The sequence below is a fragment of the Thalassophryne amazonica genome, chromosome 2, assembly GCF_902500255.1.
Source record: "Thalassophryne amazonica chromosome 2, fThaAma1.1, whole genome shotgun sequence".
NCBI classification, from domain to species: Eukaryota; Metazoa; Chordata; class Actinopteri; order Batrachoidiformes; family Batrachoididae; genus Thalassophryne; species Thalassophryne amazonica.
The window spans coordinates 85,605,500-85,749,678 of NC_047104.1; the positions used below are offsets into that span (position 1 = coordinate 85,605,500).

General features: G+C 41.5%; 1 protein-coding gene and 1 pseudogene across 1 annotated transcript; both read left to right on the forward strand.

Annotated features, from left to right (window-relative positions):
* The first annotated feature begins 1,075 nt into the window (after nucleotides 1-1,075).
* On the forward strand, nucleotides 1,076-99,067 carry rps6ka2 (ribosomal protein S6 kinase, polypeptide 2). Its single transcript, XM_034188657.1, has 22 exons — nucleotides 1,076-1,626; nucleotides 45,346-45,462; nucleotides 48,115-48,196; nucleotides 50,210-50,290; nucleotides 51,281-51,360; nucleotides 53,327-53,433; nucleotides 53,541-53,578; nucleotides 53,787-53,929; nucleotides 57,224-57,294; nucleotides 65,881-65,969; nucleotides 74,883-74,947; nucleotides 82,334-82,436; nucleotides 82,621-82,766; nucleotides 83,030-83,152; nucleotides 84,877-84,966; nucleotides 85,205-85,363; nucleotides 85,815-85,976; nucleotides 89,077-89,153; nucleotides 89,716-89,833; nucleotides 92,939-92,995; nucleotides 96,555-96,635; nucleotides 98,811-99,067. The coding sequence occupies exons 1-22, from the start codon at nucleotides 1,522-1,524 to the stop codon at nucleotides 98,994-98,996; spliced, it is 2,280 nt and encodes a 759-aa protein (XP_034044548.1). The 5' UTR covers nucleotides 1,076-1,521; the 3' UTR covers nucleotides 98,997-99,067.
* An 8,817-nt stretch (nucleotides 99,068-107,884) lies between these two features.
* On the forward strand, nucleotides 107,885-108,002 carry LOC117504636 (annotated as a pseudogene).
* Nucleotides 108,003-144,179: the final 36,177 nt, after the last annotated feature.

Below are 144,179 nucleotides of genomic sequence, written 5' to 3' on the forward strand. Positions count from 1 at the left end.
AAACATTCCACGTGAGTCCACCACATGAAGATGCGCATGAAGGAAATTTATTGTGGTTCAGTGTGTTGAACAACAAGAGTTAATTGTACTTTCTTTCTTTTTTTAATAAATCATATTTGTCCATTACATGTACAGAAGTTAGTCAGTGTGATAATTCAGGTACATTTTATCACAAACATTTTATTAACTCGGAGGGTGAGTTTGTTACCAGCTGTCTCTATCTGCCTTTGTGATTATGTCTGTGCAGTGTGTATGAATAATAATGTCATGATCTCCTTACAGAGTTTTAATCCTACCAGGACAAAGACAGTAATCCATAATCTTGAATCTCCTCCCACAGTACATTGCAGTAGTACTGCCTAAATGTGTGTCTTCTTACAAATCCTGTTGAGCTAAAGTGTCGTGAAACTATGTGCTATCTACACTGTACTTGAATGCAGTCCAAATCCTGTTGTACAGGAAAATGGAGCCACGTGCACTGGTGTTTGTGATGTTCCAATTCAGGGGAATCACCACTCTGACATACAGCAAGTAGTAAGTCAGACAGTTTCAACAACAGTCCTGATTTCACCCTGAATCTGACTAAGAAACCCCCCCACCACCACCACCGCCACCTCTCCCAATCCCATTTCTGTTTCCATCACACCGCAACCTCTCTCTGAGGTTATGTAATACTGCAGTTCTGCAAAGCTGCTGATGAGACAGCCATAAGTGCCAGTGCACAGTACTCTGAATGCTGCCCTTGCTGCTGTCATTATTGATTTCAGCATTGATCGCTGTGCTGTTCCTCGGTATCTAATTAGATTAAACATGCAGTCACTGAATCTGATCCAGAGTATTCTCCCACGGCTGCCGCTGATGTCCTGCTTCGTCATACTGTTGTTAACAACTCTATGGTTGTCATGGTCAGAGCTGAACAGATGGGAATGGATAGAGGTAGCTGTGTAACAACACGTGACCTCACCAGCTGTTGCTAGTATGCTGATGGGAGAAATGGGAGGGGGGGCAGTAGAATAAAGGGGAGGGGTCACTGGCACACTTGTGACTGGTGAGACAGTCCCTTGTTCTGCAGAGAGAGAGATGAGGGAGGGCGTGGGGGGGATGAGTGCACATGCACGGTGACAGGACTGAAGACACACCTCTATCGCTCCTGATTCAGCGGAACAGATTTATTCATCACCTCTCCCTGCAAGCCTCACACAGCAAGCCTGCCGCAAACCAAACAAGCCCAAACCAGCACCACCTGACTGACCGACGGGCTGCCTGCACAGATCCTGCTGTCCCTCTGACCGGAGCACTGAGTAGTGGCCACTGCAGAAAGAAACCACCCCAATGGAGGAGCAAACAGTGAATGTGAATGATCAGAATCGAAAAAGCGACACCTGCGCTGAGGATGTCAATGGACAAGCTGCAGGACAAGTAGACAACTGACAACATCTGTTTCTTCATCCCAACCTGAGGACCCCTCCTGCAGGGAGATGTGCTTTGTTATGGGATAGATGCACAGGACTACATGTTGCCATGGATACCAGCACGCGTAAATTCGCTGTGCGCAGATGGTTTTCCATCTACTTGAAGAACAAGGCAGCAAGGAACAAGAACAGCACAGGCTTCTGTCAATTTGAGGTGCGCAAGTCTGCAAGAAACACCCAGGATAGATGTGCGTGGCATGCTGCCTGCGTGTGTGTGATTTGCTTTGTTATGTTGAGGATGCTTTGCTGCATGGTTACCAGCTGTTGCTCTGCACATCTGTCGAGAATCTAGCTATCAGTCAGGCAGAGGGATAATGTGTTTTGACAAAGTGAGGGAGAGGGTACACGGAAAGTGCACGCAGGCAGGTTGGCAGATAGATACAGATTGATTCAGTGTGAGGCCGCAGCAGTGCACATCTATTTATAGAACACACAGAAGTGGATGAGAGAGAGACAAACGGAGAGGGACAGCATCCTGTTTACAGCTCATCTACCTGTGTGTTAGGATATAAATAGTTGAAACTCTCCCTGGCTTCCTCCTTTCTCCCTCCCTGTGAGCGCTGATGTGACAGACAGACTTTGTTTTTTAGGCTTGTAATGTCTGTGCCTGTTTCGCTGGCTGTCATCCTCTACAGAAAGGTCAGACTCCAGGGTGAGCCACAGCTCACTCTCAGAGAATCTGCCAATTGGGACTTGAACCCATTCCTTCTTGCAGATGGACTGGACACTGCATCAATTAATGCCACACTGTGAGATTAAACTTAAAACAACAGCAACATCCAGATGTTTTGACATATTACAGTATTCACACATACATTGATTCCTATGTGAAAACTGCAGTTTGCATAATCTTGTCACTGCCCTGATAAGAAACTTTTCATTAAAACCCTATAGATTATCTTCTGAAGTATGCAAACATTTACGTTTTATTTACAAGTACATGTGTTTGGTGCTGTGCATCGCCACATTCACCACACAACACGACGCCCGGTTTCTGATTGGTAACTAACCAAGCAGACCAATGAACTGTGATCCCCTCCTCCTGAAAGTCGCTATCTGCTGCAGCCTGTTGATATGTGGGGTCATTTGCTGGGGTACTCAATACTGAGGAATGTCCCTGGTCCTTCTTTTGGTCATCTCAGGATGTCCTTCTTTTAGATAACACAAACTAATTGCAAGTGATTAGCTAGAAAAGGACACAACACTTTGGAATAATTCAGCCTTAAGCAAGAATAAAATGCACAGAGTTTTTTAAGTTTATTTAAGCCTTCGACACAGAGCTTATACAAACTGAGTCCTCTAGAGAGACTGAATATGTGACGACCGCGCTCATCTATTTATTGGAGACCCGCGGGCATCGCTCCTCCTTCGACTTTTTTATTTATTTTATTCCCAAGACATGGTTTCTATTGGAAGCGTCCTGTAGTGAACCCTAAGCAGGTGTTAGGCCATTATTTCAATGTGACAAACGCTCCCATTAAAACTTGAAGGATTTACAACTGATTTTTTTAAAAGACCTTCGGCCACAGGTGCAGCTGGCCTGAGGCCCCCCTGCACCTTGCCTGCGGGAAAGCACCTAAGAGGCCTTGGAAAGCCCCTGACAGACCGAATGACTAATAGAGCCCTTTTTTTGGGTTGAACACCTGCTAGTTCAGCCAGAGGACATACAGTTCAGATCAGGACACTTGATAGTTCATCATAGTTCAAATAAGGACCTAAAATTCTTCTACAGTCCCTCCTCTGGGACTCGAAAGAGTCCCATTACATCAACTATACTCTTGGGTTGTTTACTGACAAGACATCCTCATTTGTGCATTGCAATAATAAAAAAAAGAAAAACACATCACTCGACTTACTGATAACTCTGGTGCGGATATGATATAAGTGATACTTCACACGGTAAATATATTTAAGTTTAAGTGCAGGTGAGCCTACATACTAAGGCACAAGGTGATCAATTAGCTGGATTATATCAACGCAAAGGTGACATTCAAACATTGAGTTTGGTGTAATTCAAGGCACTTAAATGGCCACATAAAACAAGTTACAGCAACCTCTTAATCATGGCAAAGTAAAGGCATTACATTGACATCAGTGCAACCAATCATCTTCTGGCATCTATTGTCTCACTCAACAGAGGCTCCAACCCATTATACTTGGTTCTACATATTATTTTGTTAAAGCGTCACACATTTATTACTTAAATGCATCAAATAACCCCTATGTTACCACTATTTAGTCAACCAATCAAGAAACTATTCTAACGTTAGCGCAGCTATATCTAGTTAAATGATAAACACAATAAATGGTTTCCCTTCATGTCCGTCCTTAAGTCATTTGCCTTAGTCAATCATATAATGGTTTTCATTATAGGCCATTTCTCAACATTTTCCACTTTGTTTTTCTTCTTTTTCAGCTTGTTTTCTAATGCCCTTTTTGGCCAGACACCAAATTTAGGCAATGCATGTCTCTTGATGCATGCTATAATTTAAGAAAAAGGGGTCCCTATGGTGCATCTTTACTACTAAATCTCCAAACACGCCGTGTAAGGGTCCCCTTTTTATAACTTTGCAATGTGATATTTATGTGTATGCATTTAGCTTTATCTGTGTTACGCAGATGATGGTAAGGACAGACATTTACCCAACCTTCGTTACTAACATATATCCTTCTTTGTTTTTTTATTTACACTCAGATTTCTGAAACCAGTCCACAATTCAAACTCAAGAATCAAGATCATCGTCCGTTTTCAGTGCCATTACGTCAGTCCGCGCTCCTCAGCATTTACTCAGCGTCTGAAGTTTTGGGAGAAGTTGGGGAATATGGGGAGGTTGGCCTTTCAGGGGTAGTGGGGGAAGGATCAGGAATCCTGGCTTTCAGACAGTCGCGCAGTTCTCTGATGGATCTTTCCAGCTCCTTGTGCTGGTTGGCCAGGTTGTACAGGGCCCCCAGAGAATTCTTGCCCACATTCAGGGTGGTGGTGGCCAGCCCTAGATGTTCCCTCTCTATATGCTCCATCATGCTGGCTAGCATGTCCATACTAGACTGAAGACCACACAGTTGAGTATGGAGGCCCTCCTGAGCACAAGAGATGTTGGCATTGTTACGGTGTATCCTTAACAGGTATGCAGCTGTCTGTTGTGGCATGATTTCCTCAAATAGTCCATGGGAATGTGATTTGTGAGGGGCAGGAGCTGCTCCAAGGTTTTTGGAGCAGACTCTTGTGGAAGACGAAGCTCTCTAGCCAAGATTGCCATGTCCAGTGGGGTGACCATGACCAGATTAAGGTTGTGCAGTCCAGGGGACAGGAAGTACAAGGGGGAAGGCATTTCGTGTGTGGGGGGAGTATTGTTGATGTCGCACGGGCAAGTGGTTGGGACACTCTGGGCATTTAGCAGCCTGTACAAAGCTCCCCTCTGTCCTGGTAGGTGAGTTCGGCTAAGGTCCACCCCTGCTGATCCTCCTCCAGAGGCACTGGGCTGATCGGAATATCTCTCCTGCCTTGGGGGTGAAAAGCTGGGGACAGGTCCTAGCAGTGAATTGGGTCTAGGATGCACTCGGGCAGTTGCTGCATATGGCCAACCTTGGCTGCCTCCCCTGGAGGGTATCGTTGCCACTGGCACATGTGACTGTCTCCATGGCATCTGCGGAAGGGGTGTGTTCCTGAGTCCAAAGGGTCCTTCAGGTGATGGTGGAGTCCTCGGGCCGACTCTTGCTGCAGGCAGATTCTGTGAAGCCGTCATCGCCAGGTGCTGGAACGATGAAGATCCTTCTGTTGCCAACTGGTTTAGCTGCTGGATGGATGGTGGCTGTGGCGACCAATCATGGCTCGACCGTCCCTCCTGTATATCCTCTTCTCCAAACAGTTCTGAGAGTCCAATCAGACTTGATAGAGGCAGATCAGGCATATGTCCCTGATCAGGGGAGTCTGGTCTCTCAGCCATACTCCTGTGTCCTATTAATATACATATACGTTCATTATTACAGCTCCATGTCTTTCTTTCAGATACTGTCTATCCTATCCCTCATTGTTGTGGGTGCATGTGTGTGAATGTAAATGTGCGTGCATGTCTTCTTCCTCGTCTACAATATCACCAAGCATGGTCCATCCCAGTCCTCCCTATCTGGGGTATACGCCACAATATTAGGTAGCTGGGGGCTGTCGGGGAGGATAATTGGTATTTCATCCATTTCCATATATTCTGGTTCTCTGTCTATTTCGTTTGTGCTTTCTTCTAGGGCTCGGACGGCTAACAGTGGGAGCTGTCCTACTGTGGATGAAATCAATTTATTGACCAGAAATTTTATCAAGGGAATACCACAACATATTACCAGCAAGACTGCCACCCCTATTAGTGCCAAGACTACACCTATCTGATATAACCAGTCTTTCCATGATATCCACCCTCTCCTTAGAGCCCCAAAATAGTGTAAATAGTGGCCAATATTCACTCCATTCCCTACGATGTATCCAGAATCGTCAGTTTCATTTCTCCCTCCTATGGAGTTACTTAATAGTTCCTGTTGCATCTCTTCAAGTGTGATTAAGAGCTCTGTCAAATTTCCGTCTTCCCCTGTACGCATGGGAATAGCTGTGCAACATTCGGTGGCTGTGATCATAATACAAACTCCTTGTTCATCAGCCATCATCATCTCGATAGCTAATCTATTTTGCATTGTCATTAGCGAGGTGGCGTGCAGTTGTTCGGTTAAGGCTCCTACAGCTGCCAATGTCCAATTCAAATATCTTTGTTGATTATACCACAAGTAATTAATCCACTGCACCTCCTGGAACCTAGAATGGACTTTTGGAGTAACCCCGAACAGAGCCAGTGCCCATCCCCATTTATCCCCGTCTTCATCTGCTTTGACTCTGCTACTGTCTATGGCTTCTAGTTGTCGGGGTATCCCGTCTGGTATCCCGTTTCTTACTGTGATGTTGTAGTCTGTTTTAAATGTCATTATTCCTCTTTTCTTACGAAGTTTCTGTGGCATGGGTTGTATTGAATTTGGCATTTCAATTACTGTTATTGCTCCTGTGAGCATCACGGGAGCACAAAGCCCTTTCCAATTAGGGGACAGCGATGACAGGAGTTTCCTTTTTTGTCCGCATATCCAAAAGATGTCAGCCAAGGGTACCGTTCCCTTAGCTAAATTTGGAGTGGATACCCATGAAGCATGGGTGAGATTCAGTCCAATTACAGACCCCCCTGTGGCCGGTACTATTTGTTCACACTGTATGCCTGCTGCTGGCAGGGTGTGACAGACGGTAATGTTCCATGCTGTTTTGGCCGGTTTGTATTCTGCTGCTTTTGCATACACTGTATGTGGTGTTTTGACTGGGTCGTCCCTACCTGCCAATCGCTTATGTATTGTGCTACTAAGCCTTTAGCTATACAGAATGGGTGTATCATCCCTTTCTCTATTTTAATCATAGGTGGAACGGTTCATTCTGTACTTAGAGGCACTGGACAAAGTTTACTGTCGGCAGCATATTTTTCATCACCTACTGCCATTTTTCATAAACACATTGTGTATAGCATTCTGCTTGGTCTGAGTTATGTTGGGGGCTCCTATAACAGTTGTTGATATCAGGTAGGGGTTTAGACTGAGGTATCACACCCTTCCGGTGACAGGCTATGCAAGGCTTTTCACTGATCTGCCTAGCCGAAAATTTCAACCATTGGTAAAATAAATTGGTCTTCAACCCTTGTGTGCGGGGCTAGGTCTGTACTGGATCCCATCTCCCTAAGTGACTGCTTGTTTCTAGGCTTCTAATGTCCTCTTTTTCCTTGGTTTGATTTTACCCATTTTGTGGCTTCATGTACTGTAACAGTTTATGTCTTGCTTGGTTTCCCTGCATCCTCTTTTATCACAAATTACCTCTATGGTTGAGTGTTCCCTCCTCTTCACATTTGATGCTAATGGCTTCGCCTAATATGTAATCCCCCAGCTTTCCCTGTATTCCTATGTTCTTGTAGGCTTTTGATTTAATGTATACCAAATTATATGTTTTTCCTGTGTTAGAATGCCTTGTTTAGTTGCTATTGCGGCCATGGCCACTGCACAGTCCGTTGTATGTTTTGGACGTCTATTTTCTCCCATACTAACCACCAGTAGTATTGTCAATCCCTTGATAATTCCTTAATCATTGTTCTGGTGACTGTTGAGATGTGCTACTAGATGTGCTACTGAGTGAGCCGTCGCTAGATGAGCTGTCACTAGAGATGTGTGGTGTATCTGTCCTTGTCTGGGTTGTACTTCCTGCGGTTCTTCTGTCGGTAAATCTACTGAGTTGCTGTCCAAGTCTGATGTCTCCTGTGGCCTGTCTATCTGTCGGTCTGTATCTCTGTCTGTCTGTCGGCCTGCGTCTCCAGTTGTTTCTGAGTCTGCCTCTGAGTCTGTCGCTGCTCTATCTGGCAGGGATCCACTACTCTCTGAAGCTGTGCGTCGTCTTTGTTCAATCAGTCTCTGTGAGCGCCTTGGCCGGTGTTCGCCTGGCTGCAGGGAGGCGTGACCTTCCCTCGGTGCTGCTTCTGGCTGCAGGGAGGCGTGGCCGTCCCTCGGTGCTGCTGTAGGTTCCCTGGCTTCTCTTGCTTCCCCCCTTGGCCCGGCGGCTCTGCCAAGACGAGCTTGCCGAGGCCGCAGGGGCGCTGGGCCACCAACCCTACAGCAGTGGTTTAAATGAAACCAAGTGTCCTTACCGTCTACTTTGACTGCTGTACGTGAGGCAAGAATAACTTTAAAAGGACCTTCTCGGTGGGGCCTGTCCCACTTCTTTTTGAACACTTTGACGTAAACCAGATCACCAGGCTGGATGGTCTGATTTTCAAGTGGAATCTCTGCTTCTCTGTCTTCTGTAGCACCTTTGACCTGCAGAAAGATAGTTTTGTGTATTTGGGTTAACTGTCTCAGATAATTATGCCATTCGTCTTGTAGCTGCTCCAGCGATGGTCCTTTGTAGGGTCCTCTCAGGTATGGAATAGGCATCGGCCGACCTGTAAGAGCTTCAAATGGTGTCAAATGGGTTAGTCGGTTAGTTTGTGAGCGCATTGACAATAAAGCAAGCGGCAACGCATCCAGCCAGGTTAGTTTGCCATTGCTGTCTGCTATGATTTTTTCTAGTTTGTTCTTTAAAATGCCATTAGCTCGTTCCACCGCCCCATTTGATTGGGGGTGATGAACACACCCAAATTTCTGTTTGATACCCAATTGTTTGAATGTTTCTTGTGTAACCTTGGCTACAAAAGCCCTACCGTTGTCAGATGAGATAGTATCTGGAATGCCAAATCTTGGAAAGACGTCTCGGCACAGGAATTTGGCTACCGTTTTATGGTCTTGATTTGCAGAGGCTACTGCCTCAATCCATCGGCTGAATCTGCATATCACTACCAAAACATATCTCATTCGTTTAACTCGGTTTTCAGCTCCCATGTCTATGAAATCCATCATGAGATGTCTGAATGGCCCATCAGGGACCGGAATGTGGGCTAAAGGGGCTGTGAATGATTTCCGGACATTGTACTGTGCACATACCTCACACTCATTCAACAAACGGTCCACTGTTGCTGCCATATATGGTGACCACCAGACAGCTTTTAGTTTGTTCATAATTTGGACTCGCGAACAATGATCGGGTCCGTGGGCCCAAATGATTGCATGTCGTAATAAATTGGTGGGTAACACAAAATGTCCATGACTACTGCGCCACAGCTTGTCCGCTGGCCCCTGACTGCGTGTCTCAATAGCGCCTCGTTTAACCCACATTCGTTTTTCTTCTCCACTGGCCCTACTTTGAGCCACTATTAGTGCGTCAAGTGAAACCAGTGGGGCACAATCTTGGATGGTTAGCAGGGGAAACATATTTCCCCTTGTGCTCCTTGCGAGCTGCGTCATCTGCTAGGTTGTTACCTTGAGCTATGATGTTATTATTCTTTTGATGACCTGCACATTTAATGATGGCTACCTCAGACGGTAATTGGAGAGCTTGTAACAGTTGGGAAATCGCTTCTCCATGAGTGACAGGGGTGCCATCTGCTCTCAGGAATCCCCTTTGTTTCCAAATGTTGCATGTACATGACATACGCCATAAGCGTAGGCTGAGTCTGTGTAGATATTAACACGTTGATCTTTAGCTATCTGGCAAGCCATAGTTAAGGCTTTGATTTCTGCCAGTTGGGCTGAACAAGGCTGATCAATTCCTTGGGACTCCAGTAATTCAAGGTCTCGCCATCCGTGTTTAGTTTAACAATCCCCATACCCGCATGCAATCCCGCGGCATCCCGAAAGCATGAGCCGTCCACGAACAGGGTTAGATCTGCATCTATGGCGTGATTATACAAATGTTCTCTGGCTCTCAAAAATGTCTCTGTCTCTGCCACACAGTTATGTGGAGTACCATCTAACGGTGTGGTCAATTTGGTGGCGGGATTCACCGTGTGACAACGTTGTATTGTTATTTCTGGAGCGGACAACACGACTTCATATCCAGTGCGTCTAGCTTGTGTTAAGACAAAACGTTGACTGGTTGGCAGGGCATGTAACTGATGCGACGTGTACAATGTTACTGCATGTCCCATGATTATGGATGATGCCTTTTGAAATGCAAAGGCAGCTGCTGCTAGACCCTGATAGCATGGTGGCAATCCTGTTTCAATGTTGTCAAGCTTTGTACTATAATAGGCCAATGGTTGTTTTCCTTCATTTGTTTCCTGCATTAGTACAGCACAAGCATAACCATCTTTTTCAGTAACATACAAATGGAAAGGTTTCCCATAATCTGGGTTACCTAACGCGGGAGCAGATTGCATGTCTGTTTTTAGGGCCTCAAAAGCTCCCGTTGCCTCATCTGTCCAGACGAGGAGAGCTGCATTGCTTGTTTGCCCCACTGCTCTAATCATGGCACGCAAAGGTGCAGTTTTTATAGCATAATCACAAATCCACGGCCGACTGTACCCTGCCATCCCAAGGAATGAAAGCATCTGTCCCACTGTTTGGGGTTTGGGAGCCTTGATTATAGCCTCCACTTGGCTTGGGGCTATACATCGCGTGGTCCCACACAACTGTCTTCCCAAGTATTCTACTTGCTGTTTGCAGAACTGCAATTTGTCCTTACTTACTTTATGACCTCCATCTGCCAATGCATGCAATACAATTAATGAATCTTTTTCACACTGTTCTTGAGTCTCTGATGCAATAAGGAGATCATCCATATATTGCACCAATGTACTGGGTATGTCAAGGTGTTGTAATCTTCAGCCAGGACTTTGTTAAAGATGGCTGGGGACAGGTTCAGTCCCTGAGGTAGCCGTGTATACGTTAGCTGTTGTCCCAGAAATGTGAATGCAAACAAATGTTGTGAGTCTGGGTGCACAGGCACACTGAAATAGGCTGAACACAGATCGATTACTGTGTACCATTTTGCTCCAGCAGGGATGCTTGATAGTATAGTATGCGGATCAGGTACTATAGGTGCATCCATTTCTATTATTGCATTGATAGGACGCAGATCATGTACCAGCCGATACTCTTTGGTATTGTTTTTAGGGATAGGGTAGATAGGAGTATTGCATGGGCTAGCAGTTTTTATTAAAACTCCAGCTGCCATTAGTCCCTTAATTACTGGTTTTATGCCTTCAATAGCCTGAGGTTTTAATGGATACTGCCTTTGGTGAGGCAGTTTTGCTCCCGGTTTTACTTTTATTTTTACTGGTAAGGCTGTTTTACTAGTCCTACATCTGTTTTGCTTTTGGACCACACCACTGGTGGTATTTGCTCTAACAATTTCTCTTGTTGGGCCGATAACACCATCTGTCCCTCTGGTCTAGGATTGAGCTCCACTTTTTGAGCTATAGCCTCATCATTTACTTTTAAGTTAATTCGTATAAACTGCTGGTCTTTTGACAGATGTACTTGTGGACTTTCCATGTTTTGCCATTCTTCAACTTCTGAGGCTGTCTTTACCATTGGACCTAGGTCATGGGATTCATACTTTTCTGAGACTAAAAGGGTCACATGAGGCGTGGCATTCGGCACTTGATACCATTGTTGTTCAGCTGAAGTTAGCTTGACAGAAGCTGCGGCCCCTTGGGGGCCTAAATAAATTTCTGTGGTGGTTATGTGAACCAGCCGTTGATTCATCAATGCATCCCAGCAGCATGCATAGTCAGTCTGTTCTTGTTTGGCATCGAACATCAGGGTGACATGTAAAGGTAAACTAGGTGTATATACTGCTGCATAGTGTTGTTCTGCTCAGGGCTTCCATTTTTCCCATTCCAGTTGGAGATTTGAATTTTCTGGTTGTAACTTCAGCCAGTATACCATGGGTTGCACAGGTCGGACCTTGTTTTCCATGTCCATAAGCACCATAATGTTGGTGAGTGCTTCGTCAGGAAAGTGTATTTGCCGTCCTTGATGGGTACACACTATCTGGGTTTGTAGCTTACATAAAATGTCTCTTCCCAGCAAATTCACAGGTGTATTTTGTGAGTATAACAGGGGTGCTTCAATTGTTTTTCCTGCAATCGTTACAGGAAGTGGGCGTGTAAAAGGTATTATTTGAGTTTTCCCAGAGAAGCCGATGGTCTTAATTACAGACCCAGAGAGGGGGAGATGAGCGCCCATTTTCCCTATGCAAGAGTATGTTGCCCCTGTATCCACCATAAAAGGGAAATCTCTGTTTTGTATATTAACGGTGACAGTTGGCTCTTCCTTAGGTATCATAGAAATAGCCAATGCCACCGTTTCCCCCTCTGTCTTCTCTAGGCCCCCCTGTTGCCAATAGGCAGAGGGTCCAACCCAAGGTCGGGCTGGACAATTTCTCATTCGATGTCCAGGTTGTCCACAGCTCCAACACTCATTAGAGGGTTGATCCCCTATTGGGGGTGTTGGTCCCATAGGCGGTCCCGCTTGACTGTTCCTGGGAGCTGAGTTCTGGAATCTGCTTCCAAATGAAGGTTGGCGAGATCCTCTTCGCCACCCTCCTCTTTGACCTTGAAAGTTCCGTGACTCTCCTCTCCACCCATGACTGTAGGTGGGTCCATTTCCGGGTGTGCCAGTGCTATGGTAGTGATAGTGATGCTCCACTGGTGCTGAGACTTCTCCTGTAGGAGTGCTTCCTGCTGCTCCTTGGGGGCTCTGTGTGGCTGTTACCACAGGTGCCTGTATGGTGGCAGCAGTGTTTGCCGTAAGGCCCGTGCTTGCCGGCTCAGAAGGAACAGGGGTCATCATTGGTGCCTGGGTCTTTGTTTTTTCTTTCTTGCCTTTGGTTAGTTCTCCCAACTGCATCTGCACCAATTTTTTCGTCAGGGATTTTGCTGCATCTTCTTCTTTTTGTTTTTCTTTCTTGTAGATTTCAAGATGGTGACAAATATGCTCAGAGTATAAAGCCCAATTCATTTTCGATAGTCCCACGACTCCATCTAGGGCTTTCTGAACCTCATCTGGTAGAGCCTTTTTACAGTTATTTTAAACAGGATTTCAGTTGCTGGAGAATGGTTCCATGCATTTCCTGTTTCCTCCGCCCATCTCTTCTGGAATCGGTGCAGGAACTTCTTTGGGCACTCTTCAGGTGTCCACTCCTCATCATCCAATTTAGAGGGATCCAAGACCTCAGGGTACTTTCTTCTCAGTCCTTCCCACATGGAGTTTCTATAGCGATTAAAGGGGACTTCATCATGTTGATTAGTGCCCATCATCTGTGTTAGTCCAACCTTTCCTGCTAATTCTTCAGTGTCATGTTTTCCCATTACATGCATTAGCAAGGCTTTTATGTCACCTAAAGACAAGGTTACCCCTGCAGTGCCTTCTTCTAAGGCAGTTATCCATCTCCCAGCTCCTTGGGTGATGTCTGGCAGCCTGTTGGCCAGCCCCACCATGTCTGTCCAGCTCCATGGGGTATACACATGATGACCATTTCTGACCACCAATGAGCATATGAGGTCTTCGTCCTCCTCTTCTTCTGTGGGGGCTCCATACTGTCTTCCAGACCGAGTGCGACTGACTGGTTCCAGGCGGTCCATCCAGTTGGTTATATCCTGTTCTAAAGCCGTTATATTTTTGGCTACACATTGTTGTCTTTGCCTGAGTCGGGCTTCTCTTGCACTCTCAATGACGACCTCACCAGAAATCTTCCGGGTGGGTGGCTCTATAATGTGATTCCCTCGATTGGGCATCGATTGTTGTAATATTCTTCTTTCCTCGGCGTCCCTATGTCTTTGTATTCTTTCCTCCGCTAGCCGAAGTTGCTCAGCTAGTTCTTCATTACCTTTTCTGGCTAGATCCAGTGTGTCACAGAAGCTCTTGTGCCACTCTTTGGAGCCTCTATAGCCTGAGAAGGTCCAGTCGGCTGACTTATGGTGGGAGGGGACGGTTTTCAGTGGACCTCGGGGTGCAGGCGGAGCCTTCAGGTCTCTCTCTTTATCCTCGTCTGCCTCAGTGTCACTGTTATTTGTGGCCCCCCCTGCTGGTCGTGGTGAGCGACCACTTACTTTCGGACTTGGAGACCTTGTATGATCCATTTGACAGATCGAGGACCTGTCTCCTTGTGGCTCTCGAGCTTTTACTGTCAGTGTGAATTTGCCCTCCACATCCATGCCTTGGTCCTCTTCACGAGTTCCTAATACAAATTGTCCAGCTGTCTTTCCCATATCATGACGTTTATATGGGGGTGGCTCTGCTTCCCAGCTCGGTGCACTGGCTTTAGTCTCTTTGGATCTTTCCTCTGTCATTTTTTCTCTTTTCTGCTGTAGCCTCTGTGCTTCCTGCTTGATCAAGGCCAAAACTTCCTTTTCTTCAGTGCGTTTTTTGTTGTTATTCATGTTCTTCTGCTGATCTTTAATTTCTTTTTTCTGTATTTCTACCGCAACTGCTTCACACATCACCGGATCAAATGATCCCTCCAAAGGCCATTGCCTGCCCCCATGTGACCTTTTGTGCCACTTTCTCATACATTGGTTGGCCTTAGTGCGTTTTCCTGGATATTTTCTTAGTACTAAGTCTAGCGGGGTACTTTCCCGACCTTGAGAGTTACCCATGTAACCCTGACAAACGCTATGTGAGATGTTTCTATGGTGCTCTGGTAGTCCCTCAGGGGCTGTCCTGATCCAGACCAATAACTTGCCGGCTGTAACACCTGTTTTGTATTTTAAACCCTTAAAAGGATTAAATTTCCAACTGTTATGCCCGTCTTCTTTTTCTTTAACTAAATATGAAAATTTACCTGTTTCCCACCGAACCTTCCTTGGGACCACAGTCAGAGTCAACCTAGGAAACAGTTCTTCACCTGGATCAGTTGGCAGTGTTATTAAATGATTTAATGGTATGCTAATTTCTTTATTAGGATCAGCACAAAGCAGCTCCAGCCACGGGGTTAAACCCTGATGCCACAGACGTCTTATCAGCAGCTCCCAATTAATTAGAGGGAATTGTTCTTTCTTTTGCTTCAGATTGATTACCTTAGTAATCTGCCATAATTTCTGATTGATCTCTTGTTCGTCCTGCCAATGTTCTGCTCCTACACTGTCAAAATAGGTCCTTTCCAGCCAAAAATGTGTCCTGATTCCCTGGGTTTCGATGTCTCCGTCAGTCAAGTAATGTTCTGGGAGTATTATTATTATTTTAGTATTGTATCACTTCCTGTTCCGGAGCACAGCGGTGTTTTTCTGTATCTGTTAGCTGTTTAATCTGCGCAGTTAGATTGATCTAGTTATCTAGATTACGATTTGTTTCCCAGTGTAATCTTTACGTGCCTTAACTAAAGCACTCCTTCTGCTGAATCACCTCTAAATTATTCACTTTGCGTGTTTTTAGGAATCCGCTAGGTTAGCGTAGCTACTAGCTCTTAGCCGATTTAGCATGGCGGCTTCTCCTGTCTCTCCCACACTTTTCTGCTCTGGGTGTGAAATGTTTAGTTATTCCTCGGCCTCCTTTAGCAGTAATGGTACTTGTAATAAGTGTAGCTTATTCGTAGCTTTGGAGGCCAGGCTGGGCGAATTGGAGACTCGGCTCCGCACCGTGGACAATTCTACAGCTAGCCAGGCCCCTGTAGTCGGTGCGGACCAAGGTAGCTTAGCCGCCGTTAGTTCCCCCTGGCAGATCCCAAGCAGGCCGACTGGGTGACTGTGAGGAGGAAGCGTAGTTCTAAACAGAAGCCCCGTGTACACCGCCAACCCGTTCACATTTCTAACCGTTTTTCCCCACTCGACGACACACCCGCCGAGGATCAAACTCTGGTTATTGGCGACTCTATTTTGAGAAATGTGAAGTTAGCGACACCAGCAACCATAGTCAATTGTCTTCCGGGGGCCAGAGCAGGCGACATTGAAGGAAATTTGAAACTGCTGGCTAAGGCTAAGCGTAAATTTGGTAAGATTGTAATTCACGTCGGCAGTAATGACACCCGGTTACGCCAATCGGAGGTCACTAAAATTAACATTAAATCGGTGTGTAACTTTGCAAAAACAATGTCGGACTCTGTAGTTTTCTCTGGGCCCCTCCCCAATCGGACCGGGAGTGACATGTTTAGCCGCCTGTTCTCCTTGAATTGCTGGCTGTCTGAGTGGTGTCCAAAAAATGAGGTGGGCTTCATAGATAATTGGCAAAGCTTCTGGGGAAAACCTGGTCTTGTTAGGAGAGACGGCATCCATCCCACTTTGGATGGAGCAGCTCTCATTTCTAGAAATCTGGCCAATTTTCTTAAATCCTCCAAACCGTGACTATCCAGGGTTGGGACCAGGAAGCAGAGTTGTAGTCTTACACACCTCTCTGCAGCTTCTCTCCCCCTGCCATCCCCTCATTACCCCATCCCCGTAGAGACGGTGCCTGCTCCCAGACCACCAACAACCAGCAAAAATCTACTTAAGCATAAAAATTCAAAAAGAAAAAATAATATAGCACCTTCAACTGCACCACAGACTAAAACAGTTAAATGTGGTCTATTAAACATTAGGTCTCTCTCTTCTAAGTCCCTGTTGGTAAATGATATAATAATTGATCAACATATTGATTTATTCTGCCTAACAGAAACCTGGTTACAGCAGGATGAATATGTTAGTTTAAATGAGTCAACACCCCCGAGTCACACTAACTGTCAGAATGCTCGTAGCACGGGCCGAGGAGGAGGATTAGCAGCAATCTTCCATTCCAGCTTATTAATTAATCAAAAACCCAGACAGAGCTTTAATTCATTTGAAAGCTTGTCTCTTAGTCTTGTCCATCCAAATTGGAAGTCCCAAAAACCAGTTTTATTTGTTATTATCTATCGTCCACCTGGTCGTTACTGTGAGTTTCTCTGTGAATTTTCAGACCTTTTGTCTGACTTAGTGCTTAGCTCAGATAAGATAATTATAGTGGGCGATTTTAACATCCACACAGATGCTGAGAATGACAGCCTCAACACTGCATTTAATCTATTATTAGACTCTATTGGCTTTGCTCAAAAAGTAAATGAGTCCACCCACCACTTTAATCATATCTTAGATCTTGTTCTGACTTATGGTATGGAAATAGAAGACTTAACAGTATTCCCTGAAAACTCCCTTCTGTCTGATCATTTCTTAATAACATTTACATTTACTCTGATGGACTACCCAGCAGTGGGGAATAAGTTTCATTACACTAGAAGTCTTTCAGAAAGCGCTGTAACTAGGTTTAAGGATATGATTCCTTCTTTATGTTCTCTAATGCCATATACCAACACAGTGCAGAGTAGCTACCTAAACTCTGTAAGGGAGATAGAGCATCTCGTCAATAGTTTTACATCCTCATTGAAGACAACTTTGGATGCTGTAGCTCCTCTGAAAAAGAGAGCTTTAAATCAGAAGTGCCTGACTCCGTGGTATAACTCACAAACTCGCAGCTTAAAGCAGATAACCCGTAAGTTGGAGAGGAAATGGCGTCTCACTAATTTAGAAGATCTTCACTTAGCCTGGAAAAAGAGTCTGTTGCTCTATAAAAAAGCCCTCCGTAAAGCTAGGACATCTTTCTACTCATCACTAATTGAAGAAAATAAGAACAACCCCAGGTTTCTTTTCAGCACTGTAGCCAGGCTGACAAAGAGTCAGAGCTCTATTGAGCTGAGTATTCCATTAACTTTAACTAGTAATGACTTCATGACTTTCTTTGCTAACAAAATTTTAACTATTAGAGAAAAATTACTCATAACCATCCCAAAGACGTATCGTTATCTTTGGCTGCTTTCAGTGATGCCGGTATTTGGTTAGACTCTTTCTCTCCGATTGTTCTGTCTGAGTTATTTTCATTAGTTACTTCATCCAAACCATCAACATGTTTATTAGACCCCATTCCTACCAGGCTGCTCAAGGAAGCCCTACCATTATTTAATGCTTCGATCTTAAATATGATCAATCTATCTTTATTAGTTGGCTATGTACCACAGGCTTTTAAAGTGGCAGTAATTAAACCATTACTTAAAAAGCCATCACTTGACCCAGCTATCTTAGCTAATTATAGGCCAATCTCCAACCTTCCTTTTCTCTCAAAAATTCTTGAAAGGGTAGTTGTAAAACAGCTAACTGATCATCTGCAGAGGAATGGTCTATTTGAAGAGTTTCAGTCAGGTTTTAGAATTCATCATAGTACAGAAACAGCATTAGTGAAGGTTACAAATGATCTTCTTATGGCCTCAGACAGTGGACTCGTCTCTGTGCTTGTTCTGTTGGACCTCAGTGCTGCTTTTGATACTGTTGACCATAAAATTTTATTACAGAGATTAGAGCATGCCATCGGTATTAAAGGCACTGCGCTGCGATGGTTTGAATCATATTTGTCTAATAGATTACAATTTGTTCATGTAAATGGGGAATGTTCTTCACAGACTAAAGTTAATTATGGAGTTCCACAAGGTTCTGTGCTAGGACCAATTTTATTCACTTTATACATGCTTCCCTTAGGCAGTATTATTAGACGGTATTGCTTAAATTTTCATTGTTACGCAGATTATACCCAGCTTTATCTATCCATGAAGCCAGAGGACACACACCAATTAGCTAAACTGCAGGATTGTCTTACAGACATAAAGACATGGATGACCTCTAATTTCCTGCTTTTAAACTCAGATAAAACTGAAGTTATTGTACTTGGCCCCACAAATCTTAGAAACATGGTGTCTAACCAGATCCTTACTCTGGATGGCATTACCCTGACCTCTAGTAATACTGTGAGAAATCTTGGAGTCATTTTTGATCAGGATATGTCATTCAAAGCGCATATTAAACAAATATGTAGGACTGCTTTTTTGCATTTACGCAATATCTCTAAAATCAGAAAGGTCTTGTCTCAGAGTGATGCTGAAAAACTAATTCATGCATTTATTTCCTCTAGGCTGGACTATTGTAATTCATTATTATCAGGTTGTCCTAAAAGTTCCCTAAAAAGCCTTCAGTTAATTCAAAATGCTGCAGCTAGAGTACTGACGGGGACTAGAAGGAGAGAGCATATCTCACCCATATTGGCCTCTCTTCATTGGCTTCCTGTTAATTCTAGAATAGAATTTAAAATTCTTCTTCTTACTTATAAGGTTTTGAATAATCAGGTCCCATCTTATCTTAGGGACCTCGTAGTACCATATCACCCCAATAGAGCGCTTCGCTCTCAGACTGCAGGCTTACTTGTAGTTCCTAGGGTTTGTAAGAGTAGAATGGGAGGCAGAGCCTTCAACTTTCAGGCTCCTCTCCTGTGGAACCAGCTCCCAATTCAGATCAGGGAGACAGGCACCCTCTCTACTTTAAGATTAGGCTTAAAACTTTCCTTTTTGCTAAAGCTTATAGTTAGGGCTGGATCAGGTGACCCTGAACCATCCCTTAGTTATGCTGCTATAGACGTAGACTGCTGGGGGGTTCCCATGATGCACTGTTTCTTTCTCTTTTTGCTCTGTATGCACCACTCTGCATTTAATCATTAGTGATCGATCTCTGCTCCCCTCCACAGCATGTCTTTTTCCTGGTTCTCTCCCTCAGCCCCAACCAGTCCCAGCAGAAGACTGCCCCTCCCTGAGCCTGGTTCTGCTGGAGGTTTCTTCCTGTTAAAAGGGAGTTTTTCCTTCCCACTGTAGCCAAGTGCTTGCTCACAGGGGGTCGTTTTGACCGTTGGGGTTTTACATAATTATTGTATGGCCTTGCCTTACAATATAAAGCGCCTTGGGGCAACTGTTTGTTGTGATTTGGCGCTGTATAAAAAAAATTGATTGATTGATTGATTTCATCATCACTTAAGTCTCCCATCAATGACTGTCCCAAGCATTGATCAGTCTGTCAGCTTTTTCACTATAATCTAAGCTTTAACTCTTTTGATTTATAACCAACTTTATTTATTTAATCCTCTTACAACCCTAACACTTTCTAATGTCTTTGCTCCCGACTTTCTGTTTTCCTTCTAATTTCTCACTTTCTGCTTCTCTTGTCTTTTTCTGCTATGTTTGTTTATTAGTTTTCTTTCTTTGAAATAATATCTACCTTCTCTGTATTTACATAGCAGTCTCTTCTCCTGTCTTTTTTCCCCACTGTCTCTGTTTCTCACTTTTCCTCTTTGCCTGTCATGCACCTCCCAAGTCCTCCTGTTGGGTCTAAACGCCTCCTCCTTCTCGTACTCTTTCACATTAATCTTGTATATCAGCCAGCCTGCAAGCTCTCACAGCTTGCTTGCAACTCCCCGCTTACTCTCCACTCTCCCACACAACAATCTTCAAAAGCTTTATAAACAAAAATTATTAAAAACAAATTTCTATATATTTCTATCTAGACTTCTGTCACTTCACTCCGTGGCTTTAAACAACCTCTTTAATCACTTAACACCAATGTGTTCTGTTTAAGTATGTATCTCTTCTTCACGTTAGACAGCTTCTCCGGCGCTGCCAGCAACTCATATATTATTAACAAGCTCCTCTTTGAGCGTACAATATTTCATTTACTTCTACGCCTTACCGCGCCTCGCGTGCGTATCCTGTGCTTAATATATTATTTTTAACAAGCTCCTCTCTGAGCATACAATATTTCATTTATTTCTACACCTTACCGCGCCTCGCGTGTGTATCCTGTGCTTAATATATTATTTTTAACAAGCTCCTCTCTGAGCATACAATATTTCATTTATTTCTACGCCTTACCGCGCCTCGCGTGCGTATCCTTGGTGCCTTACTGCACTATTTTCTGCTTCATTAATTCTCATGTATTCTGCACTAACTCTCTATTTATTTATTTTTTTTATAGTTTTTCTCTTTTCTTAAAAAATGACGTCCTTTATTGAGCTATTTTTACTTACTGTCAGCTGTGCTACTTTGCACTTTTCTCTTTAAATCTCTTTATCACGTACGGTATTTCTACTGCGCCCCCTCAGGCGCTTATCTTGTGCTTCCTCTGCACATATTCTCTGTTAAACTCTTTTTCTCACTTATTTCACTTCAGTCTCCTTTTTCTTTAAATAACCTTGTATTACCTTGTACCTATTTGTCAGTATACTCCCCTAAATTAACCCCTACAGCGCATGTTATCAGCCGGCACGTTAGTAACGAATTTCAACACCAATTATTCCCCAAGCATCCAGGTTAGTTCTCCACGCACTCTTTTCCGCACCAGAGTTCATGAACATTCCTGACCTTTCACTCACACAGACATTCTTTTTCCCGGGAACACACACCCCTTCTGAGCATTTTATCTACAAGGCCTGATAATTTTCAATCTTATCTTTTTTAGTCTCTTGTCAATTTTCTTAGTCCAGGTTCTTCTGGGTAAGAGGCAATTAAAAATATCACCTGTCAACTTGGGCGGAAATCCCGACTCACTCCTCCAGATTGTGCAGAAGTTATAAAAGGTTTCTGCTTACCTTTTAGTTGTGATCACTGTTATTTACGGTCTGGAGGGATGAGCTGGACCGTCCCAGGCTGCCGGAATGCCCCTGGACCCTCCTGAAGCTGGCTCGCGAAGTTCTGTCCTGGTCCTTCTTTTGGTCGTCTCAGGATGTCTTCTTTTAGATAACACAAACTAATTGCAAGTGATTTGCTAGAAAAGGACACAACACTTTGGAATAATTCAGCCTTATCAAGATAAAATGCACAGAGTTTTTTAAGTTTATTTAAGCCTTCGACACAGAGCTTATACAAACTGTGTCCTCTAGAGAGATTGAATATGTGACGACCGCGCTCATCTATTTATTGGAGACCCGCGGGCATCGCTCCTCCTTCGACTTTTTTATTTATTTTATTCCCAAGACATGGTTTTCTATTGGAAGCGTCCTCTAGTGAACCCTAAGCAGGTGTTAGGCCATTATTTCAATGTGACAAATGCTCCCATTAAAACTTGAAGGATTTACAACTGATTTTTTTAAAAGACCTTCGGCCACAGGTGCAGCTGGCCTGAGGCCCCCTGCACCTGGCCTGCGGGAAAGCACCTAAGAGGCCTTGGAAAGCCCCTGACAGACCGAATGACTAATAGAGCCCTTTTTTGGGTTGAACACCTGCTAGTTCAGCCAGAGGACATACAGTTCAGATCAGGACACTTGATAGTTCATCATAGTTCAAATAAGGACCTAAAAATTCTTCTACAGGAACTTCCTGCAGGATCATGCACAGAACCACTTATGTAGCTGATGCACTTCATCTGAATGTTCCAAAGTTACTACTCATTTTTCTAATAGTACTAGAGGATTCTGTAGATAGACCTGGGCCCGGTTTCATGAAGCAGTCTAATCTTGTTTAGTCGAATAAACTCACTTAATTGATTAATTTTTTTTTACGTTAGTAGTTGCACAAAGCGCTTAGTCAGCTAACGTTTTGCGTTATTCAACTAAAGTTTTTAGCCTGATACAGAAGAGGCTAATCTTATTTTAGTTGACAAAACTTGTGTCTTACCTCAAAAAAATGGAGACTATCATGTTCCAACACTTGATGGAACACTCAAAAGCACCCCTACGTCGCTTGTATTCCTTCACTTTTGGCCATGGTTACAGCCAGTGCTTAATTTGTAAAGTGGGAGGTCCCAGAGCGCAGAGGATGGGTGGCTCCGGTGCAGAAAAAAAAAAAGAAGAGCGGGGGGGCTTGTGAACAACGCTGTGCGCCACACCGAAAATAAACTGGGCATGTAGTCACACCAAATCCGGATAGAGTACAAATTCCTCAGTGGTCCCTCGTTTATCACGAGCGCGACTGCAGCCACAGGTTGCCATGTAATCCCTATGTAAGGACGCGTTTTGGCGCCAAATCACGCAACGCGACGCAAGTGAAGCGATTTTGAGCGTTGCGTCGCGTCACGTCGTGTTGCCCTCCTCCCCAAGTTTAAAAATCTGAACTTTTTCGTCTCTGAATATGTAGTGATGTGGAGATGTCTGGAGTTTGACTGAAGATGTGAACATGTCCTGTCTCTGGTAGCAGCCTGTGAGCATTGTCCTTTATTTCACAATCATGACAGAGTTTTTGAAGCGAGCAGCAGCACCACAGCAGCGGGAGCGGAGTTTTTTTTTTTTTTTTTTTTTTTTACATGCGCGCGCGCGAGGGAATCATCCATGGAGATTATTTTACTTATTAACTACACAGATGTATAATAAAGCAAATGGTGACTGGTTTCTAAAGACAATCATGACAGTTTTTGTAGCGAGCAGCAGCACCACAGCAGCGGGAGCGGAGTTTTTTTTTTTTTTTTTTTCGTGCGCGCGTGAGGGAATCATCCATGGAGATTATTTTACTTATTAAGTACACAGATGTATAATAAAGCAAATGGTGACTGGTTTCTAAAGACAATTATGACAGAGTTTTTTTGGGAAAGAGCGAGGAGCAGCCTCACAGCAAGCCGCGGAGTTTCGTTCTTTCTTTTTTTTTTTTTTTTTTACGTGCGCGCGCAAGCGAATCGCCTGTGTGGAGAATATTTTATTAACTACACAGATGTATAATAACACAAATGCTGACTGGTTTCTAAACACAATTATGACAGAGTTTTTTGGGGGAAGAGCGAGCTCCTTTTTTTTTTTTTTTTTTTTATTGTTTACATGCGTGAACGGGACAGTTGGTCCTCAAACTGGGTCCCGCAGAGGCGGAAGGACCGCTGAAAGCGGCCATCATCCAGACGCAGCTCCTGCAGCAAATAATGATACTCTCTGTATTGGGAGCTTTTCACAGCAACTCGCTCCGTGTGATCAAGGTCCGTCATGTTAACTTGATGCTGAGCGGAATGGAAGCTCCTGCTATTTGAGGACGCACCGGGGCGAATTTTTGCAGCGAAAGTCCACCCAAGCAGAGCGACACACCAGGCGAAGGAGGCGCGTCCGTTGCCATGTGACCCCTGCGAATTTGTAGCGTCTGATCGCGCCCGGTGTGAACGCGGCGGAAATCCGCGAAGTAGCGCTATTTTTTACACTTATTATAGATGTTTTAAGGCTGTAAAACCCCTCACTATACACACTTTTCTCAAACAGGCATTAACATTTTCTCACTTTTCTCTCTTGTGTAAACACTCTCTTTTTTCTTCTGTGCGAGAAGATTATAAACAGACACACGCAGAACACAATGCGCGGCTCTCCCTTCACTCACTGCCTCCGGTTTACGGATGCGGGACCCGCAAAGAATCCAAGTCCTCTCTCGGTGGCCACAGAGCTCTGCGGCTACGGTCAACATCCGGATTAAAACAGTGAGCGTAGCCTCTGGACCTGTTGCCAGATTTGGCGCAATTCCGCACAGTAGACAGGAGGGTGGCGGTGTGATTGGCAGTGAGAGCAATCGCGGTGATTTTTTAAAAATATTTTGTTAGTCAAGAGAGGTGGCGGATCACGGATCCAGTAAAAATAGCTGGCGGAGCCAACGTCAGAGGTTCTGGAGCGTGCTCCGGCTTGCTCCCCCTCAAATTAAGCCCTGGTTACAGCAGACTGTCATGTTTGTGACAGTTCTCACATTCATCACCGGGTGTCACTGTTACACCGAGCAGCGTTGTGTGCACAAAAAGACTAGACGAAGTGTAGAAGAAGAAACTGAAGCGTGAAACTGCTAGGCTAAGTGCTAAGCACGTCATTCTGCAGTTTGTATGGATCTGTAAATTTTAAAGAAGCCAGTTTTAATGAAACAAAGGCCATATAGTTCCTGACAACAACCAACTCGGAAGTAAACAAAACTGTTGCGCATTGGAGCCGTCTCTTGGCAATGGCACGGTGAGGCCGTTATGCCTGTGAAAGTCGTCGGCTAACGTAAGATGGCTAATCTACAAGTTTAACCATCAATGAGAAAACGGTGATTAGACGGATAATGTTGGATGACTAACTGTAGTCGACTAAGTAAGTCTAGTAGACTGAAAGATTAGACTGCTTTATGAAACTGGGCCCTGGTCCCAAATGCATCCAGTTATCACCTTGAGTCACTTGTTGTAGTCGAAGTCTAACCAACATACAGTAGACAAGATGCACCAGGACACTGAATTCCTGGACATTTGTTCTCCTGCAAAGATATCAGCTATGTCAAAAATCTATTTCTAACAACCTCATGAATGTATAAGCTCTTCCTACGTGTCTATCAATCTCACAGGCCACACTCCCAGAAACATGAATATCACTGCAATAAGTCAAGTCAAGTGAAGTCTGGGAGCTTGTGCTGGTGCTGCTTTTTGACACATCCACAACACCACAAAACCACCTTAGGTCCTGGATAGCAACCACCCAGGCAGAGAACAGTTAACTGAATATCTCAAAAGGTTTGACCCATTCTGCACACGCAGACACCCTGCTGAAACCTGAGTCCAGGAAGCCATTGAAAGTCCAGTGTTGCAGACCGAACGGTCCGCCCCTAAAAATCGGTGTGTGTTTTGCATCTGTACATGCATCATTTTGGACCACAGCAGCACGTCTTGAAACAGAGTCTCTTCACCCAAACCAATCAAATGGATTAATGGGATTATTAACCATCAGATGATAAAGGTAAACCCTCTTAAATCATTCTAAAGTCAGTTTTAAAGCAGAAACAAGGCTGTTTTAAGCAGAAACTCGATGAAATTCCGTGACACTTTGAAATGGCCGACGCGCAGTAAATGCATCAGCTAGCAGCTTGTTTAGATGCGGTGCTCTGATCGCTTCTGCCGCCTTTTATGAAGAAATAATGCTGAATTTATGTGAAAATGATTGTTGTACAAAAGCTTCAGATATCTGTCACTGAGACAGATGATGACTAGGGTGCAGTTTGAAGCAGAAACGAGGTGTTAATCCGTGAACCGCGTCATTGGGGGGATCGGTTTTTAGGGGGGCCGTTCGGTCGATGACACTGGATCTTACTCTTGATCCAGGACAATCACAAATCCAGACACTGACTCCTCATTCAGTTTCTCAAATGCCACAATCAGGCCATCCATTAATAATAACCTTTATTTAACCAGGTATAAATTCCATTGACATCAAATCCTCTTTTACAAGGATGACCTGGCCAAGAAAGGCAGCAGCACACATCATATTGGACAGGTTAATGTCAGCATGAGAATGTTGGTGATAAATAAAATGCAATCAACTTGGTCATAATAACATTGCACATGATGTAAAGCCTCAAGCAGTTTTAGATTTAGAAACAAAGGCATTGCACAAATGAATCCCATTCACAATCTCATAAAATAGACCGGAAGATGTTCAAGGAAGTCAGTCTGGACAGTTTCAGTTCAGACTGGAGAACGTTCCAATCAGAGGAACCTGAGAAATTGAAAGCATTCTTTCCCTCTTCAGGGTGGACATGAGGTACACAAAAACATAACATTTGAGCACAGAGCATTACTTCAGATCCCTGGAGTAAACGGGATAAATAGGTCTGAACTAGACCAATAAGAGTGGAATCCTTTGATGATTCCACAAAGATCACAGCATCATCTGCAAAGTCAAGGTCAGTGAATCTTTGCAGTCAATCAAAGGCACTCATGACATGGGACTCTTCAACATTTCCAACACCAGTTCATGCAAGCACTGAACAGAGTAGAAGCCACAACATATCACTGATGAATGCCAGAAATTACAACGAAGACGTTAGAGCCTCCATTCGGGTACATGATTCACACCACCTGCGTATAGGCCAGCTTTGATGTCCAGCAACTTGTGGATTCCACAATATCTTAGGATATTCCACAAAGCAGGTGGATTAACCAAATCAGATGCTTAGTGCCAATACAGGGGCTCCAAACTGCCTGATTCAAACATGGATTTAATGATTACTTGCAAATCTTAATGCTCCGGTCACTGAGTGGCAGGTAAGTGGCACCTATTGAGAAATACCCATCCAAGTACCTTTCTCTGCACAAGTAGCAGTGTAATACTTCTATAGATGTCAAAATTCAGTCCAGGCCAGTTCTGTGGTGGTATTACCTGTATCACCCCACAGACTGTAATGATGTAAAGTTGCTTGCAACACCAGGAAAGCAGCAGCTCTACCCAACCAAAGAAGACACCACAAATCCCTGCAGCTTTACTTACAGTCAGCTATTTCACCACCTTTGTAATATCACCTGTTCACAGATTCCTGTAACAAATGTTTCCTTGTCTACCATTATTGCCATCACAGTCATCCTAATTTCTCACCAACAGTCTGATTTTGAAGTCAAGTCATATTAAATTGGGGACACTGAACAGACAGCAGTCTGTGAAACTTCAATGAAATCTGTAGGAGAAGTAAACAAATCTGTGGTCAGAGTTCATAAACAGGACACTTCTATATCCTATGTAGTTCTACCGGAGCCCCCAGCACCTTCACATAAGAACATCTAAGCTCTCCTTGGCTGCACCACCGCCACTGGAATGCCATGTCTAATGGTGCTGCTCTGGACCCGGGGTCCAGGAACTCATAGCATCCAAGTTGTTGCAAAGCCATTTTCACTGTGATTACCAGATCTCTGGGGGTGAATACAGCCCTGCCACTGCCTGTAATTGCTTTGAAATCACACATGACCAAAGGAATAACACCAACAATCACAGAAAGAAGAACTAAAAACTTACCCTGACTTATCAGTCAGTGCAGTTGAGGCACACACTGAGACAACATAGAAACTCAGAGTGCCCCAATCTCAGCCTCATAATATGCTCACTGATGGGGTGATGTTTGATACCACAGAAAGGGACTCATCCACCACCGCAACACTCTCTCCCTAAGTATGCTGACCACAGGAGTGTCCAGACCAAAGGCAGGTGTATCCAAGCCCGCAAATTTCAGAGAGCACAGAACCTTAGGAGTTCTCTATTAATCTGTATGCTGATTCCACAACCACTGCATGACACATGGCAGCAGCAGAGTTACTCCTACAGAGTGTAGAAAGAAAATATTTTTTTTCCATTGTCAAGCTGTGCAGAGGTTTAGGTGGCTGTAGTGCCAATCCTGACCAAAAAAAAAAAAGGATTTATCTGCAGACTTTATCTGCAGACCACATTACATTAATGAGACAAATTAACAAAACTGAGTAAAAAATCTGACAAGATTCATTAATTTTTTTATACCCACTTAAGGGTGGTGATGGTAGCTGCAGCCTATATGTTCATTTAATTTAACCAGGTTAGTCCCATTGAGATTGAGATCTCTTTTGCAAGGGAGATCTGGACAATTATAGAGTTTCCAATTCACCTAACCTGCATGTCTTTAAATGTGGGAGGAAGCCGGAGCATTCAGAGGAAACCCATGCAAACACGGGGAGAACATGCAAACTCCACACAAAAAGGCCATGTGGGAATCAATCCCCATGACCTTCTTGCTGTGAGGCAACAGTGCTAACCACTAATGCACCGTGCTGCCATATCCCAGCGGCCACTGGGTAAGAGGCAGGATACACCCTGGACAGGCCTCCAGTCTATCACAAGGTCGACACATACAGACAGATGAACACATTCACACTCTTTCTCATGCCTACGGTTGGTTTTGAATCACTACACCTAAGGTGTATGCCTTTGGAAGTGAGAGGAAGTCGGACCTGCTACCGGGAGGAGCTGGTTCCAGCAAGAACATGCAAACTCCACACAGAAAGGACCAGGTGGACAGGTGGGAAGCTGGAAGACCTTCTCTCTGTGAGGCAACAGTGCTAATCACTAAACCGCCATGCCACCCATTCTGTTCTGACAACAGTTGGTGGAAATTAAGGACAGCTGTGCTGGCAATTCTCATGTGACACCTTGTGTTGGTTTGATGCACAAGTACTGTGTAAAATGCAAATTTGTAAAATTTAACTTAAAATTAATAAAAAGCTTCAAATTATTTATGCATGCTGTATGGATAAACATGAAAGTAAAATCATTTTCACCTTTAAAAACACTAGCGTGTTGCCCGTGCGGATCCACAGGGTCTAGATTGGGTAGTGTTTATAAAATAGGTATCTGACATTTTTGTGGTAAGCAAAGATTGTACATTTGGAAAATCAATAAGTGAGTTGGCATGGCGTGTGAGTCCAGAATGTTTTTAGAACGTTAGACCTCAACATTTTTTAGAAGAACTCAGCCCTTTTATTTCCTGTTAATTATGTAATTTTTATGTTAATTTACTGTTTTGATGTATTTATAAATCATTTAGGTTCTCATCATCACATGCACCATTATTATTTTTTTTCTACTTCTGTTTTGTCATGTGATTTTTAAATGTACCACAATGGAAATAAGTGTTTTCACTTTCTTGTGTCATCCATGTATTTTAATGTATTTACAATTATATTATGTACTTACATTGAAGTTAAAATCACTGACCACACTCATGCTTTTAATATAAAGTTGATTTACTGCCCCCTGTTGGAATGGCATGAGTTCAAAAAGTAGTCAGCAGCATGCATGCATGCATGCGCAGCTGCTGTAAGCAGGTGATTTTAATTTGATTAAGACAGTGGCTGAAGACATTAAAACCACTAAAATTTTCACTCATGGTACCAACATGAAACTTAAGTCGCTCATGGTAAGAGCAACATGATACTTACAAAAACTGACTAAACTAATTGAACTACAAAAACATAATAAATCAATAACACTAACAACACTGTTAAATTTCAATTCAATTTCAATTTATTTTCATTTATATAGCGCCAAATCAAATCAATTTTATTTATATAGCGCCAAATCACAACAAACAGTTGCCCCAAGGCACTTTATATTGTAAGGCAAAAGCCATACAATAATTACAGAAAAACCCAAACGGTCAAAACGACCCCCTGTGAGCAAGCACTTGGCGACAGTGGGAAGGAAAAACTTCCTTTTAACAGGAAGAAACCTCCAGCAGAACCAGGCTCAGGGAGGGGCAGTCTTCTGCTGGGACTGGTTGGGGCTGAGGGGAGAGAATCAGGAAAAGACATGCTGTGGAAGACAGCAGAGATCAATCACTAATGATTAAATGCAGAGTGGTGCATACAGAGCAAAAAGAGAAAGAAACATTCAGTGCATCATGGGAAACCCCCAGCAGTCTAAGTCTATAGCAGCATAACTAAGGGATGGTTCAGGGTCACCCGATCCAGCCGTAACTATAAGCTTTAGCAAAAAGGAAAGTTTTAAGCCTAATCTTAAAAGTAGAGAGGGTGTCTGTCTCCCTGATCCGAATTGGGAGCTGGTTCCACAGGAGAGGAGCCTGAAAGCTGAAGGCTCTGCCTCCCATTCTACTCTTAAAAACCCTAGGAACTACAAGTAAGCCTGCAGTCTGAGAGCGAAGCGCTCTATTGGGGTGATATGGTACTATGAGGTCCCTAAGATAAGATGGGACCTGATTATTCAAAACCTTATAAGTAAGAAGAAGAATTTTAAATTCTATTCTAGAATTAACAGGAAGCCAATGAAGAGAGGCCAATATGGGTGAAATATGCTCTCCTAGTCCCCATCAGTACTCTAGCTGCAGCATTTTGAATTAACTGAAGGCTTTTCAGGGAACCTTTAGGACAACCTGATAATAATGAATTACAGTAGTCCAGCCTAGAAGAAATAAATGCATGAATTAGCTTTTCAGCATCACTCTGAAACAAGACCTTTCTAATTTTAGAGATATTGCGTAAATGCAAAAAAGCAGTCCTACATATTGAAGGACATATCCTGATCAAAAATGACTCCAAGATTTCTCACAGTATTACTGGAGGTCAGGGTAATGCCATCCAGAGTAAGGATCTGGTTAGACACCATGTTTCTAAGATTTGTGGGGCCAAGTACAATAACTTCAGTTTTATCTGAATTTAAAAGCAGGAAATTAGAGGTCATCCATGTCTTTATGTCTGTAAGACATTCCTGCAGTTTAACTAATTGGTGTGTGTCCTCTGCCTTCATGGATAGATAAAGCTGGGTATCATCTGCGTAACAATGAAAATTTAAGCAATGCTTTCTAATAATACTGCCTAAGGGAAGCATGTATAAAGTGAATAAAATTGGTCCTTGCACAGAACCTTGTGGAACTCCATAATTAACCTTAGTCTGTGAAGAAGACCATTTACATGAACAAATTGTAATCTATTAGATAAATATGATTCAAACCACCGCAGCGCAGTATCAAAAGCAGCACTGAGGTCTAACAGGACAAGCACAGAGATGAGTCCACTGTCTGAGGCCATAAGAAGATCATTTGTAACCTTCACTAATGCTGTATTCTAAAACCTGACTGAAACTCTTCAGATAGACCATTCCTCTGCAGATGATCAGTTAACTGTTTTACAACTACACTTTCAAGAATTTTTGAGAGAAAAGGAAAGTTGGAGATTGGCCTATTAGCTAAGATAGCTGGGTCAAGTGATGGCTTTTTAAGTAATGGTTTAATTACTGCCACCTTAAAAGCCTGTGGTACATAGCCAACTAATAAAGATAGATTGATCATATTTAAGATTGAAGCATTAATTAATGGTAGGGCTTCCTTGAGCAGCCTGGTAGGAATGGGGTCTAATAAACATGTTGATGGTTTGGAGGAAGTGACTAATGAAAATAACTCAGACAGAACAATCGGAGAGAAAGAGTCTAACCAAATACCAGCATTACTGAAAGCAGCCAAAGATAACGATATGTCTTTGGGATGGTTATGAGTAATTTTTTCTCTAATAGTTAAAATTTTATTAGCAAAGAAAGTCATGAAGTCATTACTAGTCATTACTAATCACAACAGAGTTGCCTCAAAGCATTTCACACAGGTAAGGTCTAACCTTACCAACCCCCAGAGCAACAGTGGTAAGGAAAAACTCCCACTGAGGAAGAAACCTCAAGCAGATCAGACTCAAAGGGGTGACCCTCTGCTTGGGCCATGCTACAAAACATAAATTACAGAACAATTCACAGAACAATTCACGGACGAATATACAAGAAATGCAATTGGCGCACAGGACAGGAGGATCGCCAACACGAACACAACTCCCATCTCTGGATGGAGCTGCACCTTAAACAGAGAGAAAAAACAGAATCAGGCATCAGAAAGACAAGAAATACTGTATAATTTGTCAACATTAAACAACAAGAAAAACAGACAAATACTAAGGTGATCGCCGGCCACTAGCCCTTAACTTCACTAAAATACCCAGAATTTAGGTAAAGTTGAGGCCGTGGCCCGCTCCAATTACTAATAAAATGAATTAAAAGAGTAAAAAGCGTAAAATAAAACTACCAGTATGCTAGCCATATGAAAGGGAAAATAAGTGCGTCTTATCTGGACTTGAAAGTCTCCACAGAATCTGACTGTTTTATTGATGCAGGGAGATCATTCCACAGAGCAGGGGCACGATAAGAGAAAGCTCTGTGACCCGCAGACTTCTTATTCACCTTAGGGACACAAAGTAGTCCTGCACCCTGAGAACGTAAAGCCCGGACCGGTACGTAAGGTTTAATTAGGTCAGCTAGGTAGGAGGCTGCCAGTCCATGAATAATTTTATAGGTTAGTAGCAGAACCTTAAAATCTGATCTCACTGGGACAGGAAGCCAGTGAAGGGATGCCAAAATGGGTGTAATGAGGTCGAACTTTCTGCTTCGTGTCAAAAGTCTGGCTGCAGCATTTTGAACCAATTGGAGACCCCTAATGCTAGACTGTGGTAAACCAGAAAATAGAACATTGCAGTAGTCCAATCTAGAAGAGATAAATGCATGGATCAGGGTCTCAGCATCAGCCATAGACAGGATGGGACGAATCTTCGCTATATTTCACAGGTGGAAGAAAGCAGTCCTAGTAATATTTCTAATGTGGAGGCCAAAGGATAACCAAGGATCAAAAATTACCCCAAGGTTCCTCACTTTGTCAGTGTGATGTATGACACATGAGCCGAGGCTGAGCATGAACTGGTCAAATTGATGCCGATGTCTCACTGGACCAAGAACCATCATTTCAGTCTTAACAGACTTTAAAAGTAGGAAGTTTCTAGACATCCAGCTTCTCACTGCTGCAAGGCAATCTTCTAAGGATTTTATGTGAACAGGATTACCAGCAGTTATTGGCATGTATAACTGAGTATCATCTGCATAGCAGTGAAAGGTAATCCCAAAATGCCGCAATATGTGCCCAAGGGGTGCTATATAAAGGGAGAAAAGCAGGGGCCTAAGACAGACCCCTGTGGAACCCCAAATTTCATGTCACTAAGGTTAGAGGTAGTGTTACTGTACAAAACACAGTGAGAACGACTGGTCAAGTATGACGTCAGCCATCCAAGGGCACTCCCAGTAATCCCAAAATGATTTTCCAACCTATCAAGTAGAATATGATGATCCACTATATCAAATGCAGCACTGAGATCTAACAGCAACAGAACCGTAGTGGTGTCCGAATCCATTGTAAGCAGAAGATCATTCACCACTTTAGTGAGAGCCGTCTCTGTGGAATGATATTTTCTAAAAGCAGACTGCAGTGGCTCAAAGAGATTATTCTCAGTAAGATAGTCTACAAGCTGCCGTGACACCACTTTTTCCAGAAATTTAGAGAAAAATTATAGATTTGATATCGGCCGATAGTTTGTCAATACACTAGGGTCAAGATTAGGTTTCTTAAGTAATGGTTTAATCACTGCAGATTTGAAACTTTTAGGAACAGATCCAGAAGTTAAAGAAAGATTAATAATTTCCAGCACAGTCGGTCCAAGAGTGGGCCACAGGTCCTTAAACAGTTTTGTTGGTATAGGATCAAATAAACAGGTTGTGCTTTTTGTTGACATTACGAGTTTTGTCAGCATGCCTAGTGAGATACTGTCAAATTCTGTAAATCTAGGTAATACATCAGTAGTGGCGCCCACATCAATAGCAGGGTGTAGTGGCTGGATTAAGGCATGCCGGGATATGTTTAAACTGATGTCTTCTATTTTCTTCCAAAAGTAATCCAGGAAATCTTGTGCTGTAAAAGGAGAGCGAACTACAGGTGGTTGTCCATGCAAAAGTGTTGCCACCGTGTCGAACAAGAACTTTGAGTTATGCTTGTTTTTGTTGATCAAATCAGAGTAGTAAGTCCGCTTTGTAGCCAATAATGCATGCTTATAGTCTAAGATAGCATCACGCCACGCAAGGTGAAATACTTCTAATTTTGAACGATGCCATTTCCATTCTAGACCTCTTGCTTTATGCTTGAGGTCACGCAGATAATCATTGAACCAAGGTGACTGTGATTTGGGGGAGCGCGGTTTTAACACAGGTGGTGCAGTCATGTCGAGTGTAGTTTTGAGCACTGAATCTAAACTATCCACAAGTCTGTCTACTGACTGGGTGTTTGTCAAATATGAAGCTAAGACATCAGGCAGTCTAGCTTCGAGTTCAGTCTTAGTTGAGGAGTTGATGCATCGCCGTAAAGATATATAAGGTTGTTGTTCCACTTAACACGGCAGCGAAACTGTAAACTTAATAAGTGAGTGATCAGACACCACTGATGTAAGAGGCATGATGTCAATATTCGTGACAGCAATACCACATGCAAGAACCAGATCCAGGGTATTTCCACTAATGTGCATCGAATCCCGAATGCATTGCCGAAATCCTAATGCATCCACAATTTCCATAAATGATTTGCAGAGGGGATCAGAAGGCTTATTTATATGAATGTTAAAGTCACCAATGATCTGAATGTTATCTACACTAGTTGACAAGTTAGAGATGAACACACCAAATTCATCTAAGAATTCAGAATATGGGCCAGGAGGCCTATATACAGTGACAAAGTAATACAACTGATTTTTATTCTTCTGACCTTGGCAATGTGTAATATCCTGAGCAGAGCGGAGAATCAGATGCTCAAATGAGTGATATTTGTAACCCCCAACAGCTAATAAGCTAAACCTAGATTTATAAATAAGAGCAACACCCCCGCCTTGCTTCGCATCATGAGGGACGTGACTAAATGTATATGCTGGTGGCCAGGCCTCATTTAAGGGGAGGACAGCTGTAGGTTTAAGCCAGGTTTCACATAGCCCAATCATATCTAAGTGATGATCAATAATTAGATCATTGATCAACAATGATTTTGAGGACAGTGATCTTATGTTAATGAGACCCAGTCTAAGGACCTCAGTGGGGTTGACAGTTGAACTGTTTGGGTTTAGGGGTGGTTCCAGAGTAGCATATATAAGATGCCTAGAAGTAGGTTTGGGTTTAAGACATTCCACGCGCGTTGTAGGTAGCAGACACGAAATCTTTGCTATTGCTGGAACAACCACTGGGCCATCCTCAATTTCAACATCATCCAATATAGTAATGGGTATTAAGTTTGGAAAGCATATCCCTCTATGATTTTTATGGACACGACTACGGAAGCAGGCCACAGTCTCAACTTGTTGAAATTCCCTCTCTGGCAAATAAACTGCACTATCACCATAGTGGATTTTCTGCACTAAATTTCCAGCTAAGCTAATGGATTCCACACCCATATTTTGTCATAAGCCTTGCAGTGTCTGTAATCACCTGCTCCGTGGCCTGCTGTAGATTCCTAATGTTACCCTCCCTGTAGAGCTCTATCTATGTTCGCAGACAAGATGGCGGCGCCTTCCCCAGTAGCGTGGAGGCCGTCCGGCATCAGCAAGCCACGGTGGCCCCAGAATGAAGGCCAGTTATCAATAAAGCTAAAGCCTTGCTGTCTACAAAACTGCCCCAGCCACCTATTTAATGATGTCAGCCTGCTAAATGCCTCATCAGTTCCCCAGGAGGGGAGGGGACCAGAGACTATTAATCGATGCCGACACATCTTTCCGGCAAGGTCACAAGTCCTCTCTATGTCCATTTTTGTGACCTCTGAGTGCTTCATCCTGATATCATTGGTGCCAACGTGAATAACTGTGTGACTATATCTCATGTCATGTTCCTTCGTCTGTCTTCCCTTCTGCAGCGTCAGCACCCTAAGATGAGATGCAGTGTCGGGAGCTCTGGCCCCAGGAATACATTTAACGTCAGCTGGCATCTGTAACCTGACTTTGCGGGTGACAGAATCCCCTATCACTAAAGTCCGGTGTTTTCGGCCTGGAGACAGGAATGGAAATCACTCGTGGGCTCAGAGAATTCATATTTGGCAAATTCAACGGGGAGAACCGATTCACAGTTCGCACTGGCTCGTGTGATCGGGGTGCCACTACCGGGCACCAAGCCCTACGGGGCTTCCTCCGCCTAGCCACAGTCCGAAAGCCGTCCTCCACAGCCGGTGTTTCTAAGCTGATGCTAATGGGCTCGCTAGCCGGCCCAACACTAACCTCATCTAGAGTGCCCGTAACATCTAACTCCACTGCGCTAAGAAGCTGCTCTAACTTACGGACACGGCTCTCTAAGAGAGCCACCCTATCTTCCAACATCACGCAGAATTTACGGAGGGTGTAAAGTGTAATAAGTAGTGTACTTTGTGCACTAAGAAATTGAAAAATGTAGCCAAGCAAACACGAGCTAACCAATAATGGATAGCTAACCACTCCTAAGGCTCACACAGACGCAGATAAATGAATTAAAATTCACAGTAGTTACACTGAAAAACTAACAGAAGAATTAAACAGGTAAAAAAAAAAAAGCAGCAGCTATAAAATACACTAAACAGTTAATTAACTAACAGGAGTGTAAAATAATGAAATGAAAAAATGATGAGATGGGTCAGAAATAGCTAACGCAAGCTAACCGCTAGCGAAAATGCTCGCCGCTCCTAAGATTTTACACAGGAGTAAAAATGACTTAAAATTCACAGCAGTTCAACTGAAAAACTAACAGAAGTATTAAACGGGTAGAAAAGAAACAGCTGTAAAAAGTAACAACGGAGAGGGGAGGTGTCGACCTAGGTGGTGAAAGCTAACCTCTAGCGAATGCTAACTGCTAGCGAATGCTAACCGCTAGGGATTCTTCTCCTTCTTCTTCTTCTTGTAATTTATTGTCGGTTGGCATCCGGAATGTTGCATTACCGCCACCAACTGTGCAATTGTGTAACTACAGACTTGGAGCATCGACCGAGTGATCAAAAAAATAAATAAATAAATAAATAAAAATAAAGAAATAAATAACTAGATAAATAAGGTTAACTAAATCCTGTCAAACACAAATCTCTAAGCTGATGGCACAGAGAAGAAAAGGAGTCCCTCAAGAGAGAGCCTGGTTTCCCCCAGTTCTCTGACCTCCTATAGCAGAATACTTCTATCTATGCTGTACGCTTGGCAGGCTAACAGAACATGATGAACAGTCTCCATGTCCCTGCAGTGAACACACTGACGCGTAGCATGCTTGCCAATAATGTGGAGATTATGGTTCAGCCTAGTGTGCCCTATCCTAAGCCTTGTTATTACCTGCTCTTCTTTACGACTCCAACTACACTGTCTTCTAGTGGGAACCTGTTTTTTTACAGTGCGAAGGAAGCTGTCCTTACTCTCCCTGTCCCACTGCCCCTGCCATAAGCCTAGCATTTTAGTAACTATTATGTGCTTAACTTCTGCTTTACTGAGTGGAATGTTCAACTGAACCTCAGAATTCAAAGCATCCTTAGCAAGCTGGTCCGCAACCTTATTCCCTTCAATACCTGAATGAGATGGAACCCATAAGAAATTAACCAAAATATCTTGCTGATGCAGTCTGAAAAGACTTTGAAGAACATCATATAGCAAGTCAGGTCTACACGCTGACTTGCCATGTAGGATACTAGTCAATGAGCAAATAACATTACATCTGGTCTTTACCACCTCTATCCATTCTAACGCAAGGCAGATTGCAAATAGCTCCACTGAATAAACTGCAAGGTGGTCAGACAGTCTTTTTTTTAATTTCTTTCTCATATTTTGGGATAAACACTGCAGCTGCAGTCTTCCCTCTGTCAGGGTCTTTAGAGCCATCTGTAAAAATCTGAACCCCTTCAGAATATTTGGTACGCATATGCTCAGTAGTCAAAATATTTTACATCCCTTGCCTCCTCATCAGCATTGCGCATTTTAACCAAATCAAGATCCACTGTAGGCATAACAAAAAACCAGGGTGGAATAACCGGCAGTGGTACCACACAACTATGAGCCAACTTGGTTAGGCCAGGTTTCTCAGCCTGACAATTCCCAACCCACCCAAAACTATTAAACTTTGCCTTACCATGTTCCCAACACTGATTTAAAATGTGCTTAGTAGGATGAGCCTCTTTATGACCTTGTAAGTTCGTCCAGTACACCATAGCCAGCTGCTGATGTCTCAAAGACAAGGGCAATTCTCCTGCTTCTACCTGAAGAGCTGGAAACGATGAGGTCTTAAATGCCTCACTGCACACACGTAAGGCCTGTGCTTGAATTACATCAAGTTTCAGCAAATGTGTCTTTGTCGCTGATCCATATGCAATACATGCATACTCTAATGCAGATCTGATGAGAGCAATATATACATGTTTTAGTGACATCATAGTGGCACCCCAATCACTCCCCACTAAACATCTAAGTAGATTTACTGCCTTACACTTAACAACAACTCTCTGGATATTATCTCTAAAAGTCAATTTACTATCCATCCAAACCCCTAAAAACCTCACTACCTCAACTTGTCTGAGTGGCTGCCTATACAAGGTAATACGTACAGGGGGAACATTTCTCCTCTTGGTAAAGCAAATAACCTGTGTCTTTTCCACTGAAAAACGAAAGCCCCATTTAATGCCCCAATTCTCCACAAGACTAAATGTTGCCTGGAGTTTCTGACTAATGAAAGCTGAATTTCACCCCCAATCCACAGTGCTCCATCATCTGCATACAAAGATCTTCCAATACTAACATCTATGTCTGAAAAAATGTCATTAATCATGATACTAAACAGCAATGGACTGCACACACTACCCTGAGGAACACCATTATCCACTGGATAAACATTAGAATGTGACTGACCAATGCGCACCTCAAGAGGTCTATTTAACAGAAAAGCCATCACCCAGTTGTACAGTCTGCCACTTATTCCCATTGCCTCTAACTTAATAAGGAGTCCCTGACGCCACAGCATATCATATGCCTTTTCTATGTCAAAGAAAACTGCAGTTACTTGCTCATTATTTGCTTGAGCCCTCCTTATAGTATCTTCCAGACACAGCACAGGATCCATAGTCATCCTCCCCTATGAAAACCACTCTGACATGAACTGAGTAAGCCTCTCTTTTCCACAATATAAATCAACCTATCTGTCACCATTCACTCCATTAACTTACATAGGGTAGAGGTCAACGCAATAGGCCTATAGCTAGTCGCCTCACTCTTTTCCTTACCTGGTTTCAAAAATGGTACCATAACAGAGTGTTTGCAAGCTGATGGAATATTCCCCGTCTCCCATATGAAATTAAAAAGTTGCAAAAGTACCATCTGCGCTTGAGGACACAATTTATCCACCATTATATAGCAAATTTCATCCTTACCTGGAGATGTAGATCTAACTCCACTCAGAGCCCGCTTTAACTCAAACATAGAAAATGGCACATCAAAAGCCTCATCTGCAGCAACCTTCTTCTCTAAAACATTAGGATGCATCCTTACCACGTCTTCTCTAGCCACTCTGGCCTCAGGAGATAAGTTATTCACACTATGAATTCTAACATATACTTTAGCTAGAGCATCTGCTTTTTCTTTATCTGTTCTCATAATTTCATTATTAAACTGGATAGCTGGTAAGGAATATTCCCTCCTAATTCCTCCCATTCTTCTTAACATCCCCCAGACATCACTAATTGAAGTATCTCTTCCAATAGCATCACAAAATGCTCGCCACCGCTCTCTCTTTGCCTTCCTTATCACCCTCCTGACCATAGCTTGAGCTCTTTTATACTCAACCAGGTCATCAAAGGAGAAAGTTGATTTGACCTTTTTAAAAGCTCTATTTCTTACCTGTATTGCTTCCTTACACTCATCTGTCCACCAAGGCACCATTTTACGCTTCCCACTACCTGTTGTTTTCCCAATGAATTCTAGAGCAGAAGAGTGCAATATCTCCGTAATCTTACTGTTAACAGCATCAACATTCTCATCTTGTTCTAAATTGAAACTCATCAGTCTAGGACTACAATCCTCACTAAATTCATCCCATTTAGCTTTTTAAAAGCCCACCTAGGGAAGATTACTTCTTCAATCTGGACTGGTCCCACACCAATTTCACGCAGGATAGGGTAATGATCACTACCAATGCAATCATCCTGCATGACATTCCATTTAGAACACCTTGCAAACTGCACAGAGACCAAGGTAAGATCAATAGATGTCTCCCGCCCACTTGAGACGTCAATTCTTGTCTCAATCCCATCGTTGAGGCAAACAAGGTCTCTTTCCTCTAGCAACTCCTCTATTACATTACCATTGCCATTGGTTTCTGTACTCCCCCAAAGGGTGCTATATGCATTAAAATCCCCACACCATACCATCTTGCAAGAAACATCACCCAGGAACTCATCAAGAACATCTTTGTTTAGTGCTTCACAAGGATTGTAGTAGTTAACAACCAAAAAATTGGAATCACCTATTCACACCTCAATGATGATCCCCTCTACCTCTCTACTTACCTCAATAGGTCTATAACCCAGCCCCTGTATGACAAAGAATCCACCCCTCCACCAGGGCCATTATCCCTATCCCTACGCACAGTCACACACCCTTGTAAAACAAAGTCCAAATGAGGCCTAAGCCACGTCTCCTGTACACATATAACATTAGGCTTAACATCCAAATCTTCCACAAACTTCTTAAATTCCTGCCCATTAGAGCAGAGACTCCTAGCATTCCACTGCAAAACACTAAAAACCATTAGGAATCCCCACATGAAGTGGGCTGTGATGGTAGTTGTACACTTTGGAAAATAGTCAAAGTTCTATTGGTTTCTTCAAATGAAACTTCCGCCCCTACACAAAAATGCCTTCGTGCAGCCTTAACTATGATTTTAATCTCACTTTTCTTATCCATTAATGCTGAGCAATTTATGACTTCAGCGAGGAATGCCAAGAATTTCACGCTATCTACTTGTATAGCTTCTTTACTTACGGGGCTACTACAATGAGAAGGAGCAATTTGGCCTAACCCCTGCGGTCTGCGATCCATGTCAAGTTTTCTTTTCCCATCCACTTTCTTAACTGCCTCTGCGTAAGTAAGTTTCTCCTCTACCTTACCTCTTTGCACTTCAGCTGCTCTTTTGTGTGCTTGGCAACCTTTGTATGGAGCGCTATGTGAGCCTCCGCAATTGCAACACTAATTGCAACATTTAACGCTAGCGCCATCTTGACACTGACCGTACTCATGATCTTCTCCTCCACATTTGCCACACCACTTTTTGCCTCTACAAATGGCTGCCACATGCCCAAATTTCTGGCATTTAAAACACCGTAATGGCGGCGGGATGTATGGACGAACTTGAAAGCTCATATATCCTACCCTAATCCTTGTAGGCAATACCCTCTCATCAAAAAACAACAGAATGGAAAGGCTCTCCTTTTTAACTTGATCTCGGGTGTACAAAAGCCTTCTACATTTGACCACATTGGCTCCTGAGACATTGCACAAAATATCCTCACACGACAAGTCAGTTGAGACTCCAGTTATAACTCCAAGCTCAAGTTTTTTACGCTCCCATTCAGTACATGTAATTTTCTTACCTTCCATCTCATTCAGTCCAAGTAACTTATCCCACTGTGCAGCATCGCAACAACCAATGATTAAGCTACCATCCTTTAACGGTGTAACCTGTACTGTCCCTACAGCTACACGAAGTGCTTTGGTTAGTTTCAGGGGATTAATAGAGCTAGAGGAATCAAACTGCAACTTCACCTTCAAATCGCTGTGTCTTGCCACTCGCTTTGCTTCGGTGCCTTTATCTTTATCTGACTCTGAGTGAACATCAGAACAACCTCGTTTATTTCCTTTCTTCTTTCCTTTCCCTTTCACCTGCCATACCTCAGTTGAATTTCCCTCGTCCTCTCCTCCCATCTCTATCTCACTGCCAAGCAAACTACCGTCACTTCCTTCCATCTCCGCTCCACTTGCTGCCCCTCACAGGCAGACTGTTGTGTGGGCCGCTGAAGAGGAGGTACTGCTGGCCCACCACCACTAGAGGGCGCCCTGCCTGGAGTGCGGGCTCCAGGCACCGGAGGGCGCTGCCGCCTTACGGGAGCAGCCAGGGTGACAGCTGTCACCCATCACTGGAGACAGCTGATCCCAATCAATAAGGAGGTATATCAGCAGGACGGCATCTCCACCTCATTTGCCGAGATATCGCCTTACCAAAGAGGTAACGAACTCAGCCAGTCGTATTATTCTGAGAATTAATACTGTGTTACTTGTGCTTAGGTCAGCTGAAGACCGTATTGGACGAAGTAGGATAAGTACTCACCTTCCTACATTTCTTGATTGTTGTTGACGAGAGGTGGAGGTGGACTCTCCACCCTCCGTGTTGCTGGGTGCAGCCGCATCCACACCTGACTGTTTCTGTTTCCTGCCAGCAGTACCGGATCCGACAAGCGGAGGCAGTGGCCACCTGGGAATTCGGGACTTGGCGGCTCCAGTATTCCCGGGGTTCGGTGGCAGAGGAAATCGGGTTGGTTCCGGTTCGACTTGGACAGACGTCTCCTATCGTCGAGCCTGCCCACACGACACCATTGTAATTAGACTCAATCTCCATATTGTAATCGGTTGTATTTGTTGTGCCTTTTTCACAACAGTAAAAACAGTGTTATTTGATTCCTCCATTGTCCGTTCATTTGCGCCCCCTGTTGTGGGTCCGTGTTCCTATACTTTCACAACACAGACCTGCCTGGTTCCGCTCCCTCTTCAACAACCTTCTCAGCTCTTCCACCTTTTCACACTAACTTCGCCTTTTCTTCTTCTTCCGGTTTACTGTCGACCTTTGTGCTTCTGGAGCTCTTCAAAAAACATATTCGAGGATCACAGAGTGAAGTTTGATCTGTTCACAGAAGAGTCGTGATTTACTCCATTTCATTGGCTGAAAGTTGTTTGTACTGAGGGCTTCCTGCTAGCGATTCACAACAGGACTGTTGTTAAATAACGTTCAGAGTAGATACAATTAATAACCAGAAGAGTGCTAAACAGAAATAAAAGAAGCGTATACAACCATGTGAAGTTCAGAGTGGCGTCACAGCAACAAACAGTCTGTCAGAAGCAAGTTACCAGATCTGTGAAAATCTATTGTGTCCACAAAGTGTAGATCGCATCTACACTTAAACTAAGTTAAACTAACATCAACCACAATAACATTTAAAACCTCAAAACCCCAAACTCCCATGGTGCATTGCAGCACAGCATCTATTGTTTATTGGTTATTTAAAATTGCTAAATGCTCCAAAAATATTTGTTCTATCAATTATCCATTTTTCATCCTTGAGCCAAAAATACATATGCCAGATGTCAGCAGTTTTGTGAGCTATGATAGCAATTATTGTTGGCACATGCAGTCCATCGCAGTTAACAGTAATTTTGTTGGTCAAGTTATGAAATTAATCCCAGCTCACCTGTTTCTTTTTCCACTTTACATCAACGGCATAAAATCTATTGCTTTCTTATCGGGAGGTGGCCAGTTTAAGACCGTTCTTGTCCATGTATTGTCGAGTTGCTTCAGGAAGGGCAGCCGGCATAAAACTTGTCCCAAATGAACATGCAGATTCATACTGAATCTGCTGTATTGACCCTGAGTGAAAGAAAGACGCTGAAAGAACATAGTATTTATTGATTGATTGATTGATTTGTACATAAATGGTACCATGGTTTTATCTTTATTTGCCCTCTTGTTTCATTTATACAATTACTGCTATGAACACTTACATATTAGAGGTAACTGAGCAGCAGGTGTAACCTCAACTCATAACTTGTAACAGGCCTAACATTGTGGCAGTTACTCCCACTGGTCTGTTTGGCCATGGTTTTCAGTTCTTGTATGCTTTAGGGGTGTGAGCTGTTTGGTTTGTTTTTCATTGTGATCTATGGTCATCTCTTTCCTCCAGTGTGAGTGTATGTGCGCGGGTGTATTATCCCCGTCTGTTGGGTGCCATTCCTCATCCTTGCCTTCTGTGTGTGTGTGGGTGGGTGGGTGTGTGTGCCATTCGTCTCCTGGCCTCCTGTGTGTGCTGACTCTGTGCCTCCCATGTGTTTTGCGTATTTGTTGTGTCCAGTCCCTTGTGTGTGGTTTATAATTCTGTCGGCCCTGTCCCCAGTCCGGGTCATCCATCCCGTCTTTGGAGGATGTCCCCATACAGGAGGACTCAGTTCAAGCTTCACATGATGCCAGGATCCCGGAGGAGCCGGTTCCAGCATCTGACAAAGTCAGGATCCCGGAGGAACCAGTGTCCACTTCTGACAACATCAGGATCCGGGATGAGCTGGTTCCAGCATCTGATGATGTTAGGATCCCGGAGGAGCCAGTTCCTGCATCCAGCGACATCACGACCTCGGAGGAGTCGACTGGCTCAGAGCCCAGGGGCATCTGTGCGCCAATGGAGCCATCCAACCTGGGACTGGCTGACGTCAGCATCATGGAAGACCCATCCATATCATTTCCTGCTGACATCCGAGCTCCAGTGAGCAAGGCGGCCGGCCTCAGCTGTGGACTCCTTTGGGCCTGGTGGCTGCTCACCTGACGCAGTGATAGACTCCTGGGGGTGGGGGCAGACCACCCTTTTGTCTCTGTAGGCCTTCTGGCCGTCCACCTGCCTCTGAGGTGAACCTCTGTGGGACCCTCCAGACATCACATTGGGCTCACACCAGCCATGCAGTGCTCCTCCTGGTGCTGCCATTGTCCCCTGTTGGCCACCCGAGCATCCACCTGACTCTGTCCAGACCTCCTGGCAGCCACATGGTCGCCCTCCTGATGTTGCTTGCGGTATCCAAGGATGCTCTGAAGAGACCTAGCACCATGGAGATCCAGTCATTGCCTTTGTTCACTGCTTGGCATCCAAGTCTCACAACCATAAAATAAGACAGGTAACACAAGGACCACAAATGACTTGGACCTTTGTTCTTCTGCAAAGATATCGGCATGGCCAAACACGTCTGTCCAGCGATGCCATGACTGCATAAGCTTTTGCTAGGCGCCTCTCAGTCTCAAAGGCAGAGGATCCAGACACATTCTACCAAAAATACTTCTAATACGAATAACAATAATTGCTTTTACTTAAAGATTTTATTATGAATCGGGGGGATTTACTGTGTTTTTTTAAATGCTCCTATAATTTGACAGCAAATGTTGGATTAATAATTTAAAACTGTGAAGAAAAAAATATCAAGTCCGTGCTTCAGATTAGCACTGTGTGTGATGCGATACACATCAGCTAAACAAAATTTGTCTGCTGCCAGGAGAAATTCTTCTGCTTGCTTGGAATTTTCACCCAAGGCCTGACATTTTGCAAGAAGTAATATCTAAACTTAGGGTTTCCTCTTCCTTCATGAGTCTTACTTTTGAAATGGTTATGCCTTTGTCTCTCCATTTTTTTCACTTTTTTTTTTTTTTTTTTTTTTTGTCTCCTGCATTTGTAGGCTCTGGCTCTTCACATACTAAATTTGCCATTTGTCTCTTTGTTTCTCAGGATGACAGCATATTGAAGGAGTTTGACATCAGCCATCATGTTAAGGAAGGATCTGAAAAAGCAGACCCATCTCAGTTCCAGCTGCTCAAGGTTCTTGGACAGGGCTCCTATGGAAAGGTACATGATGCTTAATGAGAATGCTTAATATGAATCCATAACTGGTGGTCAATGTTGACATCAAACAGCGTCAAACTATAATGTTCAGTGCAACACTGAATCCTGCCTATAGTCTTTTTCCAGTGACATGTGCCACCATGATGTAGAGGTGTATGTTCTATGTCATTTCAATGCTAAAACTGGCTTTTTGTGTCAGTGATAGCCCAGTACTACATTTATATCACTGTGTGTTCATTCAGTGTCCACTGGTCGACAATGCTGTCATCTTTGCCTCCTTTAAATGTCCTCCAGCCTCTGCGTCCCATCAGCTTTTGTTTTGAACATGCTCAATAATTCATGGTGACCATAGCATCATCTGTGCTTCCTCTGAGCATATGCAAAGTACGACTAGGCATGCGCTGTGCCTTCCTTGAGCGTCCTGTTGCTTCCTCCCACATTTTGTGGATGCACAAAGCACTTTATTCCTGTGTAAAGGGGGGGGGGGGGGGTGTTACTGAACTGAACTGTTTCAGTGTAATTGTGAAAAGGGCAATGGTGTTGGTCTGTGATGTGTGAACATCCGGTTGTTAAGTGTGACGTAACTCATCATATGATTTTCAACTTCTGGCTCCAAACAAAAAAGGCGCGCTGTCATTAACATTGAGAACTGCACTGAGACGATCTGATCAGGCTGCACTTACACCGTTGCACACGGACAACAGCATTAACATCGCAACATAAAACTCTTTGTATATTGTGCCTAAAACTCTCCTGAATATATTAACTGGGTTTTAGACGTTGTTACTGCGTTTGTTTTATGTAAAAATGTCAGACGCTCAGGTCGTTTCTCCGTTATTTTCAATGGGAGTTGCTGTGAGCTGCGATCGCTTCCTGTTCATGTCGTTTGGGGAGAAAGTGAAGTTTGCACTTTAACGTCCTGTTTATTTTAATAAATAATTTTTTATTAACAAACAGACATGTATATTTTACCTGTGCATAATAAAATATGTAAAGTAAAAGAAAAAAAAAGGTTTTATTAAGTGTTCTGACCATAGAACCAGACGAATGCGGTTAACGGAGGTGAAGGCGGAAATCGGAGGGATGGAGGTTTGCGCACAGTGTAAACACAAACTAAACTTAAACTGTAAATCCTTAAAAAGGATCAAACAGATGTAACTTTAATTGTAAACTTGGAGGTCTTTGGACCCGGAAACAGATTTATCACGTGATGCGTTACATCAGCGCTTGAAGTAGACCTGCATTGAAATAAATGCAGTCAGATCTTTGGACCAAAAAATGACTTACATTTACACATAAGATCCTTCTGAATGTAGTAAAGTAAATCTGGAAGCCCAGATCTGTCATTCAACGGAGAAATCTTCATTTAAAAATGACAAATTTACAGCTAACATTTAGTCCTCCGCAAAACTGTCCCTCTCATCATGGACGCTGCCGAGACGTCATGAAGAAGACCCTCTCCCAGCATGCATTGCGCGCCAACTGTAATTTGTGGATTTACGTCAGTTTGCATCTGCACCTTTTTTTTGTCTTATACGGAAGGATCTACTTTTTTTAAAACTTCATATTGTCTTGCGGCACGTTTGGTGAGTACACATTTCTTTTATTTGTGCTTGAAAATTATTTTGGGGGACTTTTTCATACGCCCGTTTGATTGAGTGGTGTCGCAATGAAAATCTACTGTCTTTCGCCTCCGGTACCATCGCGGGATATGGAGGCGAGACCCGCAAAGAATCCCAGTCATTAAAAATATATAAACCTCTCTCAGCGTCCATGGAGCTCTGGGGCTCCGATTGCCGAGACGTGCGGTGCTGTGGATTTTGCCGCAAGAAGTCTGTCCTTGCAGCAACAGGTGTACCGGCCACTTCGCATTAAAACAGCGAGCGTAATCTCAGGACTTGTGCCAAGTGTGCTGCAGCTCCATTCAGTAGACAGAGAGGTGATGCCGGTGTTGTGCGCTGAATCTGGCACAACACCGGCTGCAAAGCAGACACGGGCGGTGTGAGTGGCCCACGTCGGCGGTTAACGAGCTCGTTAATGAGCCCGCAGACTTAATAAGTGCAGCGGAGGCAGAGAGCGGGAGAGGAAGAACGGCGTCCGCTGTCGATGTCGTTGCTGATCTGAGCACACAGATCTGTATCTCACATTCATTGCAGCTTACTTTTGGATGTTGAAACCAGGACGTGTATAAGTAACATTACTAACAGGTAAAATCAATTTCAATGCGGGAGCGCGTCGTCTTGTCCCTGACGTCATGGAAATGATACGGCTGTTTTCACAGAGGGCTAAATTTTAGCTGCAAATTTGTCATTTTTAAACGAAGATTTCTCCGCTGAATTACAAATTTAGGCTTACAAATTTACTTTACTGCATTCACAAGGGTCTTATAAATACATAGCTATTTCTTTCTGAAATCTGACCACATTTATTCCAATGCAGGTCTACTTTAACAACCAGATTGTGTGGTGGATTAAAGTGTACAACGGAGTAATTATTTTATTTAAAATGTAAATAAATGATAGTGTATATTGTATAAATGTTTACTTAATATTGTATATCTTTATTTTTTAATTTTTATAGTTTTTGCCCCATTATTATTGAAAATGGTCTATTTCATAGAATATAAGTGACAGTGATGATGATGATACTTTCCAGGTGTTTCTGGTGAGAAAGATCAGAGGAGTAGACAGAGGTCAGCTGTATGCCATGAAAGTTCTGAAGAAAGCCACACTGAAGGGTAATGAAGGCAATATTATCCATTTACAGTGAGATCCATATATATTTTGACTATTTACACAAGTGCACTGTACTGCATGCAGGGGCATTGTTTTCAGACCTGTGTGTTTCTGCGTGTGTGTGAACAACATAACTCATTCAACCATTTTCTATACCCGCTTACCCCAATGAAGGGTCACGGGGGCTGGAGCCTATCCCAGCACTCATAGGGTGAGAGGCGGGGTACACCCTGAGCAGGGTGCCGGTCTATCACAGGGCCACATATAGACAAACAAACACAGTCACACTCACATGCACACCTACTTTCAATTTAAAGTTTCCAATTCACCTAACCTGCATGTCGTTTGAAGTGGGAGGAAGCCGGAGCACCCGGAGGGAACGTAAAATATGCAAACTCTACACACAAAGAACCAGGCAGGAAGCGATGCCACTACCTTCTTGCTGGGAGGCAAAAGTGTTAACCACTAAACTACCGTGCTGCTTAAATATAACTAAGAGCAAATTGGAGCAAACTTATTGGAATGATTTAAGGTCATGACTGATTCCCATCTGGCCCTTTCTGCATGGAGTTTGCATGCTCTCCCAGTGTTCATGTGGGTTCCCTCTGGGTGCTCCAGCTTCCTCCCACATCCAAAGACATACAGATTAGTTGAGTTGGTGACTCTAAATGGACCACAGTGGTGTGTGCGAGTGTGAATGTGTCTGTCTGTCTCTATATGGCCCTCTGACAGATTGGCATCCTTCTTGGGGTGTACCACACTTCTCGCCCTATGACCCTGATAATAGGCTCCAGCCCCCTGTGAGCCTTAATTGGATTAATCAGGTACAGAAAATGAATGAATGAAGGACAAGGTGAACTGTTCTTGAGAAATACTGATTGAAAGTCAAAATGCAAATCTGATTTTATTTTTTTTTTAATTTATTTTTTTTTAGATTCTCAACTCACAGTTGAAGTGTACCTATGATAAAAATTACAGACCTCTCCATTCTTTGTAGGTGGGAAAACTTGCAAAATCGACAGTGGCTCAAATACGTATTTGCCTCACTGGGTTACAAATAAATGTCTTTGGTTAAAGATAAATGGAATAGTTTTGACTGTGCTGAATTCTTGGTCTGCAAAGTAAAGGTCAAACAATGTCGACATCCATTGGATTCTGTGATATATGTTACCCCGTAACGTTATAACTAAGCATGATACATGGTGCAAACAATTCCTTTTTAAAACCCTGTTAACTCAACCACTAACTTGCATCACTTTTTACCAAAAGTGAAGCAATTTGACCCCTGTACAAACTGAAACTGAACTTTGTCACCATTCTTGCTGTTTTTACCCCATAACTCCATAACATTTAGTCATAGATAGTCCAAATTATACCTTTTTGGAATATTTATGTTCAGACAAATAATGTGCTGTAGTTTTCAATATGATTAGTGCATTTTTTTTATTTTTTTTATTTTGACCCCTGTGTAATTCTTCAGTTTCACCCTACCTGGCCACCTATTGAAAATTTGAAATGAAAATTATTACCTATAGAAAATTCAAGTGGCCAGTTGTATTTTTCAAGGAGTATTTGTGCCGAATTTGGTGTTTTAACACCATTTGAAGGATTCTGTTATCTGCTGAAGTGTCAGAGCTCCTGGGAAGCCCTATATTCCAGAAGATAGGTTACTTTGTACTTGTGACTTGGTTAAATTGTTTTGTGTCAAATAGGATTTTTGTAAACAAGGATGTCGTGTAAAAGCAGGGAGAGGTGTCATGTGCTGATTTAGTGTCTTTGTACCAGCCTTAATCCTCTTAACCTGCACCACTGGAATTTAAGGCTACTCAAGTCCACTTTTTTTTGTTTCCTTCACTGCAGACCAGCAAAATTTTTCACTTAAGGAAATGTATTGTTGTTCTGCTAAAGGGATATTTATCGATTGAGAGGTCTGTCATGATCATCCTGCCTGCAGATAGAAATAAATTAATGCTGTGTTATTAAGTGAATTATTCTCTTCCCCATTGTGTTCTCAGTTCGAGATCGAGTGCGGTCTAAAATGGAAAGAGACATTCTGGCAGAAGTGAACCACCCATTTATAGTTAAACTGCACTACGGTAAGCAGATCTGTCTTGGGTGAAAAAGAAATAAACCTCATTTGCCTTCTTAATTGTGTTGATGTATGTCACCCATTGGTTTTCAGATCTACACTCTCCATTTTTCAGATCATGCAGTTGTGTTTTACATGAAACAGTTGTGTTTCATGTAACAGTTGTGTTTTACATTTATCTGGAAATGAGCTCATCAACTGAACATCTGTGAAGTCACCCTGATACAAATATTTGGCTATATCAAAGTTGGTGCCTCCTTCTGTTCATCAAAAATACATTTTCTATATATTAAAAGCCAAGTGGCCTCTGTGTACATACATGCGTGCGACTTTGATCACAGAGAAACAGGGGAAAGCTGACATTAGCCGTTTCGTGTGCTTATGTATGTTAAGGATGAACGCCATGAAAACAGAAAGTTGGTAGAACTAATTTTTTTGGAGAAATTAGGGATATTATGTAACAACAGTGAAAAATGGATGTTGATATCATCATTAATGAGTCCCTGATAATCAGACAAGCTCTGAACAAAGGAAATATCTCAACTTTGCCAACTAAATATGTCAAATAATAAATAAAATTATTCGCAAAACTTTCTCATTTTAATTTCCTACACTTTCAGTTAAAATCATTATAGAAACTTTGCATAATTTATTACCACCCATGAATAAAATTTTAGTTACCTATTTTATAAACACTACACCATCTACAGCCTGTGGATCCCAACAGGCAACGTGCCAGTGGTGCTTAATGTGCCATTCAGGAGGTTGGATTTACCTGTTGTTGTTTCTTCTGAGACATATTCAGTTAAGATAGAACTGTACTGTGAAATTAAAACACACACACACGCATATTCATGAGCTGGTTGTGATCAGACTCCATTCATCTCTATGAAGACAATGAAATGTATGTGGCTCAAACTGTACAGTTACACTGGAACATTTTGAATAGTTGTTGACTTGGAAGATCAAGCCAACTTTTCTGTATGTGTCTGTCTAGCTTTCCAGACCGAAGGGAAGCTGTATCTGATCCTTGACTTCCTTCGTGGAGGAGACCTTTTCACTCGACTTTCAAAGGAGGTAGAATGACTGATGCTTTGAATTTGTATTTATTTATTGTTATTGACTTGTGCAGTATGGTGGCTAATCGGACAGTGCACTCGTTCCCAAAACAAAAGGTTTCCGGTGTTGCAAACTGAACGCCCCCCCCCAACAAACACTGGTCCGCCCTGCCTCCACTGCGCATGCGTCATTTCAGAACTCAGCCGCTGGTCTGAGAGGGAGTCTCTTCACCCAAAGCAATAAAATGGATTAATGGGATTATTAACCATCAGATGACAAGGTTAAGCCTCTTAAATCATTCTAAAGTCAATTTTAAGCAGAAATAAAGCAATACTCTGTGATGTTTTGAAATGACTGAGACGCAGTGAACACATCAGATAGCAGCTCGTGTAGCTGCGGCGCTCTGATCGCTTCCTCCATCTTTTATGATGAAATAATTCTGAATTTGTGGAAATGATTGTTGTACAAAAGCTTCAGATATCTGTCGCTGAGATGGATGATGACTGGAGTGCAGTTTGAAGCAGAAACAAGGTGATAATCTGTGAACCGCGGCTAATGACACATGCACAGTGAAGACAGGGTGGACCGATTTTTATGGGGGACCATTCGATCTGCGACACTGGTTCAAGACCACCTGCGTCCATTCTCTATGTAAGGTGGAGCTGCATCAAGAAGGACAGCCGGTGTAATATTTGTGCCATATAAACATGCAGATCCATGTTGTACCAATACTTAAGAATAAGGGTGTTGTACTGAGCTGTCGTAACTGCAGAGCATAAATGTGATCATCCACAGAATAAATTTATCAGAAAAAGTAATCAGAAGCTAGGCTGAGAGAAAAGGTGAAATTCTCTGAGCAGCAATAAGGTTTTATGCTGAGAAAGAATGCTAGAAAAATCAATATTTGCTTGAAAAGTTTGATGGAGAAGTATAGAGAAGGCCAGAAGGAGTTTCATTGTGTGTTTGTGGATTTAGTGAAAGCTTATGCCAGGGTACCAAGAGAAGTGTTGTGGTATCATATGAGGAAGTCTGAGAGGTATGTGAGGGTAGTGCAGGATTTCTACAAGGAAAGTGTGACAGTGATGAGATGTGCAGTAGAAATGGAGGATCAGTGGAGTGCTCTGGGGAAAAGGGGAATGAAAGTCAGTCGGAGCAAGAGAGTACATGCGCATGAATGAGAGGGAGCACTGTGAAGTAGTTGAGATGCAAGGAGTAAAGGTGGTGAAGGAAGATGAGCAATTTTCTTTTGAAACGAGGATGGACAGGATTAGGAATGAACATATCAGAGGGACAGCACATGCAGGACAGTGTGAAGGCAAAATTAGAGAGGAGATGGTTTGGGTATGTGCCAGCAAAGTGCACAGGGTATGTAGGGAGAAGGATGCTGAGGTGGAGCTGCCAGGGAGGACAAGAGGAGGTTTATGGATGTGAATGAGGACATGCAGTTTGGTGGGATAGAAGATAGAGAGGACGGAGTGAGATGAAGACAGATGATCTGCTGTGGTGCCCCTAATAGGAGCTGCCACATGAAGAAGATATTATGTGAGAATAAGGAATCATTTTCTGAGTGTTCTGAGTTCATTTTATTCTTTAGCAGCAAAGCAATTACCTTGGTCTCTGTAACTATAGATTGTGTTGTAGCAGGATATCTTCAAAATGCCAAATCTGATTTTGATGAAACATGCCGGTATACAGGGCATATTGTTGAGAAAAAAAAAGTGATTTGATTTTGGATCAGATCAGTCAACAGTGGAGGACAGAGGTCAAGGGTGAATTCTCAGGACCACAGCAATATACATCAAAATGCTAACTTTTATATGTAAATAAGTTTAGCTATTTTAATTGTTACTGAATTTGACTGCTTAAAAACTGACATAACATTTTGGACACACACCTGATACTTTGAAATTGTTGGAGTAGTGTCAGTGAGCTCTCTGAACACTTTTGATCTACTTTTATTTTCTTCTGGTTGTTGTCATTTAAGGTGATGTTCACAGAAGATGATGTTAAGTTTTACCTCGCAGAACTGGCCCTGGCCTTGGACCATTTACACAGTTTGGGCATCATCTACCGGGACCTCAAACCTGAAAAGTATTTTATGACACGTTTCATTTTTAGTACTATTTATTTTAATTTAATTTTTTTAAGTTTTTTATTAAGTACATTTTAATTTTCAATTTTTTTTTTTCCCTCAAAAGCATTCTACTGGATGAAGAGGGACACATCAAGATAACTGGTTAGTGCGTTTAACTCCAACCACCTTAATGACTGTCTTTCTGGTATTCTTTCTTCCACTCAAACTTTATTTCATCTTTCTGTTCATTGCTTTATTTATTATATATTTCTTTTACACAATCAAACATTTTCCAAATTTTTACATTCCTTCCTTCCTTCTTTCTTTCCTTCCCTACTTCCTTCCTTCCTTCCTTCCTTCCTTGTGTCAGACTTTGGCCTGAGTAAAGAAGCCATTGACCATGACAAAAGAGCCTATTCCTTCTGTGGAACCATAGAGTACATGGCTCCAGAAGTTGTTAACAGGAGAGGTCATACCCAGAGCGCCGACTGGTGGTCGTTTGGGGTACTTATGGTAAGAGTCGATCCACATTAAAAGAAATTTTTAGTTTAACAGTTAGAATTTCACTGAGCTCACAGCCACATCATGACACCAGGGAGCGGTGTAACCAAAGAGATGAAAAATGACATTTTTTTCAGTGACTCGTGCAGTAACTAGTAGCTCTGGCCATCATCTTGTTTAAGGAATTGAATGATGTTATACAGTGTAAATAAAGCAATGTGTTTACTACTTTAACCACAAACGTTTGGGAAGGGGAAAAGCTGGTCATCCAGTCTACCAGCTAACGACTGATTACATCATAATCATAGTCATTAATAACGCCACAGTCATTGCCTGACGGCGATAATAGGGTGGAAACAGAAAATTTTAAACGATCATAATGATAAATATTCAATTTCAATGCACAGGAACACAGTTATGGAAATGGTTTACTTGAGCTGAGTTATAAATTCCATTTACACAAATCAATTTTCATCCCAAAAATAATTGTAAATATGTGAAAATTGTGGCAAGTCCTTACACAAATGGCAGAAGAAAATATTGCAAACGCGAACTCGATGACTGGTCTTGTCTTTTTTTCATCTCTATGGGTGTAATCCCATTTAGGCTATATACATATAGTAGCACAGTGACATATGTGTGATAATATTCAGTAAAACTCACATATAATGGATTCAGGTGGAGCAGCGAATTTTGTCCATTGTAATCAAAATCCGCTATATGTATAAAACGGACAAAATCTTAATGGACTGCATTTATATAGCCCTTTTCCAACTGCATCAGACACTCAAAGTGCTTTAAAATTATGCCTCACATTCACCCCGATGTCAGGGTGCTGCCATACAAGGCGCTCACTACACACCGAGAGCAACTAGAGGATTAAAGGCATTGCCCAAGGGCCCTTAGTGATTTTCCAGTCAGGCGGGGATTTGAACCCATGATCTTCTGGACTCAAGCCAAACACCTTAACCACTAGACCATCACCTCCCCTAAAATCTGTCTTTTTCAAAGTCCCCTGCTGACTGGTACTTTAAAATTCCAAAGCCTGATTTATGCTTCTGCTACTCTGTAACTGTGTGGCCATACAATGACGTTGACGTGCGCGTGATCCTTTAAAGTTCTTCATCACGTCTTATTGCAGTTTATCACAGGAAAAGCAGCTTTTTCTGGATTAATTTGTCCCTCAACAATCTCCACTTCTTAATACAATCATCAACCTCCAAACCACTTATATGGTATGTACAATTTTCCTCGATGAATTGCGGGTCATATGAGCATCTTTTTTCTGACTCCTTGTTGTAAAGTTGGTCATATTTGTGGACTTTTCTGCCAAATGTATTTGATACATGATCTAAATGTAATCGGCGTGCGCACTGCAAAACCTTTAAAATATGATGGGAGAGGAAAGAGTGAAAATTTAAAGTGACAAATCACAGCACTCTGCAGTCTCCGTTTTAGCAGGTGCTTGGGTTCACAGCCACGCAGAGGGTTCTGATCTAAAATTCAGTGGTTCATCACACCCAGGGATATGTGTGAAACTTAACACCATATTACAGTGCAGGCAGCAAGCAGCATTTTGTTAATAATCACTGGCCTTGAATAAAGGCCTGCCTTGTTTAGGCACTGGGTCTGAGCACATGTTGATAAAAATAAACGGCCAGGCTTTTAATCAAGGAAATACAGTACCACTTTCCTTGAATCGGTGAGTATCAGTGCTGACTTCATTTCATACCTCTGTTACTGGGTACATCCACATTGCTCTGCCCAGTACATGTGAGGGGTTTTTAATGAAAATGCATTGTGATTGGACAGGATGTTTTGTCCGATGTGAGCGAAAATCTGTTATACAAAATCCATTATATATGGTGTTTATTACATGGAGCCAGTCTGCTCTGTGTAAGCCTGATCCCATCAGATCTCAGAACCTAAGCAGTGCGGCATCTGGTTCGAACTTGGATGGGAGACCTCTTCGGAACACCAGCGGCTTTGTGTGTGTTTCTGCGGGTAAAACTGGAGTTGCGTCAGGAAGGGTATCCGGCATTAAACTTGTGCCAAAATACCAATGCGGATCTGGCTGTATCCTCTGTGGCAGCCCTGAAAAAATGGAAGCACCTGAAATCACAACACACACACACGGTGTTTATTACATGGAAACCCGTACAAAAGCATTGGGACTTTTGCTTTTATCTAGTGAGTGCGAAAATCCAGTTTATATGATGATGGTTTAGGTGAGTTTTACCGTATTATTTAATTCAATGTAGGCTAAGAACTTTTTAACTTCAGCATAAAAAAAAAAAAAAAATGGTGAAAATCAAAACAATAGTACAGCTTGCACTAGTGGTTAAGCATTGGGCTTGAGACCAGAGGATCATGGGTTCAAATCCCAGCCTGACTGAAAAATCACTAAGGGCCCTTGCGCAAGGTCTTTAAACCCTGAGTTGCTCCCGGTGTGTAGTGAGCGCCTTGTATGGCAGCACCCTGACATCGGGGTGAATGTGAGGCATTATTGTAAGTGCTTTGAGCGTCTGATGCAGATGGAAAAGTGCTTTATAAATACAGTCCATTTACCATTTAACATACATTTCAGCATTTAACTTATTCTAACTTCCTGCTTGGCTACAGTAACTGATCTCCCAGAGCAGGAAGTGTGAATTGCAGCAAAGCTCACTGTCTGTCACTGTCTTTAACTGACTTAATGAGCCCTATCTTGACAATCTATAGCACACAGTCGAAATCCATTTATGTCGTGTCCAACTCATTTGTGCTATTTAACGGGTGTGTAATCTGAGCAGAGGGACTGGCTTTATCCGCATCATTATCATGGGTGTGTTTGGGGGATACCATGAAATAAACCATTGAGAGTCTGACCTGTTATCCCCTTTAAGTCACAGTGCAACAGGTGCACAGCACTCTGGTATTGACAAAGCAGGCTGAAGTGAGGGATTTTCTGGGGAGTTAACAGATCTGCACCAAGCTGTCAGAGCATACCAGTGAACAGTGGCCACCAAAGCTACCTGAGGTGAAATATTGAAGAAGTAACGTGAAGTTTTCTGTATTTACCTGTTTTTATTGTTTTTTTAGTGGTTGTTTTCAGGTCAATTTTATTATATTTACAGTACAAGCAGGGTGGACTTTCTATGGTGCAGTCACATTTTAACACCAGTCCTACTTGTGACTGGGTATGAAAACATTTGTGTGGAAACTGGAAACAACACTTGCACTGTGCTATGCACTCCTTTATTAACTGTGGCAAATAAAGCGCTCTATTTTACTGTTTTGTCTATTTTTTTCCTCTCTGTTTTCCAGTTTGAGATGTTGACTGGATCACTGCCATTCCAAGGAAAAGATCGGAAAGAAACAATGGCGCTTATTTTGAAGTAAGATTAACTAACTTCTTTTTTTTTTCATAGTTGTTTTTGTTAATTTATCCAAAACAAATCCATACAAGACCACACTTACTGTACTTTAGTTTGTGTTTTACCTATATAGATATTTGTTAATTACATTAACCATGGAGGTAATAAAGTTGTTGTGAAACCGCTGCTTTGCACTACTGTGACCCACAGTCTTTGCTTCCTCAAGTTCCACACAGAATCTTATTGTTTGATGTGTCTAACACTCTCCATTTGAGCCTAACAAGAACCTTTTGCATTTTGTGTGATGTATAGGGGTGATTCTTAGACTATGGGCACTTATTATGTCCTTTGATCATATTGTATGAAAAACAGAAAAAAGGGGAAATTTCACACTTTTATAGTTATCTTTACAATGAAAGTGTGTTAAGAAATTTGTTCTAGTAGTGTATGATGACGTTTTCACCTTTTTTCAGCATCATTATATGCAAATATTGCTGTTTTGTGCTTGTCCCACACCCAGACTTTTGATCTTCAATGATAAAAATGAATGGTAAAGAAACATTTTTTCTAATGTTTTAAAATATCTCTGAATAAAATATCAGTAAAATAATCAAAACATAATTGGGGTATTCAATGTCATACAACTGTTGTGATTTTTTTTAAACAAAATGTAGTTGTCCCACACTATTGCCGTAATTTCCACCACAACACTGTAATGTCCCTAAACAGTTTGTATGAAAGATTGTTTGGGTAGTGTCTATGGAGATAAACAGTGACATCAGAGCACATGTATATAGCGCCAAATCACAACAAACAGTTGCCCCAAGGCGCTATATATTGTAAGGCAATGGTGTGGTGGAAATTACATTTACAAGGCCAATAGTGGCCGTAGTTAAAGAATCACCCATAGACGATTTATTGGTGCATTTTGATGCTACCTAATTATAAAGGGCCAAAATATATAAATTAATGCCAGTATTACTGACTGACATAATCAAGAGAGATGACCGATAGATATTGTTTGTGTTGAGGATGAGGTTGTTGTCGTTGCACCAGGTGGTCAGTATGTGGACCTCATCCCTGTAGGCAGTTTCATTATTACCTTTGCCAACAAAGTTGGTGGAGGTTATGTTTTCACCTGTTTGTTTGTTTGCTTGTTTGTTTGTGAACAGCCTGGAGCCAACAATTTTTCATATATCATTATGAAATTTTGACTGAAGACTCATATCCTGATAGGCAAGAACTGATTCAATTTAGGTTAAAAGTCCAAGTCAGGAAAAATCTTCGAAAATTGGGTGGGTGAAGAGTGTGGGTGAAGAATGTTTTTACCTGATCAGAAAGGGATGGGTTGGTGGAGCTGGAGTGACTGTTGTTCTGTTTGTCATCAGTGATATTCCTTACACCTTGCCACATGGCAGGGGGGTTGTTTTCAGTGAAGTTGTCTCATTGCTTGTACTCACGCTTTGCTGATGCGACGGCTCTGTGTAGGTTGGCCCTTGAACTTCTTGTACCCTTCCCTGTCTACTGCAGTCAGTGCTTTTCCCAGGCTTTGAGCAGTTTCCAGATGCTGTTATTGAACTACGGCTCTGGTTTGGGAATTTTTTTGAGGTTGAGATGTCTGTGCAGAATTGGATGTAAGACAGGACTGTGGTGGTGTGGTGCTCAATGAGTGTTCAAAGAACTTCCACCTGGTGTCCTCAAAACCAGTCCTGCAGGACTGAAGAAACTTCCTGAGTCCAAATCTGCACTGTCTTGATGTATGGTTTTGTTGTGCTGATGAGAGGTTTGTAGGCTGGAGTCAGGAACGAGGACAAGTGGCCAGACTATCCGAGATGAGGTGGGGAGTGGGTCCTATAAGCTCCAGGAACATTGGTGTAGAGTTGGTCCACTGTTTTACTTCTTGTTTTGATGTCCACATTCCTGTAAAATTTTGGGCAGAACCATTTTTATGTTGGAGTGGTTGAAATTACCTGCCACAAAAAAAAAGCTCTGGGTGTTTGTTTTGTTGCTTGCAGATTATATAATATAGCTTCCTATGGCTAGCTTAGCATTAGCTCGGGGAGGAACGTAAACTGCAGTGATGAGACCAGTTGAGAATTCTATGGTCAGGTAAAAAGGTCTGCATTTAAGCATTAAGAACTCCAGATCCGGGCAAGAATGTCTCTTAATAACACCTGTGTCAATGCACCAACTGTTGTGAAGGTAAACACACACACCTTCTCTTGTCTGACTGGAGGTGGCTGTGTGGTCGGCACTGTTAGAGGGAGCCACCTGCCAGCTTAACGGCTAGGTCAGGAGGTTTGAATATAGCCAGGTTGTCCAGCTTGTTAACAAGGGAGCCGGCGCTGGTGAGGAAGATGTTGAGACGGCAGGTTTATGCAGGGCTAGTTGTAGCGTAGCCCGGCTTCTGACTCACGAACCTTATTTCTGCTTAATCTCACATTTCCGTTTGCATCTCCTCTTTATGAGTCTATTGGTGTTCATACATGCTGCTGAGTGTGTAATCTCAAGCTGAAAGGAGTAGGGATGAGTACAGATAAGATTTTATCGATATCAATCCCGCTTATCAATCTAATTCTTTACCGATTCCCTTATCGATACCTCTTGTGAATTTTATGTGTACTAAAAGTAGTCTTTAGAGGTTTTCTATGTCAACAACATTTTATTGAGTCTTAATGTAAATAAATATGAAGTTGGTCACTGGATCCTTAAGCTCTGGGCCTAAATATAAATAAAGAAAATCTGTAGTTTTTGTCAAAAGCATTTCCTTTCAGGTATAAATGAGACATGTCAAGATCAATATAATTCATAAAGAACGGAGGATATCTCATTTTGGGAGAAAAAAAGGTTTTGGTCGGTTATAGCTTGTTGTCTGTATTACAGTGTTTGGAAAGAGGTGTCATTTTATTTAAAACGGTGGTTCGCTTTGAAGTTATTAATTCTGACCGAAATCTATCTTTCCAAATTTACTCCACAGAGAGCCATGCAGCATTTGGAGCTGTGCAGTTTGTCCCAGAAAACAAAGGAGATTGTTATTATTAGTAGTATTATTATTATTTCCTTTAAATGATAGACAACTTCTGTTTACACAACGGTGAAGCGGGTCCAGCTCACGCCAGACAACCATCGCGTAAAACTCTGGTGTGGAATGGAGAACGATTCTTGTTTCTTGCCCGCAACATGACAAGAGTCCCAGATAGTGACTTTAATCAGTAGAAAGGTGAATCACGATTGACATCTGTAAATGGCTTTGAGAGGGGTTCATGAAGAAATTGTGGCAGAGAACCAGCGAAGCAGCGGGTCGCAGCACTGCTTTGTTGCTTAATTTCTTCAAGCAGACCTGCTGCTTGTGCACATACAGAAATGATCATTTTTCTGATAAACACCCTCAAAAACAATGTTCGCTCTGGCATAATGTGAACTGAATGACCGATAAGGAAATCATTAAGCAGAAAGGCTATTGATGCTGGTGGATCAAATCATTTCTTATCAATTCTTAACAGGAACTGGTTTTTGATACCCATCCCTAGAAGGGAGCCAGAGTCCCTCCGTACATATCCAAAACAGCAGTCCCTAAGATGTAAGATTTCCATTCGTGTGTAGGTTCTAATACTGTTAAACCTGCTAAAGCAAGAAGAGCTTCAGGTTGCTGCAACTACAGTAGTGTTCAGAATAATAGTGGTGCTATGTGACTAAAAAGATTAATCCAGGTTTTGAGTATATTTCTTATTGTTACATGGGAAACAAGGTACCAGGGTGATTCTTTAACTACGGGCACTATTGGCCTTGTAAATGTAATTTCCACCACACCATTGCCTTACAATATAAAGCGCCTTGGGGCAACTGTTTGTTGTGATTTGGCGCTATATACATGTGCTCTGATGTCACTGTTTATCTCCATAGACACTACCCAAACAATCTTTCATACAAACTGTTTAGGGACATTACAGTGTTGTGGTGGAAATTACGGCAATAGTGTGGGACAACTACATTTTGTTTAAAAAAAATCACAACAGTTGTATGACATTGAATACCCCAATTATGTTTTGATTATTTTACTGATATTTTATTCAGAGATATTTTAAAACATTAGAAAAAATGTTTCTTTACCATTCATTTTTATCATTGAAGATCAAAAGTCTGGGTGTGGGACAAGCACAAAACGGCAATATTTGCATATAATGATGCTGAAAAAAGTGAAAACGTCATCATACACTACTAGAACAAATTTCTTAACACACTTTCATTGTAAAGATAACTATAAAAGTGTGACATTTCCCCTTTTTTCTGTTTTTAATACAATATGATCAAAGGACATAATAAGTGCCCATAGTCTAAGAATCACCCACCAGTAGATTCAGTAGATTCTCACAAATCCAACAAGACCAAGCATTCATGATATGCACACTCTTAAGGCTGTGAAATTGGGCTATTAGTAAAAAAAAGTAGAAAAGGGGGTGTTCACAATAATAGTAGTGTGGCATTCAGTCAGTGAGTTTGTCAGTTTTGTGGAACAAACAGGTGTGAATCAGGTGTCCCCTATTTAAGGATGAAGCCAGCACCTGTTGAACATGCTTTTCTCTTTGAAAGCCTGAGGAAAATGGGACGTTCAAGACATTGTTCAGAAGAACAGCGTAGTTTGATTAAAAAGTTGATTGGAGAGGGGAAAACTTATACGCAGGTGCAAAAAATTATAGGCTGTTCATCTACAATGATCTCCAATGCTTCAAAATGGACAAAAAAAAACAGAGACGCGTGGAAGAAAACAGAAAACAACCATCAAAATGGATAGAAGAATAACCAGAATGGTAAAGGCTCACCCATTGATCAGCTCCAGGATGATCAAAGACAGTCTGGAGTTACCTGTAAGTGCTGTGACAGTTAGAAGACGCCTGTGTGAAGCTAATTTATTTGCAAGAATCCCCCGCAAAGTCCCTCTGTTAAATAAAAGACATGCAGAAGTAAAAGAAGAAGAGTAAAATTGTTCTTTTTGGGTCCAAGGGCCACAGACAGTTTGTGAGATGACCCCCAAACTCTGAATTCAAGCCACAGTTCACAGTGAAGACAGTGAAGCATGGTGGTGCAAGTATCATGATATGGGCATGTTTCTCCTACTATGGTGTTGGGCTTATATATCGCATACCAGGTATCATGGATCAGTTTGGATATGTCAAAATACTTGAAGAGGTCATGTTGCCTTATGCTGAAGAGGACATGCCTGTTGTGAAAGTGTAGGAACACGGACCCACAACAGGGGGCGCAATGAATGGACAATGGAGGAAGTAAAAAACAAGATTTACTACTGAAACAAGCACGAGTAGTATAACAAACACAATGTTTAGGGTCGAATCCGCTGGTGTCGTGTGGGCAGGCTCGAAGATAGGAGACGTCCGTCTCAGTCGAACCGGAACCACCCAGATCTCCACTGCCACCGAACCCCGGAAATACTGGAACCGCCAAGTCCCGAATTCCCAGGTGGCCACTGCCTCCGCTCGTCGGATCCGCTACTGCTGGCAGGAGAGAGCAAGAACACACAGGAGTGGATGAACGCACCCAGTACAGAGAGGGGAGAAGCCGCCTCCACCTCTTGGCAAAGTTCAGCAGGAAGGTGAGTACTTATCCAAAGAAGGAGGGTCTCAGTAGTCACCAGTCCTGAAAGGTTTAACAAGTTTATCAATCACAGAATATGCTGCAGAGAATGTTACCTTGGTCTTAGGCGATATCTCGGCACTGAGGTGGAGACGCCGTCCTCCTGATATACCTCGGTGCTGAGTAGAAACAGCTGTGTTTGGTGATGGGTGACAGCTGTCACCCAGATTACTCCCATGATGCGGTAGCGCCCTCTGGTGCCTGGAGCCCGCACTCCAGGCAGGGCGCCCTCTGGTGGTGGTGGGCCAGCAGTACCTCCTCTTCAGCGGCCCACACAACAATGCCCTTGAAATGGGTGTTTCAACAAGACAATGACCCCAAGCACACTAGTAAACAAGCAAAATCTTGGTTCCAAACCAACAAAATTAATGCCTCGCAGATGTGAAGAAATCATGAAAAACTGTGGTTATACAACTAAATACTAGTTTAGTGATTCGCAGGATTGCTAAAAAAAGCAGTTTGAACATAATAGTTCTGAGTTTGTAGCATCAACAGCAGATGCTACTATTATTTTGAACACCCCCTTTTCTACTTTTTTTTTTACTAATAGCCCAATTTCATTGCCTTAAGAGTGTGCATATCATGAATGCTTGGTCTTGTTGGATTTGTGAGAATCTACTGAATCTACTGGTACCTTGTTTCCCATGTAACAATAGGAAATATACTCAAAACCTGGATTAATCTTTTTAGTCACATAGCACTACTATTATTCTGAACACTACTGTATGTGCCCCGCCACCTCAGTACTTCTGTGTTTGTAGCACTATATACACACCAAAATCTTGGAGGCGTCCACCTTATTTTTCAACTTGTGGTGCTGTGCGGAAAGTGGAATGCATTTTCTTCAGTTGGGACGTCATTTCCATTTGCGATTTATGACAGGTAAATGGAATACAGCATTCATACTGTAGAGAATGAAGTGCATGATGCAGCTTCATTTAAAAAAAAATGGGCTCACAGTCCATAGCAGATCAGAACACACCAAAGTCGAAAAATAGTATTTTGAAACAAAGTGGCTGCAGGTACGGTACAAGAACTACAGAGTTAGAACAAATGTTTGTACACACAGGGTTTGGCACGTATCGATGAATAAGAACATTGTTGAATAACACTGCAATAGTCTGAAGATGAAGTACGAGGTCTATTAGAAAACTAACCGGCAGTTTTATAAAAAAAAAACAAAAAAAAAAAACTATATGGATTTGAATGACGTGCGATTACACCAAACATGCTTGAACCCTCGTGCGCATGCGTGAGTTTTTTCACGCGTGTCAGTGACGTCATTCGCCTTTGGGCAGGCTTTGAGTGAGCACTGGTCCAGCCCTCTCGGCTGAAATCCTTTCTCTGAGACACTGCTGGAGACGGCACGCGTTACTTTATCAAAATTTTTTCAGGACCTGTGAGGGATATCCGAGTGGACACTATTCGAGAAATTCAGCTAGTTCTCGGTGAAAAGTTTAACGGCTGATGAGAGATTGTGGAGTTTCTTTCGCTTTAAGGACAGCTCACAAAGCGGATCGGCGTGGCGCGGTCGGAGGTGGCGTCCGTCTGGCTGTTTCAAGCTGAAAACTTCCACATTTCAGGCTCTGTTCACCCAGGATGTCGTCAGAGAACAGAGAAGTTTTAGAAGAAGTCGGCATGAGGAGTTTATGCGGACATTCCACTGTTAAAGGAGATTTTGTAATGAAAGAACGTGCGGGCAAATTCGCCGAGTCGGTTCCGTGACGCCGCCGCAAATCCGTCTGCGCCACGACAGGAAAAACACTTCCGTGTTGAAAACCATTTGTAAAATTCAGGCGGCTTTTGTTGGCTTTTAACAAGTGAGTATCTGAGAAATTGTTTAACAGCTGGGCATGTTCCAACTTGTCCGTTAAGGTTTCCAATGGAGGTGTTTTTCCTGTCGCGACCCCCCGCGGTTGGGTCCGGCCCGACGTGCGAATCTGCCCGCATGTTCTTTCATTACAAAATCTCCTTTAACAGTAGAATGTCCGCATTAACTCCTCATGCCGACCTCTTCTGAAACTTCTCTGACGACGACCTGGGTGAACAGAGCCTGAAATGTGGAAGTTTTCAGCTTGAAACAGCGAGACCACGACGCCTCGGAGCACAGATCGCCGTCAGGCACCGTGGGCCGTCCTTAAAGCGACACTTACAGACCAAAATCTCTCATCAGCCGTTAAAATTTTTACCGAAAACCAGCTGAATTTATCGAATGGCGTCCACTCAGTTGTGCCTTACAGTTTTTGAAAACATTTTGATCAAACAAAGCAGCAGTCTCTGAGCCATTCCTAAACAATGAAAAAAAACGACGAGAGGGTGGGCCACTGCTCACTCAAAGACTGCCCACAGGCGAATGACGTAACCGACAGGCGTGAAAAAACTCTTGCATGCCCACGAGGGTTCAAGCATGTCTGATGTAATCACACGTGATTCAAATCCATATGGTTTTTGAAAAAAATTATAAGGTGGGATACTTTTCTAACAGACCTCGCAGTTTGTTTCACAAAATTCTTAAACAACCATATAGTAACAACAACAACAACACATACTTCTTATCACTTGCATTGTGAGGGAGTGTTAGCTTCAACATTTTGGCTATGTGGTGCTTTTCTCTATGCATGGTCCAGCCTGAATGATGTGACCTGAGATTTGAGGACCACAGTGGCTGGAAAAGGCCAAGGACACGATCACGCTCCACCTGCTTTCAAGAATTGGGAATAGACCAGTTGTCTGCTTGGATGGTTGTCATCCAGGACCCAAAGCAGTTGTGTGGTGTTGTGTATGCAGTGAAGCGTGACACCAGCACATTGCTCCAAGACTTGACATGACTAATCACGAATAAATGAATAATTTATTTGACACAATTTAACCAAATCTGAAACTAAACAAACTAAACAAGATAGCCCGTAATAACCGAAGATTACTGTGTGCATAAACCTGTTTCTTGTCATTTTCCAGGGCCAAGTTGGGAATGCCACAGTTCCTGAGTCCTGAAGTGCAAAGCTTGTTAAGAGCTCTATTCAAGAGGAACCCCACAAACCGATTAGGTATTCTGCATAAACAAGTACAGTATATATGAAAGGTGTCAGTGGGCTGATATACACCCAGTGCACTTTGCACACTGAGATATATCTTTATATTATCAATACTTGCCAGCAATGTGCGCTTCAATGGACCACACATACTCCAGTGGGTTTTTTTTCACTATACATGATATGACTTGATCATGAAGGCACTTAATATGAAACAATCGCAAATATTTTTCTGATCAATGTGAAGTTTTGATCAAATCTCCAGGCATATTAGCAGCAGGAATAATACAGTTGACATGGTTTTTTTGGGCTATGTTTTGCTTGACCTTTGATTTTGACTAATGTGTTTCATGGCATTGCTTCCCGCCTGATCCTTTCTGTGTGGAGTTGGTATGTTCTCCCCGTGTCTGTGTGGGCTCCTTCTGGGTGCTTTTGTTTCCTCCCACTTCAAAAGACATGGAGGTTAGGTGAATTGGTGACTCTAAATTGTCCGTAGGTGTGCATTCAGGTGTGAATGATTGTCTATCTACTATGTGTGGCCCTGCAATACAACCCCTGGCAAAAATTATGGAATCACCGGCCTCGGAGGATGTTCATTCAGTTGTTTAATTTTGTAGAAAAAAAGCAGATCACAGACATGACACCAAAACTAAAGTCATTTCAAATGGCAACTTTCTGGCTTTAAGAAACACTATAAGAAATTAGGAAAAAAAATTGTGGTAGTCAGTAACGGTTACTTTTTTAGACCAAGCAGAGGGAAAAAAATATGGACTCACTCAATTCTGAGGAAAAAATTATGGAATCATGAAAAACAAAAGAACGCTCCAACACATCACTAGTATTTTGTTGCACCACCTCTGGCTTTTATAACAGCTTGCAGTCTCTGAGGCATGGACTTAATGAGTGACAAACAGTACTCTTCATCAATCTGGCTCCAACTTTCTCTGATTGCTGTTGCCAGATCAGCTTTGCAGGTTGGAGCCTTGTCATGGACCATTTTCTTCAACTTCCACCAAAGATTTTCAATTAGATTAAGATCCGGACTATTTCCAGGCCATGACATTGACCCTATGTGTCTTTTTGCAAGGAATGTTTTTGCAGTTTTTGCTCTATGGCAAGATGCATTATCATCTTGAAAAATGATTTCATCATCCCCGAACATCCTTTCAATTGATGAGATAAGAAAAGTATCCAAAATATCAACGTAAACTTGTGCATTTATTGATGATGTAATGACAGCCATCACCCCAGTGCCTTTACAGTACCATTGTTCAAAACTGGACGCTGTGTTTTATCCGGGACGTCCTCTGACTAGCACAGGAATTGCGGAAGACGTGGACATCAGCACTTTTTCGGCACATTGAGACAGACGTGCGGAGGAATTCCGCGCATCGCGGTGGAGCCGCATGGCGCAAAGCAATGCCGTGATGAAGTCTCACAGGACATGTTCTGGCATGTCCAGGCTCATCCACAATTTCTCGGTTAGTCACACGACTGAAAACCCACCGACAGCCGTCTGAAAGCCATCTCAAAGCCGTCCTGTGAGACCAACACGGAGGTGGTTTTGTCCCGCGCCATGAACGGCACGGTGGCGCATCCGTCCGCTTTTCTTTCCATGAAAAAAACTCCTTCAACAGTGGAATGTGCCGAAAAAGTGCTGATGTCCACGCCTTTTTCCTTTTTTTGTGGAAGTCAGACAACGTCCCGGATCAACAAAGCCTTCACACTGGAAATGATCTGGTTGATTCAGCCTGTCGATCGGCGCTGGGAGCGCGGCACGCTCTCAGCAGTTGTGGGCCGTCCTTAAAGCGGCAGTAACACTCCTTAATCTGTGTAATCCCCACAAAATCGTCCCTGAAAGCCATATTAATTTTCCGAACGGTGTCCACCTGGAGGTCTCTCACAGTTTCTGGAAAAAATTGATGCAGCAAAGCTCCAAATCGTTCAGACATTTATTCACAATAAAAAAACGACAACAGGGGTGGACCAGTGCTCATACAAAGCCTGCTCACAGGCGAATGACACAAACAACAGGTGTGAAAAAACTCACGCATGCGCACGAAGGTTCAAGCTTGGCTGATGCAATCACACGTGATTCAAATCCATATGGTTTTTGCAAAAAATAAAAAGGTCCGATACTTTTTGGACAGACCTCGTGTATATATATATATATATCTATATATATATATCAGGAAGGGCATCCAGCGTAAAACCTGTGCCAATTCAACATGCTGTGGCGACCCCGAGTGCAAAACAAGGGAGCAGCCGAAGGGACTTACTATATATATATATATATATATATATATATATATGAGGTTTATTTTTTTCAAAAACTATATGGATTTGATTCATATGTTTTTACGTCAGCCAAGCTTGAACCTTCGTGCGCATGCATGAGTTTTTCCACACCTGTCGGTTGCATCATTCGCCTGTGGGCAGGCTTTGAGTGAGCACTGGTCCACCCCTCTCGTCGTTGTTTCATTGCGAGGAAATGGAATGATTTGGACTTTTTTCCCATCAGAATTTTTTCAGAAACTGTTAGAGACAGGCAGCTGGAAACCATTCGAAAAAATTTATCTGGCTTTCGGTGAAAATTTTACGGGCTTCACAGAGAATAAGGAGTGTTACTACAGCTTTAAGGACGGCCCACAATGGCGCACGGCGCGCCACGCTCCGAGCCGCCATCGAGAGGCAGAAACCACCACATCATTTCTAAACGGATGGCTGTGTGGAGCCGGGACCGTCGTGTGCAGATTTCACTTTTAACAAGAGATTTTGTCATGGAAAGCCGCGCGAGGCTTCGCGCGTCACGGCCGATTCGCTGATGAAGCGAGACAAAGGAACACCTCCGTTTCGGAGTGCCAGAGGACAAGCCCAGCTCTCCACAATTTCTCTTATACTCACTCGACTGGTAAGCACTGAAAGCTGAGATAGGCATGTCCCAACTTGTTCTCTGGCACTCCGAAACACTCCAAACTGCGTAAAACCTGTGCCAATTCAACATGCTGTGGTGACCCCGAGTGCAAAACAAGGGAGCAGCTGAAGGGACTTACTATATATATATATATATATATATATATATATATATATATATATATATATATATATATACACTCAACAAAAATATAAACGCAACACTTTTGGTTTTGCTCCCATTTTGTATGAGATGAACTCAAAGATCTAAAACTTTTTCCACATACACAATATCACCATTTCCCTCAAATACTGTTCACAAACCAGTCTAAATCTGTGATAGTGAGCACTTCTCCTTTGCTGAGATAATCCATCCCACCTCACAGGTGTGCCATATCAAGATGCTGATTAGACACCATGATTAGTGCACAGGTGTGCCTTAGACTGCCCACAATAAAAGGCCACTCTGAAAGGTGCAGTTTTATCACACATCACAATGCCACAGATGTTGCAAGATTTGAGGGAGCGTGCAATTGGCATGCTGACAGCAGGAATGTCAACCAGAGCTCTTGCTCGTGTATTGAATGTTCATTTCTCTACCATAAGCCGTCTCCAAAGGCGTTTCAGAGAATTTGGCAGTACATCCAACCAACCTCACAACCGCCGACCACGTGTAACCACACCAGCCCAGGACCTCCACATCCAGCATGTTCACCTCCAAGATCGTCTGAGACCAGCCACTCGGACAGCTGCTGAAACAATCAGTTTGCATAAGCAAAGAATTTCTGCACAAACTGTCAGAAACCGTCTCAGGGAAGCTCATCTGCGTGCTCGTCGTCCTCATCAGGGTTTCGACCTGACTCCAGTTCGTCGTCGTAACCGACTTGAGTGGGCAAATGCTCACATTCACTGCCGTTTGGCACGTTGGAGAGGTGTTCTCTTCACGGATGAATCCCGGTTCACACTGTCCAGGGCAGATGGCAGACAGCGTGTGTGGCGTCGTGTGGGTGAGCGGTTTTCTGATGTCAATGTTGTGGATCGAGTGGCCCATGGTGGCGGTGCGGTTATGGTATGGACAGGCGTCTGTTATGGACGAAGAACACAGGTGCATTTTATTGATGGCATTTTGAATGCACAGAGATACCATGACGAGATCCTGAGGCCCATTGTTGTGCCATACATCCAAGAACATCACCTCATGTTGCACCAGGATAATGCACGGCCCCATGTTGCAAGGATCTGTACACAATTCTTGGAAGCTGAAAATGTCCCAGTTCTTGCATGGCCGGCATACTCACCGGACATGTCACCCATTGAGCATGTTTGGGATGCTCTGGACCGACGTATACGACAGCGTGTACCAGTTCCTGCCAATATCCAGCAACTTCGCACAGCCATTGAAAAGGAGTGGACCAACATTCCACAGGCCACAATTGACAACCTGATCAACTCTATGTGAAGGAGATGTGTTGCACTGCATGAGGCAAATGGTGGTCACACCAGATACTGACTGGTATCCCCCCCAATAAAACAAAACTGCACCTTTCAGAGTGGCCTTTTATTGTGGACAGTCTAAGGCACACCTGTGCACTAATCATGGTGTCTAATCAGCATCTTGATATGGCACACCTGTGAGGTGGGATGGATTATCTCAGCAAAGGAGAAGTGCTCACTATCACAGATTTAGACTGGTTTGTGAACAATATTTGAGGGAAATGATGATATTGTGTATGTGGAAAAACTTTTAGATCTTTGAGTTCATCTCATACAAAATGGGAGCAAAACCAAAAGTGTTGCGTTTATATTTTTGTTGAGTGTGTATATATATATATATATATATATATATATATATATACACACACACACACACACACACACACACAGTGGAGGAAATAAGTATTTGATCCACTGTCAATTTTGCAGGTTTTTCCACCTACAAAGAATGGAGAGGTCTGTAATTTTTGTCATAGGTACACTTCAACTGTGAGAGACAAAAAAATCCAGAAAAATCACATTGTATGGTTTTTAAATAATTAATTTGAATTTTATTGCATGAAATAAGTATTTGATCCCCTAGAAAAACAGATTGGAACAATTGGTACAGATTTGTCTGCCATTACAGAGGTCAGACATTTCCTGTAGTTCTTGACCAAGGTTTCACACACTGTAGCAGGGATTTTGGTCCACTTCTCCATACAGATCTTCTCCAGATCTTTCAGGTTTCAAGTTTCAGCTCCCTCCAAAGATTTTCGATTGAGTTCAGGTCTGGAGACTGGCTCGGCCACTCTAGGACCTTGAAATGCTTCTTATGGAGCCCCTCCTTAGTTGCCCTGGCTGTGTGTTTGAGGTCATTGTCAGGCTGGAAGACCCAGCCACAACCCATCTTCAATGCTCTTACTGAAGGAAGGAGGTTGCCAAAATCTCGCAATACATGGCCGCATCCATCCTCCCTTCAATACGGTGCAGTCGTCCTGTCCCCTTTGCAGAAGAACTCCCCCAGAGTATGATGTTTCCACCTCCATGCTTCACATTGGGATGGTTTTCTTGGGGTTGTTCTCATCCTCTAAACATGGTAAGTGGAGTTGATTCTAAAAAGCTCTATTTTGGTGTCATCTGAGCACATGACCTTCTCCCATGCCTCCACTAGATCATCCAGATGGTCACTGGTGAACTTCAAATGGGCCTGGACATGTGCTGGCTTGAGCAGGGGGACCTTGCTGCCCTGCAGGATTTTAAACCATGACGGCATCATGTGTTACTAATGTAATCTTTGCGACTGTAGGCCCAGCTCTCTTCAGGTCATTGACCAGATCCTCCTGTGTAGTTCTGAGCTTTCTCAGAATCATCCTTACCCCACAAAGTGAGATCTTGCATGTTTCTGTGAAGGCTCTCAGTTGTCCAAGTAGTTTCCATAGTAGAGAAGCTTGAATCTTCGACTGGACTGGGTTGCTTGACGCGAGGACGTTTCGCTTCTAATTGCAGAACCTTCCTCTGCTAAAATTCTTGTATATATATATATATATATATATATATATATATATATAGCAACAAAACAAACAAAGTGAGCAGAACAGCAAAACAGATAGCTTAAAATAATCAATAAACTCAAATTCCTCATCATAGGCACACATTGTATAATAAAAAACAAAAAACAGATATATAATATAATAATAATAATAATACAAAATCAATAACATAATTGTCCATACTTTAACTAACAGCTATATAGTCCTTCAAACATGAATTGTATTTTCAGAGAATTTAGATAATTTTCACATATTCAGAAAACATCAGTTCCTAATATTGGCGTTTAAACTGATTGACATTGGGACATCGCTTGAGTTCCTTCACCAGATTATTACATATTTTTGGGCCACAAGTAGAAACACAGAAACCTTTCTTGGTCATCCGAGCGCCAGCAATTTTAAAATGATACAAGCCCCTTAAATTATATTTTCCCTCTCTCCTTGAAAAATTCTTGAATTCTGAGGGGCAGTTGCTTATTTTTCACTTTATGCATTAATTGCACAGTCTTAAACGTAATTATATTGTGAAGTTTTAATATTTTAGATTTAATAAACAATGAATTGGTGTCATCTCAATAACCTACATTGTGAATCGTTCTTAATGCTCTTTTTTTTTTTGAAGAATGAATAATGATTGCAATGTAGTTTTCTAATTATTGCCCCAAACGTCAGTACACAGTAAGCCAAGTAGGGAGCAACCAATGAACAATACAGAGTATGAAGTGCTTTGCAATCAAGAATATGCCTTACCTTATTTAGTACTGCAATACGTTTTGACATTTTCTTTTGAATATGTTGAATATGAACTGTCCAATTAATTCTTTCATCAATGATAACACCTATGAACTTTTCTTTGACACGCTCTATGATTACCCCTTGTATAGTTAACTGAATTTGTATGTCTTTATTGTAATTCACAAATAACATTATTTTAGTTTTAGACAAATTTAGTGATAATTTATTAATATCAAACCATCTCTTTAACTTTTTCATTCCAGTATGTAAATCAGACAATAATTTCTGCAGATTTTCTCCTGAACACAACAGGGTTGTATCATCTGCGAACAGAACTGCCTTAAACAGATCTGAAACTTTACATAAATCATTAATGTACAAAATACTAAATTTTGTTCCCAAAACAGAACCCTGAGGAAGCCCACAAACAATGTCCAGATACCAAGAGCAGCAATCCCTGAGTTTAACAAACTGTTTCTGGTTTTGTAAGTAATTTTTAATGCAGTTCAAAGCCACTCCTCTGATCCCGTACAGTTCCATCTTTTGAAATAATATGTTGTGATCTATTGTATCCAAAGCTTTTCTCAGGTCAGAATATAAACCACAGAAAAATGTGACAATAGAGACACAGGCCTGTAATTTGTAAAAAGATGTTTGCTGCCAGAATTAAATAAAGGTATCACTTTTACTATTACTATCACTTTTATACTGTTTGGAACAATTGAACAATTGAAATGATTTATTAAAAATATATGCTAATGGTTTTGCAATTTCAGTAATTATTTGCTTTACTAAAGACATATGTACCTCATTATGATCCATTGACTTTTTACTTTTACATGTTCTAGCTACCTTAATAATTTCCCTTTCATCGACTGGACTAAGAAACATTGTGTGTGGATTTCTGTCAATTAATTGCTGATTTTCCCATGGGCTGTGTGGAATTTCAGCTGCCAGAGCTGGCCCAACATTAGCAAAGAATTTATTGAAACTATCTACGACTTCACTCATATCATATTCATATTTGTTCTTATATGTAAAATATGTTGGATAGTTATTTGATTTGGATTTATTTGTTATAATAGTATTAAATATTTTCCATGTTTCCTTTATGTTGTTTTTATTATCATTTAGTATTTTTCCACAGTATGTTTTTTTTTTACAATTCCACATGGTAGTTGTTCATTTATTTTTATAGTCTTTATATTTAATCTCTGCCTCTCTTGATTTAGTTTTTATGAATTCTCTGTATAGCATATTTTTTCTTGTAAGTCTTTTGAAGACCTTTAGTTATCCATGGATGAGTTTTATATATTTATTCTTATTATATTATTTTCAGTGGTAGCTGCTGTGAGCTACAATCACTTCCTGATCATGTAGTTCTGGGGGAAAGTGAAGTTTGCTCTTTAACTAATTGATTATTGTTCTTTACAACACTGTTTGTCCTCTTTGTTCCAGACTAATATATCGGTTTGCGCTTATTAAATTCCACGCAGATTAAACGTAACAGAAACGGATTATTTGTTATAATTGTTTTAGCAAGTTTTCAGGGTATCATGCAGCAGTCTCTTATTAACGTGATGAAGAGCATAAAAAAATTACATTTTTGTAGTATAATATTCATTTACAACTGTCATCGTGTGGATTCTCTATGTTGTTTTGACTGCAGCGACTCTGGCACGCAAGGGATTATGGGATACGTGAAAACCCCAAATGCACAGTTTTTAGTTCAGGCTTTCCTTTTTGATGCTTTAACCCTTTAGCTGTTACACCACATGATCAATGTAACCTCCTCGTCTGAAGTTTCCTTTGAAACAAATCATCCATCTCCAGTTTTCTGGAAAACCACCAAGCAAATTCAAGTCTCCTTGCCATTTGCTGGGGAGTTACTTCTCAGACTAAATTTTGTATGGAAAGAGATGCAAGTCAGCCCTTAGCATTTGTTGCACAAAACTACAAGATTTTTGTTCTCTGAATTAGAGTCAACTGCGGCATTTTTTCTGGACTTTTATGTCTTGCAGAACAAACTTGAGGATTCCTGAAATGAGAAAAACAGCATTATTTCCCTGTAAAACCATTTCCTGGTATTCATATCTCAGAGTACTTTTGGGTACATTTTTTGACACACCCAATATATATAATTTTTTAACTGTGTTTTATAGTTATCCAGTTTTAAGAATTACACTATGAAATACATTGTGTTTTTCTGAAGATTAAAAACAATGACATCATTCTGTAAATGTATCATTGAAAGGTGCAGGACTGGACGGAGTGGAAGAAATTAAAAGGCATCATTTCTTTGCCTCAATAGACTGGAATGTAAGTACAACTTTTAAAGAATATTCTGTGTTTTTATGAAGATGCTTGTATTTCAAATCAAATAAAATCAATTTTATTTATATAGCGCCAAATCACAACAAACAGTTGCCCCAAGGCGCTTTATATTGTAAGGCAAGGCCATACAATAATTACAGAAAAACCCAATGGTCAAAACGACCCCTTGTGAGCAAGCACTTGGCGACAGTGGGAAGGAAAAACTCCCTTTTAACAGGAAGAAACCTCCAGCAGAACCAGGCTCAGGGAGGGGCAGTCTTCTGCTGTGACTGGTTGGGGCTGAGGGAGAGAACCAGGAAAAAGACATGCTGTGGAGGGGAGCAGAGATCAATCACTAATGATTAAATGCAGAATGGTGCATACAGAGCAAAAAGAGAAAGAAACACTCAGTGCATCATGGGAACCCCCCAGCAGTCTAAGTCTATAGCAGCATAACTAAGGGATGGTTCAGGGTCACCTGATCCAGCCCTAACTATAAGCTTTAGCAAAAAGGAAAGTTTTAAGCCTAATCTTAAAAGTAGAGAGGGTGTCTGTCTCCCTGATCTGAATTGGGAGCTGGTTCCACAGGAGAGGAGCCTGAAAGCTGAAGGCTCTGCCTCCCATTCTACTCTTACAAACCCTAGGAACTACAAGTAAGCCTGCAGTCTGAGAGCGAAGCGCTCTATTGGGGTGATATGGTACTATGAGGTCCCTAAGATAAGATGGGACCTGATTATTCAAAACCTTATAAGTAAGAAGAAGAATTTTAAATTCTATTCTAGAATTAACAGGAAGCCAATGAAGAGAGGCCAATATGGGTGAGATATGCTCTCCCCTTCTAGTCCCTGTCAGTACTCTAGCTGCAGCATTTTGAATTAACTGAAGGCTTTTCAGGGAACTTTTAGGACAACCTGATAATAATGAATTACTATAGTCCAGCCTAGAGGAAATAAATGCATGAATTAGTTTTTCAGCATCACTCTGAGACAAGACCTTTCTAATTTTAGAGATATTGCGCAAATGCAAAAAAGCAGTCCTACATATTTCTTTAATATGCGCATTGAATGACATATCCTGATAAAAAATGACTCCAAGATTTCTCACAGTATTACTAGAGATCAGGGTAATGCCATCCAGAGTAAGGATCTGGTTAGATACCATGTTTCTAAGATTTGTGGGGCCAAGTAAAATAACTTCAGTTTTATCTGAGTTTAAAAGCAGGAAATTAGAGGTCATCCATGTCTTTATGTCTGTAAGACAATCCTGCAGTTTAGCTAATTGGTGTGTGTCCTCTGGCTTCATGGATAGATAAAGCTGGGTATCATCTGCGTAACAATGAAAATTTAAGCAATGCCGTCTAATAATACTGCCTAAGGGAAACGTATAAAGTGAATAAAATTGGTCCTAGCACAGAACCTTGTGGAACTCCATAATTAACCTTAGTCTGTGAAGAAGATTCCCCATTTACATGAACAAATTGTAATCTATTAGATAAATATGATTCAAACCACCACAGCGCAGTGCCTTTAATACCTATGGCATGCTCTAATCTCTGTAATAAAATTTTATGGTCAACAGTATCAAAAGCAGCACTGAGGTCTAACAGAACAAGCACAGAGATAAGTCCACTGTCTGAGGCCATAAGAAGATCATTTGTAACCTTCACTAATGCTGTTTCTGCACTATGATGAATTCTAAAACCTGACCGAAACTCTTCAAATAGACCATTCCTCTGCAGATGATCAGGTAGCTGTTTTACAACTACCCTTTCAAGAATTTTTGAGAGAAAAGGAAGGTTGGAGATTGGCCTATAATTAGCTAAGATAGCTGGGTCAAGTGATGGCTTTTTAAGTAATGGTTTAATTACTGCCACCTTAAAAGCCTGTGTTACATAGCCAACTAATAAAGATAGATTGATCATATTTAAGATCGAAGCATTAATTAATGGTAGGGCTTCCTTGAGCAGCCTGGTAGGAATGGGGTCTAATAGACATGTTGATGGTTTGGAGGAAGTAACTAATGAAAATAACTCAGACAGAACAATCGGAGAGAAAGAGTCTAACCAAATACCGGCATCACTGAAAGCAGCCAAAGATAACGATACGTCTTTGGGATGGTTATGAGTAATTTTTTCTCTAATAGTTAAAATTTTATTAGCAAAGAAAGTCATGAAGTCATTACTAGTTAATGTTAAAGGAATGCTCGGCTCAATAGAGCTCTGACTCTTTGTCAGCCTGGCTACAGTGCTGAAAAGAAATATGGGGTTGTTCTTATTTTCTTCAATTAGTGATGAGTAGTAAGATGTCCTAGCTTTACGGAGGGCTTTTTTTATAGAGCAACAGACTCTTTTTCCAGGCTAAGTGAAGATCTTCTAAATTAGTGAGACGCCATTTCCTCTCCAACTTACGGGTTATCTGTTTTAAGCTGCGAGTTTGTGAGTTATACCACATTGTCAGGCACTTCTGATTTAAAGCTCTCTTTTTCAGGGGAGCTACAGCATCCAAAGTTGTCTTCAATGAGGATGTAAAACTATTGACGAGATACTCTATCTCACTTACAGAGTTTAGGTAGCTACTCTGCACTGTGTTGGTATATGGCATTAGAGAACATAAAGAAGGAATCATATCCTTAAACCTAGTTACAGCGCTTTCTGAAAGACTTCTAGTGTAATGAAACTTATTCCCCACTGCTGGGTAGTCCATCAGAGTAAATGTAAATGTTATTAAGAAATGATCAGACAGAATGGAGTTTTCAGGGAATACTGTTAAGTCTTCAATTTCCATACCATAAGTCAAAACAAGATCTAAGATATGATTAAAGTGGTGGGTGGACTCATTTACATTTTGAGCAAAGCCAATAGAGTCTAATAATAGATTAAATGCAGTGTCGAGGCTGTCATTCTCAGCATCTGTGTGGATGTTAAAATTGCCCACTATAATTATCTTATCTGAGCTAAGCACTAAGTCAGACAAAAGGTCTGAAAATTCACAGAAAAACTCACAGTAACGACCAGGTGGACGATAGATAATAACGAATAAAACTGGTTTTTGGGACTTCCAATTTGGATGGACAAGACTAAGAGACATCTTTCAAATGAATTAAAGCTCTGTCTGGGTTTTTGATTAATTAATAAGCTGGAATGGAAGACTGCTGCTAATCCTCCCCCTCGGCCCGTGCTACGAGCGTTCTGGCAGTTAGTGTGACTCGGGGGTGTTGACTCATTTAAACTAACATATTCATCCTGCTGTAACCAGGTTTCTGTAAGGCAGAATAAATCAATATGTTGATCAATTATTATATAATTTACTAACAGGGACTTAGAAGAGAGAGATCTAATGTTTAATAGACCACATTTAACTGTTTTAGTCTGTGGTGCAGTTGAAGGTGCTATATTATTTTTTCTTTTTGAATTTTTATGCTTAAATAGATTTTTGCTGGTTATTGGTGGTCTGGGAGCAGGCACCATCTCTACGGGGATGCGGTAATGAGGGGATGGCAGGGGGAGAGAAGCTGCAGAGAGGTGTGTAAGACTACAACTCTGCTTCCTGGTCCCAACCCTGGATAGTCACGGTTTGGAGGATTTAAGAAAATTGGCCAGATTTCTAGAAATGAGAGCTGCTCCATCCAAAGTGGGATGGATGCCGTCTCTCCTAACAAGACCAGGTTTTCCCCAGAAGCTTTGCCAATTATCTATGAAGCCCACCTCATTTTTTGGACACCACTCAGACAGCCAGCAATTCAAGGAGAACATGCGGCTAAACATGTCACTCCCGGTCCGATTGGGGAGGGGCCCAGAGAAAACTACAGATACATTGTTTTTGCAAAGTTACACACCGATTCAATGTTAATTTTAGTGACCTCCGATTGGCTTAACCGGGTGTCATTACTGCCGACGTGAATTACAATCTTACCAATTTTACGCTTAGCCTTAGCCAGCAGTTTCAAATTTCCTTCAATGTTGCCTGCTCTGGCCCCCGGAAGACAATTGACTATGGTTGCTGGTGTCGCTAACTTCACATTTCTCAAAACAGAGTCGCCAATAACCAGAGTTTGATCCTCGGTGGGTGTGTCGCCGAGTGGGGAAAAACAGAAATGTGAACGGGTTGGCGGTGTACACGGGGCTTCTGTTTAGGGCTACGCTTCCTCCCCGCAGTCACCCAGTCGGCCTGCTTTCCCGGCTGCTCTGGATCTGCTGGAAGGGAACTAACAGCGGCTAAGCTACCTTGGTCCGCACCGACTACAGGGGCCTGGCTAGCTGTAGAATTTTCCACGGTGCGGAGCCAAGTCTCCAATTCGCCTAGCCTGGCCTCCAAAGCTACGAATAAACTACACTTATTACAAGTACCATTACTGCTAAAGGAATAACTAAACATTTCACACCCAGAGCAGAAAAGTGTGGGAGAGACAGGAGAAGCCGCCATGCTAAATCGGATAAGAGCTAGTAGCTGCGCTAAGCTAGCGGATTCCTAAAAACACGCAAAGTGAATAATGTGTAAATAATTTAGAGGTGATTCAGCAGAGGGAGTGCTTTAGTTAAGGCACGTGAAGATAACACTGTGAAACAAATCGTTATCTAGTTAACTAGATCAATCTAACTGTGCAGATTAAACAGCTAAAAGATACAGCAAAACACCGCTGTGCTACGGAACAGGAAGTGATACAATACTGCAGTGAGAGCCAACCACCAGTAGAGGCCAGTCTTTGTCAGTCTTTCCTCACCTGGAGGTTGAGGTGTCAGGACAGAGTGGCATTCCAGAGGATGTAGCTCCGTGATGGCTGGACGCTTGACTTTCTGCAGTGTTGTGTTCTAGTCGGCTGCTCAGCACATGCTTACAAAGGTTTGCCATCGTTACTCAGGTTTGTTCAATGGAACTATCCCCCCAGAAAGAAATCCCATGGGGTCATATTGTGCAACATCTGTTGTCATAAAAGAAACAAAACAAACTCTACTCCTAACACTGTTACAGATGGGGAGACAATTTTAGTCAAATACGTGTTATGTGTTACAGGTTGTTGGAGTTTAATTTTAAATGGATGAGACACTTCAGTAACGATAAGTATTATTAGGGTTGGGGTTGTTATGTGATGTAGTTGAGGTGATTAAACATTTCATGGACCTTTGTGTTCTGTCACAGGGAAATTCAAAGCTTTCATGGCATGTGTCATCAATTTCTAAACTGAGCCGTTTCATGTCAACATTTTTCTTTGTGCAGTGAGGTTCTTTTGCATGTGTAACAGATTGCTCGATGTTTCATCACCGCCACACTTCATTGTAGTGTTTCAAATGTTTTTAAACTGTTAACGGGTTTTGGAAAGAATTTATTTTTCTTGTTCTTGATTGTTGGAATGATGAATCATTTTCTGCAGCTATTCCATTGACCAGGGGTGCCCAATTTCGGTCCTCGAGATCTACCTTCCTGACACTCTTAGTTGTCTCCCTTTTCCAACACACCTGAATCCAATGAAAGACTTGTTAGCATGCTTTTAATGACCCTTTCATTGGATTCAGGTGTGTTGGAGCAGGGAGACAACTAAGAGTGTCAGGAAGGTAGATCTCGAAGACCAAACTTGGACACCCCTGCCATTTACTGTTTCAAAGATTTTCTAAAAATGAATTGTTTTGTGATACAATTGCTTCATTTTCTGTTTTGATCCTTTGGGGGGGGGGGGAATAAACAACCTGAATTATTATTATTTTCTTTTTGAACCTTTTTGAAACAGTGGATCATGAAGAAATTGGTTCAAATGCTGGTTTGCGAATTTTGTAACAGAAATCATTGTCTGAAGCAATTGCTTCACTTTTTGTGATGTCTTTTAAAACAGTAGATGGTTTTGAAACACTGGTTCAATTGGTTCACAGTTTCAAAAATCCTGGCTTATGGTCTATCTTTATAGAGAGATTTAATGACAAGCACATGTTCATCTTTGCGTTTCATCTCTCTTGTGGTGGTGTACAGAGGCAACGGTCACTGTCCAAATATAGACCGGACTCTACATACTGTAATATGTATTTTCAAAAGTGTCCCATTAGTTAAAATTACTGTACTCTCCAGAAATAATTGACTTGTCTTGTCTAAAACCTCTGACATGTTTTGATGTGGCCATTGTGACAGACAAAGCTGATGATGATCTTTAGGCCTGTCAGTGAGCCGAGGCGTTGAACCCTCCATCATGCTGTCACACTCACTGACTAAACAATATATTTGTATTGATTCGCAGTGACTGTGCTGTGTCACAGGACCAAAGCCAGCATATGTGAGGATGTTAAGTGTTTAATTGCACCTGGTGTTATAATTCCAGGCATTTAATTCCATTCATTTAGTTTATTACCTCCTGTTCCCATTCTGGCTGATTCTGCAGTCATCCATCACATTCTCTTTGTAACTTCACTCGCTCCGTAAAGATCTGGGACGCCGTCCTCATCTCGTCACTGGAAGTGCATCACACAAAGCTGTTAAGCGCAAAGCAAATTATATGAACATTAACAATGCCACTCACAAATAAAGAATTATAACTGGTTTCTCAGTAGGAGGCTGTTCAGTGTATTGAAATTACAACTCTATGGCAATGGCACCTCATGGTGGTTTATGTTCATACCACACGTGGGGAAAATCCATGCAGTGTGTTTTAAATAGCTGTACTTATTTCAAACTGTAGACACTGTAGAACAACTTTTGACAGCAAGCAAGACATTGCAAACAAATAACATAGATGTCTCAAAACTGATGTAGATGTAAATGTAGAAAGTGGATTTGAATAGGTCTGTGGGTTTGATTCTAAGTTTTATTATGATGATTATGAGGAGGAGGAGGAGAAATACTCATTGATTAGTCTGCATAATGCAAAAGACTTAAAAAATAACAATTGCGGTGACCATCGCTGTCCTTTTCTGTGGGAAAACCAAAGCAAGTTGTAGACATTAAAACAACCTCTTTATGTGCCCTTTTAATTTGGTGAAATACAAGAGGATGACATTTATTGTTTTTGAGTTATCATATTTATAATCTGCAGGGGATCTCTGTTCACTCACTGCATTGTAGATGTGCTTCCATTCCTTTTTGAAAGCCTGGAGGGGAAAAAAAAAACACTGAACAATCATACAAGTATTTTGGATACAGAGTCCAAGGTCCTATACAGGTCTCTCTACCAACTTTAGGCCTATATATTCACCACTGAACCACTGTGGGAACAGTGTGGTGGGACATGTGGGATGAAAATGTGTAGCACATGAGCATCTCATCAAACTGCTGTGGCCATAAATTGTATATCACTGTGCTTTCAGTAACTTTAAAAAAATATGAATTTACCAGAAAGAAAGCAAACATTTCTTTATGTGAGATGATTTTTGGACTGCTGAAACCATCAGTGCTCACAGATTGTTGTTTCCTGTAGAAGTTGTACAGGAAGGAGGTGAGACCTCCATTTAAACCAACGGTTGGCAGACCTGAAGATACTTTCCACTTTGACCCAGAGTTCACATCCAGAACACCCACCGGTAAGTGTAACAAACTCACACACTCACATATTAACTGCAGCTGTCATTAAAACAAAACCATGTGTTCTCTTAATAAATGAAACGTGTCCATTGGATATTATATTTGAAGACATTCCAAAACAGCCAACCCAATCCTGCTTCCGTACAGATAATTCCTAAATATTCTGTTTTTTTGCATATCCAGATTCTCCCGGCATTCCTCCGAGTGCAAATACACACCAGTTGTTTCGTGGTTTCAGCTTTGTTGCAACAAATCAAAATCAGGAGCCCAGTGTTGCTATGGTAACACCTTCCCATCCGGAGGTGAACAACGTGAATCCCATAGCACAGGTACGTCGCATTAAGGGACACACACTCATGTCCAGCTATAATACACTGACTCGTTCAGTCACTTATTGTTTAATTAAATCACTGAGTTGATCACAGTTTGAGTGATTGAAGCAGACTGAATAAGTGAGTGGTTGTCTGATGATGCTGACCTTTCCAAATGTGACTGTCAGAATCGTGCACCACACCCAGCTCTACTGCGATCCATGAAACATAATGAACATAGTGCATAAGTGAGCACATGTCTGTCTGTGTGCTGCCCACAGCGTCTCCATAGTGATGTGCCCTTTAGTGATGTTTATGAGCTGAAGGAAGAAGTTGGACAAACAGCAGGATCTGCCTGCAGACGATGTTTGCACAGAATCACTGCTGTGGAATATTCAGTGAAGGTACTTACACAATGTATCAACCACATTGTTTTTAATTTCTCAAGCACCTATCACACAGTCAGCCAAACTGGAAGAGGAGTTTAGGAATAAAAGACACCCAAAGATGCCAGTAAATTAAGCGGTCAATATGTTTAGTTCTATACGTGGCACTCAAAAATCATAACTCTGTTTAAAAAGATAAAATTTCTTTCCTGTTTGACAGCTTTATGTAGGCGTATTAACTGACAAGGTTTGATCCAGATCTGATCAGGATTACAGATTTTGCGGATATTGAAACCCCCATTTAATGTTGATTTTACATTATATCTTCATCTCTATATCTTAATCAAACGTGCCCCAATCACTCTCATATTTGAAAGTGAGGTGCAGACTGGCACTCACTATCACTTCACAAAGTCTGATCTGGATCTGATCCAGATGGTGGATTTTGTGGACATTTGAATTTGGTATAATATTGAAAAGCCCATTTGGTGAACATTTTGCATTATAACTCAATCAAAAGTGCCTCAATCACTCTCTTTTTTCCTGTTGTGGATTCACCTACACCACCAAAACTGGATGGAGGTTCCAAATTTTTGCCTGTCTATTTTCCAGTTATCAGTTAAAAACCAAGTGCCAAAAAGCAATGTCAAATTGTGCATAGCAGAGATAACCAATGTTATGTGAAAAAGAATTGAGAAACCAAAAAAATCTGACACCACCACAAAAAAAGCTTTGATTCAAGTGCATATAGTAAATACATACTCCTCACATTTGAGCACATCTAATTTAGCTGCTAAAAAGACACTTTTAGGGTGATTCTTAGACTATGGGCACTTATTATGTCCTTTGATCATATTGTATGAAAAACAGAAAAAAGGGGAAATTTCACACTTTTATAGTTATCTTTACAATGAAAGTGTGTTAAGAAATTTGTTCTAGTAGTGTATGATGACATTTTCACCTTTTTTTCAGCATCATTATATGCAAATATTACCGTTTTGTGCTTGTCCCACACCCAGACTTTTGATCTTCAATGATAAAAATGAATGGTAAAGAAACATTTTTTCTAATGTTTTAAAATATCTCTGAATAAAATATCAGTAAAATAATCAAAACATAATTGGGGTATTCAGTGTCATACAACTGTTGTGATTTTTTTAAACAAAATGTAGTTGTCCCACACTATTGCCGTAATTTCCACCACAACACTGTAATGTCCCTAAACAGTTTGTATGAAAGATTGTTTGGGTAGTGTCAATGGAGATATCAGATATATGACATCAGAGCACATGTATATAGCGCCAAATCACAACAAACAGTTGCCCCAAGGCGCTTTATATTGTAAGGCAATGGTGTGGTGGAAATTACATTTACAAGGCCAATAGTGCCCGTAGTTAAAGAATCACCCATTAACAGGCGTTTGACCTTGAAAATTTTTTCCAAGGTAAAAATTTGTGTTATTGGAAAATAGTGTTGGTGGAGGTTTGCGCTCTATGAGCATGGTGCTCTAGTTTATTTTGCATTGGCTAGTGTTCTCTTAATATGGAAGTGTTGTAGCCTCCCTTGGTCACTGTACTAAATGGTCAATGTGATTTTTTTTCTGTTAAAAATGATTAAATTAAAGCTTAAAGTCCATATTACATGCACATATTCATTGTTTAATTTCAGCTCCATTGTGGTGTTATACAAAATGTGTCATTGTCCAAATACTCATGGACCTAAATGTATTCTGTTTGTGGCAGATTATAGACAGAGCGAGGAAAGATCCATCAGAAGAGGTGGAGATTCTGCTACGATATGGACAGCACCCGAATATTATCAACCTGAAGGATGTAGGTTGAACACACCCACCTAGTCCTCACACATGGTTCCATAAATGTTAATAATCACAAAGTATTTTCAAAAATCTTTTAAACATACTAAATAAAAGTGGTACTCTGCATTGCTGTCTGGTACAAAATGCAAGCAAAATAAAATTTAAAATTTGCCAAAACTGAATTTTCCTCCAGTAAGACCATTTTAATTCACATTTTAAATGATGTCCGTGTGGTTCATGTGTTCTACCATCAGGTGTTTGATGACGGGCAGTGTGTGTTCCTGGTTCAGGATCTACTGAGAGGAGAAGAGCTACTGGACAGAGTTCTGACAGTGCCAAATTTTACAGAAAAAGATGCATCAGACATCCTCTGCACCCTAACCAAGACTGTGGAATATTTACACTCACAGGGGGTAAGACGGATGCTCAGGCAAAAGCATAAAAACATCTTTAAAAAAAAGTTACTGAGCTTGTATTTTGGAAAATATTATGTTTTGAAGATTCAACAGCAATTTGAATCTATGGTAGTTATGCCCTTCCCTCTGTCAAATAAAGTGTAATGCGTGATATAGTTACCACTATGAGACCTACATGTTAGACTGGTGCACAGCATTCTCTAAAAATGAGGCATGGTCATGCACAGAGTTGGCATGTTGATATTACCCATTACCAGGAAGCATTTGCACCTAGACCAGCAAACTCCTGGTCTAAAGTCAGCACGCTGTCTGACACTGTATCAAGAATGCAACACTCATATGTGCCTTATACACGCTGCTTACCTGCACACATCATCATCAGTTTTTGCAATTCTTTTGAAAAGAATTCAGTGTTGACACGTACCTCTGCATCTTTCTTCTTTTTTAGGTTGTGCATCGGGACCTAAAACCCTGTAACATTCGGTATTCAGATGACACTGGTCTCTCAGAATGCATCAGGATCTGTGATTTTGGTTTTGCCAAACAATTAAGAGCTGAGAATGGTTTACTGATGACCCCCTGTTACACAGCAACTTTCATGGCTCCTGAGGTATGTGGAAATTAGCAGTATTACCCCAACAAGGCATCACGCATACTGCACTATCCTACACACCCTACACTCCCAAGTTACCTACTGCATGTTTAGATTTTGTGTAGTTTTAACATGTCAAATTATAGCCTAACATCAAGAACGGTTTGTCTTCTGCATTAGGGCCCTTTCACACATTATGCGAATATGTACAACTCGGGGCAACTCCTGTCGGAACAGCTCATATGTGCGCACCACAAAACATCATGCCCACGGGCAGGCGTGCATGATGCTGATGCAACTGTTTGTGTATGCGGGGACATAGTGCCAGCAGCTGCATGATGTGAAACCACATTGCACTGCTGCTGTAAAGAAAAAAAAATAAATCACGTTGCAACGGTTTTGTCCATGTGGGAACACAGTGCGAGCAGCAGTGCGAAACTGAGGACACTAATTGTAAGTGTCATGATTGGGTATAAAAGGAGCATCCCCAAAAGTCTCAGCCATTCACAAGCAAAGATGGGGCGAGGATCACCACTTTGTGAACAACTGCATGAAAAAATAGTCCAACAGTTTAAGAACAATGTTTCTCATCATTCAACTGCAAGGAATTTAGGGATTCCATTATCTACAGTCCATAATACAATCAGAAGATTCAGAAATCTGGAGAACTTCCTACACGTAAGCGGTAAGGCCGTAAACCAACACTGAATGCCTGTGACCTTCAATCCCTCAAGCGGCACTGCATTAAAAACCGACATCATTGTGTAAAGGATCTTACCGCGTGGACTCAGGAACACTTCAGAAAACCATTGTCAGTTAACACAGTTCGTCGCTACATCTACAAGTGCAAGTTAAAACTCTATCGTGCAAAGCAAAAGCCATACATCAACAACATCCAGAAATGCCGCCACCTTCTCTGGGCCTGAGCTCATTTGAAATGGACAGACGCAAAGTGGAAAAGTGTGCTGTGGTCTGATGAGTCCACATTTCAAATTGTTTTTGGAAATCATGGATGTTGTGTCCTCTGGACAAAAGAGAAAAAAGACCATCCAGATTGTTACCAGCACAAAGTTCAAAAGCACCAGCATCTGTGATGGTATGGGGTGTGTTAGTGCCCATGGCATGGGCAACTTACACATCTGTGATGGCACCATCAATGCTGAATGGTACATCCAGGTTTTGGAGCAACCCATGCTGCCATCCAAGCAACGTCTTTTTCAGGGACGTCCCTGCTTATTTCAGCAAGACAATGCCAAGCCACATTCTGCACGTGTTACAACAGTGTGGCTTCATAGTAAAAGAGTGCAGGTACTAGACTGGCCTGCCTGCAGTCTAGACCTGTCACCCATTGAAAATGTGTGGCGCATTATGAAGCACAAAATGCGACAACGGAGACCCCCGACTGTTGAACAACTGAAGTCGTACATCAAGCAAGAATGGGAAAGAATTCCACCTACAAAGCTTCAACAATTAGTGTCCTCAGTTTTTATTTACATTTTACACAATGTCCAAACTTCATTGGAATTGGGGTTGTATGCAGATGATTCAACCATTTATACATCAGCACGCTCACACAATGACTTCAACCCAGTCTCACAGCAAGTCGTGATTCAGCAGCACGAAATATACATTAATCTTTTGGTTCGTGATATTGTGATGAAAAGTGCCTAATTTTTGTTACAGCAGCACGAATTCACTGTAATTCATTCCGTGATGGCTGCACAAAATTAAAAGTGACGCAAGGGGGTCGGGGGTGGTTATGGTTAGGGTGGGGGGAAGGAGTAAAATTAGGTTATCGTTAAGGTTAGGGTCAGGGGTAGGAGTAAGGTTAGGAATAGTGAGTTTAAAAAACCCGTCACGAAAATTTGAGTAATTTCGTCACGGGAGCACAAAAAAACAAAACAAAACAAAAAAAAAAATGTGAGACTGGGCTGATGACTTGGAAGCTGTTTTAAATATGGAATTGCACAAGGTAGTTGACTGGGTAATGTCCAATAAGCTAGTGTTAAACACAGTAAAGACTAACGGCATGATTATTGGTTCCAGTCGTATTATTATGAAAAATCCCATATTAAACATTAAAATTAATAATATGAGAATAAAGTACATGAGACTAAGCTTCTGGTTGTAATGGTAGACTTGAAATTATCATGGAAAAAACATATAAATGATGGGTCTGTAAAAATGGCCAGGGGTTTATCGATTATGAGAAGACATGCAAGGTTTTTAAGTTGTTAATCTTTGAATTATGCTATTAAAGCATTATTATTCATATACCTGGATTACTGCCCAACAGTTTGGTCAAATGCATCTGGGGAAATGATAAATCAATTACAGAGTATTCAAAATAAAGCTGCTCGTATAGCACTCAACTGCAGTTATAGGACAAATATTATTACAGTGCATAAAAATTAAAACTGGATGTTAGTTAAAGATAGACTTTTATATTCAGTGATTATTTTTACCAGAAAGATTATTGTCACTAAGTTGCCATGTATTTTCTTTAGGAATTTTTCTTTCAGTTCAGAAAAACATGCATACATAACCACATATGTTTTGGTGGGAAACTTTATGCTACCTGTAGCCAGGACTAATGCCATAAAGAACACTGTCATATTTAGTGGTATGAAGGAATGGAATTCATTACTGGAATGCATCAAACTCATTTCAAATGAATGTTCGCTTAAGGTACTTCTGAAATGACATTTGTGGACATAATAAGCAATCTGGGTCTAATTTTGATCATTTATAGATAGGCTTTTTGTATATATGAATCGATGAGATGTGAAAATTAATTTGATTGGAACTTGATTGTTTTATGTTTTTTTCTTTTTCCCTTTTTTATTATTTCTCATTTTATATATTTTTGAATGCATTTTTGATTTTTCTTTATTGTGTTTGTAGATTTGTGTTGACCCCAGGAAGAATAGATGCAGCTAATGGGGATCCAAATAAATAAAAATAAACATGCTTAGTACATTTACTGTGTATGTGTGTATAGATAGAAGGGAAAATCATAACCTCCTTGAATCTATATAATTATGTGAAACTAACTCAGCAAAGGTTACATTCTGTACAAATGTAACATCTCTGTTAATCTCTTCATTTCTGTCTGTAGGTTCTGAAGAAGCAAGGCTATGATGCAGCCTGTGATATCTGGAGTCTGGGCATCTTGCTGTACACCATGATAGCTGGGTCAGTCTGAAGCTTAATTTTTTTCAAAAGCACCATATTGGTCATCTGTTTGTTTTTTGTTTGTTTTTTTTTTTTTTTGTTTTTTCCCTATTATGGTCTTAACAGAATCGATCTTTAACAGCATCCAAGACTCAAACAATGTATGAGTACTGAAAATGTCAAAATAAATCCTCTGGAAGCAAATGCATGCCCCTTTACACAATTTACCTTGCTAACATTGATCTGTGATGAGACTCTGAACCTACTTCAGTGGACACATCAACATTCAACACCTGCAGTAGGCGTCACCTGGCTGATCATCCTTCAGCCCCAAAGTGTTAAATTCCTTAAGGATAACATCCAAATATACAAGAAGTTGTGTTCTGTCCTAGGTCATCCTAAAACATGTCAGGGCTCATCTGCTGAAAGAAAGAGAAACATAGTATCAACAGTCGTGGGCAGAACTGGTGCCAAAAATGCTTTAAAATTTAAATAGCTTTGCACCATGTACAGATCTCTAATGGCTCTGTGAAGTCCAGTGTCCTCTGGTTGTGAGTACTGACATTAAGTTCTTTTCAACCAGCTTCTGCCCATTTGCCAGCAGTCCAAAGGACACAGCAGAGGAAATTCTTGCACAAATTGCCAGTGGGAAGGTCCTTATTACAGGAGGAAATTGGGACCTGGTGTCTGACACTGCTAAGGTACAACTTTTGCATTTTTTGATGGATGGATGGATGAGTAAGTGAGTGGGTGGATTAATGGATTGATGGATCATTCATTCAACAGAAATGTGTGAGCACTCCTGGGCAATTTTGTTCATATTCACTGCAATTAGCAAGGCATGTGTAAGGGCTGTGCACTTTGAGGTGACTTAAGTTATGACTTGGCACCACATAAATACATTTATCGGAGTTTTATACAAAATAAAAAACAAGCAAGAGAAGCCTTCAGAGGCCACCAGAACCTTGTCATGGATTTATAAGCCACTTGACACTCCTGTCATTATTGTGTTATGCATGTTAAGAGGTGGCCCAAGATTAGAGGTTTACTGGTCCTTTCTTTAGCTAGGAGAACCCAAAATATCAGTGCTGGTCCTCTCCTGTATCTGTCAGATCTCAGAATATCAGAGGTGGTCCTCTCCTGTATCTGTCAGATCTCAGAATATCAGAGGTGGTCCTCTCCTGTATCTACCAGAACCCAAAATATCAGTGCTGGTCCTCTCCTGTATTTACCAGAACTCAAAATATCAGTGCTGGTCCTCTCCTGTATCTACCAGAACCCAAACATATCAGTGCTGGTCCTCTCCTGTATCAATCAAAACCCACAAATATTAGTGCTATTCCTCCCCTGTATCTACTAGAACTCAAAATATCATTGCTGGTCCTCTCCTGTAACTACCCAAACCTAAAATATCAGAGCTGGTCCTCTCCTGTATCTACCGGAACTGAAAATATCAGCGCTGGTTCTCTCCTCAGCCCCAGAGTGCTGAAGGGATGTGCTTTCCAGCTGTGTGTGAGTTTCCAACACATCTTCAACTTAAGCCTGAGCCAGATGGTTGTTCCTGAGTGTCTGGTTCCTGTGCCCAAGAAGAAGAACCCCAACACACTTAATGACTACAGACCTGTGACCCTAACATAACATGTAATGACATCACTTGAGAGGCTCATCCTAAGGCACCTCCGCACAGTTGTTGAATCGTCACTGGACCCCCTGCAGTACCAGCCCAACAGAGGAGTGGAGGATGCCATCATCTTCATACTGAACAGAGCTTATTCTCACCTGGAGGAGTCAGGCAGCACTGTGAGAGTCATGTTCTTTGACTTCTCAAGTGCATTCAACACCATCTGGCCTGACTTGCTCAGTGATAAGCTATGTGACATGAAGGTGGAGGCTCCACTGGTGGCCTGGATAACCAACTACCTCACAGGCCACCCACAGTATGTGAGGCATCAGGAGCAGCATGGGGGTACCACAGGGAATGGTCCTGTCTCCCTTTCTGTTCACACTCTACAACTTAGACTTCAGGTTCTGGTCACAGTCCTGCCAGCTGCAGAAATTTTCAGACAACTCTGCCATTGTGGGCTGCATCGGCAGGGACCAGGAGGCTGAGTACAGGAGTGTTGTGGACATGTTTGTGGAGTGGTGTGGACTCAACCACCTGCAGCTCAACGTATCAAAGACGAAGGAGCTGGTGGTGGACTTCAGAAGATTAAAGACCCATCCGAACCCAGTTACCATGAATGGAACTGAGGCGCACATTGTGGACTTCTACAAGTACCTGGCTGTTCACATAGACAACAAACTGGACTGGACTGTTAACACAGATGCTGTGTATAAGAAAGATCAGAGCCAACTGTACTTCCTCAGGAGGCTCAGATCTTTCAATGTCTGCAGAAATATGTTGCATTTGTTTTATCACTCAGGCAGGTTGAAGGCAGCTGACATGAACAAACTCAACAAGCTCATCAGGAGAGCTGGCTCTGTCCTGGGGTGGAGCTGAAGTCTGTAATGGAGGTGTCAGAGAGAAGGATGTTGAGAAAACTGCTCACCATCTGTGACATCTCCCACCTCCTGCATGCAACACTGATGTCCTGTCAGAGCACCTTCAGCCAAAGACTGAGGCCACTGAGGTGCAACACAAAATGCCACAGGAGGTCCTTCCTACCTGTGCCATTCAGACTGTATAACTCCTCCTCCTTCTGCAGGATGAATACATGATGATCAGAGTTTTCAGTTACTCAGAGCTACATGCAGTACTGTCAATATCTTGTGCAAGTGTCTCAGACATTTTGCATAAACATGTTGTACTCATTGTTTTCACTGTAAAAAAAAAAAAAATGTTTACCGTTTCGTCACTCTGGCAATACAATTTCTGTCAGGATTAATAAAGTTCATTCTTATTCTTATATCAGAACCCAAAATATCAGAGCTGAATAGTCAGTAGTTTTTAATGGCGTTAAAAAATTAGCTTGATAAGACTGAATCCTGTGGGCGATGGGACTAAAAAAAGCAACAGAGAATAATATGGTTCACTGTTGTCAATTACAGGTTCAACATAGAAAAAAGGTTTTTAAAAGACCCTTCTTTCTAATTAATTTTACTGAATTCTAAGGTATACAGATGGGCTTGGAAATATTTCCATCTATTTTTGTTATAGTAAATGGTGCAAGTACTTACACAGTCCATTATTTTGAGTTTTTTGTTTATTTTATGTTTTATTACAGAGATTTCGCATCTATATATTAAAAGAGAAGTGGCCTCTGTGTACATGTGTGTGTAACTTTGATCACAGAGAAACTGTGGAGAGCTGACATTTATTGTTTTCTATGCTTATGTATTTTGGATCAAGGATGAACGCCGCAACAACGGAAAGTTGATAGGACTAATATTTTGGGAAAATTAGGGATTTCAGCTAACAACAGTGAATAATGGACGTTGATATCACCATTAATCAGTCTCTGGTAACCAGAAAAAATCTGAATAAAGGAAATATCGCAACCTTTCCAGTTGCAAAACATGACATTAACTAAATGTGCCAAATAATAAATAAAATTATTCACAAATCTTTCTCATTCAATTCCTGCATTTTCAGTTAAAATCAAAATGTTAGCTACCTATTTTATAAACACTACCCAATCTAGAATCCGGGGATCCCCACGGGCAACGTGCTAGTTAAAGATTATAACTTCTAAGATTTTTGGAAGAAAAAGACTGACTTTTTAGATTTGGATGTCAAAAAAAAACAACAACAACAGGTACCTTTATATGGATGGCTAGACCTAAAAACACATGTCAATATTTTACAGGATATTGTGACCAAGATGCTCCACGTGGACCCTCACCAGCGCCTGACTGCCCCGCAGGTACTATTTACTACCCATGGCATCTCTGAAGGAATTCTAAGTTGCTGTGGCTGTGATTGTAGAAATATCATCATGTAACTTTTGTTTCTGCACCACCAGAGATTTGGCACCACAGCTTTATGGTGGAGTGGCTCAGAGCAGGATTTTTCACACAAGAAAACTAATGAAATCCAGACTCACATGTCTGATCTGTCTTCTGGGCCATTCCATCTGAAGTCACCCAGAGGCTCCCAGGTCACCCCTCAGTTCTGTTCTGTCAGTTTGATATATTATTCCTATTACAATGTTATGCTGAAATGCCAATATTAGGTCTGTATCTTGCAAACATTGAAGTTACAGCCTTTGGAAGTTTTGTCTGTATCTTGCAAACATTTGAAGTTACAGCCTTTGGAAGTTTTGTGAACATTGATATCTAGAACTAATCAAAGATACAAACAACATGTACAATTTCGGGTTTTCTACCATTTTGAAGCCTTTGTGGAAGGCAAATCACACTAATTACACCAAAACTGACAATTTCCCAACTCTACACCAAAACGTAGTGTCTGCATAAGCAGTTTAAAAGCTGTGAGGCAGCATACAGGGAGCTCATTATTAATGTGCAAAGTTGTAGTGAAGCAGATAAGTATGATTTCTGGCCAGAATTGTTCACTTGGTGATGCAAGCATCAAAGTTCTTTATAAATCAGTGTTTGAGAAAAAAGTGCTGACCACTTGAAAATCCAATATGGCGGCCAGGTAGGGGTCAGTGAAGAATTACACAGGGGTCAAAATCTAAAAATGCTCCAATCATATTGAAAAGTATAACACATATTTGTCTGATCATAAATATTCCAAAAAGGTATAGTTTGGACTATCTATGTCTGACTGTTATGGAGTTATGGGGTAAAAACAGCAAGAATGGTGACAATGGTCAGTTTCAGTTTGTATAGGGGTCAAAAGATAAAGTTGCATCAATTTTTGTAAAATGTGATGCAAATTATTGGTTGAGTTAACAGGGTTTTAAAAAGGAATAGTTTGCACCATGTGTCATGCTCAGTTGTCACGTTACAGGGTAACATCTGTCACATGCCATAGAATCCAATGGACGTCGACATTGACATTTACTTTGCAGACCAAGCATTCAGCACAGTCAAAACTATTCAATTTATTAATCCTATTAGTTCAACCAATAATTTGCACCACATTTTACCAAAATTGGGGCAACTTTAACTTTTGACTCCTGTACAAACTGAAATTGACCTTTGTCACTATTCTTGCTGGTTTTATCCCATAACTCCAGAACATTCAGTCATAGATCATCCAAACTATACCTTTTTGCAATCTTTGTGACCAGACACATAATGTGGTATAGCTTTCAATATGATTGGAGCATTATTAGATTTTGACCCCTGTGCAATTCTTCATTGACTCCTACCTGGCCGCCATATTGGATTTTCAAGTGGTCAGCACTTTTTCCTCAAACACTGATTTATGAAGAACATTCATGTCAGATCTGATGCTTGCATCACCAAGTGAAGGATTGTTTCAGTTATCTGCTGCACTATTGGTAGAAAACACCGTTTTCATGATATGTGAAAAATTCACAAAAATTTCCAAAGGCTGTGACTTCAAATGTTTTAAAGATACAGGGCTAACATTTGGCATTTCACCCTTATTTTGGAATGTGATTAACATAAAAAATTGACAGAATAAAGCTGAGGGGTGACCTGGGAATTTTTTTCAAAACTGGGTGATTTCAGATGGAATGACCCTTCTGGCAAACTGTAGATGAAACTTGACATCTTTTTAAGAAAATCTTCTGCTCCACCCCACCATGAAGCTGATGCGACAGACAAAAGCTGCACTATGCACAGTTTCTCCAATCATAGACACGTAAGTCTACAACTCCTAAGAGTTGTCTTGGATGTAGCAATGAATGAATGAAAACTGTTTATTTCGAACATTTGATACAACAACAATTACAAGATAGATCAGTAAAGACAACAACAAAAAAGTTCCTACTGTGTACCCAACATGTCCGAAAAGGGGGTAGGGTGAAGCATAGTTTAAAGCAATAGTTTTCTTCACTAATCTTCTTCCATCTTTCCATCATTATTTTTAATTAAAAATGAACTTTTGACTGCTGAAAGTGCTGTTACATTTAATTATGGATAGTGTAGTCTAGTGGAAGCATTGTGAGCATGCAGCTACTTTGCTTTGGCAATTTTGTTTGTTTGTTGTTTTGTTTGTTTGTTTGTTTTTAGCTGAAAAAAAATCTGTCTATCTTACCTTTAAGGAGTTTGAAATAGACAGAATGAGCTAAACTGTACTGAAATGCTGTCGAAATCTTAGGCACCAACAGCAGAAAAGTGGTTTTAACCACAGTGTCAACACGTAAGGTGTAAATGAATGACAAAAAATAATTGTTTGATTCAAAATGCAGTGTGTCATATACAGTGTTACAGCAAGTCTCTCACCTCAATCTCACGTTTGTCCCATCATATGCATGCAAACTAGCAAATAATATTTTCTTTAAAAAATAAAAATAGGAATAAAAATTCAGACACCAATTTCATAAATAGTAATATTCTGACCTGTGCTGCAGGCTGCACAGAAATGTTTGTCTTGTTGATATAGCCTATTTGCCCATCGGAGGGTCCAGTGCAACACCCACCTGAAATTAAATTAAATTACATGAAATACATTTCATGAATGATAAAACGACAAAAAAATGGACAATCAGGTGAGTTATTTGTGATTTATTTGTTATTTGTGATGAAATTAGACATATTGGCATTCTGATGTACATGATATTGGCCATTATTATCACTTTACCGGGGCGTTGCTAGGCCGGTATCATAGATTTACGTCGACGGTATCTGGCTATACCGGCCCGCTGTGCATAAACAAATGACGTCATAGCGCGCAGCCCAAGAACTGTCCGCAGAGGGAAAAAACAAAAAACAAACTGTCCACAGAGGGAAAGATGAAAAGGCGAGAAGTGTGTTTTGGTCCCAGTATGGATATTCCGGATGATTTTCTCATAGATAGTACGACAATGAACAGCAGCTAAAGCAGCCAGCGTGATGAGGACACACTGCCGAATTTCAACAGCAGCGCGCGCCAGGCGACAAAGGCAGAAGTCAAGTGAGCCAACTTTTTATGTACGCGTTACGTGTTGTGTATCTCAGTAAAAAGTGATAATAATGCAAATAACATGCTGTTGTCGTGCGGTATGCATTTTTCTGAGTCCCTCCGTCCATCCCGTCACCCGCAATGACAGCTATTCGCCCTCGTCCAACTCGGGCGAATAGCTGTCATTTTGGGCGACTGGGCATGGACATCGAGCCTCTTGAAAATGCATACCACCCTCCAAAAGCATGTTATTGTATTATTATCGTGCATTGGCCCAACCCCACTTCAGGCAGAATTTGGAGTGGAGAGCTCCAGGTCCTCTGATGGAAGAACGGGGTAATTTAGTAAAAAATTCAGAAAATTAAAGCTTCTGTTTGCATGTCACATTTGACAGTCGTTATCTAAAGAATACATTATAAAGTGACTTTTCCCACTGTGTACAGGTTCTCCGTCACCCCTGGATTGTGGCAAGAAACCAACTATCTGAGAGTGTTCTAACCCGCCAAGATGTTGCCACTGTGAAGGTGAGACCTGTGTGCAAAAACACATGTATACGTGTGCACAACTCAGCATACATTTGGCACTATAACCACCTGGGAGGGAATTCAGTAGTAACAGACCAATAAATGGCTGGGCCAATAAGCTGCATCGGCTGATAACACTACGTAACAAATTTTTTATTTTGTTTTGTTCCTGGGTACACAGTGTGTTTTCCTAACCTGTTATGCCTTAAATAAATAGAAAATAGCTGTTATTCCACAGAAACTTTGCTTCTGTGATCAGGACAATGATATTTTGAAATTTGTCTGTTTTCAAGTATATTCTCGATTCGCCTTCACTACTACTGAGTAGTCTTCTAGAATATTCTTTAACTGCTAGAACTGTCCAGAATTTTCTAGAAGTTTCCAGAATTATCTAGAAATTTCAAGATTCTTTTAGAACTTTCTAGAACGTTAAAAAAATAAAATCAAAGTTTGTGCTGAATGTAGTAATTTTTCCATAGACTTTAGACATAAGCAGTTGAAATATAACACTTAGAAGCCAGGAACAAAAATTGTGTTACATAGTGTAATCCCTCTGGGTACTCAGTAGGGATAGATCAGCTCAGCCGATAATTGGCCAGGGGTGATTATTGGCCCCTGCCAATTATCAGCCAATGCCGATAATTGTGTAGCGGGATGAAGGTCCCGGGTCCTGATTGAAAAGACGTTCCCGCTAGCTTGGCTAACGGGGAATTCCCCTTTGGCTGATCTGGTAGAGGAATGGTCTTTAGTGCGAGCTGTCTGGGTTCGATCCCACCGCCGTCCCAGACACAAAGGTCCTGCAGTCACAATCTGGCGTCACGAGCAGGATGTGGGTAGTCACAGAACATGCTTAAATGCACCTGTGACTTCGGGACAAAGTCAGAAATGGTGGGGAGATATGTAGCGGGATGAAGATCCCAGGTCCTGATTGAAAAGACGTTCTCGCTAGCTTGGCTAACGGGGATTTCCCCTTTGGCTGACCTGGTAGAGGAATGGTCTTTAGTGCAAGCCATCTGGGTTCTATCCCACCGCCGTCCCGGCCACAAAGGTCCTGCGGTCACAATCGGCATGGCTGATACACAGCTAATATCGGCCGAACCGATTATTGGTCTATCTCTAGAATTCAGCCTCTGTCGCTACTTTCTAAGACAGTGCAAAGGCAAGACTGGATTATTGCCAAGTTGATCTTTTTATTTTCTGATTGAAAAACAAACAATTAGCAGCTCCTACAGAAAATAAATGAATGTGAACAGTAATATTGACATGGCTCGTCAGGCTAACTGGTAGAATTCTCAACAGTTGTCTTACAAAGTTATTGCTACCCTCCCCTCTGGCAGATGGCTGAGGTCCATCAGGACTAAAACCTCAAGACACAAAAACAGCTTCTTTCTGTCCACAACCAGACTTATAAATGATGCCAGAGACCCCCATTTACCCTGCCCCCCCACTCCCATAACGTACAGCCTGATCATCCCTGTACTGTTCATCTGCACGCCTGCACAGCCCCATTCCACTATTATCTATTTGAGAGTAAACTTAGCTTTGCCCATTTGTCGATTTGACTCCTTCACTTCTCGTAGAAGTATTTTTTTTCCTTTTCTTTTTACTGTTGTTTATGCACCTTACTTCTTACAGAAGTATTTTTCTTTTATTGTTGTTTATGCACCAATGGCACCAGATCAAATTCCTTGTATGTGAGAACTTACTTGGCAATAAATTTGATTCTGATTCTGATTAATTAACTCAATAACAGATGTCCTAAGTTAATATTTAAAAGCAGTTAATAAAACTTCACACTATACCTAGACTTTGGAAAACTCTAGACCTGCACCCTCAAAAGGCAATAAAATGTTCTGTTCTGAAACCCAAATAACACAATCATAAGCCCTGCAGAAGGATTTTGCAGGGCCACTTCAGCACACACTTCTTCCTTCTGTCTCTGTCGTACATATGTGTGGTGTTGAACTTGAAGTGAGCTTGAGCTGCTGCAGTATATTTTATTATACTTGCATACTGTGTACTACGCATTACACGACAAGGTACTTCATAGTAAGCGGGTGTATAAAATGGATGGATGGATAATTCATAGTCATGTGTGTCCAGCAGATGGCGGTGTCTGCCTGACAGAATTGAAGAGTTCATGCACTAACAAGCAGTCTCTTTGTGTGCCACCAGGGAGCGCTGTCCGCCACCTACTCTGCTCTGAGGCGCTGTGCTCCTGGTCCAGTCCTTGAACCTGTTCAGTCCTCCAGCCTGGCTCAGAGGAGAGGGATGAAAAAACTACAAAGTCCCAAAGCTCATTCAGAATCCAAAGAAAAGAACCAGCTTCCATCAGCAGTCTCTAAACATCAATCAAAATAACTGAAATATTACCCCTGTGCCCACATACAAGAGGTATTTGGAAAGCACGTTAAAGCACCTTGTGACAAAATGCATATAGGTCTATAAAGTGAATGTAACACATCAACTAAATCCCAACAAAGAACAAGAGCTACACCAGTACAGACACTTTTTTATTGATAATGGTATGGTATATGCTCAAACAGTGCTGGTATAGCTAATCTAAACGTTAGCTGTGCTTGCTAGCTGAAGTGTGTCCTGATTTGTGCGCTCGTATCTTAAAGTTGTACAGCCTCTGGGGTTCCTTTTTTTTAAGATTTAAGCCATAAAAAGAATTTTGTTTGGCATCACTCTAGTTTTATTCATTAGCATTTAAATAAAGGATTCCTAATATGACATTGTCAATATGATCTAAATTTGCACTGTCTAAAAACAATCTAGAATTTCTACCCCTGAAGGGGAGAATCTCAAGCAAAAGATAAGTTTGAATGTTTTATTTGATTGTGATTGGTTTTGGGGGGGGACTATTAGCAATGTTGCCACAGTAACTTTGAAAGGTTACTTTATGAGTTACTTTATACAGTTACGTCATTAGTAGCTGCGGACAACTTGTCGGCAGCTGCTGAATGTAACTAGTAAAATAACTAGTAATCTAATTTGGTTAGTTTTAAGATTGAGTACTCTGAAAAGTAACTGTTACTTTGTTGATTAGTTACTTTGCTGATTACTCAATCTTAAGAGTAACCAAGTTAGATTACTAGTTATCTTATTAGTTACATTACTTATTAGTTGAAAGTTGTCGGCAACTCCAAATAAACTAACTGCATAAAGCTGCTAATGAAGTAACTGTATAAAGTAACTTTTCAAAGTAAGTGGTTTTTTTTTTTGTTTGTTTTGTTTTGGGTTTTTTTTTTTTGCTCTGATTTATCTAACTGCACTTTAGAACAACCACAATCATGTATGTGATATGTTTAGATTCTTTATACAGTATATTAGTGACGTTGCCAGTGTTACAGTTTTTGCAAAGGCTTCTGCAATATTTGAGACAACAAATAGAAATACATCCATTTGAGAAATTTTCCATCTTCCTGGCTGACAGCACGCAGTTAGAATAACTCATTTATATGTTTCCTTGTAAAGACAACAACAAAGTGAAAACATCTTCGTGTGGGCAGTCATATTGTTTTCAGAGTTTTCATTTTCAGAACTCAGATATTCCCAACTTGGGTTTTCCAAGTTTGCAGTCCTCTTGAAAGTGACCACAGTTTCCAGAGAGTATTTGTGTCTGTTTGATCATGGGAAACAAATTGTGAATAACACGATTAATTATGTACATTATTTCTTCATGAAATACTTACCTGGAGCTACAAATCAAATCAGTTTAAACACACGCATACAGTAGTGTTCAGAATAATAGTAGTGCTATTTTTAGTGCTCTTTTTAGTCACATAGCACTACTACTACTATTATTCTGAACACTACTCTCTCTCTCTCTCTCTCTCTCTCTCTCTCTCTCTCTCTATATATATATATATATATATACACTAATACAATCAGACAGCTTTTGCTTTTGATTTACTAGGTGCAATTTTGCCCTAAAGCAGTTTTTTTTAACTGGTTTCATTGTAACTTTGGTAATTACTCCCAACGTACCAAATAACTTCTCTTCTGCATTAGATCACCATAAGTTTAAGTTAAATTTTGTTTTTGTCATTTTCTGGGAAAATATTCAGTTGGATCTACAAGTGTGATATAAATTTTAGTTTATGATCATGCACTGCTCTGCACCCTCAGATGGGAAAAATATTTAAGACCAAAACCTGTTGTGTATCTTCAGGGGTCACCAGCTATGTTTACACAGAGACATGAAAATTCACAAAATCAATCTGAACATCCTACAGCCTCAGGTAACTAGTCAAAACTAAACAGAATGAGAGGGGTGGTGTAAATATTTGACAATATGTTTGATATCACTCAAAAACAGACTCATTGAATTGGATTTCTATCTAATACATATATGTAGTCCCAACTAAATTAAATTATCTCGCATGGATGGGGTTTTTTGAGTTTGGGTTACATATATTTATTAGATGGAAATCCTGCTCATAATTGAATTGAGTTCATCCAATGAGTCATTTTTTTGAGTGTAATAAGTATATGTAGTCCTAACTAAATTAAATTACGTTATCTTGCATGGATTTGTTTTGAGTTGGGGCTACATATATTTATTAGATGGAAATCCTGATCATAATTAAATTGAGTTCATCCAGTGAGTCTTTTTGTTTGTTTGTTTTGAGTGTAGCAAAATACTTACCAAAAATAACTGCTGTACTGTAAATTTAGCTTCAGTTGTACTGAAGGTTGAGGTTTCCAGCTTGTGAAAGCCCAGTTTACAAATGTAAGATGGAAATCCAATCCAATGAGTCAGGTTTTTTTTTTTTTTTTTAGTGTGTATGTTAATTGTTAACAAGTTCAATGAATGAATGACTGCATCATGACTGAAGCAAGATCCTTTATGCAAACATAAATACTGAAGTGCAGTGATATGTGTTAGCAAATAGTTCAAAATCATTAGCAGTTATTTTCAGGAAAAGTGATAGGTTAGCAGGATATGGAGTTTGGCCAATATGTAGACCTAGGTTCTGTCTCCAGTCACACGATCTGTCTTTGTCCTTGGACAAGACAATTTTTGTTGTCTCAGTCCACCCAGCTGTAAATGGATTCTGGTCTTGGCTGGGGAAGTAGCCTGCACTGAACAGGAGTCCTGTCTAGGATGAGTTGTGATTGTTATTCGCTTTGTGCTACAGAATCTGGGGATAAGAAGACACCAGTGGGACTCAGGGCTTATACAGGACTTACTACTACATCTTCTTCTTCTTCTTGAGGAAAAGTGGTCCTTTAAAGCAAATAGAAATGTGTGGTCCCTGAGTAATATAAGCCAAAAAATCTGCTCTCTACCCTTCGTGATGGCAGAGTAGTTCATGAATAGGGTTGCCAACCGTCCCTTGAAAAACGGAATCGTCCCTTATTTGGAAATAAAAGTGTGCGTTCCGTATTGACCTGAAACGGGACGCAGTTTGTCCCGTATTTCTGTGAGAATCAAAAAGTCTGTAAAATGTCAGTGGAATTGACTTGCGCTTTATATGGAAACTTACGGTAAATTTGATCCCAGCCTCTCTCCTGCTCTTCACCAATGAGCTGACAGACACGAGTTGACATACAGAATCACTCTTATCTCATTGGTTGAGGGACATCTGCTCGCCAGAAGATCCCGGACGAGAATCATGAGCTGACTACGGTCGTCGGACGACCTTAGCAGCATGGCTGATACCGGCACAGACACCGACACTGGCACTGCAGATACGCCTATGAACAGCAATGTCTGTAACGTCGTTACTCCTCGAAAAAAACAAAACAAAAAAGAAAGCAAAAATACATGGGCAAATGGGAAAAGGAAAATGGCTGGGTGGAAAAGGTGCGCGACAACATTTATAAGTATTGTAAGTATTGTTTACTTTTTCAGACTTTCACTGTTACATTGTTTTGGATGATTTTTTTTTTTTTTTTTGTTAATTTATACACTTTTAAGTTAAGCAATAACACGACAGAGAGATTTATTTTTAAAGATTTTTTTTATATATATTTTGAAGCAGGACAGGATGCTCATATTGAAATTGTGAGTGAAAATTTATTTTGCACTAAAAATAAATTGCTAAATAATAATTTGTTTTCCGCATGTTCATATCATAACAAATGCATGTGTGCATCTACTTAAATTCAGGGTCAAGTCAATAGTCAAATGGTTAAAAATCATTTCACACACACGCTGGGAAGGGTGAAGGCAATGGTCAGTTGGCCGGTCCATGGAAATAGAGACTGGAATGGACGTCACGTGACTAGCGGTGTGCCCCACGGCGGCCATTACTGAGGGTGGAGAGAGACCTTGATCCTGTTAAACAGAAGCGATATGAGGAGAAAAAAGGCAGCCAGTGCTTCATCATCAACTGCACGAACCACAAAAACAAATTCTCCAATACTAAAATGAACTGTACAAGAGCCTTAATGTAATTATGTAAATCAAATGTCTATTTTAAAGTCGTTATGCCGCAATTTAATGTCAATATACTGAGACTATAACTCAACGCCATAAGTTCTTTTCATTAAGCTGCGTTCACATGCGGAAACAAAAGTTTAAATATATTTATGTCTATACATATACTTGCAGCTGTTGTTTAATATGATATGTACATGGTGGTCACAGGAGGCATTTAAATTTTAACAGTGTGGTTGGTGGGGATGGAGGGGATGGAGGAGGTACTTTTTACCCTGACTGAGGGTCAAAAGTCATAAATTCTGAATGGCTTTATATCTACTTGTAATAAAATGCTAGTAAAAATTATATATATGTTGTTGTCATTAAAAGACTAGCAGTAATATTACAGTGGAAAAAGCAGCAAGGTAAATGAGCACAATGGTAAGGCATACTTCAGATTAATATTTTAATACATAAGGATTTTTTTATCCAGACATGTATGGGTTCCTTAGACCTTTTAATTAGCATGAATACAACTTACAAGCGTCATTTATAAAAATCCATCGAGAATTATGATGACAGGAAAAAAAAAATCACAGTAAATGAACAGAATGGAATATTTTCCACAAATTTCCACACTTTACATAAAACACTTTTTTCTACCTAGACATGTATGGGTTCATTAGAAAGAGCAATTAAAGGGCTTTAAAACAAGCCTACTTTTATTAAAATCTGTTAACAAATAGTGACAAAGTGAGAAAACCAGCACAGTTTGTTGTAATTTCCCCAGATTTCTGCATTTTACATAAACATTTTTTTTTTCACCCACGCATGCATAGGTGCATTGGAAAGAGCTTTCAAAGGGCTTTGAAACAAGCCTACATTTATTAAAATCCATTAAGAAATAGTGATGCTAGTGCAAAAAAAGCAGTCAGTTTATTATTGATGAGCTGCACAGATAGAGGCGCGCATTTCCATGGGCCGGTCAGCCCTGCCACTGAGGTGTCCCTTATTTATTTTTCAGAGAGTTGGCAACCCTATTCATGAATTATGTTGGTTTGGGGTGTTACTATGGAAACCTTTAGTTTCTGACAGTGTTCAACTGCAGGGTATATAAAGATTTATCTTGCAAATAATTTAACACTAAAATTGAGTGGGTGAGAATCAAAGTCTATCTTTTAGTCTACTACTGTCACATTTTTAGAAAAACATGGGCAAAGTTCTTGCCTTCTGCAAATTCAGGTGTATATATATATATATATATATATATTTTTTTTTTTTTAATGAATATTGATGTTATATATATACACAGTATGTTAGTAGCATAGAAAAATATTCAGATTTTGATAAATGTGTAGTCGATAGTAGGTTCTAGCACCAGCAAATCTGGCAAAGACCTGAACTGTGGCTGACAAACTGGAACACAACTGCAAGTTTCCAACCATTATTTTAAGCAGCTGATGACCCCTGCCAATAGAGCTGCCAAGCCTTCATAATAATGTGACTTGATGAACAATTCTGATGAGAAATCTTTATTTAAAACCATGTTATAATAGGGTGAAAAAAAATTATATTTTGCACTATCTAACCTTGTGCATTGTGTTAAAAGCAACTTATGACAGATGAAATTTAAAATGAAAAATTCTTAACAGAATTTATAGCATCAAACACAGATAAGTCAGCAACTTCTACCCCCTCATGTGGTTCATAGGGTTTGCTTCCTCCTATTCCTAGTTCCACATGGAAATAAAAGTGCCACAGCCACCTATGAGTGACTGGTACCTTATGTCATAGTAGCCAGAGGCTACCAGTCACTCATAAGTTTTTTTCACTCAAGTTTTTTTTTTTGTTTGTTTGTTTTACAAATGCTAGTTAGTAGTCTCTTGTTCTCACCCACTCAATTATGACCATTCAACCAGCATTCCTGAGGAACAGTACAGTGTCCACAGAAATAACCATGCACACATGGGCAGGCAGCACATAGTGCTACATGTGACTGTTTTTGTAGGTACACGGATGTGCTAATAGTGCTAATACATGACCACAGTTTTAATACATGACCACAGTTTTAATACATGACCACAACAGCGCTTGCATCTGCAAATGAGACCGTGAGCCAAGCAACCAAAATCAAAGAGCATTTTCAATGGCACATGATTTATAACAACATGAAAAGTAGTCTCTTTAATTGACATCATCTCCTACACTAAACATATGATCTCCAAAAGTTAATGGACAGCAGTATTCACTATGTTTTTAGCAAGTATCCATAGGAGAGTCACTAACTGCTCAAAAAACTGATGCATTGGATGAACTCAATTCAGTTATGAGCAGGATTTCCATCTAATAAATATATGTTGTCCCAACACAAATAAAGTGCATCCATGCAAGATCATTTAATTTAATTTAGTTGGGACTACATATATTTATTAAATAGAAATCCTGCCCATAATTAAATTGAATTCATTCAATGAGTCATTTGTTGTTGTTTGAATGTTACACTCAAAACAATTACTCAGACTGGATTCAACCTAATAAATATATATAGCCCCAACTAAGTTAAATTACATTATCTTGCCTGGATGTGTTTTATTTGAGTTGGGGCTACATATATTTATTAGATGGAAATCCTGCACATAATTAAATGGAGTTCATCCAAAGAGCCATTTTTTTGTGTGGTCTTTAAGTTAATAAATAATCAAATATTTGAAAAAAGAAAAGCAATCACTGTTGTGTGCCCTGTCAGTGTGTTTTGACATCTATACAGATGTGCATGTTAAAAGTGTAAATATCATACAAAGGGGAATTATTGCTTCAGTTCTTAATGCCACTGAAGACATACTGCTCCTAAAATACTTAACACTTCTACAACAGCATATTTATTGTTGTCTTCCATAAACATAGCCTTTTAAGTCCTCGTCCTTTTATTGTTAAACATGTCACTACTGAACATCGAAGATTTAGTAATACCGTAAAATAATACCATTACAGTTATTTTAACAATGTATAAATTAAGGCGTCTGTGTTGAATTTAACATGTGTTTTCCATTACATGTTCAAACTGTTAATTAAATACTACAATCGCAGAAAACCGCTATGAAATATACTACTTATTTATTATTCAGTCAGCATCCGGTGTGATCGTTCACTGTTCATTGTTTGCTTGTATGTGTCCAGTAGTTGCCGGTTGGCTTTTGTGTGTTGTTGGTGTTGAAAAGCCAAAATGTTTGAGTAACACTGTGTCAGTAAACACTTGTTTACTGCTGCTGCACTCCGTCGTATGCAACAAGTTGTACAATAACAAAGACGAGGTATGGTTGACCAGGGTGTTTTTTAGACGGCAGGAATGTAAATGATTACGTTCAGCTGAGTAGCAGATCAGAATATACTTTTTCAAAATCAATCAAATAGGCAGAGTCACAATGAATGTGACTATTTTGCACTGGGCACTTGTAAAACAGTACTAATGAGGTTATACTGTAGATAATTAGTTGTTTAAAAAAGTAAATAATATGCATTTGTATTGATTGTACATAGAAAACCAGCAGAAAGAGGTGAAAACTGTGTATATAGAAGATTGCATATATTGTATTGTGCATCCATTGCTCAGAATGTACATATTGTCTATATCTGACCAATCAATGAATTTATTGGCTAGAATGCCAAAGCTTTACAAATAAAGGGGAAAGGATGAAGACAGCACTGAGTTTGTAATTATATGCACAAATTGTTGGATGAATGTACCAGCACAGGTGTTTGTATGTTTAATCTCTATAGCTACAATAAAGTTACTATACAAAATGTTCAACTATAGAAGACTATATTAAAACATTATTAAGTTATTACTCATTACCTTGTGCACCACAGCATAAGTAGGGCACTGTAACCACGCCTGTGTGTGAACAGTTATTAAAAAAACACCTAGAAGGATTTTCAAATGGATAAAATAAAATATTTACCAATAAAACACAATTAAAATGTGCCATCACAGTGTATTAACAACAAAACCACATAATACATTAACAACAAAAATATAAAATCTGTAATAATTCAGTGAGATTTGCCCTGCATCCAAATACACATGAACAGTCGGTTAGTACATACTACCCAACCATTACAGTAGTATGTACTAGAAGTAAATGAGTAGTTGAGGGAGTTTAGACATACTACACCGCCATCATTTTACCTATCATTTGACCCAGATATTATCAGATGATGCACATGTGTGTGCCCTCGTATGCCACAAAAATTACTATACTAGAACAAGCAGGCAGTTCCTGATACTTAATAAATATACATTTGTACAATTCCATAGCCCCAGTAACATCGCTACCATTTTGATGAACAATATGTCTTCTATCTTCTTTTAATTTTCCCATGAAGTTTTTCTTCTTCGGTTATCAGGTTCCAGCTGCCTCATTAGATACATAGTGTAGTCCATTTACACACTATGGAGGCCATAGTTCAGTGGTGTCCAAAGACATTTCAGAAAGGGCCAAGAGAGTGCAGATTTTCTTTGCAACCACTGACTTCACCAGACAAGTTCACTGAAAACTCATCCTATCTGCTAAAAGTGATGATTAGGAGCCAGTGGTTGCAAAGAGAAGCTACACCCTCTTGGCCCTTTCTAGCATGTCTTTGGGTGCCACTGTAGTAGATCATTTGGATATGGTTAAACTACTACTGACGGCATACAAAGTATTTGGATGCTCTTGTATAGCATACACAAGTATGAGTATTCAGATGCAGCTTTTAGTCTGTCTTTGAAATCACTTCCTGCTTACTACAGAGGCCATTACGTTTATCTTGCCGCTTTTCAATTATGTATTTTTTTTCCCTATTATTATGTAAATTCAACATTTCTGCATTTAACACTGTGTGCAGTCATGCTGCTGTGTGCACACCTGATCTCATCAGATCTCAGAAGTTAAGCAGAGTAGGTCTTGATTAGTACTTGGCTGGGAGACACTTTGGAATACCAGGTGGTGCACACATTTCAGGAAGGGCATCTGGCAAAAAACCCGTGCTAAACCCGGATTGCAGCTCTCTTACAGATCTTATATAGTAACCCTGAGCAACTGGGGCATTCTAAAGGGGTGGGGGTGGGGTACATTTTAATCACGTAGAGCAGGTAGCTCAGTGGGACAGAATTTGGCCTACCAATATGTAGACCCAGGCTTGATTCCCAGTCAGGCTACTTGTATCCTTGGACAAGACACTTAATCTGCAGTCCGCCCAGCTGTAAATGGATTGGTTTGGTCAGATAACATGCCCGTTCAAAGGGTGTCATAGACACTTATGTGCTTCATGCTACTGAACCCAGAAATAATCATGGGCACCAATGGTCCTCAGGGCCGATAGAGGAGATATTTCCTTCCTTCATAATTAAGTGAAATAGCCTTTTGCTAAAAGCCCAGAGAGACAAAGTACGATTTAACATCACCACAATTGTTAGATGTATTTCAGTAAAAGATGGATTGTGAATATTAGGAACTATGATAGTCTGTTAAAAAAAAAAAAAACAGTTTATGTAGGGAACGAAGGAATGATTTCACACCGAGCACAGGGTGCATGTGTTTTCTTATCGTAAAACAGAATGTAACTTTTGAAAAATACTTAAGAAGGCAAACATATATCAATGTTCTAACCCATAGTAACCAGCAAATGCTCGTGAAAGCCACTAGATGGCAAGTTGTCATAGCCTATGCCCCTTCTTCATCCACTCACTTCACAAAAGTTGTCCCTTAAGTGCCCTAATTTTTATACAGAAAAGAATAAGACAGAAAAAACTCTTTAATTTCTATCAACCACCAGGCTCGCATTTGTTCCGTAAAAGCTTTTAGCGGGTGCTGAGCTGATGTGTCAGGTGGGTGTGGCAGGCTCATCAGCTCTGACATTTAAGTGCAGTAGTGCTCCGAGCAAACGAGAGCGTGCAGGATATGAGGAGATACAGATGACAAGCCCCCCTACAAAGATGATTGCAGTGGAGTGACAAGAGGAGACAAAACAACAGATAGAGCAAGGAGAAGGTGACGGAGGGGGAGATGAAAGGCAAATGAAAGAAAAGGAGCTTTGAGAAACAATAACTCAACCCAACAATTACAGCAATCCCAGAGCTGATGTTATCTATCAGAAGAACGGAACTTTGACGTGTGTGAAGATATTAGTGAATGACTCATCCTATTGGAAGTACAAATGTAATGTTATTAAAGTTTACTGCAAGTTCTCTCTGCATCACACACACACACACACAAGTCCAGTTACTGTGCTTTAGCGTTTTTTAAATGGGTCATATTATACAGCTTTTCAGAGTGAACACCGGTGTCAGCGTGCGTTGTCCTCATAAACAACAACTTTATTGCAAGAAAACAGGTTAGATCTAAGCCAATGTTTCTCAAAATCTTTTAGACCAAGGACCACTTAACCAAAAAAAAACAAAATCTTAGCGACTATGTAACTCCTTAAATAACTTTAGATCTGTTTACCACTGCAACACCATTCCAAATTACAGCGTAAACTGTTGTAAAACTATAAGCCATACTAGCATTAAAAAACAGGGCATTCAAATTCAAGGCTTTCCAAATAACTTGAATTAAAAACAAAAATAATGCATACAGTAGCTTGCAAAAGTATTCAGTCCCTTGGTATTTCACACATTTTAATTTGTTTATGGCGTTTCAAATACAAAAAGTAAACCAGGCTTCTCAATAGAAACATTTCTAAAGTCTACATATCTTCCTTAGACTCAAACTGAAAGTAAATCTCTACACCTGATATAAATTAATTAAAAATATAAAAGCCAAGATGATGGGTTGCATAAGTAATCAGCCGCTTTGGTGTAATACCTGTAAATAATCAGTTTAATTGCCAGTTTTCTTCAGACAAGTCAGGGGATGGATACATGAACATTTCCAAATCTCCAAATATGTCTTGAACTTTATTTACATCAGTTATGAAGAAATGCAAACAGTACGGCACTCTATGGTAAATCTATGTGGAGTAGAGAGTTCTCAAAAACTGAGCGATTGTGCACAAGGAGAAGGGTGAGGAAAGCCACCAAGACACTTAGACAACCCAGAAGAAGTTACAGGCGTCTGTGGCTAAGATTGGAGAAATTGTGCAAAGTGCATGTTTTGCATTTTGTATCTGCAGTTATACAGCTTCATGATGAAGTGGGACAGAGGAGGATTTTATTAAAAAGAAGACCAGAAAGTTCAGTTACAATCTGCCAGAAGGTACATCTGAGATTCAAGCCTAGATTTGATGTTTTGGTGAAAGAAAACCCGCCGACCATTGTTTGAGAATGGCTGTTTTCGGCCCAAGTCTCCTATGTCCAATCTGGTAAAGTTTTGCTGAAAGTTCGTCTTCTTTTTAAGAAAATCCTTCTTGTTTCCATTCCACCATGAAGTTGTGTGCCTGATGATGCAGCAGGCAAAACCTGAACAGTGCCACATTTCTTCAATCACAGCTAGAGATGTATATCACAACTCCTTCAGTACCATCATGGCTGTCTTGGTGGCCTCCATCATTAGTCTGCTTCTTGTACTGCTCACACAGTTTCTGAGGACTGCCTAGTCCAGAAAGCTTTACATACTGTGAGACACCATTGTGTGAGCAGGGTATTGCAATCACACATGCATGTCTGCTTTGGGGGGATGTTAACTTGGCTAGAGCTTTGATCAAAAGCTTATATTGATCGGTAAAATATTTTGGTTGTATGCCAACTTGTTGACTTGTCATTACAAAAACTGAATGACACCAGTCCTAAACATTTATGACACTGACATGTTTATGACACATTCATGACTGTTGTAACAGCTATGACGGTGTTATGTCACTATTATAACGATACCTTCAAGTAAAGTGTTACCAGTATTTGTAATCGATAAGTGACTTCATGATGAACTCACTTCAAAGTTATAGTATGAAGTCATATGTAATATAAAAAACTCCCACCTTCCTCGACTGTGTGTACACAGTAAAATCACCAGTGTAAAACTAACACTGACAGTGTTAAATTAATACTGCCAGTGTACATATGTAGTTCGCCCAACCAGTCCACATGTGCTTTGTGGATCTGGAGAAGGCATTTGACCGTGTCCCTCAAGGTGCCCTGTGGGGGGTGCTCCGGGAGTACGGGGTCCGGGGTCCTTTGCTAAGGGCTATCCGGTCCCTGTACGACTGCAGCAGGAGCTTGGTTCGCATTGCCGGTAGTAAGTCAAACCTGTTTCCAGTGCACGTTGGCCTCCGCCAGGGCTGCCCTTTGTCACCGGTTCTGTTCATTACCTTTATGGACAGAACTTCTAGGCGCAGCCAGGGTGTAGAGGGGGTCCAGTTTGGGAACCACAGAATCTCATCTCTGCTGTTTGTGGATGATGTGGTCCTGTTGGCTTTGTCAAACCAGGACCTTCAGCGTGCACTGGGGTGTTTTGCAGCCGAGTGTGAGGCGTCCAGGATGAGGATCAGCACCTCCAAATCCGAGGCCATGATTCTCGACCGGAAAAAGGTGCTTTTCCCTCTTCAGGTCGGTGGAGTGTCCTTGCCTCAGGTGGAGGAATTTAAGTATCTCGGGGTCTTGTTCACGAGTGAGGGACGGATGTAGCGTGAGATCCATAGACAGATCAGTGCAGCGTCTGCAGTGATGTGGTCGCTGTATCGGGCCGTCGTGGTGAAGAGAGAGCTGAGCAGGGGGGCAAAGCTCTCGATTTACCGATCGATCTACGTTCCGACCTTCATCTATGGTCATGAGATTTGGCTCATGACCGAAAGAACAAGATCGCGAGTACAAGCAGCCGAGATGAATTTCCTCCGCAGGGTGGCTGGGCGCTCCCTTAGAGATAGGGTGAGGAGCTCGGTCACTCAGGAGGAGCTCGGAGTCGAGCCGCTGCTCCTCCACGTCGAAAGGAGCCAGCTGAGGTGGCTTGGGCATCTTTTCCGGATGCCCCCTGGATGCCTCGCTGGAGAGGTGTTCCGGGCACGTCCCATCGGGAGGAGGTCCCGGGGAAGACCCAGATCATGCTGGAGGGACTACGTCTCTCAGCTGGCTTGGGAATGCCTTGGGGTTCCCCCGGAGGAGCTGGGGGAGGTGTGTGTGGATCGGGAGGTCTGGGCGGCTTTGCTTGAGCTGCTGCCCCCGCGACCCGACCTAGGATAAGCAGAAGAAAATGGATGGATGGACGGACAGTGTACATATGGTCCTACTCTGGTCAGAGGGACCATATGTACACTGTCAGTGTTAATTTAACACTGGTGATTTTACTGTGTAGTCCCTCATAGTTCACTGCATGTATTGCTGGCAACATTCATGATTCCTAATTTAAAAAAAACTTTTATTATATGACTGCGATGCTACATGAGCTCCGATTGGCTGATTTCCGGTCTGATATTTTTCCATATCAGCCCATTACCATGACAACTGGTCCGGATCATGTATCAGATTTGTGACTGTTTACAATTTTAATGGCACGGAATAAAACAAAACAAAAAGCGAACAAGGAAAATGGAGGAATTAACAGCAAATGAGCTCAAAGTGGACGTGTAAAATGAAATAAAGACCAACACGATGAAGATGCAGCTATGAACAGTCAAGGACCGACTGAAAACTTCATTACAAATCAAAAAGCTAAAAATACGATTAGAAAAACCAAGTCGGACATGAACATACTCCATAAATATCTAAACAGTATCAGAAAAAAAAACACACAGATTGAAAAGCTAACCAGCTAACAGCAAGTTCTTCATGGAGGTGAAGAAAGTGAACGGGTCTGACTACGAGCCCAAGTCCAACAGCAGCTTTTGTATTCGGGCAGGACGTTCGCATGTTAATATATATAATAGCCATATTATAAACAAATTATTAACCTCGCTTGCTCGGTCTGTACAGAAAAAATATCAGACCGAGTTGAGAGTCGGGACCGAGCATTAATCCTTTAATATCTCAGTGTGCAGAGAATGCCGAGTATGCACCAACCCTCTGATACCTTTTTTTCATTTTTTAATGATGAATTTCTAAATATTCAGGAGTTCATCTCCTGACTGACCCGTAAGTCAGGATATGAACTCGTTTGTAAAAGTAAAGATTAAATTCATGAGTACTAACGAAAGGTTTTGGCACCATCCCAAGCCACGTGTTCTATCTATTGTGTAATTCAGTGTTTGCGTTTCCTTTGTGTTGATCATGTTGCCCTGAATTTTCTCACGTAGTGGGCTTCACGGTTCTCTCTGCAATTGCTAATTTGATAACTGAGCAGAGCAACGAACACATGACATATCCATTAGGATCATCAGCTTTGTCATCATTATATGGTCTTTTAATTTGGTGAGCTATAAGGTGATAGCCTTTATTGTTTTCTGAGTTAGTGTCGTCACAATCTGGCTGGGAAGGACTCGCCGACTCAAAAATATTGTTTTGTTTTACAAGCCCTATGTTGTTACAAAGACAGGATAAAAAAGTTATTATATGAGAATTGTCCCAAAAGTGCCTCTTTAGAGAACCATGTTGGTTCGATGTGTGTATGTTAGGTAAAATATTGACCCGTGACATTAAACTGGATAATGAATTCATTCAACAGCTACAGTCTCTTGTGTATATCGCTTCCTCTTCTGCTCAATATTTCCTTTCCGTGACAAAACAGAGGTCTGAAGTCTAACAGCATACACGCTCTGACAGGGACAGAGATCCCACCATCTATAGCACTGGCCTCACACACACACACACACACGCACACACACACATGCACAAGTGTGGAGCCATGGGCACCCTGTGGCACAACGGGCGCAACCTGCCACTCGGACGTTCAGTGAATCAGACACCCAAATCTCTAACAGACGGCTCCTGACAAATAGATTATCACCGTGACAGGAGAAGGCTGTGTCGCTGAAGATGGTGGAGTCTACATCTGAGAGGTGGGGGCAGGCAGACAGCGTTTGGTACATTCACACATTTGGTTCTTCGCCGTCACTATACAAGTGCTTGGAGAAAAGTCAAAGTTACTTCAGTCTACAAGTCAAACCTGTGTGTTCTCAATATGCAATGATGTGGAAGAGAGAGACGAATGACATATCTGATCAATAGTTTGTGTTATTTTGTCAGTAAGAATGATTTCCTTTATTTGTTATTGTACATACATATACACACACAAACTTTGTTTTCTGCATTCAACCCATTATAATTACAGTTAGACACAATCCAACCACTAGGAGCAGTGGGCAATAAATGACCAAATGTGCAGGAGAATAATCTCGAACGGGGTTAGAAAATGATCCGTGAAAGTATGTGCTGGTGGAAGATGTAGGAAGATCAGTATTGGAGCAACAAGGACAATTCAAGGATTTTCTTCCTTCAAACCCACACCTGTGTGTCACAATGGCTCAGTTCTGACAGATCCACTCGTGTATGGTGCAGTTGGCCTGGTCTGGACCACGGTCTTATAGCTGATCCTCCCTTCAAACACAAACCAACACGTGTAAATTTAACCCAGGTTTAAATACAACCAGATTAACTAAGATTTTGGTTTAAACAGAAGCATTATTTTACGTTTGACTCAGTTATTGAACATGTTAAATTCTGTAGCTTCCTATTGCACTCGAAGGCACCATAAGTTCATTCTTCCCCATGTGGGAGGTACCTAACCCTTTGAACAGCCAATTAGCAGCATGTAAGTTCCGTTTGGCTTAAGGTCTGAGAGGTGAAGTTTGGGCGAGCTTTCTGTTCTTTCCTGTTGACCCTGGCGGTAATGCTAGCCAACTCACATGTTGCCAGTACAGTTGTGTGCACCGTCAGGAATCCAAATGTAGGTGGAAAGAAAACTAAATCTATCAGTAAGACAAGATATCCCATCTAAAAAAAAAAAAAAAAAAGATTAAAAATGAGTAGCTAACCATCATTGCCTGCTCCAACATTAGCCACAGTGTCTCACAGGCAAACTTCTTCCTTTTCATTTTGTAAGCGGTTGAGAGCCTTTGATGCAGCTCTTCATTGCACCAGTAGGCCTATGGTGCAGGAGGAGTGATTAAACACATGTATATTTCAATACCTCTGATTAAAACTAATCTTACTGTGAGATCTAATAGCACTGCACTTTATACCATTTTATTTTTGATGAGCTGCGAGAAGCAAATGGAATATTGTAAAACAGAACAAGACTTGAATTATAAGGTTGATGAAATATTTATGGAATAACCCCCTTGTGTCTGATGATTTGTGGATGTTCATGCTGGTTATACAGTTGCAAATTGAGCTTTACCAGCTCCACTAACACGTCACCGGTAAGACGATATTTGCGACCGTAATCCAGCATGAACCTCCCCAAATCATCCGACACAAGGGGGTTATTCCCATTTTAATCCAACTCCATCGTTTGCACAGTTTATTTTTCTCTAGATAATTCGGTCGGCGAGGCTTACCGTTGAGGCAGCGTTGCTCCAACAGCGGTCAGGGCGTGAGTATAATCCATCAAATGTGAAACAGTAATTCTGTATCAGGATCCACATCAATACTGTCGTATGGTAGCGTAAATTCATCGGTCCATGGAACCAAAAGGACAACTTACATTTTTACACATTTATGCATGTTTTTTTACTTTTTTTAGCTTTGGACTGGACTGCCCTACTGGCTATATTGGTGCCCCCCCCAATTGAGACATCAAGCATTGGACCTTTTTTCTTATCTTTTTTTCTTGTATTACAATTGTTCTTTGTTATTGTGTGTATTCAGATCTTTTAGATCATGTGTATTTGTATTTTTATGGATGCTACAGGACACATGAATTTCCTACGGGATTAATAAAGTACTATCCTATCCTATCCAGTCTTTGATTGAAATTGGTACACAGAGACCCTAAGGATGGGAAGAAAAGGACATGGACAATGCCATGGGTATTACACTGCCTTCTATTTTTGGAAAGGTGCTTGCAGGATTCAGTCCCAGTTTCTTATTCTTCAGCCATCAGATCAGTTTGGCTTCACATCCAAGAAATCGACCATCAACCTCATCCCAGCTGTATGACTACTCATAGACTACAAGCATGGATATCTGCAGTGCTTCTTTGGAGGCTATATTGATTTTTGCTAAGTGTTTGACTTGGTTGCGTGAGCTGTTCTCTGGGACATCCTGAGAATTTGCCAGATATAGAACAAGTTGCTGGAGATCATAGACGGCCTATAAACAGGCACTATGAGTGCTGTAGGGAGTGGGGATAGAATCTCTACCTTCTTCCCAGCGAATACTGACATTTGTGAGGGATGTGTTCAGCCTAATGCCCTGTTCAGTGCTTACATGGACTGGCTGTTGGATTGAACTGTGTCCTAGATGCCTTTGCTGACAGGGAAAGGTCTACTGACCAGGACTACGCAGAAGATCCTGTGATCTTTGCAAAATCAGTGGTACCGTAAGTATATCACTTGAGAAGCTGAGTGAAGAATTGGATTTTTGGATTTGCGATTTGTGATGACACAAATGTTATCTTAACTTCGGGAAGTGATAGTCTAGCGGTTAAACATTGGACTTCAGACCAGAGGGTCCTCGGTTCAAAACCCAGTCAGACCAGAAAATCACTGAGGGGCTGTGGGCAAGGTCCTTAATCCTCTACTTGCTCCCAGTGTGTAGTGAGCGCCTTACATTGCAGCACCCTGACATCAGTGTGTGAGTGTGAGGCATAATTGCAAAGTGCTTTGACCTTCTCATGCAGATTGGAATGCACTATATAAATGCAGTCCAAGTATGAAGCAAAGTGTTGAACTGGTAGAGACATTCACTTATCTCAACAATGACATGTCCGTGGAGGACTATGAAGAGCTTATGGAGTCATGAGATCGCTGGACAGAGGTGTTTGGCAATGCCAATACTTTTGCAGGAGAATGACGGTCCTAAAGGAATGAAGGAGCCTGATGCTTCCTGTCTTACTTTATAGTTGGGAGACTTGGAGTTGACCTCAGTCAACAACTAGATGCCTTTGGTATCTTTGGCACCAGGTGGTGTCAGGGGATCCTTGGGTACCAGCAGAATGATTGTCAAATAAAATATGACTTGGAGATGCAGATGAGATGCATCACTTGCATGGTGAAGGAGCATCAGCTTTGACAGTTTGGCCATGAGGTGCATTTCTTTATGTATGATCCAGCACAAAGATGCCTAGGGTTTGACAACTCCAGTGGGTGGAGATGGCTGACCGGATGCCAACACTTCACCTGACTGCAGCAGATAGATGGTTACTTTCCAGATGTAGGAGTGGACCATTTGTCTGCCTGGGTGGTTGCCATCCAGGATCCAAGATGGCTTCATGGTGTCATGGAAGCAGCAAAGCATGACGGCAGCGCATGGTCCCACACTTTATATATATGCTGACCTTCAAGCTGCGAGCAAATCTTCAGAGTCTCATGATACTGGGCATGGCTATTTCACTTTATCAAGTCATTTCTAATTCTGCTGACGTGCGAAAATAAACATTTCAGCTCAGTTTATATGGCGGCTGTTTGCTCCTTGCTTGGACGCAAACACATAATCATACTTTTTTTCTGTAATTTGTTTCCTAAAATTTGATTAACAATTTCCTTGATATAGTCAAATGAATCAGCGCAAAATAAATAATGCATGACTTGTAAATGCACAAAGATTAATAACAAAAGTTATTAAATTAATAATTTGATATGATGAATGCACACACATAACACACAGCTATTGTGGATGAAATAGTCGACGCTACACAGTTTGATATTTACGGACACAGTTTTGAACAAAGTACAAATTGCCGCTGTAATGCTTATATAATCATGTAATCTAAACACTAATACACTCACAAGTCAAAGGTGCCGGTGGAGGATAAGTGAAGCTCTGCAGAAAGTCAATTAATCTTTTCAGTGGTCCCCCTTCCCTCCTCCCTGCTTAAAAGCTTCATTTACCTCCTATGGAGAAGAGATAGAAACACCATTAGTGAGATGATGGCAGGACCGGAAAGGGGAAAGCAGAATATCACAGTTGGATGAACTGAAACAGTGTAGGCCCCCGTCTCCCGAAAAACTGTCTGTGCACAAAAAGGTGAGAGCATCTTCTGCATGGGCGAGCTCAATTAGCTTCTATCTTGATTATCACACTGATGTACAAGTTTTAAGGTGGAAGTGTGTTTCAAATGCTCAGGAAGACCGGTCTGCAAATTGGAGCCGGTGTTCTCCTGTTAACCGTGGAAATATAGCTGAAGCGGGCACTATGCAAGGGACAAGACCCCAGCCATATTTTCCATATCTAAGCTGGTGTGTGTGCGTGTGTGTGAGAGAGAGAGAGAGAGAAATGCCAGTGAGCATACAGGCTCTGCTTCACTGAGCCCATCTGGCTACTTGGGCACAATTGGCGGTCTGACTGTATGGAAGAGGTTGAAACACACAAACAGGGATGCAAACAGAAATAAGGAAGTTTGGCTACACACAAACGATTATGATAATCAAGCTGTGGACAAATCAGTCTTTGAAGAGACTATTCTGGAAACAACGCCTGGAAATTGGACTTAGTATATCTTGTGCATGTGACCGTAAACCATTTTGGGTATATCAGAATGAGAATCAGAATCAGCTTTATAGATGGTGCGCAGTGATGTCACATGCAACACGTGGTATTGTGTCCACAGACATACTGGACAGCAAGCTCCGTGTACACCACAGCATGGCCGATGGTGGCTCGTTGGTGGACGGCCGAGTTAATTTGTCGTATATGGCTAAAGCGCTCGATCCTGAACATCAGAAAAGACATTTAGACAAAATATAGAGAAACTACATGGATCCCTACAGTATTTCCCTCGAGAAGTTCACCAGTTTTATTAATTTTGAGCGGAAGCCAGACATACGGTATCCAGGTATTTTGAACTACTTTATCAATGCTCCATCACCCTACACAGGAGAAGCCCTGAAGACATATAAAAGTTTGGATGCCTACATTTCAGTAATAAAAACCTGAGTAGTAAAACTCGCCTAAACCATCATCATATAAAATGGATACTCACCAGCCAAAAGCAAACATCCCAATGTTTTTGTATGGTTTTCCATGTAATAAACACTGTCAGACACTACACTGCAAATACTTGTTCTCGTACTCCTACTGCCTTACCTAGTCTGTATTGTTTGTTTATTGTTTACTTGGCCTGTTTAGTCTTATTGAGCTTACTTGTCTTACTTACTTATTTTGCTTTTTTACATTCTTGCTTGTGCACTTTACTGTTTCTTATTGTCAGAAATGTCCTGTCATCACTGAGGGAAGCTGAGAAACACAATTTCGATTCCTTGTATGTCTAGTACATGTGAAGAATTGACAATAAAGCTGACTTTGACTTTGATATACTGGATTTTGTATAACGGGTTTTTCGCTCACATCAGACAAAATGTCCTGTCTGACCACAATACATTTCCATTAAAAGCCCCTCGCACATACCGGACAAAGCAGTCTGGACGTCCCTAGTAACAGACATCCGGAATTAAAGTTCAGCACTGGCGCTCACCGATTCGAGGAAAGTGGGTACCATATTTCCTTTATTAAATGCCCGGCCATTAATTTTTTTTAGAACCGTGCTCAGACACGGGACGCGCAGTCTGATGTGCACCTGCTAAATAAATAAAACACCGCAAAACGCTGATGATGGCATGGTAATAGTGTGCAGATGCACACTATGCACTGTGTACATTATGCATTTTACAAGGTGTAAAAAAGTGTAAACAGAAAGTGCAATTAATGGTATAAGATGTACAAAATACAATGACAATAGTGCAAAATGGGTGGATGGGGGATAGAGAGTAAGTACATCATGTGTGATACAGATTGATGCACATATTTGTTACATGTGTAGACTCTGATGAGTGTTCACTGTATGTTGTACTCAGTGGTTTATTAGTCACTAACAGTATATTTAACTTCATTAGAGTGATGGCTTGGGGGAGGAAACTGTTACTGTGTCTGGGTGTTTTGGCATACAGTGTCCTGTTGCCCTGTCCAGAGGGCAGAAATTCAAAGAGGCTATGGCCAGTGGTGGGCACAGTTCCGCTAATCCGCAAATTATCAAAGCCAACTTTTTTGTTAGCGGATTAGCTTTTCAGCTAATTTCAAAAACCATCATCAGGCCATTTAGCTTCCGATAAATTTAGTTCCGATAACTTTTAGATAGATAGATTTTTTTACATAGTAACGGTGAAAAACACTTTTAAACCCTGTAGGCGCCTGTCTGCTATGTATTTTGTAGCAGTGAGGCAGCTAAGACCCAGACAGCAAATAGATCCGGGCCGGATGTAGTCCAACATCTGGTACCAATCCTGAAAACAGATCCGGTCCAGACAGTTTTTGCACCCTGGCCCAGATCCGGCACGGCTCCACTTTACAGTTCTGGAACAGATCCGGACCAGATCTGAACTGGATCCGCAAAAGACCAACCGTTTACAGACCATATCTGGCAGGGATCTGGGCAGATGTGGACTACATCACAGCACCGTGGCAGGAACAAGTTTTACAGGGGTAAGTTCCATGGATCCGGGGAAACTGATTTGTATCTATAACACACAGATCAGTGTCCCTGGACTTATAAAACGTGATTGTCGTAAAGAAACAAACCGCTTTGCAATAAGCATTTTAAAAAGCCTCAGTGACGATCACGATTACAGAGTACAGAGTTTATAACCACTAATGGATAGTTTCTGCCGAGTGCAGATAAAATTGCTTATCGTTATGCCCCATGTTCCTGCCACGGTGCTGTGATGCGGACCACATCTGTCCCAGATCCATGCCAGATATGGTCTGTAAACGGTTGGTCTTTTGCGGATCCAGTTCAGATCTGGTCCGGATCTGTTCCAGAAATGTAAAGTGGAGCTGTGCCGGATCTGGGCCAGGGTGCAAAAACTGTCTGGACCGGATCTGTTTTCAGGATTGGTACCAGATGTTGGACTACATCCGGCCCGGATCTATTTGCTGTCTGAGGAGGAGCTGAGCTCAACTCTACCCCAGCAGAAGGTTGCTACAGAAAAAAAGTCATTACCCTTTGCAGCATACAGCGGTCCAGATGTGAGGCCGAAGTCCTCAAAAGGAAAGCAGGTTTGACTTATGGCTTTCATTTATAAACCAAATCAATGTGGATAGTTTAACTACATTAATGTCAACTCTGTCATTTGTACAAAGTGAAAATATAACACTTTTAATTTTAAAAATAATGCACTAATTCTGAAGTTTTGAACATATTAACACACACAAACACACACAGATGCCAAACTGCATTATGGGTAAACTGAGTGCGGTCATCGATTGGTTGATTCATTTAATCAACACAAACTTAGCATGTGTGTTGGTTTTTACAAATGTGTATTTGTAAAATATTCATTTTTTTCATTTGTTAAAAAAAGGCATTTGCAAAACTGAAAATTCTGTTTGTTAAGTTGTGATTGAACCAGGCAGCAACAACCATGTGATATAACCAGGCGTCATTCATACTGCCATCCAGTAGATGGCAGTGTTCTATGCATTTTGACCCATCTACTGGATGGCATATTACATACTCTTTTACTTTTCTTTTATCTTTTAATTCATTTTATTTTGTTTTCTGTATTGTTTGTGTGAAGCGCCTTAAGGCGACTCTTGCGATTTGGCGCTATATAAAGTGAGTAAATGTAATTGAAATTGAGGCTGAGTGTACCCATAATGCAGTTTGGCATCTGTGTGTCTTAATATGTTCAAAACTTCAGAATTAGTGCATTTTTTAATTAAAAGATATGTGCTATATTCTCATTATATATTATATACTATATACATTATATACTATATTCGCATGACAGACTTAACATTAATGTAGTTAAACTATCTGGATTTATTTGGTTTCTAAATCAAAGCCATAAGTCAAACCTGCTTTCCTTTACAAGATGTCTGCCTCATGGCTGGACCACTGTATGCTGTCAAGGTAAATGACGCTTCCCTACCGCAGTGGGCAGGGCACACAAACACAGAAACGCTGAGTTGGCTGTGTTTGGGTTTGTGATCGCCTTTCTATCAGAAGTGCTGGCAATGTTTAAACTCAAAATTGGCTGGTCAGTAGCTGAGAGTGTACCAGAGACAATACTGAAAGTTATTGGTTAGCGGTTATCTGTAGCTTCTGATAATTTTTTTTGGTGGTTTATCGGTTAAGTGTTATAAAAGATAACTTTTCAGTTAGCTGATTAGCAGTTATCAAAGCTAACGTTTTGGTTAGCTTTGCCCACCATTGGTTATGACCAGGGTGTGATGTGTCTGCAGTGATGCTTCCTGTCCATTTCTTCACTCAGCATATACATAGTACTCTGTATATAACATAGTACACTCCATTAGGTAACTCTACTCAAGGGGAATATGCTTCAGATGTTTGGACATAAACATATGTGAGTTGGTTGTAAAGTTCAACGGTAAGTAAGGAGAAAATGACTCATGCTGATTGAGAATACAGAAAGATTGAACTGGAAAGGATGTGCAACAGGTTACAATGATAAAGGATGCAGATGGAAATGAAGGAGAGAGTGTTGAGAAGGTGGAGGGCGTACTTTGAGGGGCTGATGAATGAAGAAATGACACAGACAAGGTTGGATGATCTGGAAGAGTGGTGGATTAGTAAGGATGAAGTGAGGACCATTATTAAGAGGATGAAGAGTAGAAAGGCAGTTGGTTCAGATGGCATAGCAGTGAACCATGGATATGTTAAGAGAAATGTCATGGAACATTTAGCCAGATTATCAACAATTAGCTCCGAGCCCTTTCTTGTTTGCAATACTGATTGACAAGTCTAATGATCTGAGAACAATCGAGGAGCCCAGAACAGAGAAACATGCTGATGGTAATAGTTCAGAGGGTTTATTTACAGCAGATTAAACTGTGGAATACTGCACTATGAAGAGTAGTGGTCTGTACAACAAATGCCTCTGTATGGAAACGAGCAGATGGGTTAACTACTAACTCAGGCTGGAGGTCAGGAAGTCAGTCTACAAGACAACATTGTCTGTGAAAGAGTGAGCACACAGGGTTCGCATCTCCTCCACTCTCCCTTATCTCTGTTCTCTGTTTTTAACCTTCAAGTCCCTACTTCACCAGACTGTGAATTCCTCAAATTATATTGGATTCTGGATCTATTGGACTACTACTGGATTAACCATGGAATTGATCAGCTGGTCTCTGAACGCTATTGACACCATTTTTTCTACAAGAAGGTCAGGACCGGGGGATCCTACCTGCCCAGATGGAACGTATCCTGCGGGCTATGTTCTCGACTCCTGGAGTTCCTGGCGTGTGGCATGCTTGGCGCCTTTCTCTGTTGAGGACGTCGAGCATTTATTCATTTTTGGTCTTATGGTAGCAGGACTGGTACTTTTTGGCTTATGTGCTGCCCTGATCTACCGGAAAATTGGCAAGACGGCGGCATCAAGAACCACGGCCTCTCGCTTGTCCGTCATGATTAACGAGGTTGGCAAGGCAGTGCACTCTCAGACTGTGATGACTCTTGAACTCAGAAGCAAATTGGATGACATCTTGGAGCAGATGCGTGCCGTGAAGTTGAAGTTGAAGATTTCAGAGGCCGGTGAATATTCTTAATTCATAATTGGGATTTGGTTGTGCAAGTGAAGCTGTAAAAAGTATTTTTCACTGCTCAAACCATAACATTACAGGCTTATCAAGCCTGAAGGTCAAATTGCCCGACTTTTCCTTGGCTGTTCTTATCTCAACTCACAAAGACAAACTGCTTTTCACAGGACTGAAGCATGCTCCATTCCCTCCCCCCAGCAACATTCCCCTTTCTGGCGTCTGCTCACGTCACTCCTTTTCCCTTCGGCGGGGGTGGTGCAGTTTTAGCTGAAGCCCACGTTCTTCCCCCCCCCCAAGCTGACGGCGGCGCATCTCAGGGTTGCTGCGTGGCCTTCACCCACTTGCCTCAATTTGGATAACGGACTTCTTCAAACTTAGTGCACATAAACAATGTCAAATGTAAATGTGTTGTCTTTAATTCTGATATGTGCCATTATTACGGTAAACAAGTAATAATTGTAGACTAATTGCTGTCTGAGGTAACTGGAGTGTAAACATAATTTCTCCACTGTGTGATCAATAAAGCATATCTCATAAACACATACAGCGGAGTCATGGACAAGGACAGCTAGCTACAACATCGGTAATAAAAATGAAAGCGAGCCAAAGGAAAAATGGAATGGTGTTAGATATCACAAAATTAAACTGTGTTTTATTTATGTCATTTGGTGGTGAAATGGCTCCTGGCATTCTTAGAGGATATTAAAGCCTGGCTTGCCTTGAATTTCCTTAATTTTAATGAAGTAGTTTTTTTGAGCCCAGCTCTGTCAAATTGGGACCACTGGAAGCATATTTTAAACCAGTTATTCTTAATCTTGGTTTTAAGATGAATGGTGATGTTAAAATGGACAGTCAAATTGCAGCAGTGGTGAAATCTGGTTTTTATCATTTGAGACCTTTGGCGACAGTAAAACCTTCTCTTTCCAGCCAACATTTTGAGATGGTTATTCATGCTTTTATCTTGTGTGGATTACTGTAATTCGCTGTATGTGGGAGTAAATCAGGCACTTCTTTCCTTCCCACTGTCGCCAAGTGCTTGCTCACAGGGGGTCGTTTTGACCTTTGGGGTTTTTACGTAATTATTGTATGGCCTTGCCTTACAATATAAAGTGCCTTGGGGCAACTGTTTGTTGTGATTTGGCGCTATATAAATAAAATTGAGTTGAGTTCTTTGCCGTCTGCAGTTGGTTCAGAATGACAGGGACTCGGAGGAGGGAGCATATGACTCCTGTCCTGGCCGCACTTCACTGCTTGCTGGTTCATTTTAGGGTTAATTTTAAAATTCTTATGTTTGTTTTTAAGTCCCTCCATTGCTTAGCTCCATCGTACCTGTCTGAGCTTCTTCAGCCTTATGTACCTAGTTGGTCTCTCAGATCGGCTGACCAGCTGCTCCCGCAAGTGCCTAGGTCGAAAAGAAAGCTCAGGTGTGTGTGTGTGTGTGTGGGGGGGGGGGGGGGGGGGGGGGGGGGGTAGCAGGGCTTTTTCTGTTGTTGCTCCCAAACTGTGGAACAACTTGCCTCTGGGTGTTAGGGAGACACCCTCATTGGTCATTTTTAAAGTTCATTTAAAAATGCATCTTTTTTCTTGGCTTTAACACCACGGGCTCAGTTTGATCATTTTTTAATTGCATTTTAGGTGCTTCTTTTTTATTTTATTGTGTTTTATTTGTATTATGTTGTAATGTATAGCACCTTGTGTCAGCGCTGGCTGTTTTTACGGTGTGCTTTATAAATAAAGTTGGCATGGTATGGTGAGGCTGTGACTCAATTCCATCACACGAGTAGTGATCAGATACCAATACTGATATTAGTATTCATACTATCAATATTTGGATTGATCTGCCCAGCCCAAGTGGATCATTTCCCCCGCTGCACTGTTACAATGGATTATAGGATTCTCCTACTTACAAACAACCAGCAATGAAGACATGAAGGCATAACAATTGGAAGGAGAACTTGTCCCAGTCTCATTGCAGTCTCTAGTAATGATCCTCAGGATCCAGTAATGTATGCAGTTCGGTGATAACCTTTGTAGAGATGACTGCATTTATACTTAACAAAAATATAAACGCAACACTTTTGGTTTTGCTCCCATTTTGTATGAGATGAACTCAAAGATCTAAAACGTTTTCCACATACACAATATCACCATTTCCCTCAAATATTGTTCACAAACCAGTCTAAATCTGTGATAGTGAGCACTTCTCCTTTGCTGAGATAATCCATCCCACCTCACAGGTGTGCCATACCAAGATGCTGATTAGACACCATGATTAGTGCACAGGTGTGCCTTAGACTGCCCACAATAAAAGGCCACTCTGAAAGGTGCAGTTTTATCACACAGCACAATGCCACAGATGTCGCAAGATTTGAGGGAGCGTGCAATTGGCATGCTGACAGCAGGAATGTCAACCAGAGCTGTTGCTCGGGTATTGAATGTTCATTTCTCTACCATAAGCCGTCTCCAAAGGCGTTTCAGAGACCTCCACATCCAGCATGTTCACCTCCAAGATCGTCTGAGACCAGCCACTCGGACAGCTGCTGAAACAATCGGTTTGCATAACCAAAGAATTTCTGCACAAACTGTCAGAAACCGTCTCAGGGAAGCTCATCTGCATGCTCGCCGTCCTCATCGGGGTCTCGACCTGACTCCAGTTCGTCGTCGTAACCGACTTGAGTGGGCAAATGCTCACATTCGCTGCCGTTTGGCACGTTGGAGAGGTGTTCTCTTCATGGATGAATCCCGGTTCACACTGTTCAGGGCAGATGGCAGACAGCGTGTGTGGCGTCGTGTGGGTGAGCGGTTTTCTGATGTCAATGTTTTGGATCAAGTGGCCCATGGTGGCGGTGGGGTTATGGTATGGGCAGGCATCTGTTATGGACGAAGAACACAGGTGCATTTTATTGATGGCATTTTGAATGCACAGAGATACCGTGACGAGATCCTGATGCCCATTGTTGTGCCAATCCAAGAACATCACCTCATGTTGCACCAGGATAATGCATGGCCCCATGTTGCAAGGATCTGTACACAATTCTTGGAAGCTGAAAATGTCCCAGTTCTTGCATGGCCGGCATACTCACCGGACATGTCACCCATTGAGCATGTTTGGGATGCTCTGGACCAGCATATACGACAGCGTGTACCAGTTCCTGCCAATATCCAGCAACTTCGCACAGCCATTGAAGAGGAGTGGACCAACATTCCACAGGCCACAATTGACAACCTGATCAACTCTATGCGAAGGAGATGTGTTGCACTGCATGAGGCAAATGGTGGTCACACCAGATACTGACTGGTATCCCCCCCAATAAAACAAAACTGCACCTTTCAGAGTGGCCTTTTATTGTGGGAAGTCTAAGGCACACCTGTGCACTAATCATGGTGTCTAATCAGCATCTTGATATGGCACACCTGTGAGGTGGGATGGATTATCTCAGCAAAGGAGAAGCGCTCACTATCACAGATTTAGACTGGTTTGTGAACAATATTTGAGGGAAATGGCGATATTGTATATGTGGAAAAAGTTTTAGATCTTTGAGTTCATCTCATACAAAATGGGAGCAAAACCAAAAGTGTTGCATTTATATTTTTGTTGAGTGTATATGACTAAAGCACAACTTTTTATTTTCTTTTTGTGAATATAGCCGTACCTGTCATGTGCCTGTTTGGGAGCATCTGGTGTGAAAACAAATGTTTTGTTCCTGTTAACTAGGTCCCAGTTGGACCAAACCTATTTGGCATCGGTCCACTGGTGCTGATGTGAAGGCAAATGTGATGCAGCATATATACGTGAACATATGTGTGTGAATGTGGAAGCCAGAGGGGATTGCACGCTGCTGCTGCTGACACTGGGCCTGTCTGCCTGGTGTGGCCTTTTCTGCACCAGTAGTGCTGGCACTGCCTCGCACCTCTGCCTGGCCGATTCACAGCGAGCCAGCTGGGTGCTACCAGGAGAGGCCCTACAGAGAGAGTACATAGGTCAGCCAGTGACACAGAGGCAGACAGAGAGAGAGAGAGAGAGAGAGAGATGGAGTAATTAATTAATTAAATTAATTAAATACATGAAAAAATCATGCACTGAAGGCTGAGAAATCCATTAGCCCAAGTGTATGAATGCTTTTCTGAAAAAAAAAAAAAACTTCATCAGTTATTTAATTATCTTTAAAAGAGTCAAAGAAGCAATTAATCTCTCACATCATTAATGGAAAAGATATAAATCCCTGGACTTCTTATGCCTTTGAGCCCATAACCCAAGTCCTGTCATATCCATGCATTTTGGTATTGGGACCAGTACAGCATCTACAGTATGGATTGTTGAATGAGATGCCAATTTATTTTTTCTAAGAGATTATTTTCAAAGTAAGTGACATCTCCTTCGTGTTGTGCATTGTACTGTATTACTTATTCATCGTGATGATTTGCTCAGTTGCAGGGAGAATTGTTATTGAATCATTTTGCGCTGAGGTAGTTGTTGGCGAGAATAGTGATATCTGTCTGGCATTTTCAGTGTTTTCAAATTACAGTAATTACAGTTAAGCAGTATACTGTACTGTAAGGATTGTTCGATTTCATGTCCCTGAAGCCTGTTCCTACACAGTAACGTTTGCAGAGTAAATATATATTCTGCCAGAATAACATTTGGTCCCAGTACAAATAGAGTTAAATACACTCTATTATAGAGTGAAGTCAGCTCTACCAACTTGTCAAATCATGTTTGTCAACTCCAATAAGAGTCATTCACAGCATGATGGAGTTCCGTTTAACAACCCCAATTCCAATGAAGTTGGGACGTTGTGTGAATGTATGTTAATGTGAATGTAAATAAAAACAGAATACAATGATTTGCAAATCCTCTTCAACCTATATTCAATTGAATACACCACAAAGACAAGATATTTAATGTTCAAACTGATAGACTTTTTTGTTTTTGTGCAAATATTTTCTCATTTTGAAATGGATGCCTGCAACACATTTCAAAAAAACTGGGACCGGGGCAACAAAAGACTGGGAAAGTTGATGAATGCTCAAAGAACACCTGTTTGGAACATTCCACAGGTGAACAAGTTAATTGGAAACAGGTGAGTGTCATGATTGGGTATAAAAGGAGCATCCCCAAAAGGCTCAGCCATTCACAAGCAAAGATGGGGTGAGGATCACCACTTTGTGAACAACTGCATGAAAAAAATAGTCCAACAGTTTAAGAACAATGTTTCTCAATGTTCAATTGCAAGGAATTTAGAGATTCCATCATCTACAGTCCATAATATAATCAGAAGATTCAGAGAATCTGGAGAACTTTCTACACGTAAGCGGCAAGGCCGAAAACCAACATTGAATGCCCGTGACCTTCAATCCCTCAGGCGGCACTGCATTAAAAACCAACATCATTGTGTAAAGGATCTTACCGCATGGGCTCAGAACACTTCAGAAAACCACCGTCAGTTAACACAGTTCATCCCTACATCTACAAGTGCGGGTTAAAACTCTACCATGCAAAGCAAAAGCCATACATCAACAACATCCAGAAACGCCGCCACCTTCTGTGGGCCCGAGCTCATTTGAAATGGACAGACACAAAGTAGAAAACTGTGCTGTGGTCTGATGAGTCCACATTTCAAATTGTTTTTGGAAATCATGGACGTTGTGTCCTCCAGACAAAAGAGGAAAAAGACCATCCAGATTGTTACCAGCACAAAGTTCAAAAGAGAGCATCTGTGATTGTATGGGGGTGTGTTAGTGCCCATGGCATGGGCAACTTGCACATCTGTGATGGCACCATCAATGCCAAAAGGTACATCCAGGTTTTGGAGCAACACATGCTGCCATTCAAGCAACGTCTTTTTCAGGGACGTCCCTCTTTATTTCAGGAAGACAATGCCAAGCCACATTCTGCAAGTGTTACAACAGCATGGCTTCATAGTAAAAGAGTGCGGGTACTAGACTGGCCTGCCTGCAGTCCAGACCTGTCGCCCATTGAAAAATGTGTGGTGCATTATGAAGTGCAAAATACGACAACGGAGACCCCGGACTGTTGAACAACTGAAGTTGTACATCAAGCAAGAATGGGAAAGAATTCCACCTACAAAGCTTCAACAATTGGTGTCCTCAGTTCCCAAACGCTTACTGAGTGTTGTTAGAAGGAAAGGTGATGTAACACAGTGGTAAACATACCACTGTCCCAGCTTTTTTGAAACATGTTGCAGGCATCCATTTCAAAATAAGCAAATATTTGCACAAAAACAATCAAATCTATCAGTTTGAACATTAAATATCTTGTCTTTGTGGTGTATTGAATTGAATATAGGTTGAAGAGGATTTGCATCATTGTATTCATTTTATTGTATATTGTATAAATTATTGTATTCTGTTTTACTTGCATTTTACACAATGTCCCAACTTCATTGGAATTGGGGTTGTAAGAGAAAATTTGACCACCCCTGGATTATCATTGTTTGGTATACTTGGTAACCCATTGCATTTCAGAGCTTGCTGTGACATCACCAAGTTTTCCAGAAGCATTAAGGCTGGGATAAATTCATAATATGGCCATGCTACAGTTCGTTGTAACACTACATAACATTAATTTGCAACCATGATCTTTATATCTGGTTTGTCCTGGCCATAGACTATAGCATGATGAGTGAAAATCAGCTGTAGCTGTTTGGCCATGTGGCACATTTCTCTGTGTTTGATTCAAATTGCAGGTTTCGCCTGGCTGCCATAGATAAATGCTTACTTTTGAGAGATGAGGATGGACCGGTTGCCTGCCTGGACTGCTGCGAACCAATACCCAAGGTGGGTCCACAGTGTGGTGCATACAGTGCTCCCAGCCCTGACCATCATTGCACTTCATCAGCTTGACCAACAAATGAAAGAGTAAATCAGACAATCCAAGTTTTACCTTCATATGACTGCACTTTCCTGCAAATGAACTTTCTTCATTTAGCCAAAGCAATATTACTAAGAATTTGCCAGTCTTTATGTTCATATTATATACAGCCCCTGGCAAAAATTATGGACTCACCGGCCTCGGAGGATGTTCATTCAGTTGTTTAATTTTGTAGAAAAAAAGCAGATCACAGACATGACACAAAACTAAAGTCATTTCAAATGGCAACTTTCTGGCTTTAAGAAACACTATAAGAAATCAGGAAAAAAAAAATTGTGGCAGTCAGTAACGGTTACTTTTTTAGACCAAGCAGAGGAAAAAAATATGGACTCACTCAATTCTGAGGAATAAATTATGGAATCACCCTGTAAATTTTCATCCCCAAAACTAACACCCTGCATCAAATCAGATCTGCTCGTTGACATTGACCCTATGTGTCTTTTTGCAAGGAATGTTTTCACAGTTTTTGCTCTATGGCAAGATGCATTATCATCTTGAAAAATTATTTCACCATCCCCAAACATCCTTTCAATTGATGGGATAAGAAAAGTGTCCAAAATATCAACGTAAACTTGTGCATTTATTGATGATGTAATGACAGCCATCTCCCCAGTGCCTTTACCTGACATGCAGCCCCATATCATCAATGACTGTGGAGATGTACATGTTCTCTTCGGGCCTTTCATCTTTATAAATCTCATTGGAACGGCACCAAACAAAAGTTCCAGCATCATCACCTTGCCCAATGCAGATTCGAGATTCATCACTGAATATGAATGTCAAACTTTATTGCAGACTCCAACGTCCAAATAGACATACCATCACATACAAAACATAAAACAAATATGTAGTATAAGAAAAAGTGTATATATCACATAATGTTAAAAATAAATTATATATACACACACATACACACATATACAATATATATACATACATACATACACCCATACACATGTAGAAGCAGTAAAAAATGCCATTAAAAAAAAGTGCATACACATTCTATAAAAGGCACAAATACCAGTGTTTCCACATATGGGATTGGTCAACTGCATAATGAGATTATTCCCAGACCCCTGCAGTCTACATATAAACTTGTATATCAGTCTTCTCAGGGTAGCCTAGAAGGTGTTTAACCCTAAATCACAAAAGAGCTTGCTGGCACTACTACCCCTGGGCTTTTTGAGCAGGATTCTGAGACAGTCATTATACACAACCTGAAGTTTTTGCAAACTCTCCTTCTTATACCTCACCCAGAGGGGGGCCGTGTACATAGGGGTACAGTAAGCTCTAAACAAGTTCACCTTCACTTCATCAGAGCAGTAATGAAATTTTCTCACTAACACATTGGCTTGGACATACAGCATTCTTCTCTGTCTGAGCATGTCAGCATCATCCTCCATCTTATCGTTAACAATGTGTCCTAGATATTTTACATTGGTGCACACAGACAGTGTTTGACCAGACAAATAGAAACCTGGGAAGTTAAGATGTTGATCCTCCTTGGTCCTACATATCATTATCATGCTCTTTTTGGCATTATACTTGATGTCAAACCTGACCCCGTAGTCAGAACATATATTAAGAAGCTGTTGGAACCCTGCAGGAGATATAATGGCCAAATCATCAGCGTACATCAAATGAATGATTAAGGTGTTGCCCACAATACACCCTGTTCTACAATCTCCCAACTGCCTTGACAGTTCATCCATGTACAGGCTGAATAGGCTTGGGGATAAAAGCCCACCCTGCCGTACCCCATTGCCAACTCTGAAGGAAGAAGACAAAAAAACTCCCCCATTTCACCTGCATAGTCTGTCGGTCATACCAATATGCCAGGATACGTATGATGCTACCCGGAACACCCCTATACTTCAACTTGGCGAAGAGCTTGTGATGGTTAACTCTGTCAAATGCCTTAGAGGCATCAATAAAGCCCACCAACACTGTTGAGCCATGCCCTCTGTACTTTTCTACTACTTCTTTTAATGCATAAATACACAAATCAGTACTATGCTTACTCTTAAAGCCAAATTGATTATCCGTGGTACAAATAAAATCCCCAATTCTGTCAAATATGACACTTTCTAGCACCTTTGACAGTACGCTGGCTAGGGCAATAGGCCGATAGTTATCCATACTCCCTACCTTCCCAGCCTTGTCTTTGATAACAGGTACTAAAATAACTGTCAACATAGCATCTGGCAGAATACCATGCATTACCAACCCTGTAAAACAAATAGCCAGCAACACAGCAACCCTAGAGCTGGCAAGCTTCAGGTGCTCTGCAGTGATATTATCCATGCCACATGCCTTGTTATCAGCCAGTTGCCTTATGGCTTGGGAAATTGCATAGGGGCTGATGTGTACCACTTCCTCCTCTATATTACCTGTACAGTAGGGCTCACTTCTGACACAGTTGAACAGAGCAGCAAAATGCTGCCTCCATAGTTCAGTTATATTTTCTCCACCAAATACACCCTCAATGTTACATGGCAGTGCTGTTTTAACCCTGTTTATATTCTTCACTTCTTTCCAGAAGCCAGTGACATTGCTGTCAAGCAGTTTTCCAGCCATAGAGTCAGCTCTCAAGGCTTGCTCATGCTTGTGAACAAAGCGTACTGCATATTTGTATCTAGTATTGGTTACCTTTTTATACTCATGAACCGGCCCCTGCCTAGGTCTACCAGCAATTACCCAGGCTTTATGGGCTGCCTTAGCTTCTGCATGGGGGCCAGCGACATACCTATTCCACCCAGGCTGAGCATTTACAGCTTTATGAGGGAGAGTGAGTAGAGGTCTGCTGGGTTCTGATAAGGCAAACACAATACAATTATACATTTCACAGCGGTCATCACAGTGAGAAGTGTCACTACAGTTAACATTCAAACATCGAATGGCATGCATAGGTAAATATATTTTTCTCAAAAGTGCATCTGATCGCCCACAATAAAACAATACATCCTCTGAGGACAGTTTAGTCCAGTCTATCTTAGCCTCACTTATGATGTTATCCTCCCTCATTATCTCAGGGAGACGCACAGTGTTAAGTATGAACTCAATAGGAAAATGATCAGCTGTGGTCACCTCATATAGTGCTTTCATAGACCCAAGCGTTGCATGAGCATCTGCAGTACATATCAGATGATCAAGCCAGCTAGTTGTTCTATGGGCTTCACTATAGTAGGTAAAACTGTCTGCAGGTAGAAGCACCTGACTAGATAAAACCAAATTATTGTCTTCACACATCCTGATCATATGCTTAGCAAAAGAAGAAGCATTATCAGAGATATCTGCATTCATGTCTCCAACAACATAAACGGTTGTACAGCAATTATCAACAATACAATACAATGAATATGACTTTCATCCAGTCATCTACAGTCCACGATTGCTTTTCCTTAGCCCATTGTAACCTTGTTTTTTTCTGTTTAGGTGCTAATGATGGCTTTCATTTAGCTTTTCTGTATGTAAATCCCATTTCCTTTAGGCAGTTTCTTACAGTTCGGTCACAGACGTTGACTCCAGTTTCCTCCCATTCGTTCCTCATTTGATTTGTTGTGCATTTTCGATTTTTGAGACATATTGCTTTAAGTTTTCTGTCTTGACGCTTTGATGTCTTCCTTGGTCTACCAGTATGTTTGCCTTTAACAACCTTCCCATGTTGTTTGTATTTGGTCCAGAGTTTAGACACAGCTGACTGTGAACAACCAACATCTTTTGCAACATTGTGATGATTTACCCTCTTTTAAGAGTTTGATAATCCTCTCCTTTGTTTCAATTGACATCTCTCGTGTTGGAGCCATGATTCATGTCAGTCCACTTGGTGCAACAGCTCTCCAAGGTGTGATCACTCCTTTTTAGATGCAGACTAACGAGCAGATCTGATTTGATGCAGGTGTTAGTTTTGGGGATGAAAATTTACAGGGTGATTCCATAATTTATTCCTCAGAATTGAGTGAGTCCATATTTATTTCCTCTGCTTGGTCTAAAAAAGTAACCGTTACTGACTGCCATAATCTTTTTTTTCTTGATTTCTTATAGTGTTTCTTAAAGCCAGAAAGTTGCCATTTGAAATGACTTTAGTTTTGTGTCATGTCTGTGATCTGCTTTTTTTCTACAAAATTAAACAACTGAATGAACATCCTCCGAGGCCGGTGATTCCATAATTATTGCCAGGGGTTGTATACGAGGTCTGTCCATAAAGTATCATACCTTTTATTTTTTTCAAAAACTATATGGATTTCATTCATATGTTTTTACGTCAGACATGCTTGAACCCTCGTGCCCATGCGTGAGTTTTTCCACGCCTGTCGGTGACGTCATTCGCCTGTGAGCACGCCTTGTGGAAGGAGTGGTCTCGCCCCCTCGTCGGATTTTCATTGTCTGGAAATGGCGGAATGAAAAGGACTTTTTTTCCATCAGAATTTTTTCAGAAGCTGTTAGAGACAAGCACCTGGAAACCATTCGAAACATTTATCTGGCTTTCAGTGAAAATTTTACGGGCTTCACAGAGAATAAGGACTTTAACTACAGGTTTAAGGACCCCTTTAAGGACGGTCGGTGCGCCGCGCTGCGAGCTGCGACGGTGCGGCACAAACCACTGGATCATTTCTAAGCTGATGGCTCTGTGGATACGAGACCGTCGTGTGCTCTTTCTCTGGTTATCACAAGACCTGGACATCAGCCATTTTCCAGCAGATTTCACTTTTAACAAGAGATTTTGTCATGGAAAGCCGCGCGGAGGCTTCGCGAGTCACGACCGATTCGCTGATGAAGCGAGACAAAGGAACACCTCCGTTTCGGAGTGTTAGAGGACAAGTTGGGACATGTCCAGCTCTCCACAAGTTCTTTTATACTCACTCACTGGTAAGCACTGAAAGCCGATATAGACATGTCCCAACTTGTCCTCTAACACTCCGAAACGCAGGTGTTCCTTTGTCTCGCTTCATCAGCGAATCGGTCGTGACTCGCGAAGCCTCCGCGCGGCTTTCCATGACAAAATCTCTTGTTAAAAGTGAAATCTGCTGGAAAATGGCTGATGTCCAGGTCTTGTGATAACCAGAGAAAGAGCACACGACGGTCTCGTATCCACAGAGCCATCAGCTTAGAAATGATCCAGTGGTTTGTGCCGCACCGTCGCAGCTCGCAGCGCGGCGCACCGACCGTACTTAAAGGGGTCCTTAAACCTGTAGTTAAAGTCCTTATTCTCTGTGAAGCCCGTAAAATTTTAACTGAAAGCCAGATAAATTTTTCGAATGGTTTCTAGGTGCCAGTCTCTAACAGCTTCTGAAAAAATTCTGATGGAAAAAAAGTCCTTTTCATTCCGCCATTTCCAGGCAATGAAAATCCGACGAGGGGGCGGGACCACTCCTTCCACAAGGCGTGCTCACAGGCGAATGACGTCACCGACAGGCGTGGAAAAACTCACGCATGCGCACGAGGGTTCAAGCATGTCTGACGTAAAAACATATGAATGAAATCCATATAGTTTTTGAAAAAAATAAAAAGGTACGATACTTTATGGACAGACCTCGTATAATATATGAACATGTGCCGAAATCTTCAGCATGATAGAAACATTTTCAAAAGCAAAGATGCTCAATATCACATATTATGACATAGTTCATAAAAGACACCAAAAATGTATACTTTTTAATTTGTAGAATGTGTATTGGCCTTAAATTGACAAGGTTTGTTGCTTTAACAAACACCTATATGCAGTGGTGGGCACAGATAACCAAAAAATTAACATCTATAACAGATAATCAGATAACTGAAAAGTTATCTTTGATAAAGATAAACCGATAAACCACCCAAAAATGTATTGGAAGTTACAGATAATCAATAACCAATAAATTCCAGTATTGTTTCTGGTACATTTGCAATTACTAAGAAGCTGAAATTGACTTTTAACACAATTGCTTTTGAAAGCATCAAAAGCAACAACAGACCCAAAGAATGAGCCAGTATTTCCATGTCAGTCATACTAACTTATGGTTTTGTGAAAATACTGATAGAATAACTCCATTAATGTCAATTCTGTCATTTGTACAAAGTTAAAATATAACATATATCTTTTAATGTTGAATAATGCACTAATTCTGAGGTTTTGTAACAAACACAGACCGCAAAGCATTCTGGGTAAAAGTGCCTCTGCCAAACATTGATTGGTTCTCAGTCATTCATTATGTAAACCAACACGTTAATGTGACGTGTGTCATGTGTTGGTTTAAAGATAAATGTGCTTTTGTAAAATATTCCATTTTTATTTGTAAAAACAGGCATTTTTACGGAGCCCTGGAAGTGTCATCGCAAAATGTTTTGCATGTGGAGAGAATGTGCGCACATTTTATTAGTGCGCACATCATCAAATGTGCGCACGTTTTATGATGTTGTAAAATGTGCACTCAATATTAGTAAGTAAGTAAGTAAATTTATTTATATAGTGCCTTTCACAGACATAAGTCACAAAGCACTTCACAGGTTAAAATGCAATAATAAATAATAAAAACATAGATAAAACAAAGGACAAGGTTAACAATTGGTCAGTTCTGAAAAGCCTTATCTTGACACATAAATGTTGGCTTTACACTGTGCGTGTTTTGAACATTTTTCAGATGATTTTTCATTCGTGCGAGAATTTTTTGGACCGAGTTTCAGGTTAATCACGTGTCCTGCATCGTGTAGTGGAGTAACAAACTTTAACATCTCACAACCATCTCCTGCTGCTGAAGAGCTACAAGCATCCAACCGCAGAGCTGTCTTGTAATGTTTTTTGTTGTTGTTGTTTTGTTTTTAAACTTAATTTGTAAAAAAAAAAAAAAAAGCCATTTGCAAAGCCAAAAAGTTGACTTGACCACCATCTGATATAACCAGGTCAAAATAAATAGAACACTGCCATCTACTGGTACCCAGATGCTTAGTACTTGGGGCGAATACTGCCATGAACGTTACTGGCCAGTAGATGGCAGTAGCAGCCTTGAAAACTTGCCAAACAAAATTCCAGATAATCCCTGTCTGCTACATTTAAGATGTGTGGAATTTAACAAACGCAAATACAATAACGTTTATAAACCCAGAGAATATATTCACGAGAGTTTTAGGCACTAGAGTTTAATGGTGTTGTCCGTGGAGCCTGAACAGAGTGTCTGAAATGCATTTGTCCTGTCGTGAATGTCTGAGATTACCCTATGCTACCCATAATGCATTGCTGCCGGGCACAGCATGTGCTCACAAAACCTTGAAAATTAGCACATTACTTTAAAACGAAAACATATAGCTGATATTTTCACGTTATTAAACTTCAGACATGACAGTAATTTTAAATAACTTGTCCAAAATGAAAAGGTTAAAATTTGATGCATAAGTTAAAAATGTATGCCTCTGGATGACTTGGGTGATATTGCGATTATATTAGTATGGTGTTAAAGGAAATTATTTTTTTAGGGGGGGTTACCAGTTCTCCTTTGCCTACAGAGGATAGAGTGGTTTCTTCTGAAAACAGCTCTCTTCTGTTTGCAGAGAGTGGAACAATATACCTATTAGGAAAGTTTTAACAGGTAGGTCTCAACTGCTTTTAAGTTTTAAAAATGTTTTTCGCTGTTTAGCTTGGTTTACTACGTAATCAGTCTAAAAGTTATCGGTCGGCAATTGGTTGCACATGGAATTAGGTGAGGTGGAACCAGATGTTCCATCACAGACGTCCAACCTAATAGATTAATTCATTTTTTGTGATGGCATCACTTTTTTGCATGAGACAGGGTTGCAAATCTACTACGAGCATTTTGAGGGAACATCAGCTGCAACATCACCATCATATGTCTTCCCTCCCAGCATTTTCAGTCCATCTTTACGACTCCTACAACTGGAAAAGGCCAAGTATCATCTGGCTGTGGTAGAGAGCTGGCTATTTTCAGGATGTGAAGATGTTCTATCTGGGTGGTTGCCAAATGGGACCCAGGGTGGTTCTGTAGTGTGGTGGATGAGAAAGAATGTGGCAACGCATTGCATCAGTGTTTATTCCCTGAATTCAACTGATTTGGCATTTGTGTGGATAGATGTGGTGTCATGAAATTCAAATCATCTGTTAGAATGGGCCAGAAAGGTGAATGTGGCTGATCTATTGGGATTTTAATAATCACCTCTGGGGTATATAGAAAATGTTCCAGGAAAAGAAGAAACATTATATGAGTTTTGTTTTTTGGGCCAAAAATGGTTTGTTTGTGCTCCCTATCACATATAGGGAAAAAAAAAAAAATCAACCCAGAATATATTGCATTGTCAACATGCAGTGTTTCTGTCCCCGGAAGCCGAACTTCCGATCTAATTCACACAGTGCCTTGCACTCACTCACTCATCTTCAACTGCTTAATCCAATTAAGGGTCATGGGGTGGCTGGAACAAATCCGAGCAGTCATAGGGCGTGAGGTGGGGTACACCCTGTACAGGACGCAAGTCTGTCGCAGGGACACATATAGACAAACAAACACATTCACACCCGCAAGCACACCTACGGACAATTTAAAGTGTCCAGTTCACCTAACCTGCATGTATTTAAATGTAGGAGGAAGACGGAACACCCGGAGGGAACCCATGCAAACATGGGGAGAACATGCATCCTCCACACACAAAGGCCACAGGTGGGAATCGATCCCATGACCCTCTTGCTGTGAGGCAATAGTGCAAATCACTAATGCCGCATTCACACCGGATGACACGTGCGTGACGGCGGCGACAGGTTGCCATGTAATCCCTATGGAAGGACGCGTTGTGGTGCCACAAAAGTTCAAGCCACGCAATGCGACGCAATGCGACGCAATGCGACGCAATGCGACGCGATGGACGCGAATGAAGCGATTTTGAGCGATTGGCACGTTTGTGGCGTGATATCGCATTGCATTGCCCTCCTCCCTAAGTTGAAAAATCTGAACTTTTTCACCTTGTTGCGTCCCAATAAGCAATCAGGGACTGGATATGTAGTGACATGGAGATGTCTGCAGTTCATACTTGATGTGGACATGTCCTGTCGCTGGCAGCCAGCCTGTGAGCAGGACTTATGTCTCTTTTGTCCTATTTCACAATTATGACAGAGTTTGAGGGGAGAGCGAGCAGCAGCACCACAGCAGCAGCCGTTTTTTTTCACATGCGCGTGAACGAATCGTCCGTGAAGATTATTAACTACACAGATGTATCATAAAACAAATGGTGACTGGTTTATAACACAATTATGACAGAGTTGGAGAGGACAACAAGGAACGTAGTGGCAGCCAGTTTTTTTTTTTTTTTTTTTTTTTTTTTTTTTTTTTTTTTAATTGTTCACATGTGCGCGCGCGAACGGGACAGGAGGTCTTCAAACTGGATCCTAGAGAGGCGGAAGTACCGCTGAAAGTGACCGTCATCCAGACACAGCTCCTGCAGCAAATGATGAAACTCCCCGAATTGGAAACGTCTGAGGATGTTGTGAACCCAGGGATGGCGCTGCTGGCGATGTTTGTCAGCTTTCCACAACAAATAGAGCACAGCAACTTGCTCCGTGTGATCAAGGTCCGCCGTGTTGACTTGACTGACAACCGGAGCAATTTGATGATGCATTGGGGCAAATTTTCGCAGTGAAAGCAAAGCGACACACCGGGTGATGGTGGCGTGTCCATCGCCAGGCGAGAGACGCGAATTTGTAGCGTTGCATGTCGTGCGGTGTAAACACGGCATAAGACACTGTGCTGCCCTCAGCGCCTTGCAGTTCTGTTTTATTTTTACATGTACGAGGGCTGTCCGTAAAGTATAGGTCCTTTTTATTTTTTTCAAAAACTATATGGATTTCATTCATATGTTTTTACGTCAGACATGCTTGAACCCTCGTGCGCATGCGTGAGTTTTTCCACGCCTGTCGGTGACATCATTCGCCTGTGAGCACTCCTTGTGGGAGGAGTCGTCCAGCCCCTCGTCGGAATTCCTTTGTCTGAGAAGTTGCTGAGAGACTGGCGCTTTGTTTGATCAAAATTTTTTCTAAACCTGTGAGACACATCGAAGTGGACATGGTTCAAAAAATTAAGCTGGTTTTCAGTGAAAATTTTAACAGCTGATGAGAGATTTTGAGGTGATTCTGTCGCTTTAAGGACTTTTCACGGTGCGAGACGTCGCTCAGCGCTCTCAGGCAGCGTCATCAGCCTGTTTCAAGCTTAAAACCTCCATATTTCAGGCTCTATTGATCCAGGACGTCGTGAGAGAACAGAGACGTTTCAGAAGAAGTCGGTTTCAGCATTTTATCCGGATATTCCACTGTTAAAGGAGATTTTTTAATGAAAGACGTGCGGACGGGTCCGCGCGTCGGGACGCAGCCGACGCGGTGCGGCGGCACAGGAAAAACCCCTCCGTGTTGATAACCATTTGTTAAAATCCAGTTGGCTTTTGATGGCTTTCAGTGGAGTGAGTATATGAGAAATTGTTTATCAGCTGGAGATGTTCCAACTTGTCCTTAAGGCTTCCAGCAGAGGTGTTTTTCCTGTGACGGAGCGTCGCGGCGGCTGCGAGCCGACGCTGCAATCCACCCGCACGTCTTTCATTAAAAAAATCTCCTTTAACAGTGGAATATCCGGATAAAATGCTGAAACCGACTTCTTCTGAAACTTCTCTGTTCTCTCACGACGTCCTGGATCAATTAGAGCCTGAAATGTGGAGGTTTTAAGCTTGAAACAGGCTGATGACGCTGCCTGAGAGCGCTGAGCGACGTCTCGCACCGTGAAAAGTCCTTAAAGCGACAGAATCACCTCAAATCTCTCATCAGCTGTTAAAATTTTCACTGAAAACCAGCTTAATTTTTCGAACCATGTCCACTTCGATGTGTCTCACAGGTTTAGAAAAAATTTTGATCAAACAAAGCGCCAGTCTCTCAGCAACTTCTCAGACAAAGGAATTCCGTCGAGGGGCTGGACGACTCCTCCCACAAGGAGTGCTCACAGGCGAATGACGTCACCGACAGGCGTGGAAAAACTCATGCATGCGCACGAGGGTTCAAGCATGTCTGACGTAAAAACATATGAATGAAATCCATATAGTTTTTGAAAAAAATTAAAAGGACCTATACTTTACGGACAGCCCTCGTATCTACAAGAAAGTTGCGCAACTTTTAAATTATTCCTTAGTTTGTTCAGTCTGGTTTACACTTATTGGATGCATTTTTAATGTTTGTTTCATGAACACTGCACCAGCAAGCAGAAGTACGGCTGACTGAATCTTGGCAAAATAAGGCAATAGATGTAACTACTATATGCAGTAGGGAGATTTTCAAAGATCAGAAACAGAAAGGCACTAGTAGAGGTGGGACTAGGTCACCATCAAGTCATTAATCAGCAAGTCCCAAGTCAAGTCTCAAGTCATCATGTCCACCAATTGTTTGCAAGATGACTGCAGACTTGACTTGGGATTTGCAGATTGATGACTTGAGAGTGACTTGAAAATGACTTTGTCCCACCTCTGAACACTAGTAGCTCACACATAATAACCAGAGTATGCACAACAGAATTCTGAATGCATCGGACCATAGAACAGATGACATACAGCTGAAAAAGGCCACACCGGGTGCCATTCCCGAGGCTACATAGGGCACTGCCTCACAAAAATTGTACAATGGAAGATTGGAAACACATCATGTGGTCTGATTAGTCTTGATTTCTGCTATAACATGGTAAAGTCAGATGTTGTAACATAAAAAACATGGAGGCAAGGATCAAAAATCCAGGCTGGAGGTGTAATGTGTCCGTTTGGACCAAAATCCCAGAGCAGTGTTTCCAGGCCCTATGCCATGCCATGAAGAATTAAGGGGTTTAAGGCAAAAGAGAGTCCACCTCGATACTAGCAAGGTGGACCAAAAGAAGAGACAGGCTCTAGGGGCTGGTAAGCTTAGACCTACTGTAACTTGTGTGAAGTGCCTTGAGGCAGCTTTGCTGTGATTTGGCGCTATATAAATGAAATAAATTGAATTGAATTGTTAATTAGTGCAGCACGGTGGCTTAGTGGTTCCCGCTGTTGCCTCACAGCAAGAAGGTCATGGGTTCGAGTCCCACCTGTGGCCTTTCTGTGTGGAGTTTGCATGTTCTCCCTGTGTTCGTGTGGGTTTCCTCCGGGTGCTCCAGCTTCCTCCCAAATTTAAAGACATGCAGGTTATGTGAAACAGAAACTTTAGAATTGTCCAAGTCTCCCTTGCAAAAGAGGTCTCACTCTCAGTGGGACAAACCTGATTAAATAAAGGTTAAATAAAAATAAATAAATAAATAAAATTAGATAGTGAGTGTATTTTTTAAGACATCCAGTGTCATATTAATTAATAGTCTAATAAATGAGCGTTTTCCACCACATAAGCTGCTCATTCACAAGGGGATGGGGTTGACACGTGTCGGAAAAGTGATTTTTGGTGCAGCATATAAATGACAAATACAGTGTGTACAACAACGCTATTTTACTTTAGGATAACAACTGGGTCCCGGCTGACATTTGTACCATTACATCCCCATATTTTCCTGCAGCACAAAGCCCATAGTGCTGGCTTCGACTCATGAGACTGCAGGGTCATCACTTAGGCACAGTAACCCTGAACACTCACCTACCCTCCTGTCCCTCTTTTTCACTCATGCCCATCACTCACACAGCCACCCCTCTCATCCTCGCGTCTCCTCCAAAGCGCCTTTCTCTCCCGCCCCCTTCTCCGTGGCCCTGGGTCTCTGGCTGGGGCAGGCTGGCACAGCTGTGCCGGGAGCGGTGCTGTCACAGGCGGTTAGGGTGACAGCCACTCACACTTCATAATGTCCCCCTCACAGGTCACCGAGCGACAAGCTGGGTCACCTCGCTCCAGCAGGCAGCCCCAGGGGGAAGCAGAGCACCCCCACCGACACTGCCTATCCCCCCATCCCGCCTTCACCCACCACCTCTTCATCAAAACACCTCACCCCCCCTCCCCCATCATCACCCTCCTACTGCCCAAGAAAATAGAGAGACAGGAGGGGGGCAGGTGGAAGAGAGAAGAGTAGAGCATTTACAGCTACAAGTTCTCTGCCCAAGAGGCTCTGCCACGGTCACGTAGATGGTGCACAGGACGCCTCTTGGTCATCTAACATGGATGATGCCAGCAGTGTGGGTAAGGGTCGGTATGAACTCGTTAGATGATAATTGTAGACCCCAGAGGAATACAGTGATGTCCTGTGATTCTTAATGCAGTTGTTTTAGGTAATGATGTGGAAGGCAAAATAAAGCTGTTTTTAGATGAAAATATTGTGTAAGCCAGCTTGAACAGAGATAAAGGAGGTTAAATATAGACTCTATACTGAGACAGTATCAATACTTTTTTTTTGGGGGGGGGGGGGTATAAAGTGTTGGAGATCAGTGATGCCGGTCTAATCTGACCACTTTTTTTAGTAACGAGTAATCTAACGCGTTAATCTTTCCAAATCAGCAGTCAGATTAAAGTTACTTCTCCAAGTCACTGTGTGTTACTATTATTTTTGCATTGTGGGTCGATAGCAGCATTAAACTTGCTCCGTGGGCAGGAGGTCGGGGTTTGACTGAACTGCCCACTTTAAGCGAGCTGTGAGCTTTTCATCCACAGTTTTCTGCAGCAGCTACGACTCATCCTCACCTCTTAAAGTGCGGTGACAACAGCACACCTCCACTGAGCTTAACAAAGACATTTTTATGCTTTTTTTCTCCTTTATTTAGAATAAAGGA

Bases quoted from the DNA above. Each gene is read 5' to 3' on its own strand.
- rps6ka2 (XM_034188657.1), top strand. From the start codon at position 1,522: ATGGATACCAGCACGCGTAAATTCGCTGTGCGCAGATGGTTTTCCATC. The intron at 48,197-50,209 runs GTAATGAAGGCA...TTGTGTTCTCAG, and splicing joins GAAGAAAGCCACACTGAAGG to TTCGAGATCGAGTGCGGTCT. The intron at 50,291-51,280 runs GTAAGCAGATCT...GTGTCTGTCTAG, and splicing joins TATAGTTAAACTGCACTACG to CTTTCCAGACCGAAGGGAAG.